Source organism: Pteronotus mesoamericanus, unplaced genomic scaffold (assembly GCF_021234165.1).
Source record: "Pteronotus mesoamericanus isolate MK-2021 breed Mesoamerican mustached bat unplaced genomic scaffold, CSHL_Meso_final contig_20, whole genome shotgun sequence".
Classification (NCBI taxonomy): Eukaryota; Metazoa; Chordata; class Mammalia; order Chiroptera; family Mormoopidae; genus Pteronotus; species Pteronotus mesoamericanus.
The window spans coordinates 89423643-89567821 of record NW_026555085.1 but is presented as its reverse complement, the minus strand read 5'-3'; the positions used below and the strand labels follow the sequence as shown (position 1 = coordinate 89567821).

General features: G+C 42.0%; 3 protein-coding genes across 3 annotated transcripts; 2 read left to right on the top strand and 1 right to left on the bottom strand.

Moving 5' to 3' along the window:
* The first annotated feature begins 64397 nt into the window (after positions 1-64397).
* On the top strand, positions 64398-84972 carry FUCA2 (alpha-L-fucosidase 2). The gene is made up of 12 exons (XM_054568652.1): positions 64398-64598; positions 68026-68221; positions 69076-69144; positions 69252-69398; positions 70582-70634; positions 70837-71162; positions 74080-74267; positions 76991-77330; positions 78652-78862; positions 79113-79303; positions 81325-81433; positions 82921-84972. The coding sequence occupies exons 1-12, from the start codon at positions 64398-64400 to the stop codon at positions 83059-83061; spliced, it is 2172 nt and encodes a 723-aa protein (XP_054424627.1). The 3' UTR covers positions 83062-84972.
* A 6268-nt stretch (positions 84973-91240) lies between these two features.
* Positions 91241-120239, bottom strand: PEX3 (peroxisomal biogenesis factor 3). The gene is made up of 12 exons (XM_054570058.1): positions 119917-120239; positions 113042-113173; positions 111181-111262; positions 107790-107833; positions 104550-104674; positions 104196-104262; positions 104034-104088; positions 103285-103453; positions 101612-101682; positions 99408-99530; positions 92868-92964; positions 91241-92010 (listed from the first exon to the last, which is right to left on the bottom strand). The coding sequence occupies exons 1-12, from the start codon at positions 119987-119989 to the stop codon at positions 91927-91929; spliced, it is 1122 nt and encodes a 373-aa protein (XP_054426033.1). The 5' UTR covers positions 119990-120239; the 3' UTR covers positions 91241-91926.
* A 74-nt stretch (positions 120240-120313) lies between these two features.
* ADAT2 (adenosine deaminase tRNA specific 2) lies at positions 120314-135323 on the top strand. Its single transcript, XM_054568963.1, has 6 exons — positions 120314-120473; positions 128167-128271; positions 130777-130927; positions 132129-132235; positions 134560-134632; positions 134746-135323. The coding sequence occupies exons 1-6, from the start codon at positions 120378-120380 to the stop codon at positions 134787-134789; spliced, it is 576 nt and encodes a 191-aa protein (XP_054424938.1). The 5' UTR covers positions 120314-120377; the 3' UTR covers positions 134790-135323.
* Positions 135324-144179: the final 8856 nt, after the last annotated feature.

Here is a 144179-nt window from a genome sequence, read left to right as displayed (position 1 = left end):
GAGTGGTTAACCTTGAATGGCTTTTCAGATGAACAGCTGTCAAAAACACACACTTATTTTACCAATTCACTCCATCCACACTCACTGGGCACGATGCAGGCAGGGCATGGAGCAGACTGGTAGGGGCTCAACAGTGGACAGGCCACTGCTCTGCGGAGTCACCATGGGGCAGAGGTAAGCCAGGCGCAAGTGTACCGATGGAAGTCCACGGCCCATTATGTCCAAACATTTAGAAGTTATAAAGTCAAGCTAATAAACTGTTAATTCAAATACCTTCTGCCCTCCAACCTTAACAAATATACCTTCATAATGACCTGGACCACGGCCACACGGAGAGCTGGCTTCTGGCTCTCATGCCATCCTTACATCCACATACGTACCTTCTGTCACCACACCGACAAACAGCCACCCCGAGGGGACCCCTGTGGTCCAAGGGTATGAACACCGGCACTACAGACTGCCCACACTCTCTTCAAGACGGGTCTAGGGAAGCAGGGCAGGTGGGCCCTGGAGGTGGGCCGAGGGATGTTTGGACCAGGAATCCCAGGATCCCAGGTACGCCAGGCATGGCCAGCGAGAGCGGTCAGGGCTGTCGGCAGCACATTCCCCGCCTCGTGGCTCCCCCAGCCTGCGTGTCAGGGCAGCACAGTGGTGACGGCGTCTGTGCCAGCGTCCTCTGAGAAGTCTTTAATCCCACTTGGCCTTCACTGGCCTTAGGTTAGAGGCCCATGAACCTCGCTGCTGTGTCCTGCCTCCTTGGGGAACCTACGGCCTCCTAAGGTCTGTGGCCTCTGGGTGCCACATTCACACTGCCCTTGGTTGGGCGCTTGGGAACATTCTGTTGCACTCACACCCCTTGGACTGGGGAGAGGCTGCCTCGGAGCCACTGGTCTCACCAGCTCCCTCTCTGCTGCCGCGCCGCCCAGTGGGGCAGGGCACTCGATGACGCGTTGAGACAGCTGGCCTAGAACACCATGCAGATGTTTCTTTTTCTTTCTCAACGTGTTTGACACAGGGTCACTCCACAGTGTCCTAAATGTGTCTGGGTCCGTCTGCCTCCAGGATATCCTCAAGCAATTCTTTGCAGTCTTTTATCTTACGCCAGGCCTGGGCTTTTGAAACTCAACAACCAGGCGTTGGCCTCCCTGTGCTCTATGTCCTGCACTGGTGGCCCTTTCCTAAGGAAGTGAACGCAGAAGGCCCCAGCTGCCTGGGCTAACGGAGAGGTCGCAAGGGACAAAGAATTACAGGAAAAAAAATTTGTTAATATTTCAAAATATTGTCACAAAAACTTCCATAAAATTATGGTAAGAACTGCTGTCCTTCATATACAGATATAATTACACGGCTGTCAGTGGGATATAAATGTAGAGTTTTCTGCCAGTGGGTGTGGATTTGTTCCATTTCGTCCATGGCCTCAGCCAATTCACCTAGTGACAAGCAAATGTACTGGCAAGACGGCCATCTGGGCTTGAGGGACAGGATGAGGCCACACAACAGCACAAATTAATCCACCCACACAGACACGCCATAATCGACTGTTCTTGGGAGCTGAATTTCTTTACCACAGTAACCTCCGCCAGTAAAACACAAAGCTTTTTCCTTCCCAGATCTTCAGATGTAACGTGTAAGACAGCTTGTTCCCGTTACTAAAAAAATAAATAAAAATACATCCCATTTGAAAGTTGAACTCCTGGAGTGATATTTAAACCTAAAAAGTTCACTGAATGGTCTTCACTAGGTGGTATTTCCTTCCTTTCTCTTCTTTAATAGCACCCACTTGTGATCACAAATGCCTATTGACTGTGCAACCCAGAAAACTGTAATTAGCTTTCTAACACCGATTTCATATGAAGTCACATAAAATAACACGGGGGAGGCGAAATGCTACGTTCTTCTTGATTAGTGTCTTAAAATAACAGATATAAGCAGCCCCATGCTGGGAGACATTTGCTCCAAAAGTGCATTTAAAGTCAGAGACTGGCACTCTCCTCTGAACAATTTCAACCAGGGGGGCTTGTGTGAAAACTATTTCTATGAATGTGGATCCTTCGGCCTCACGGTGGTGAGTTCCTCAGAGCCATCTGCAACACACTGAAAGTTTTGGTATATTCCCAAATACCGCAAAGATATGCCAGTAAAATCTATAGATTTTAATGAATGCACGGCCACCCAAAATTCCAGTGCTTATGCAAATTAAACATATTTTCAAATCAGTACATGTTCTTTCACCACTAAGTACTGGCAAACTAATCAGTTTTAAACTATTGCCATGAATTTTAATTGCTGAGCACAGAGTTTGAGTGACTATAATAAACTCAGCCTGGGCATGATTATTATATTTTTAATACAATGTCAGGTTAGGCTACAAGCATTTTGTCTGGGAATTTTTCATGTACTTTTATAAGTGAGATTTGCCTGTCGTTTTCTCTTCTGGCTTTAGACTGAGCTGGGATGTGTTTCATCATTTTCTAGAATATAAAATAGCTTGTGTAATATTAGTGTTATGGGCTGAATTGTGTTTCATATGTTGAAGCTCTAACCCCCAGTACAACAGAATATGACTGTATTTGGAAATAGACTTTTAAAGAAGTGATTAAGTTAAAATGAGGCCTTTAGGGTACACCCTCATCCAATCTGGCTGGCATTCTTATAAAAGGGGAAATTTGCACACACACACAGAGACATCCCACGCACAGAGGAAAGATTGTGTGAGGACACCATAAGAAGGCAGCCATCTGCAAGCCAAAGTGAGAAGCCTTGGGAGAAACCAAACCTGCCAGCACCCTTGATCTTGGACTTCTGGCTGCCAGAAGTGTGAGAAAAATAAATTTCTGTTATTTAAGTCGTCCGATCTGTGGTGTTTTGTTGCAGCGGCCCTCGCATACTAACGTAATTAGAGTGACTTATTTCTTAAATGCTGAGTTGAATTCACTAGTAAAATCTTCTGGGTCTGGTGAACTCTTTTGATCATTGATCCAAATTAGTTAAAAATTATAGGACTTTGTGAATTTCTATTTCTTCTTGAGCCAGTTTTGGTTAAGTTAAATTTTTTAGGAACATGTACATTTAATCTGTTTTCAAAGTTACAGAAATCAAGTTGTTTATAATATACTTGCTATCTTTTAATCCCTATAACCTCTATAAAGCTGTTCCTTTTCCATCTCTAATAGTGTTTATTTCTTCTCTCTCATGGATATGTCCATGTGTGTCATTTCCATTAGTCTCTTCATAGAACCAACTTTTGGCTTTATTAATCCTCATATATTTGTTTTCTCTTTTGTTAACTCTTAACATTTATCTTTATTTCCCTGTTCTGCTATATCTGGGTTTATTACAGAAAAGTCCTACTCTAAGGACTGGCATTTGGGACATCGAGCATAAATTAATGGTTTTCAAACTCTACTCTTCAAGACCCTGTGATACTCTTTGGGGTGGCTCAGAGATAACCTCACTCCCTCTGAGAAAGCTCAGCTGTTTGAATCAAGGCGGCTCAACGTTTATCAGTTTTACACATAGGACTTCCATAAAGTTTGGGAATAAAATGATCGCAGACCACTGAAGGGCTGGGCCAGTGAGCTCTGTTTCTTCCATATTATATAACTTCAGTACTTATAGATACACATATTTCTGTTGACAGTGTAGTGAGCTACTATGTACCAATTTACAGTTAGGAAAATTTCCTCACATTTGTCAGTGCCAGAACCCTTCTAATTTGGGATCCTGTAATTCTACCTACGCTTATAAGATCAATGATATTAAGTATAAAAGGATTTACAAGACATTTCACTGCCAGTAATATTTAGAATTTGTGCTGAGCATTGGACTAATTTTTTACTACAAATAACCCTTCAAGTAGAATTTCTATGGGGCAGATGAAAGAATAGTATTTAATTTCAATACAACTTTATTGCTTTCAAATATTTCACTGGTTTGTTGAATATCTCCCTGAAAAAACTATTCCAGCTTTTTGTAAACACGCCCAGCGTTAATCTTTGAATTTAATCTTGTATGAATTGCTAACAGGCTTTTGGTATAATTATTCCTTTATAGCTCATAACCATAAACCATTTCATGTTCCTAAGAGATGAGTTGAGAATAACATCAGAGTGTTTTGGAGTTTTTTTTAGTGTAAAGCTTTGGATAATATTAATTCATCTAATATACACCTTTGATTCCACAGGCAGAAATAAGATTTTTTAAATTCTTGTTTATTCTATTACAGTTGTCCCAATTCCCCCCCCTTGGCCCTCCCCACAGTCACCCCACCCTGCCCCACCTCACCCACTCCCACGTCAATCCCCACACCATTGCCCATGTCCATGGGTCGTTCATGCATGTTCTTTGACTACGCCCTTCCCCTTCTTTCCATCATTCCTCCCTGCCCCACCTCACCCCACCCCCGGCAGCTGTCCGTCCGTTCCATGTTTCCATGTCTCTGGCTCTGTTTTGCTCATTAGTTTATTTTGTTCATTAGATTCCTCTTACAGGTGAGATCATCTGGTCTTTCACCATCTGGCTTATTTCACTTAGTATAATACCCTCCAGTTCCATCCATGTTGTTGCAAAAGGTAGGAATTTCTTCTTTCTTTCTGCTGCATAGTATTCCATTGCATACATGTACCATAGTTTTTTAATCCATTCGTCTACCGATGGGCACTTAGGCTGTTTCCAGTATTTGGCTATCAGAAATAGTGCTGCTATGAGTAGTGGGGTGCACAAGTTCATTTGAATTGGTGTTTCAGGATTCTTAGGGTATAGTCTCAGCAATGGGAATTCTGGATCAAAGGGCAGTTCCACTTTTAATTTTTGAGGAAATTCCATACTGTTTTCCACAGCAGCCGCACCAGTCTGCATTCCCACCATGTGCACTAGGGCTCCCTTATCTCCACAGTCTCGCCAGCACCTGTTGTTTGTTGCTTTGATAATGATGGCCAGTCTGTCAGGTATGAGGTGATATCTCACTGTGGATTTAATTTACATCTCTCTGATGGCTAGTGATGTTGAGCATTTTTTCATATGCCTATGGGCCATCTGTATGTCCTCTTTGCAGAAGTGTCTATTCAGGTCCTCTGCGCATTTTGTAATTGGATTATTTGTCTTCTTGGTGTTGAGTTGTGTGAGTTCTTTATATTTTTTGGAGATTAAACCCTTTGGACAGAAATAATTTATAGGCTTACCTATGTGATCGGGCATAGTCTATAAATGTTTAATGTTTGTATCACATTCATTGTCAAAAAATGAAGTGTGGTTCTTCATAAAAATAATTAAAAACTGAAATGCTATAGAATAGCACTGAGCCTTCATACAATTCTCTTTTTTTATACATGCAGCTAAATGATTTGATTTAAAAATTAGAATAATTATCATGTCTTGCCACCCTGGCTAATAGATGATTATCTCTCTTCAAGCAGACATTGTGGATTTCACAAACCAAGATCAGTTAATTAGCTGAAACTGCTAGCTAATTACCATCAGGAAAAAAATAACTGGACAATAATCCTAGTATGGGGATTTGGACAGTCTTTACTATTGCAACACACGGTGCTAAGCACCACTGAAGAGATACAGACTTTCAGAACTTTTGAGGGAGACAGCTTTCAGCTGATGCGGCATGATGGACCCGTGTCAGGCCTGCTCACAACCAGACGCATCGTCGTCTCTTTGAGCTGTGTGGCCAATGGTACTATTTGCCCTTAAAAGTACCCAAAATAAAAACTCTCCCATTTAATATGATGCAAAACACCCGGGTCTCATCCACGCACATGATAATGTGTCTCCAAAGTTTATGTTTTGTTTTGAAGAAAAAAAGAATCTGTTCCTTCCATGATGCAAGAGCAACCCCAGCTTAAAATCCTCTGCTGCTGCACTTATCCACTGGCCCCCAGCACTTAAACATTCAGGACATTCATTCTCTGGCCCAATCCACTTTGGAAACAAACTGCCCAACACGTCTCATTCTTCCACGTCGTTGTGAGGGGTTTGGGGGATGGTCACTCATGTAGTTCCTTCAGTCACATTTGTTGAGCAGCAATCAGGTGCCTGGCCCGCTGAAAACCAGGGAAGCCCCCACCTTCACTGGGCTTGCTTTCCAGCCCTGGTTAGTCATTTGCAGAGCCCGGTACTCCCAAGGCGCACCCCCATCAGCCTCCCGTATGGCTCCCTGAGCTATAGGATGCCCCTGTTGCACTCTGCTTGGAAAGAGGCTCTAGCACCTCTGGTGTTTATCCATTCTCCATGCCTTAAGCCCTAAGGTAACAGTGAACCTGGTTCCCAGTTTCCAATGTGTTGTCCTTGTCCATCAGTTTCTCCTCAGAATGGTTTTGCCTACATTAAATCAACCTTTGACTCCGAGATTTCAAATTGGCTCCCAACCCCTCCCGATGCCTGGAGTCCTGCTCCCTGACACTACCCCGCCGGGTTTCCAGCGGCCTCCTCGGCGCAGGTTCCCTTCCACTGCATCTTGGTGCAGCTGGGCTTCCCACCCAGCTGGGCCCCCTCTCAGCCCCTGCATCCTGCTAAGGATCTTCTGCCAGTTGCCCTCAGCGTGTAGGCTTAGCACCGAACCCTGCCCCTGCCCACCTAGCACACCTCAGTTGCTGATTAAATATTCGTATGTTTCTCCCACCTCAGTGATGACTAGCAAGCCTGGATAGGTGGGGCTTCCTTCATCCGCTAGAGACAAATCAGGTTCTCACCGTTTAGACGCAAACGGCAGCATCTCCCTCTCCGTGGCTCCCAGCCATACATCCTGCTCTCCCCTGGGGCTGGGCTCCTAGTCTTTGTTACCTGCCTACTACTCTGCTCCCCAAGAAGGGAACTTCTGCCCTCAACTCGGGCATTCCCTCTAACCCTATGCTTCTCTTCCCCATGAGAGCGATGACAAATGTGATCATCCAGGGTCTGACAGCCAATGGGCCAGGTGTTGTTAGTGAAAAGGTTACTGTGCTGAGAGACAATGCACATGTGCTCATTTCTTACATCCGTATAGTAGAAATGGACCGAGGTTTGTTGAATAGTTACATCAAATCATATACATCATTTGCACCTGCTGAGGTCTTCCAGGCTGGATGAAATCCTGTGTTAGGGTCTCCAGGAAAGGCCATCAAGAAAAGTCAGCCTCTTCTGGTGCCATGCCTAGAGCTAAGGTGGTGCCTTACTTAAATCAGACAGTGCTTGTTCCACTCTTTACCTTTTTTCCTCCAGAACTGAGGCTGCTTGACCTTTCCTTGAAGCAGTAGCTGGATCCAATCCTTTCTGTATGGACAACAGGGGAATTCGGATGTCCAACACTTGAGATTAAACATCGGGTCACTTTTCCGTTGATCTCAGTTCCCATCTCGGTCTCCAACTTTCTGTCCCAGCTACTCATTACTGCTTGGATCCCAAGAGCTGATCCATCTGGACCCCAACTGCAACAACTGGCTCCTAAGGCCAAATCCCTTTCTTGATGACCTGCCTAATACTGTAATTTTTCCACAACTAATAGTTCAATTTTTCAAGCTCCCCACCCAAAAGCTTTGGAGCTTAGTCTGAAAGCATATGTATTCAGCAGACGTTAGATGCAAAACAATCGTTGATTGACTCATTGAACAATACCCAGGCTACCCCAGTCGGTGTCTGACATCATCCCCAGAGAGGGGCCTAGAGTAACCAGAACCCCATCAAATGGGGCTTCCAGAATCCTGACGGGTCTAGGGGGCAGGGGCTGTGCTTACTGATCGCTGTGCCTTCTCTGCCTGGCACCCAAGATACACTTAATGAAAATTAGGTAAAGGAATGAACTGACAGGGGGCAACTGAGGCTCTTTCACCCTCTGGCAAGTTCTCTCCCTGAGGCTGCCTGTCTCCCTGCCTGCCTGTTAGTTCTGAGAGCCTCCTACACCAGGACTTCCCACTGCACGACTCACTGTCCCCTCCAGGGAGAGGTAGTATCCTGATGGGAGAGACAACCAAGCTCCATCGACCCCTCTACTACCTGTCAGTCTCTTTACATGTATGGCTTCCTTTCATCCACGTTATAATGTCCTTAAGGTCAAGAACTGTGTCTTTAAAAAAATTCGTATCCATAGCAATTAGAATGTTTGAACTGTATTAAGGGACAAATTCCATAAACCCGTGCTGACAGGATGGTGAAGCTGGACAGCCAGGTCTGAACCTATTGCTATGTGCTCCGGTCCTCCCTCTTGCCATTACTTCATGCTGCTCTGCACTCAGGACAGAAGTGACTTAGCTCTGCTCTTGCTCAATTCTATGGTCTTCATATTCGATGGTTCTTGCCCTGAGCAAAGTACGAACATATCATTGTGTCACTTGGCAACTTTAGGATAAACCTTGGGAGTGTAAACCGATGTTGTACCGAGGTCAAAAGTGAGACAGGGTTTGTGTTTTGTTTGTAGGTGGTTTCTGGCAGATGGCAGTCTGAGAAGAGCTGCGAGCATGCATTTCTCTCTTCCATCTCCGTGTGGTATGACAGGTGCTTTCATTATCTAAATCTCTGTTTAGTAAGAAATATTGAATCCTCTCAATTCATAGATAGAAAGATTGCAGAGGAATGCTTTTTATTGCTACTGTGAGTCATGGTGAAATCACTGGTACCTAAATGGCCCATATTCTGGCTCCTATGGCATAAATAGTTGATACATAATTATGTTCAAAGACAAGAACAGAAACACACTAACTCTCAAATCCTGTGAGAAGTTTTTATATCCAAAATAGAACGATTCAGTATGGTGTTTCTAATTCAAGTACATGAAGACAGACTGCATGTTTTAAGTGCATCAGAATTTGAAATCGAAGTCTGGCTGTGCAAACTGTTTTTTATGCCTTAGTTCCTCCTAGACTTTTCTCTTTCAGTACAGCTGAATCCTTCAACAAAACCTTGGCAAGGCCACCAACTTCCGTATGCCCTTTCTTCCACTGCTGAATACATCAGGTGCTTACTTAAACAGAGTGAAATATTTTTGTTTAGCTACATCATTTGGGGAGCTGGACATTGCCACATGTAACAAGCAGTTTCTGATCTTGCTCTCCTCTCTTAGTGTTATATTGTAAGCACATTCCCAAGTCACAAAAACTTTTTATAAATATGAACCATAGCAGATCATTTCTATTATTCCCCTATGCATTGCCCAATTCTAGAATATGAAGGTTTTTTCTAAGTTGTTTTTTTTTACTATTATAAATAACACTGTGAAGAATATCATTATATATCCATACTTAATCATTCTTTAGTAAAAAGTTGCAGGGACCAAATCACTGAATAAAATGAAAGTTTTTAAGGTTTTAAAAATCTTCACAGCCAAACTGTGTTTCAGATAAACGCCACTGAATCAAATTACCTGCCTCCTCTTTTCCTGCTGGTATACGTTGTCTGCAGCTGATCACTTGGAACCTAATTTTTGTATTACCTTATTTTCCTTCTGACTCCCTCTCCCTGAGACTTGTTTCCCAGAGTGTTTCGCCACTTGATCAGTGAGCTCATGCTCAGTCGAGCCCTGTGTGGGAACCACATGAAGCTAGAGCAGAGGTTCCGCTTCCAGGAAGGAGTTGTCGGGGGCCCATGATGCTCCCATCCAGAACCACTTGAACTTACCTGCTTGGCTTGGCACTTACAAACCTAAACAGGTGGCATAAATCCTGGGCCCAACCTCCATGAGGATGGGATTCTGATATACATTTTTATGGAAGGTCTTTTTCCATCCTCAGCTTACCAGGAAACAGCTAAGTTTCCTTATATCCTTACTGACAAGTTTTTTCTTTTCTCTCTCCCGCTATGACTAAGTGTGCAGCCCATTGTCCAGGGTTTATGCGACACATACAGGCATCGAAGCCCAAGATCCTGGAGTCAGTGCGCAGGAAGCTGCCTGCTGTCTCCATGTCTAATGATAGAAATAAATGTGTTCATTGAACGGGGACTTGGTGGTCAACAAATGAGGGGAAAGTGACTTGTTATGGTCATCGTCACACCTCCTACCCCTACTTTCCAGGCAAGCTAGAGACCACTGTGGGGCTTACGCTACAGTCAATGGAAGGAAACCAGACAGCGTCATCCTCTGCTGGCCAAGAGACTAGGAAATGTCCCCCAAGGCCCCAGGACGTTGATAGAAGCCGGCAGTGGCTTCAGTTCCTGGTTATCACTCTGGCGTCCAACTCCCTCTGGTTTGGGCCCTGAGGGATTTCTCACTTGGTTTTTTTTGTTTGTTTTTGCTTTTTCGGTTTTTTTTTGGAAATCTCAACTAGACATTTAAAATGATGACTCTGGTTTTGACTCTGCTCTGTGGGCATTCGGTAATGGAAGCGGTTTTCAGGAGACCCGGTCTGCCATGCTGCCGGAAGGGGGCCGCTTGGAGCCTCCCGCTCCCCGAAGTGCGGGCGCCCAGCTCGCAGCTTTAGCCCCACTCCAAGTCCCCTCGTCCTTCTGAGCCACTGCGACATTTATGTGGGGGACCCATCCAACACCTGAGCGCCTCCACTATTGGAACTTCTCATACTTAGTGACCTTTATCTTCACTGTCCTTCAGCCACACACCCCGCCCCCTGCCCGGGGGCCTCTTCCACCACATCAGCGGTGCTGCCTTCTTTCTTTCTTTTTTAAATCTTCACCCAATGATGTTTTTTTAAATTGATTTTTAAAAAGAGAGAGGCAGAGGGAGGGAGAGTGAGAGAGAGAAACTTTGATGTGAGAGAGGTTAACATCACTCAGGTGCCTCCTATGTGCGCCCCAACTGGGGATCAAACCCAAAACCTCAATTTGTGCCCTGAGTGGCAATTGAACCCGCAAATTTTTGGTGTCCTGGGTGATGTTTCAACCAAAGGAGCCACCCAGCCAGGACAGTGGCACCACCTCCAAAAATTTTTAATTCCATCATGTTACTCTTGGACCATGATCTCTTATATTTCTAATTGTCTTATTCAATTTCCTGTTTGCTATTTCAGACCCGTGGTTTCCCCTTTCCACTTACCTATCCATCACCCCCAGGCCTCCCTTCCCTCCCTGTCTAGTTTATAACCTAGAATCCACACTCTCTATTGTCCACCGCCCTGGCCCTACCGCCCTTTGGTGGCACCTGCCTGGACGCCAATAAAAACCGTAGTGAATCCAACTGTCTGCCTTTCTCTCACCTTCCCCTGAGCTGCTGGGAAAAGCCACAAAAGCCACATAGATTGTACCCCTTACATTCAAGGTCTGTATCCGGTTGCTTTCAACTGATTAGCAATTCTTCTAAGTCTCCATCGCTAACTCTCTCCTCTGTGATATACAACCACCATGCCAACCTGCTCCAGCACGCTGGGCTCTCTCCACAGCCCTTGACAGAAGAACCGTCCTCCCGCCGCACAGAAGAAAGGGAGCCATCAGAGAACTGCTGCCCTGCCACCAGATTCCAGCCTGACCGCACTGCGTAGACAGCCTTTTAAGATGCTCCCTATTGATCCCCACTTCCTGTGCGATCCCCTCCCTTTGAGCGTGGGCTGGACCAAGTGACTCCCTCCTAACAGAGTCCAGCGACAGTGCCCAGTGCCCGGTATCACTTCTGAGATCAGGTTACACAAAGACCAGGTCGTGCGTCTCGCTTGTCCTCTCTCGCTTGCTCTCTGGCTCTCTGCCACCTTGTGAGCTACCCTACAGAGAGGCCCATGTGTCAAGGAACTGAGGGTGGCCTGTTGGACAATCGCCAGTGAGGAACCGGGGTCCTCGGTGCTGCAGCCCCCAGAGCTCGGAATCCTGCCGACAACCTCGCGCACTGCGTGCGGAAGTGACGACCGCCCTGGCACATACCGGGACTGCCATCTGCGAGCAAGCGGCTCGGAGCCAGAGGACCGACCGGGATGGGCCTGGACTCCTGGCCCATGGGGATAACAAACGCATTGTTTTAAGCAGCTACCTTTGGGGTGATGTATTACACAGCAAATATAATGAATACCACACCCACTCCGCCTTTCTGCCATTCCTCTTGTGGCCTCGGAAAAGGCGCTTGTCCTCCACCCGAAAGCAGAGTCTACTGTCAGTAGAAGAGGTCCCTTCCCCTCTCATCCTCTCAGGCCTTCCTGTTCTCCACAAACAAGCTTCTCTTTCAAGATCATGCCTGACTTGGGAACCTCCTTTGCTTTCGCCTCATACTTTTCCAAGGGTCTCTTTCCTGGTCTTTCTTTGCCCCAAGAGTATAAACAAGGTGAAGACAGGAGCCATGCTGATCCAGATCACTGCGTTATCCACACTTCCTACCATCATCCCTCGAACACGGGAGACCCTTGATAGTAATATGGTAAGTGAACATATAGTGAACGGATGTTTAAAAAATTGTGGTGATCGTCTAATAAAATTTCTTTGGTGTTGGTTAGCATTACCATATCACCTGATTTTAAACCTGAAGTGGAAATGAAATAATATGGTAATGAAAATCTAGTTAAAAACTATACCCGTAACAGAGCAATTGACTGAAATTGGTATTTTTGTAGCTATTTTCTTACTAAAGAATCACCTACTGCTCTTCCCTAATGAAAATATTTTCTTTCCTTCAATCAGGGCCTCCCTTAAGGCTTTATGCAACAAATTTTTCAGGGTGCTTTTTTCCTCCTGGCGGTTTGCCTAGCTTGGCAGGCAGTGCGCAGGCTGGACTGCGGGCCGTCCTGTCTTCCAAGGCCAATGCTCTTGCGCAATGGAAAACCTAGGCGTCCTCACATCGCTGGCCTGCTCAACCTTCCCTCAGGGAGAGCCTGAGGCCAGGTATTTGCTCTCTTGACTTCTGAGCTCTCTTGCCTCCCTAAAGAAAGTCAAGAGCCAACAAAAGTTGAACTAAATTATCCAAGAAAAAGGGAGGAGGAGGAGGAGGAGGATGCTTTGCATTGAAAAAGGGGTCCAAGGAAATCTGGCTACGACTTTTCTGTGAGGCTGGCGGGTCTAGGGGCCATGTTCAGCAGCCACAGGGACCCACACGTGACCTCAGTGGCCAGGAAGGGAGCGGCAGTGACAGTGGCTGCAAAGGGCAGAGAATGAGTCTCCTTCCCCATCGTGGGTGCCCCGATACCGATATAACTCACGTGGAGTCTGCCGGTGGGAGTCTCAGCCGTGCTGGAGGGTAAACGAGGGCTGGGTGTCTTGGCCCAGACTTGGGTAAATTTAGAAAGATGAACAATGAGGCCATGTCTGCACAGTCTAGTATATCATAGCATTGTATCTATCTGTCTTTCCCTCACAAGGCCTCCCACGTACCCCTTACTTCTGGCTGCACTCTGTAGGCCTTTGCCAAGGCCTGGGGGTTCTTTCACATTTAAGGGACTGCAACAGGTGGTTCACGGCTCACGGTGTCTTCCTTCTCTCCCTTCTTTCCCATTGACTATACAGTTAGCAGGTTAATCCCTCAGAAACAGGACTTCTCAGGATATTGCTTCAGCACCCAGACATTTATGGCTGCTCCTCACTGATGCGAGGCTGTAGTTCGAAGACTTAGCCTGTGGTTCAGGGCCTATCTGCTTGCCTCCCTCTCCCCTCGCTCCTCCCTTGCGATTCCAGCCAAACCAAAAATTCACCTGGAGCTTTCTCATCTCAGTCAGTCTGCCCAGCCCCTTTCTTCTGCTTGGCGTTTTTCTTCACACCTTTATTTTATTTTTATGAAAATCTTACACAACCTTTAATAAAGTAATGGTTAACACATTAAAATTTTCCCTTCTCCCAAAGTGTTTCTTAACTCCTTTAACCACTAAACCCTTTTCTCATATTTCATGTTGTTTATAATCATACTTTAATTTCCCTGTTATTTAATATTTTTATTTTTTTTAATCCTCACCTGAGAATATATCCCATTGACTCCAGACAAAGAAAGCGGGCAGGGGGGGTGTGGCGTGGAGAGAGAAAAACATCGATCAGTTGCCCCTTGTAAGCGCCCGCCCCTGACGGGGACCGAACCCAAAACTGTAGCATGTGTCCTGACCGGAAACGGAACTTGTGACCTTTTGGTTTATGGAGGATGCTCCAACCAACTGAGCCACAACAGCCAGCGCTGTTATGTAATATTTTGTTTCAAAATGCTGATGCCCTTGACTGTGAGAGTTCTTAGAGGCAGGAACAAGACCAAGTTATCTACCTTTTAGTTGCTTAGCACATGGTTTTGCACACTAAATAAATAAATAAAGTAATTGGTTGGTTGATTCTTCCTTTGACCAGAATATTCACCATAACAAAATTCTCAGAGGACTTAAAACATGACTTGTTAAACCAAAAGTTATTTTTATATTCCATTCAACTTCTCAAAACAAGTTCACCTAATTATAAAATTGAATCACAAACCCTGAAATGGGCATCTTTTCAAAATTAAAGGACATAAATATATAATTTGACATAGAAGTTTTTTGTGGTTTTGTGTGTGTGTGCATGTCTGTGTGTGTGGTATAATATTTTAAGTAGAATATACCTATACTATAAGCTGTGTCCTAGAAAATTTTGTCCTCCACAAAGCATTGTAGGTTATTAACTTTAATAAACTTAAAATCTGGTAAACATTAAGCACAGGCCCTTTTTGAATGAATGCAACTCGGCAAACTTCCCTTTTAGGAACAGAAAATTACCTTGTGACTTGTAAAATATGTAATACAGAAATTCGGGGAAGGGGAGCCCTTCCACCCTCTCTCACAAGAGCGCAGGGTCACACCAAGGCACCTCCCGCTGGCTGCCCCCTGCCTGCTTGCTGTGTGACGCACAGGAATCCGAGAGATCCTGCCACAAAGGGAAAAGCAAAGTGAAGACATCAAGTCTGAAGATGCTCCACATCTCCAGCAAAGATAAAGAAAAACCCTATGGACATATACGTGATAATGCTGGCCATCAACTTAAAAGACATTCAATTTTGCCAAGGGCATTGGCTTTCTCGTTCCAGAAATGTGATTATGCCCTATTAGCTGAAAACAGCCTCTCTTAAAAAGTTTCTGAAAACTTTCTGAACGTTTGTTCACGGACTGTTTTTTCTAAATTGAAAACAAATGTCCACTTAGAAAGATTTAATGTACTTAAGAATCAATTGTATTCTGAAAACAATTGACCCCAAGAGGGACTACATTTGTATTTGATGAAACAGTCCAATAATGGTTTTAATAGATTGGAAGATAAATAAATGTTAAGGAGTTAAAAACAAAAAGTAACTTATCTAATATTGCTTCACAATGACTATAGTACTTTACAAGAGAAAAAAATCAAACCACACATTTATAGGTACATCTGTCTTTTGAATGCCTTTAAGTGCAAATGAGGAGTCTCAGGTGTCTAGCAGGACATTTTCTGATCAGTATAACCACTTCGCCATCTAGTGTCCAAATTGCAAACAGCATCTAGGGAGAGATTTTTTTTTTCCAAGCCCGTCTTTCTATATGTCATTTTGTAAACTAGTGTTTTAAAAGCAGTTTATTACCAAGAATATAAAAAACAGATCATTTATGGGTAAACTACTAATTAGTATAATATTTCCCAGTGCATTAAGAAATTAATACCTTGTGCCTATTAAATGTCATACAAACTATATGGATTAAAAAAAACAGGTAAAGCTAAGTAAAAAACTCATTCTTTAAAAAGTTGTTATAAAAGAGAAAGCTAAGATACCTCATTGAATCATGAACTGTGGTTAGGAATTATAATATTCATGGACTATACAAACAAAACGGGAAAAGTAATTAGCAAATATAAAATCAAACATGAAAATATTCACAAGAATAATTTTGTTTATTGATTAGAAATGTCTTAAGTTATTGATAACTATTCGTTTACTTGCTTAATTACATCTTTTAATTATGTTCCAAGTGGGTATTTTGTTATAATTAGCTAGCCAAGTAAATATTGAGAAATCGAATCTGACAGTCACATCTAGCTATTCTGCATAGATAAAGAAAAACCTGGTCAAATTTCACAGATCCCTATTAAAAGTGTTGAATTTTTGCATTTGGGAAGGGAGTTTTGTGTTTTTTAACATCATTCTATTCGTGAAAAAAGGGCCGAAGCCTCATTGTTAGATTTGGGACTGAGATGAAATATCTGTAGGAGACAGTGCATCATCTTTTGTGGGGTTTTTTCAAGATTGCTATTGACTATCTGCTGCTTTGTTTCTAAAATATTCACATCAAACTTCCAGTGTAACCAACTCTAGGAGATGCTACTTTTTTAAAAAGTATATTTTATTGACTGTTATTACAGTTATCCCAATTTTCCCCCCTTTGCCTCCTCACCCCCAGTATACCCCTTCCCTCCAGCAAACCCCCACCCCCTTAGGTTAATTTCCATGGGTTGTGCATATAAGTTCTTTGGCTTCTCTCCTTTCCTCTACGATTCTTAACATCCTCTGTCTATTTTGTACCTACCAATTATGCTTTTTAATCCCTGCACCTTTTCCCCCATTCTCCCCCTTCCCACTTCCAGTTGATAACCCTTCAAATGATCGCCATACCTGTTATTCTGTTCCTGTTCTGGTTGTTTGCTTTGTTTGTTTATTTTAGATTCAGTTGTTGATAGTTGTGAATGTGTTGCCTTTTTAATGTTCATAGGTTTGATCTTTTTTTTTAATAGGTTCCTTTAATATTTCATATAATACTGGCTTGGTGATGATGAACTCCTTTCGCTTTATCTTTGGGAAGCACTTCACCTGTCCTTCCATTCTGATAGCTGTGCTGTATAGAGTAATCTAGGTTGTAGGTCCTTTCTTTTCATCATTTTGGATACTTTTTGCCAGTCCCTTCTTGCCTGCAAGTTTCTTTTGAGAAATCTGCTGATAGACTTATGGGTACTCCTTTGTAGGTAACTCTTCTGTTTTTCTCTTGCTGCTTTTAAGATTTTTCTATCTTTAACCTTTGTAATTATGCTGTGTGTTGGTGTGGTCCTCTGGGTCCAACTTGTTTGGGATACTCTGTTCTTCCTGGACCTGTATGTCTATTTCTTTTACCAAATTAGGAAAGTTTATTTTCATCATTTTTTCAAATACGTTTTCAAATTCTTGCTTTTCCTCTTTTCCTGGCATCCCTACAATTTGGATGTTGCACATATTGAGATGCCCCAGAAGTTCCTAAGCTTATCCTCATTTAAAAAAATTTTTTTTCTCCCTGCTGTCCTGACTGAATGCTTTCTCCTCCCCTGTGTTCCAAACCATTGATTTGATTCCTGACTTCATTCCCTCCACTGTTGTTCCCTGTAGATTTGTCTTTATTTCACTTTGTGTAACTTTCATTTCTTCCTTTATGTGGTTGCTGTTCTCAGTGAGTTCTTTGAGGGGTACCAGTGTTTTGAACTCTGCATTTGAAAGGTTGGCTATATCCATTTTATTTAGTTCTTTTTCTGGGGGTTTGTTCTATTCTTTCATTTGGGCTGTATTTCTTTGTCTCTTCAATTTGGCAGCCTCCCTGTGTTTGTGTCTGTAAATTAGGTAGAGCTGCTTTGACTCCCTGTAAAAGGCACCTGTAAGTTGCATGGAGCAGAGCCTTAGCTAATTTCCAGGGTGGGGCAATCTGCTTCATTGTTTTGTGGCTCTGTCTATGTTGGGGGGAGGGGTCAGGGAGGGGACTGTGCCTCTGCCTGGCTTCTGGGGGTTTGCCTGGTACTCGACCCATTTCCAGTAAGTTTTACCCCCAGATGCGACTGGAGCCTTTCCAGCTGTTGTCCTGGTGTTGAATCCCAGAGCGGTGGATTTGGGTATGTTTTAAGGCCTCTTTAAGCAGAGTTTCCTGAAAAGCTGTCAGTTTCTTCTGCTGCCCCTGCCCCTGCTGGTTTTTATAGCCAGAATTTATGAGAATTTATCTTCCTGGTGCTGGAACCCTGGGCTGTGTGGTCTGGCCTGGGGCTGGGACCACTCGCTCCCAAGGTGTCCCTCCTGATTTTTATCCACCGCATGTGAATGTGGGACTGCCCATTCTGCTGCTGCGGCCACATCTGCACCCCTCCTACCCAACTGGATGAATGTAGTTTCTTCAAATCCTTGGTTGTCAGACTTCCATATGGTTTGATTTTCTGACAGTTCTGGGTGTTATTTGTTTTGAGATTTAGTTGTAATTCTTTTTGTAGTTGCGCGAGGAGGCGGAGCATGTCTACCATCTTGCCTGGAAGTCCTGCTTTTTTAATATCTTCAGGAGAACATAAAAATATTTTGAAAATTTAAACATGTCCTCAAGGATCATTTTATGAATGTTTATAAAATGATTCAGCCTAATGAAAATACAGATATTCAGAAAAAGAAATTCCAAATAAATTCAATGTCTCTCCTGAGTAGGAAAATAAAGACAGCTATAATTGTAGGTATCTAATTGAAATCTGTGGCAACTTGGTTGACGGCTATAAAACCCACTTAAGGAGCTAAGGGAAGATACTTTAAACAAACATTTAAGGTAGTGGAGGGACAGACTCTAAGGTGCCCCACAATGATGTCCCCTCCTGATGTCCATACCTTTGTGAGTGCTCTACTCTTGTTCTGTCCCTGCGTGCAAATGGATCTGTACCTTGCTTTTAGCCAACAGAATGTGGTAAAGTGGATGGGATGTCACCCCGCAATTGTTGCATTGTGTGAGGCTCTGTTTTAGCAGACTAGAGCAAGACACTCTCCTTCCTGGCTTAGGAAAGGGAGTGGCCATGCTGAAGGAGCTCAGCAAAGAGCTCAGCCAAACAGCCCTAGTACATGGATCCTACCAACCAGCTGAATGAGCATAGGGGCAGACTGCCCCAGTCAAGCCTCCAGAAGAAAACACAGCCCAGCTGACATCTTGGCTGCAGCCTGGAGAGACCCTGGGAAGAGAACCCGGTTGTGCTGGGCCCAAGTTCCTGACCCTGACCCACAGAAAATGTGACTTGTGTAAGCTGCTAAGGTTGTGATAAATTGTTATGTAGCAACAGAAAATGAGTACAAGTAGTTTGGTAAATAAAATCCACAATTCCAAAAGCAGTTACTGAGAACTAGATCCAGCTCTGAGCTTGGCAAAGAGTTCACCCAGAGAGTGAAGCTCAATGGAAGTGCTATGTCCTCTACAGAGATCATCGGAAAGGCAGAGGAGAGTTTACTGCACAGTTCCAAGGATCTCATAATCTATGGAAAACTAGACATGGAATTAACTATATGATGAATAACTAAATTCTAATACAGGGACAAATAACATGATTGGATGAACAGAAAAGGGTCTACATAAATAGTAATCTTTGCAAGCTATAGTAAACCCAAGTCAAAAATACTCAGCAAAGAAAAAAAAGGAAGAGGGAGAAATTCATTGATTCACAAAACTGAAGTCCACAAGTAGGGCTGGTCCTGCCTTTAGTGGCACTCATCCCCAAGTCGGAAATCCTCTAGGTTCTTCGCTCCTAAGTGTGTTGCTTTCACACTTGGGCAGTCTCCCCCATGTTGACAATATGACCGCAAGATACACTGTTGGGTACTACAATGGAATACAGAAGAAACTCCCCTTCCATAGGCCCCATTGCAAGTCTCCATGCATCTCCCTGGCCCGAGACTGATCATGTTCACACCCTCCCACCACTCTCCATGCCAAGGCTGACTGACCGAGGCCAATTAGAGCTCAGCCCTGGAGTAAAGAATAGGTCATTTCCCCTAAGCTACTCGCAGGATAATGCCACATAGAGTTGGCTTCTCTACAGGGAAATCTGAGTGCTGTTGCTGGTGGTCGAGGGAGGTCAATGGTTAGGCAGCTGTCTGACTGAAATATGAACATACACATTCTCTCTCTCTCTCAAAAAAAAAATGTGTTTGGACTACAGTTGATAGAGGTATTTAGACCCTCTAGTTTTGGCCAGGAAACCTTCTGGCCCACCTCAGTGTGGAGCTGTATATATTTACTGAATTGACTAGGAAATGAGGGCAAGGGTCAGAGAAACAGAGATGCTACACCAGGAATTCAGCAAAGAGCAGAGGTGTCAGGGTAAAATAGGAATTTAGCCAGCAAGGAGCTACACTACAGAAGAGGAATGTGAGAGAAAAGTTATATGATAGAAAAAAAGAATTTTTTTGAAAACAATAACATTTAAAAGCAAAGAACACTCCAAAAGATATTGGCTCTGTGGTCAGGAGCAGAAAAGAAATAGAGAACCAAGAAAGAAACAGCAGACCATTTGATAAAAACCCTAAGTGGGTGGCTTCCTTTTTTGTTGTTTGTTTTCTTTTTTACCATATATAACAACACAGAATATGCTTTTGTAATCAGACTTTGGTGGACCACTGTTTCATAATTAATTATGTACTCTAGATGGTAGGAAAATACCTCCCACAGGGTAAATATCAATTTTCAAAGAATATGAAGAGAATATTATAAATGTAACATTAAAACAATATTTAAATGAGGGCTCCTAGGAGAAATGGCTGATTCCCAGATTGGGGCAGGGAGTACAAGATAAGCTGGGAATAGCTTCTGGTGCCAGAAAATAAGGAAATGGTTTGGATGGAGGAGCCAACCTATAGGAGCTCTCAATAGCCAAAAATGTAACAATTGGGTCAAGAAACTAAGTAACAATAGTGATGGATTCTAGCACATAGAATAAAATAAGTATCCATGAGTCCATATTGATACAGATAAAAAATTTTAATGAATAATAAATAGGTCAGATGAGACAGCTCTTCCCTATAGTGGAATTCCAATTACTAAATGTGGAAGGAACGGCAGAAATAGAAGATCACTGTGTAGCAAGCCCCACAATAACAATTGCTGCAGGCAAGAGCTATTGAAGGCCATTAGTGGGATAGCTGGCTAGATTTTCCTAAGATCTGTAGACGAGTTAGTCTTTTATCCATGTTCACATCCTGGTTTCAGGAGTTGTAGTTCGGTTTTGTGGGCCTTTACCACTTGGGGAAGCCAGGTGAGCGAGCCTAAGAGAACTCTCTGCACGAACTTTACAGCAGTTTCATAAGGATAGTAACATCATGGTGAACTAGGAAGTTTTTCTAAAGTTTAAGGGAAAAAATATGAACATAATTTGACTCTTCCAATCTCAGGGTCACTAGGATAAACATCCATCGGCACTTTCAGGAGAATCAGGGCAATGGTCCTGCAGGTGAAGTTTGGAGGGCAGGGAGGAGCGCCGGGCAGGGCCTTGGTGGCTGGGCGGGGATCGGGACGGCGGCCAGCACCGCCGCTCACCGGCCCTTCGGCAGCCAGAACGCGGGGGCGCAGCCAGCGCAGAGGGGGCTCTCCGGCGCCCGCGGCGGAGCCGCCAACTCGCCACCTGCAGGAGCCCGCCACCTGCAGGAGCGGCTCTCTCTGGCTGCTTCTCGGGGGGGGGGGCGACGTCTGCCCACTGCAGATACCTGAAAAGCTGCTGCTCCGCCAATGAATCTCCCTAACACTGTGTGGGCCTTAGGGAGGAGGGGGAGCAAAGGCCGAGAGGGACAGAAGCGGCTCTGGTGGCTGCACGTAAGCCGTGAAAATGCCCATCAGGAGAAAGCCGTTGGCAGAACATCTTGGTTACCTTCGAAATGAAGCACATGATGTCACCGCACAAGAACGATGTTTGTTGTCCACATCACTGATAAATACGTAACTGCTCATCTCACGTTTTCATGTCCAGCATAGTGCAACAAATCAAATGCCATAGTGGACAATACGAAGGACAACATTTGGGGGTAGGGCCCAGGGGACAGCAGGAAGGAAGAACCAACCGGGTTACTCCTGTGAGCCCCGTCAGACCCACAATAACATCCTTTCTGAATATCTGCTCAACGAATCTTTGTTTTAAAAACGTCAACTATGCTGACATTTTAAATTCTTACATGTCATGATACCACAAATGCTAACAATGTTAATCGTTGGTTAAATCTGATTTGAGACTAATACGCTTCTTCAGAAGAGTTAGGCAAGAGCTCCTCGCTGCCTCAGCCCATAGGTGACACATGCCCTTCCCTCACAGCCCACTGGTGGCAACGAACCACACTGCTCTGCCCAGGGAGAAGCGTATCTGGGAATCAGAACTGAGAAACAGCAGAGGGAATAGACTTGAATGATAAGAGGTATTGTCAGACCACATCTGCAGCTCTGATTAATAAAGTCCAAATATGCGTATTGATCTATTATACTGTAGAAATGCTGTAATCACCTCTAAAATGATAAGAGAAATGTAAACACTTACCACACTTGCATGCGTAATTCCCCTCTGTGTATACCTTAATTCAGGTTAACACAGATCAACCAGACTCCTACCACAAGCAAAACACATGCTAAGCTCTCAGCAATTCATTCTGAAGTATACAAGTAAAATGGCCTGTGTACAGTGAGATTTCACAAATCTTCATGAAAATATCAGATGCATTTGACATTTTCAGCTCCATTGATAATCAAAGCAATGATTCTTCCAGGGTTTAGTGCATCCTGGGCTTAAGACTTCATTTAGGCTTTAGCAACTGTCTGCTGCTTAGACAGGGGAGGGAGGGGATGAGAAGAGAACGTCTTCTAGGAAGGCAGCCTGACAGCGGTCCCCCAGCCCCTGCTCTGCACCTGCGCAGTCCGGACACACGCGTTCTCCTTCTCTGTCAGACTCAGCATTCGAGGACTGAGCGCCTTCGGTCAACAGAGAGGATGACTGGTTTTCCACAATTTCACTTACCGCATCTGAACAGACACTAACCCATTGTTTCTGAATATTAATTCAGAGTTTACAAAGGCCCTACCACTTCATTATTTTGTTTCATCTCTGTGATAACTCTGTGAAATAAGAGATGTTGTCCCCACACAATGGAGGAGAAAACTCAAGAGAAATTAGGGGACAGACCTTAGATCATTTGTCTAGTTAGTGGCAAAGCCAGGCCTGGGACTTAGTTTCTCTGACTCCAAATGTCTCTTTTACCTCCCAGGAGATTCATCTTTCTACCAAGAATTCCTTGGCTATTATGAATTTTGGAAAATTAAGGTAAAGGAAAAGATGTAATAATGTAAAAGAAATGTTAATGATTTCACAGTGAAAGAAAAAAGGGTAAAACTGTATATGTGATTACAGTGTCCTGAAAAGATGCACAGCAACTGGACCAAAATCCTCCGGATGGCTTTGGGCAAGTGTGTGAATGGCCAAACCTTTCCAAAGGTAAGGTTCGACACTTCATGCTCCTTTGTTCGTATCTGGGAGGGCTGAAGAGGAAGGGAAGCCAGTGGAACAGAACTCCAAATCCAACTTGTTCTTCTGTGTGGCTATCTCCTCCCCTCCCCCCCATTAGAATAGTTAAAATTCCAGACATCGTATCATTCTTCCTGTAAATATTCTAGTATGGAACACTAAAGAACAAGGACTCCTTTTAAAAAGCCAAACCCTTCTCTCTGGCCCTCTCCCCCAGAATCCACCTGAGATCTCAAGGGCTCGGAGGGATTCACTATAGGACAACAGCCTGTCATGAACCACAAAGAGAGGAGCTCATTTCCAAGTCAGCAATGTGGCTGGCTGAGCAAGGTCCGAACGGGCCCACAAGTTAGCCTTTGAAAATAGAAGGCAAAGCCTATATGGGGAAGAGGCGGAGGAAGAGGAAGCATCCTTGTTTTCATCTCCAAATGCGAGAACAAGGGAGGAAGGGAAGCAGAGCAGAAACGATACATATTTAGCTCTTCGGAGATTTTCAAAAGCCAAACCCACCTAAACCACATCTGGCTCTTTCAGAATGACTCCCAAAAGCTTTCTGAACTGAAGCCACTTTGGTGCGTAGTGGCAGTGAATTAAAGAAGTGAGAGGGCCGCAGTCACAAGAGAAAGGCAGCTGAGCCAGTGGAGACAGGGTAGCGAGCACAGCGAATGGGTGGCCAGGAACACAGGGCTGAGCGTTTGCTAACGGCTTTAGACAAATACCCTACAGACATATTTCGGAAGGAAATTCAGAACCCAATGGAATGGATCGACCTAATTGGAAACCTGACTCGAACCGTCATCGATGAGATAATCGGAGAAATTCAAACAGTGAAGAGTTAATGGCAGTAATGTTAAATGTTCTTAGTGCGATAATGGTATCATGCTTGTGCTTTTTAAAAGAGTCCTTATTTTTTAGAGTTACGTACTAAAATATTTTTTACAGGAAAAACAATACGGTGTCTGTAATTTAAACTAGTCTAAGGTGCGGGCGGGGGAGGAGATAGGTGCATAGAAGGACAAGTTGGATTCCGAGTTCTGTTTCCCCAGCATTCCTGCCTCCTTTCTAGAAATAGTGCCCTACACACACACACACACACACACACACACACACACACACTTTACTCTAGGGAGCTGCCCCTCCTCTTGCTCCACTTTGTTTTGTTGGGACCAACAGTTACCATCCGCAGGGCTGACACCTGAGGCCCTCTCAGAGCCCTGTGGGATCTTACTTGCAGGCCCCATGAAAGAGAGGTTCTATCGATTCTCTGCAGTTCCTACTGAGATGACTCAGCCTGGAGTCACCAGCTACCACTCTTGAGCCGGCAGCAGCAGAAAATGGACCCACCCTAGACACCTAGAGCCAAGAAGATGGGGATGAGCAAGGTGGGCGAGGGGAACAGGGGGGAAAGCAAGGCAGAATAAGAGATACAGTGACTATTTTTTAACCCCAGAGTCCAGTGTCCAATTCCACCCTGGCCTAACTTATGGGAGTCCCTGGATCCCCGCATATGGGCTTCAAATGTGGAGGTTTACTCCTGACTGGATGTCTTAGCAGAACTCCAGACTCAATTTTGCAGATGTAAATAATTAACTTGAGGACCTTGAGATGTGACCCAGGTGGGCCGATATGATCATGGGTGTCCTCACAAGACGAAGGCAACAGGGTCAGAGAAGGCAAGGGGGTGAGGAGGGGAGGTCCGAGTCACACACACTGAAGGGGGGGGGGGGCGTCCAGACATCAGGGAGAGGCCAGAAAACAGGTTCTCCCCTAGACAGTCCAAAAGGAACACGGTCCTGCCAATACCTTGATTTTAGAACGCCTGCTCCCAAAACTATACGATAATAAATCTTAGAAGAGTTCAAAGGAATCATTTGTGGTGATTTGTTACAGCAGGGGCAGAAAATGAATACACCGAGCGTCTACTTGTCACCTCCCTTTGGTTGTCTAACAGACTTCTCAAACTCCGTGTGTCCAAAGTGAACTCCCAACCTTCCCCCCAAACCTGCAGCAACACCCACAGCCTTCCGCGCCCCACCTGTGGCAACTCCATCTTCCCCCTGCTTAGGGCGAAACCGTGGCCCATCCTCCTAGACTCCTCCGGCTCGCACACAAGCCACGCCCCGCCACCAACAATCGTTCTGACCCCACCTTCAAAATACATCCAGACGGGGACCCTTTCCCAGCGTCCATCCGGCCACCAGCCTGTCTCCCCTGCTCTGTAGGAACAACCTCCTCACAAGACGTCCTTCTACCTGGACCTCTCTAGTCTATTCTCAACAGAGCAGCAGAGTGAACCTTTTATGTTTTGTTTTTATTTTTTATCCTGACCTGAGGACACCTTTTCATTGCTTTTAGAGAGGAGGAGAGCAGCGAGGAAAGGGGGGGGGGAAGGGAGAGAGAAACACATAGATGTGACAGAGAAACATCAATGGATTGCCTCCCGTGGATCAAACCAGCAACGCAGATATGTGCGCCCTGACCAGGAATCAAATCCACTACCTGTTGGTTGCAGGACAACACTCCAACCAACTGAGCCACATAGGCCAAGGCAGAGTTTTAAATCAAAATCAGGTCGGGTCACTCCTCTGCTCAGTACCCTGCAAAGCCACCCAAAGCGGAAGCCCCTAAGGCCTTTCTCTCCCGCCTTCTCTCCAGCAGGCCCTGAGCAGCCACACGGCCTGGAACCAGCAGAGGGCGCTCCTGCCCTCACACCTCCAGTGCCTGGAAGGCTGTCCCCTCAGTATCTGCCAACTTCGTACTCCAAGCTTTTGTCACGCATCACTGTCTCCACTAAGCTTACCCTGCCCACGCTAATGCAGACACCCGACCCCACGCACGCCTCCCTTTGGCGCGCTTGAGACGTTATTGAGAGTTTCCTTTTCCTGCTCTACTTTTTTCTTTTTCTGTAATAGTGTTTTCTCACATACTACATAATATGCTTACATATAATGTTTATTCCTTATTTTGCCACCCCCTGCTAGAACATAAGCTTCAAGATGGCAGAGAACTTGGTTTTGACTTGATTCACTGATATATTCCAAGTACCTAGACCAATGAGTGATATATATAGTACGTGCTCATTAAACATGAGCAGAATGGAAGAACGATTACATGAAAGCTGATTTTAGTTTCTTTCCAGACACTTAGAAGCAGAAAACTCCTCACACACGTCTATGGAATTGAGTTGTCATTGTCTCTAGAAGGCTCTGCTGGTGGTGACTGATGTTTTCCACCCCCCTCCTCTGGGGCAAAGGTGAGCAGCTCTGCTGTGATCACTAGCCCCACATCAGGGCAAAAATACCAATCGATACATCTCCCATTATACTTCCCACATATAAGGGCTTGCACTTTGCTGGACTTGCACTGGTTATTTTTAGGGCCTGTTACTGTTTGTGACTTTGCCATTTAGGTTCTGCCAAAGCCTCTGCTTCTGATCAGCAGCCTTTCCGAGAACTGACGTCTGATCAGTCGGTGGCATTTACCAGGCACCTTCTGGGGCACTGCCCCTGCGCAATCCAAACAGGGCCCAGGCCTGGGCATCAGCTCTGACGCGTTTCCTCGTGTCCCACACAACTCGCCTCTCGGTCTCTAACTCTTCGTGGAGGGACAGTTTAAATACAGACTTCCTCCTTCAATGAGTTTCCATAAATGTACACGAGAATTAAAAATACATCAACCAAGCAAAAGATTTATCTGACATAACAGAGAACTCCAATCCTAGAAAAGTAAAAATACATAAGACCACTAATCATGTTATAGCTGTTCATTTAATTTTTACCTTCATTATATGTGTGCGTATATATTGTTAAAACAGATTAAAAACTAAACATAACAAATAAAAGTAACTTGTAAGACATTTCAATACCCCAAGTTTGAATTCTCTCCACTTAGTTAAAATAAAATTTCATAGATGTTTAATTTAATGTTGGGGGAAAGCACTTGCAGCCAATAATTTTGCAGAAAAATAAGAGAATACTGTGTTGACTTTAATGGAATCTTACTGAGTTCCCTAAAAATAACATCAAGAGAAAGCACACAGGATTTCTTCTCTTGATAAAGAGTCTGCCCTGTCCTGGCTGGTGTGGCTCAGTTGTTTGGAGCATTATCCTTGTACACCAACAGGTTGCAGGTTCAATTCCTGGTCAGGGCACATACCTAGGTTGTGGGTTTGACCCCTGCTCAGAGCATGTACAGGAGGAGGCAGCTGTTTGGTGTTTCTATCTCTCTCTTTCTCTCTCCCTTTCTCTCTATCTCTGAAAAATATGCTCGGGTGAGGGTTAAAAAAAGTCTGTTGTGAGCTGTATCCCCTTTAACTGGTCTTCACACTTTCGAACTACTCTCTGCATTTGTGTCTTCGGAACATTTTATGACTAAATCTTTCATTTATTTCCTCCATACTTATTGCTTTTGTTTTAAATTGTGGTAAATCATACATAACAAAAAATTCAACCACTTTACAAGAATGATTCAGTGGCATTAAGTACATTCACCACTATTTCTAGAACTTTTCATCATCTCAAAGAGAAACTCTGCACTCATGAAATAATAATTCCTTCTCCCTTTCCCCCCGGACCCTGGCAACCTCTATTCTTTCTGTCCCTGTGAATTTGCCCATCCTAATAGCTCATATAAGTGGAACCATACAGCACTGGTCCTCCTATGTCTGGCTTATTTCACTGAAGGCCCAATGTTTTCAAGGTTCGTCCATGTTGCAGCGTGTGTCTGAATTGCAGCCCTTTTAACACATGAATAATATTCCATCGTGTGCCACCCTTTTTTACCCAGCTACTCACGGACTTTTAGGGGGGGAAAAAGTGGCTGATCTGTTTTTTAACACTCGGGACATGTTCTTTAATTTTGTTACCTTTCACAACGAGAGCTAGTGACATGAAGATGACATATATACATTTTAAGACAAGATTATTACCCTTGAAAACTCAGAGTCACGTTGAAGAAACAGTCGAATAAACAGCTTATTCCAACACAGTCACAGGCGCTGCGACACGGCTGTGAGGCCACGACATAGAAAGCAAGTGCCTGTGGCCAGAGGAGCTCAGGAAGCCTCCAGCCAGGCAGCAGCATCTGACCAGAGTTTTGAAGGATGAGTGGATGTTCTACATCAAGGAAGAAGACACCCCGGAAGCCCAGCGAGCTGCACCTGTCAACGTGTGGGAAGAAAAGAGAGGGCATGTTTGGAGACCAGGGCAAAATTGAAAGGTCGGGATCTACTCCAGGGAGATGACAAAGGATGAGGAGACATGGTCCTGAACCTCAACTAGTTATAGTCCTGACGGAGGCTGACCTCCAAAGCAACCTGAGTTTCCTCAGACTGCACGGGCCAGGCGTTACGGGGGGAGATCACATGAGTGGTAGGTAATAAACTCAGCTCTCTCTGGCTCCCTGCCCCACTCCTGATGGAGGGCTCCTGGTCTCCAGCAAAACTGCCCCAGGAATCTGGGCATCTCCATTTCTGTCCTCCCACTCCCCTCAGATGTCCTGCCTTCAAGGTCATGCAATGAGGCATCTCACCTCTATACCTGTGGGAACAGGGAGGCCCTGCCAGAGGCCCTCCCCGCACTCTTCCCAGCTGGCTACCCCCAGCACAGACCAGACCAGGGGACCGAGCATCACCTCTACACTCCAGGCTCACAGAAGCCCCAGAAAATCCAGCCTGGTTTAGCCTTACAGCTCCTTTCTCCAAAGGGCTGAGACCTAAACCGCAGAGCCTAAATCACGTCTGTTATTCAGGCCCCCAAATTTCTTCCTGAAAGTTCTCCAACAACCTCCATGATTCATTTATTCATTCAACAAATATTGATGGAGCAACTCTCTAACATCCCAGGCACTGAAGGCAGAGTTAAAAAGAAGATGGGAGGCCCCTGTTCTCACGAAGTTTATTATCTAGCATGTGCGCACCTGTATAGGGAAATACAAACACAAGGTAATATGAGCGAGCGGCTTCCTTAATTATGGGGGGAGGGACAATAGAGTAGCTTTGAGGATCGTGACTGCTGTGTGTGTTAAATGGATGGCCAGGCTACGCAGGGGTTGGAACTGGTGTCAGGTGCTCAGGTGAGGTGCGGCCAGGCCCTCCTGCTAAAGCACTCTAAGAATAGAGACCCTACGTCCTTACCAAATTCACAAGACGTGGTCTTACTTCATGTGCATAATTTTGTCTTTTGACTAGAACCTCCACAAAAACTGTGAGTGGATTGAGGGTAACTCAGCGCTTACATGAATAGCCTATAAATGTGACATTCTCAGAATTACAGAATTAATGTCAGACCCAAGTTATAAAACACATTTTTAATAGTCACAAGTATTTTAAAACAGGCTACCTACTAATAACATTCCCTGTTCAAATTCTATTAAAACATTTTTTCCACATTCATTTTTTTATCTCCATATGTAATAAAAGCACTAATATGTAAATAATAGAAGGAAAGACTTTTGATTGGTCTTTTCCTTAAAAGCAACTCCTTCCTTCTCACTCAGTCTATGTCTGAGGTGAGGTCGCCCAGTCTTTTTGGGCAAGGCTGGTTGTGAAGCAGTCAGCTTGGAGAAGCAGGGATTATGGCCTTTGTAGAATTCTAGAAATTCAAGAATGCTCTGCTGGTGTCGGAGGGCCTGAGGGTCCTCACACACACCACACAGACTCAGACTCAGGCACAGAGAGTGTGTAAGCACCGCGGTTGCACAGCACCACCACAGGCCTCCTGGCACTGACAAATCACAGCGTCCCTAAGCACTAAGACTGTTGTCACAGGGATAGGGAAACGGTGCTCAGAAAGCCTGACCCTCCGGAGAGAAGCAGAATGGCTCACCAGCAGCAGACGCAACACGCCAAGGTCAGAAGGAGGTCAGCCCTGCCGCATCACCCCTCCTCCAGCCCTTGCCTGTGTCTGAGGGGTGCTGGGGCTGGGCCAGGCTGGCTGCCAGCTAAGCCTGACAGGGCCCAGACTGATTAACCCAGCCTGGCGGCCAGGCTCAGCAGTCTGTCCGGATCATCACTTAGAGCTCCCCAGAGTGTTTACTGGTCCTAAGCCTGGAAGTCCTACCAGTTCTTGACATTGCTCTCCTCTCACTCACCCCGATCTGATCTCTCCTTCAAACACACACACACACACACACACACACACACACACACACACACACAAACGTGCGCGCGCACCTCCTTGCATTTTATATTTCAACCATCGAGAGTTATTTACTGATTCCCACTGGCCCTGTATTCCCTCTCATTTATGGACCCACACCGCTCACATTGCCTAGAATGGTCTCCTCTTGTTCACCTGGACAACACCCACTTAATCCTTCATGTCTCAGCTCAAGTAGCTGTCACCTCCTTTGTGTAACTGGCAATTCCAGTCTAGGTCAGATCTCCCACCTATGGCAGTCCTTACTATACTATGTTGAAATATAATGGAAATGAACTAATCGAGTTGGTTTATGCCATAGAACTAAACCCCTAGATACAGGAATGAATGATGTCTGACTCATTTTTGTGCCTTTAGCACCTTCCACATAGTGGATCTCAATCAGAGTTGATCAAATGAACAAATGAATAAATGGTAAAATCAAAGCGAAAGGGCTCGAGACAGTTGTCCCAAACTGGGTTAAATTTCTGGTCATTTATAATTGGCTACTAGTCACATGGTATATAGATGAATTAGCCTACTTTAAGATGCAGAATCAAATACTTGCTTCAGTTTCTAATCAATTAATTGATCAATCACATCAATCAAAACTGCAATGCTCTTTATAAATACAAAAATTCTGCAATATACTTTTCCCCAAAATCTCTCTTCATAAGTAGAGTTATTTAAGGGACTTATTTTAATTTTTAAAACCCAATGGATTATATTATAATAAATAACAGTGTAACATTTACTTAAAAGGTAAAGAATCAAGTTTTTATTTTCTTCAAACAATTCCTATATGTACAGGAACTCTACTCCTTGATAATTTTTTATAACAATCTTCATAATCCTTGTCCCAATTTTTTTAAGTATTTGCAAATAACGGGCAACATCTGCAAAGTACAAGAGGGAAGAAGAGAAGGAGTTACCAGACATGCTCATGAGCAAATTATATTCAATTCCTTCCTACATTGTCTCTTCCTACTTCAGGCCCAGGAAGAGCAAGGGGTGGAAGTGGGAGGGACAGATGTCAGGACAGAGTTACCATTGATACACATAGTATCACTGATAAATAACTCATACATCTTCCGCTTCTCCCTCTTTTTTTCTCCTGGCATTCCCTCAGAAGGATCAGAAACAATTTCAAAACAGGCTGGTCTTATGTTAGATCCAGCGGATTCTGCCCCTGAACTCATACCGGCCCGAAAGACATGGTTGGAGCTGACCTACTTGACCAAGATGTATATAAAGAGCAGATGCCTGCAGTAAGAATGTTTCAGCCAAGATCCAAAGTCACCCCTAAAATACAGTCCGAGGACACTTGTTGTACTGGGACAGCCGTCTATACCTTACAGGGAGGGGAAACCTTGCTCCCCTTCCAGGATATCTGCACAGACCACGGAAGGTTAGTTCCCTGGATTAATGATTACTTATTCTGCTCAGCACCTTTCCACTCACCCCATGTCTGGCAGACGCCAAAGATGGGCCAGGAGGGGCTGAGAGCTACTATGACCTGCTTCTGAATGCCCACTGTCCTGAGTGGCCCCTTCGTTCCTCGGCCTTTGTGACGGCGGAGAGAGGAGGGGCAGCACCCGTGCATTCCAGCTGCTCAGTCATCAGAGAGGAGGCTGTGCGCCACCGGCTACCTGATCACCACCACTGGTCCATAGCGAGCAGCAAGGTCCTGACATTCTCCTCCAAGGTCTGACAATCCACGCATACCTGCGTATGGACACAGTCTCCAGTTCAGAAACAAGCAGGTAACGAGATTGCGCAAGAGGACCACTCACTACCTCTTCACATCGTAAAAACAGCACAAACCTACCGTGGCGCTGCAGAATTCATTTACAATTCCTCTTTACCTTCCTCTGCCCAGAATATTACTAAGAAAAATGATCAAGATGATAAGAATAAGGAAAATAAATGGTGAACTTCCTAATTCCTCCACATGTGGCCTAAAAGTGAAAATGAATATGGAAACATTTAATTTGCTTCTTGTAGTAGATCTGACACTATTGACTTATTTTTTTAAACCTAGTACTATGAACTTAGAACTTTAATATTTCTAATGCCAACACAACATGTTTATATGGTAAAGAGAAGCAGCTAAGTGAAAGGAAGATTCGAGCATTTTAGAGAAAAAAAGAGTGTATATTTTTTTCTCTTCATGATATTGTCATAGGCAAATAGAAAGACTAATTTTTTTAGATATTATTTATTTATTTTCAGGGAGAGGGAGAGAAAAATTGATGTGCAAGAGAGAAATATAAGTCAATTGCCTCTCTCATGCCCACAAATGGGGACCTGGCCCACAAGCCAGGCATGTGCCCTGACAGGGAATGGAACCAGAGACCTTTTGGTTCACAGGCTGGTGCTCAATCCACTGAGCCCCACCAGCCAGGCCAAGCCTCTTTTTTTTTTTTTTTAAAGAAACATTACTACAATATCATTTCACACCTAACAGCTAGTATCAATTCCTTAATATCATAAAATATGCAGTATAACTTTTGGGGGAACAGTTTGTTTGAACAGGAATCCAAATAAAATCCATACATTTTGATTGTACAATGTGTCTCTTAATTCTCTTTCAATCTATAGGTCTCCGATCTGGGGCAAAAATACAGACACGGGCCATGAGATAAGAAGGAAGAAGCCCCTGTGTGTGGCAGCACCGTGACGGGGTCGAAGGGGAGGCTCGGCGGGCAAGTGCTCACACTGGTGAGACTCCTGAAGTAGGGGGGCCGGGACTCGGCCTGGGGGAGCCTGTCCACGCTCCACAGGTATTTCTGAGCAAGGAGTGAGGAAAACAAGAGCGGCACCGGGGGAGGGTGCTTCTGGCAGCTGCGTGCAGACGGCACTCACAAGGGAAGGTGGTTCTATTGGCAGCGAGAATGGCACCAGGTGTTAGACCGGTGGGGTCAGATGGGACCTTGATTCAGCAACCTCAGGACTTGAGTTCTGGCTAAGAAAGCGTTCAAAGCCAAGACTGAAACTATAAGATAAAGTCTATTTAGAAAGTCACAGAGGTAGAAGAAGTGAGCCGTAGAAGTGGGCTCAGGAATTCAGTTGCAGAGGCAGCAGAAGGACCCTTGGAGCTTAGGAGAAAGAGAGGCAAAGAAAACATGCCTGGGGAAGAGGATGGAGAAAGGCCCAGAGGAGCTCCACTGAGTAAGCCTAGGTCCTTGCATGAGGGTATTCACCAGGAGGTCTTGGGGGAAGATCCCAATAGACTACTCACCAGCTTTCCAGGCCTGTGCTTTCAGGGTCACGGTCTCCACGGGTGGCCAGCCGCAGGGCAGGGGCGCAGGAGCCAATGCGGCTGGTGCTGCGGTCAGCCATGGCAGGGCTTGCCTGGTTTGGCTGCTTTTCTGGGCCTGGGGCCGAAACACAACTGAGGCCTAGATGTATTTGATGCGGCTCAGAACCCCATGATCTTGGGGGCTTAATGTTTAGGGGCTATTCTCCGGCCCCCCTTGTCTGTTCCCCCTCTAAGGGGGTGTAACCCACGTGACTAGAAACATGCCAGGGGAGGAAAAGGTCAGGGGAGGGTCCAAACACCACACCAGCAACACGAAAGGTCAGGAGAGCATCCAAACTGCATGACCAAAGATATGCCAGGAGAGGAAAGGTTAACCTGGGGGTGAGGTCCTTGTTCTCTCAGTTTTGTCCATTGCTAGGCACCAGGGGCTTTTTGGCCCTGGTGACCTTCTGTACCTGGCCTGGCGTCCTTGGTCTGCTCACGTCTGTAAACTGCCTCCCACAGTTCCAGCTTATCCCATGGACGGTGGGCCTAAATTTGACCTGTTCAAGAACATGACTTATATTTCCACTTTTTTCTCCATCAGAGTCTATGCTAAAAAAAGACATGTCTAAGTTCCCAAAGTGGCAGCATGCTCACCTGAGGTGGCGGGTAGAATATGCAAAGAGATGGTACCTCCAGACCTGAGAGGATGCCATATGGAGGGAGAAGCGGGCCAAGGTAACTGGTGAGAGTTTGAGGAGCAGGCTGGCCTGCATGGCCAGGTCGGTTCCCCAAATGCGAGGACCCTCTGCAGGGAGAGAGCAGTCTTAGCAACAGGCCACATCTCTGGCTGCCCGCACTGCCCCCCCCTCCCCCAGACCCCAAACAAAGTGCCCATCTGCACAGATGTGGGATGTTATTGATCTGATTATCTGGCGTGGTGGCAGCAGGTCTAAGCTCAGGATCAGAAGCCTGGGTTTCAGTTCTGGCTGGGATTCGCGTTGTAGGACCCAAGGCCATTTACCTCCCTCTCACTTCTCCCATCCAAGACATGGGGTAAGAGTCAAACTGGACGCAGGAGGTTAGGAGACTGAAATATGGCAGCAGTGAACTTCTCTACAATACAGCAATGAGGACGGTGATGAAAGTAATTTGCAGACATACAGATGCGCATAACCATCAAATGGCCTTTATCTTTCAAGCTATGTTTATTCTTTAAAAGGGGAAGTTTGTCAGACCAAATCCATCTCTCACTGGTGAACTCTGGAGAACTGAGAGAGAAGCTCACCAGCTCTTCTGACCTTCATTCGGTGACGCTGGTAGGCTAACAGGGCTCGCTCTTTCTGGCCTCATTTTTATTTCAAAAACAAATGTGGTTTCTAGGAGGACAGAAGAGAGGATGTCTTTGGCCACTCTTTCCATGATCTGCCGGCCCACTTTTTATACCTGCCACCCCTGAGCCCGGGCCAAAAGTCCACACTTAATGTCTTGACATAAATTTAAGAACCAAAGTCCAGAATAACCTGGGGTTGGATTACACAGTAATTGGCATCACAAAATGCTGTGTCAGAAAATTCTCTAATCAAAGCTGGACAAGTTGGTGATTATCTACAGAGAACAGGAACCTGCTTGAGGTCCCTGGAATTAATTGATCTCTTAAACAACTTGTTTTCACTGTTCCTTCTACTGCAGCTTAATCAAGACTACAAACAGAGCAATTACTAAGAGTAAAGGTTTGATTTCCTTCCTCCCTTCCTCCCTCCCTCCCTCCCTCCCTCCCTTCCTTCCTTCCTTTCCTTCCTTCTTTCCTGACTTTTGCTTTCTTTTTTTCACTTTGACAAATTAATTGTGAAATATTAGCTTAAAGACATCAGCTTAAAAAACAACAGTTAAAAAAAACCACCTAAATGTCAAAGTGCCCTAAATTCTTTTGTGCCTGTGATTATATTGTCTGACAAGAAACAATTCTTAGGTGATAATTAGATTTTATCTACAAATGGAAGTGGGAGGATGGTTGTAGGTGGTAGCGTCAACACTTCACCGGAACAAGACAATTCACATGATTAGTTAGGAAAATTTAAAAAAAAAAAACAAACCAACACTCAAACAAGTGCCTGGGGTTATTATCAAATCAAGTAAATTCTGACAGTCCAGTGAGGTGGCTGTATATTTGATTTGCCTTTCTATGGCCAGAAATTTAGGAATGCAAACTGGAGCAAAAGGAAATGCAGAAAATAAACTGATAAATAATATGTAAAATATCTCTGCTGGTGATCATCGCGGTAGAAAATAGAACAGCCCAGAAAGACTGCTCTTCTTTTTTCCCACAATTTTCACAGATGGTTATATTAGGTGTTTCTGAACTCAATCAAGGATCTGGGTTGGCGGCAATGAAATTTAGCAGCAGCGCTGGTGTTGAAAAGATAGGGCCTTTGGCCTCAAGTAACACCTTCCAATCTGCACAGCAACAGAAATTTGCCTCAGGCAAGGTGGTGTCCCACATTTTAACTTACCCCTAAGAAAATATCCTGAATTTCACAGGCGGTAGAAGTACTCTGACCTGATTGTAAATCTCTCCTGTCTGTCCCCACTCGTTAAATGAAGCTCCGCAGGCCCAAAGCAGACACAGATGTGAGCAAAGCAGGAAGCCTCCCACACTACAAGGGGAGATAAGAATCACAGATGCCAGAATGGCTTCTATTGAAGGGCATTTGAAAGCAGCTATAGACAAATATGGCACATTCGTAAATCCTCATATGCGTCTATCAACAGGTACCTGCACACATCAAAACTGAATTTGTTCCTGAGCAACAGAAGCTACTGAAAACAAAGTGAAAGCAACTGAGTAGCAGAAAATATTTCCAACGTATATGACAAAGAATTATTACCCTCAATACACCAAGAGCTAAGAAAGTAAGGTAACAGAGAAAGGGGCAGAAGATATGCCTCAGAAGACCACAGAGGAAAACAACCAAGGGCTAATAATATAAAATATTTTCCAAGTTATAAAGGGAACGAGAAATGTAAAATTAGACACACCATTTATACTTCTTAGACTAGCAAAAGCTAAAACGTGTTAACAGTTTTTGGTCCTGGTAAGGGTGTGGAAACAGGCCCTCACACCCTTCTGGGAGTGTAAATTTGTACAGACTTTTAGAGAAAAACACAGCAGTACCTTGTTAGATTTTGAAAACTGATAACACTTGATTTGGGAACCTTCTCATGGAAATATATCACATACACAGGAAGACACAGATGTCCAACTTTCACTGAACATTGTAATGTCAAAAAAATACAAAAAAAAAACCCCACAAGTTTTATAAACAGGGACGTATCTATAAAAATACAACTAGACTGTAAAATTTTTTGCAAACTTTAAAATGAATGAGGTAAAATCATGCATATCGATATAAAAGAATGTTCAGGAAGTTTTTGAGTAAAAAAATACAGTTTGCCAAGATTATACATATCATAATCCCAAATTTGTGAAGGAAAAAAAATTATTCCTGTACATTTCTGTATGGTTTCATAGAAGTAGTCTGAAAGGACACAAGCTGAAGACAAGTGAGGGCAGGGGACATGAGAGAAATTACACTTTTCTTTCACACATATCTACAGTAGGTGAACTTTCAGCATTAAGAATGGAATATTTTAATGATGAGAAAATATACACTGAGTTTGCTGGGGCTGGAAAAGTGGAGAATTGCCGTTCCAGTTACATTTCAATCTCAAGGTGAATTGTTGCAGGTTAGGTGAAGACGTCCGGAGGGTTGCGGGTTCGTTTAGCTACTTCCGCACAACGTTAACGGGGTAGAGTCTCCCTAATTCTCCAGCCCATTAAACTAAAGGAAGTGAGAAAGAAGAGGCAGATACCACAGCCCTGTCATACTTGTGGATTCGTTCTTAGGTTGATACTGTGTTAATGAAGCACTTGTCTCCCCAACTTTGCTTTCCACATTAACTTCATCAAAGAACATGGCACCCCTCTGCCCAATCCCTCTACTGACTTGCCATCTGTCTCAGAGAAAAAGTCAACATCATTACCAAGGTCAAAGAGGCCGATGGCCTCTCACCTCTCCGAGCTCACATCTCAGCCCTCTACCCCGACTCACTCCACCCCTTAAGCCATGTTTCTGTGGCTTGGACACAGAAATCAGCCCTGTCTCCTTGACCAAACTCTAGCCAGGCTCTTCCGAGCCCTCTTCTTGACTGGACCTCAACTTTAGCCTATAAATATAATATTTGAACAAACACTAACATAATTTCTAATAGCTCAAGGCCACCTCCCTAGGATCACCATAGCCCCACTTACAGTGCCTGCCTGAGAAATAGTTTGCTGTTTGTTCCAACCAACACTTGAAGACAGGGCCTCTGTCTCCCAGCCTGTGGGAGGGAGGAGCCTGACTTTAATAAGCAGCAGATAACAAACCCAAATAGACTTCACATGGACCGACCCACTTGTAATTTTTTTTACTTCCCTAACTCTACTGAACCTCCACTCACCCCTTTCCTATTTCCTCATTTGCCCTTTAAAATATCCCAATCAAAGTTGAGTTCAGTTCACACTAGATTCTTTTCCCTATCGTAGTAGCATATGACTGATTAAAATCTGACCTTTCCACTTTAACTGATGTCCAGCTTTGTTTATCTTTGACATTCCCACTGCAACGCAGGCTCCATCAGCGGGATTTGTTTCTCATTGGCGGGTAGGGGAGACTCAGGAAATACCTGCTGAGCATCGTTGATGGATCAATGATTGTACATGGGTTTTAGTCCCCCAGACACACTTCCAGGATGGATAGCATGTTTGAGCTTGTGAACAAAATATCACTGCTCGCGTCACTCCTTAAATACTTGGCAAATGACAGGTGGTTGAATATCACAGATCATGCCAGTCTCCTAAACTTATCTTCAGTTTGTTTTTAGTCTTGATAGAGCACCTTCTGCTACATGCTGAATGTTATCCATAAACATATGTGACAATACACAGACCCCCATGTTAATGAAAGATTACTGAAGAGTACTTCATAGGAAGACTTCCTTTGTCCATGGTTATTTTCTCTACTCCCCACCCTTTCTTTCTATCCGTGGTCCTGGTCCTGAAACCTCCCTTGCTCTCTGGGTTTCCAGTCCCAGGACTTCACTCAAAGTGCTCTGGTGTGAATTCCAGTAACTTCCTTCAGAAGCAACCCAATGATGTTTTTCAGCGTTTATTCTTCAGGCTCTCTTAGGTGATTTAAGTGCTGCTAATAACCTTGCTTCCCATACTATTTCTCCCTTATTCTCATTTTTTTCAACTGTGGCTTCTCACTATATGTAGGTGACTATAAACAGTCCCAAGTATAATCTGTCACTTCCAATAAATGCTTTATAAGCAACTATTATGGGTGAGGTGCTATGGAGATTATAAAAATGTTAATATTCAAATGTTGTACTCGAGACCGTGCTCATATGAAAACTTAAAACTGACTGCACAGTGGTTGCTTTAATAACTACTTGTTGAATAAAATGGTTATGTATGAAAATTCTCGTGCTTTCCAGGCATAATAAACTGTCATATGATTGACACAATCAGTAACTCAGAGTTCTCCATTGGCAGCCATAACCTCTCCCCATTGTTATTTTTCACACTTCTACAGGGTGTCTCCCATGGATATTGTAACGTCAACCACAGTTGACAAAACTAACATATCTCCTTAGCGCATCCTCAAATGTGCCTATTTTCCGACACCCCCATAATTATGAGGGGCGCCGCCAACCCTCTGAGGCTGATGCTGATACTGACACTGAGGTGCGTCTCAGTATCTCCCGTCTCCTTCCCAGGAGATCGTGCCCAATCCCTCACCGCGGTAGCTCCCGAGGTCTCCCGCCCTCATTTCTACGGTCGCAGCCCCGGTCTGAGCGTCCGTCCCCTCAACCCCACGCTCTGCAGCCTATTCCTCGTCTGCTCTCCTCAAAGCATCACAGGCACCAAGAGATAAAGAGTTAAAACTTTTCAAAAGTGTACACTCATCTTTTACTCTTGTCTTTACATCTTTTGGAGGATGCCGTTTTTAAAAACGAATTTGAGTTTCCGGTGAATTAGGTGTTTTAATATGTAGTTAAAAAAAAAAAATCTAGGTGAACAGGGTCTAAAGGCACAAACTTCCAGGTACAGGATAAGTCAGTCCTGGGGGTATGACATGCATCCTGATGACTCCAGTGGACAACGCTGGACCGTATATTTGAAAGCTCTAAGAGAGTAGACGGATGTTAATTAAACTTACTGCGGTGATCGTTTTGCAATATATACAAGCATCAAATCATTGTGGTGTACACCTAAAACTAATAAAACGTCACATGTCAATTATATCTCAAAAAATTTTTTCCACCTCCATCTCTTGATCCTGTTGTCTGAAACCCTCTAGACAACTGATTTTCATCCTTTTTGATCTTGTGGCACACATAAATTAATTACTAAAAACTTTGGCCCACCAAAAATTATATTGCCAACCTTATGAAAAAAGTAAAATTTTATTTTGACTTACAAAAAATTATAATAGTAGTAATTACCTGTATTTTTTGTTCCAAAGTGATTTTTTAAAAAAATCAGGGGCTTATACTGGTATATAAGGATTTCTGATACCAAGACTTAACTACTCAGATGCAACTTTATTATGGAACATGACCAATAAGATGTAACTCTATTATAAGACCTATATATTGAAGGTTCAAGACAGGGCATGCACACTGGCCAGCTATTGTTGCATTGGCTGTTGCTCTTTTTTTTTTTTTTTTTTTTTTTTTGGCAAATTAACAGAAAAGAGGTCAGTGCCCTTGACTAAATAGTCAGGCGTTGCATGTTTGAAAATTTTGTGGCACCCTGGTTAAAAATTGCTGCTTTACACACTAGACACTAGTAGGTTTGCAGATTAAAGTCCCAGAAGCCAATTCACAGGGGGCCTCTTAAAGCAAAATATCCTGCATAATTAGAAATTCTAAAGGCTCCCTCTCTCTCAAATCTTTCAGAGCTTCCCCCTCCCACAAATACTATATAGTAAGGTTTACTACACAGGAAAGCAAGAGTATGCTTTAAAGCAGGACAGAAGTTTCCACGGGTAGAATTTTAAGACCTTAGTACAAAAGGAATCTGTCCTTAAAATAGTTGACAAGCCCAATAAAAAACCACCCCTGGAGGATTATTCCTCAACATGTGGTTCATGGACCCACAGAGCAGCATCAGCGAAACTTAGAAGCCTGTTAGAAGATGCAGAAGCTACAGTAGGCCAGAAACAGAAGCAGAGGCCCCAAGGAGTGCACTTTCCAAACTGACTGCTCTCCAACTAATACTCATGACTTAGAAGTGTTCTCAGTGCTACTGGTTGGTAACTAGATTAAAAATGGTGCCCTGGCTGGTGTGGCTCAGTAGATTGAGCTCTGGCCTGTGAACTGAAAGGTCTCTGATTTGATTCCTGGTCAGAGCATGTTCCTGGGTTGCAGGCCAGGTCCCCGTTTGGGGGTGTGCAACAGGCAACTTATCATTGTTTGTTTCCCTCTCTCCCTCCCCTCCTTCTCTCTAAAAATAAATTGTAAAAATCTTTAAAAAAAAAAAAAAAAAAAGACGCAGAAGCTAAATCTGCACCCTGAACTTGCCACAAATTGACAAAATCCCCAGGTGATTCATAAGCATAGAAACATTTGAGAAAAACTACATTAGATAATATAACCTTGTCACCTAAATCAGACATGAACACAGGTGAGGAATCTGGTCAACAGGCCATCACGGTGGATTTGAACTGTCCATTGAAGTACTGAAACGTCACCCCAGTACCCACCCGGAAGAAAACAGTAGACTTGGTGCTTTCTGGTGTGGCGTGCTAGGACTCTAGCTTTTCATCCTTTGTGGGGGGCCTTTGTTGCCTGTTGACTTATTAACAGAGCAGTGAGGTGGTAAGGACTGAAAGCCACAGCCTGGGATTAAGGGCTTTCTCAATGGGGCTCAGGGACCAGTTGAATCATACTGAGACACCTCCACCCCCAGTCCCCAGTAACACTTTAACACAGGTGAGGGGCTGCAGAAATGAACATCAAGGGAAGCCTTGGAGGAAGAGGGCTCAAAGGGCAACAGTTAAAGTAGGTGTGAGCTGGAGAAGGGAGGAGCGCAGCCAGGCAGCCCAAAGGGGCGGCGGGGCATTTGCGCGCAGATTCTGATGTGTAGGTTTTTCCAGCACCAGAGCATTCAAAACACCTCTTTCTTCTGCAGCTGCTTGGCAGCTGCCTGGTCCCACCTGTGTGTTCCCAGGCACCGGCACACAGCCCTGCCTTGCTACTGCCTAAGGCCATGGCCTTGTATTAGGTCCCAGGTCTTTGGAAATTTGTCAGCTGCCTAACGAGCAGTCATCCCAATGAAAAACTACCAATCTTGATCTGAGAAATCACATGTGACCGAATGACAACTCTAAACCCTTGCTCAGAAATGTTGAATCAGATCACCCCAGAGGAATGCCACCCCACACTCTGAAGAGCATCAGAAGCCAAAGTCACCCTCTGGGAGAACATAATGCCCAACAGCCAGGTTTCAGATCAGCCGCACGACCACAGAGGACCATTTGGAAAGAAGTACAGGCCTGATCTGCTGTGTGAGGCCCCTTATTAATGCTCCTAAAGGCGCGGGGAGGTCTGGTAAGATGGCCACTGAGGGCCATTGAGTGGAAATAAAAGGAGCCCAGATAGCACCATATGACAGGCACCCTACAGCTGGTGGGACGGTTGTTGGAGAAGAACTTGAGTAGCCACCTCATCAGCTGGAGAAGAGAGGATGCCTGTCTTCACAGCCAAGACTTCTCCCCTTCATGCTTTATATTCCTCAAGTCATAAGGCCTGCTCCCTTCTGACACCCCAGCACGAACCCCCACCCTGCACCCCAGCCAATGACGTCCATCAGCCTCCCTATACCTACCTTGCTGTTCTCTAGAAAAACTCCTTCTTGCTCCCTCCCCGAAAACTCCGTAACGCCTGACTGTGCTGCAGATCATCCACTTCATTATAGACGGATGCTTTCTTATTCTGTATAATTTTCTGACCCCATCCTTTTTCTTCTTTCTCAGCCTAACAGGCATTGGCTTTTCTCAGTGGCCTGTCTGCTTCCCAGAAACCCAGGGATTCCTCACTTCACTAACCCTCTGGTGCATTGAGGCAAGGGGTAATTTTGGTGTGTTGTCCCATTCCCCCCATCTCTTATGTACGAACTATCTTCTCCACACCTAAAAGCATACATGCCAGCAGCCTACGTTATCCGACATAATGGATAGAGCAGGGAACAAGAACAGTTATCAGGCCCGGGCTGGGTGTCTGGAATGGGGACCCAAGGGCACCGAGGAGTCTCTCTGCTAGTTTGAACTGAATGTATATAAATTTGGGAAGTAAACATGTGCTCACAACAACAAAGAAATATGATAAGTATGGGTAGATACATGGATAGATGGATGGAAAGATAGACTGCATTAGATAGATAGATAGATAGATAGATAGATAGATAGATAGATAGATTCCCACAGATGTCACAGCAGCCTTCTCTAATTTCTTAATCTCATAGTCCTATGTTAACAGTCCACTTGTTTGGTTGGCATACGCTGCCCTTGCATGGTTATGTATTTTGGGAGTATGAAGTGTTACTATAAAGTATTATGAATGACTTAGATGTCCAAATGATGGTTCTTCCCACCCAAATAATCAAGCTGAGAAACAATGAATGAATTCGCACAACGTGACTATTAACCCAGCAATTTCTAGAAGGCCACTTCAAATCTTCCCTAATGACAATGTCTGAAAGGTGGATATGCTTTTTAGAAAGAGCTACAATTGTGCTGTAATCAGGGCAAGTGAATAAAATGAGGGATTGAACATTTTAGTCACACAACTTTTGTTAAACACTGTATTACTCAGTAAGAGCATCACTGGAATAAGTATACACTCTTCCAATAGGAAAACTCTACAAAGTAACATTCATTTGAGGACAAAAGTTCTATTACATTTATTATATATATAAATCGCATATCTATCTTATCATATATTTGTGTCATCTTCATCCAGGTACCTGGAGCAGAAATCAAAGATGTATAATGCCCAGCAGGTTGAAGAATAGGAATTTAATATATGTTTGTTATTGATGTTTAGGGTACTGAACTATTATCTAATAAAAAGTATACCACTGAAGAAGCATGCAAAACATTCAGGTAAGTTAAAACACATGTGAAGACAAAATATGACAGACCAATGTGGATGATCTGAATCGTGGTCATACATTTTATGTCACCCACTTAAAATATGTAAGCCACTGATCCAAAGTGGAAGCATCACACCTGTGATATTTCTGCCCCAGCCACAGTCTTGAGCTGTCAATACAGAAAATGTACTTTTCTCTGAGTTGCAAGTTTCTTCCTGTTATGAGGAATAAGCAACAGCTACTTTTTCTTAGGCCTTGACAGAGGCATCAAGAAAATGCAAAGTAAGCTATATAAATGTCAAGGTTTAGCGAATAGGTCACAAGTACGCTAGATCTTAGACATTTTTCTAAGGCAGGCTGGTGCAACCTACTTCTTTGTGCAAATTTCAGCTAGTGTGATCAAAGATAATGAGTCACCCAGTATGGTATTTTAAAAACACTAAAGCTTTTTCAATGTTTTTTCCTGAGCTTCACTCTAACTGAAACTACACTTGTACTTTGAAACAAGGTATGGTTCTCAGGCATGGATTACACGCCTGACTCCAAGACTGAGTGGGCTGCGGTGAAGAGAAGGACCCTAAGTAAGGATACCTGAAGTGTGCTAGCCTGCAAATACTGGGTTCTAGAATCTCATCACAATACAAATTTGCTGTTTACTCTAGAAATCTGATGAGCTACGTGGACCTTGAAATGGACAGACAACTGGCTGAGGCCTTAGATCTTTTGCTAGAAAGAGATGTTTATTCTGATGGTCTCACTCAGGGTAGTGCTTGTAGAGTAAAGCATACTGCGATTGACTTCCTCCCTGCGGTGGGGGTCCATTTGGTGATTTCCACGAGGGTCGTGGATATGCAGGAACGTGGTGTGCGGTAAGGGAAAGAGTGTGAGCTTTGAAGTCATAGAGATTTCGGTTTTGGATTTACTCTTTCTCTGCTACCTGTGGGACCTGGGTGGGTTATTCCACCTGTCTAAAGCCAGGTTCCTTATCTAAAAGTGATATATACCTATGTCACAGGGTTGCTATAAAGATGAACTGTGATAGCATGTGTAAACAGTACCTCACTGGACTGGCACGAGAGTTCACTTCCTTCTAATCCCTCTTGTCTACACTCCTGCATCCAGTACCCACCACCCCAAGGAGGCTAAAGAATTCCCTGGTGCTTGATTCCATCATCACCTGCAGGATGCTGGACTGACACTCACCAAGCCCCTTTCACAACCTTCTGTACATGTCACAAAGCGAGGTTTGCCCCATACCCCCTGAAGCAGCTCTAAATTATCTTGTTAGTAAGCACTTTAAAAACACATTAGTTAGTTGCTGGGGTTTTTTAAGATTTCATTTATTTATTTTTAGAGAGAGGGGAAGGGAGGGAGAAAGAGAGGGAGAGAAACATCAATGTGTGGTTGCCTCGTGTGCACCCCCAACTGGGTACCTGGCCCGCAACCCAGGCATGTGCCCTGACTGGGAAGTGAACCGGCAACCTTTTGGTTTGCCGGCTGGCACTCAATACACTGAGCCACACCAGCCAGGGCTGGTTAGTTGTTTTTTAAAATTTAACACATTTGTGAATAATATCCTTTACCCAATCTTCCATTTATAATTTTTATCACTTTGCCTAGCTTTTGATCTATAAATACTTGGTGTCAAAAGGACTGACTTAAGTAATTTATGCATTAATTTTGTAAGTATCTAGTAAGCACCTAGTATGTACCAGGCCCTGCATTAGGCAATTGAAAAATACCAGAATAAATAAAGCATACTTTCTGATTTCAATGATTTGACAGTATGAAGGAGACAAACTCATGCATAATTTGAGTATACTACAGTAAGTCCCATAACAGACGTGTGCAAAAGGTGACACCCTTTACATGGCACTTTAATGTTCAAGGGCACTTTTCAGACATGAACTCTCTGAGCTAGGTATTACTGTTACTAACCACTTCCAGGTCAGACATGAGGAAACCAAGCAGAAAATGGAGGAAAATGACTAAGATCACACAGGTAACGAGCATGATTCTGTGTCTCTGTCTCAGATCTTAGTTGTCTGCATCCTTTCCTCCCCTCAGTTCATCTCCTCCAGGATGCCCTCCCTGACTACCCTGCTCCAAGCCATTTCCATAGCTGAGTCTCCTGGGTTCTCCCCCCGGGACCCAGGAAAGGGCACAGGTCCGAGTTCACACTTTCCTGCCTGCAGTTGTCCATCTTCCCCCCACTAGAGTGTCAATGTCAGGAGACACTAGAACATTCCCCTATCAAGCTCGTAAATGCCTCACAACTGTCACCTAAATTGTGTCTCTCAGGAAATGATGTCATGGGAACCTCTCATTCTCTGGCCTTGGCCTAGCGCCCGAACCTCCTTTCTCTCCCTCTCCCACAGGACTCTCCTGAAAGCCGCATGAACCGCTGCGGGTTTTCTGATGACATCAGGTTGTTCAGGCCTTGGTACTTCTGTGTGTACTGTTCCCCCTCCCAAACACTCCATCTTCCTGATGCTCCTTCTGCATGGAGATAGCGGAGCTTTCATCTCCTCCAGGATGCCCTCCCTGACTACCCTGCCCCAAGCCATTTCCATAGCTGACTCTCCTGGGTTCTCCCCCCGGGACCCAGGAAAGGGCACAGGTCCGAGTTCACACTTTCCTGCCCTGCAGTTGTCCATCTTCCCCCCATTAGAGTGTGAGTTTCTTAGGGATGTGTTTGCACCCTCTGTGTTTGGCTCACTAGCTGTTTATTGGTTGAATAAATGAATTAAAAAATTGGGATATGCTCCCTCGCATAGCATACCCCCTGCAGTGGCTGGAGCTCTAAGTAAATCCCTGGCTTTGCTATCAGTCTCAGAGCTACCATTGAACTATTGATGCAAACTAGAGCTTGCCCGGTTCAGGTATAATTAGCAACTGGTGCATCCTCTGAAAACAAGAACGAGAGTCATCATCATCATCATTATCATCATTTTTTAGCATAATCATGGCAAGTAACAATGGCTTAGATCACTAAACATGCTGCTGTATCTGGCCTGCTACCCTTTTCTGCTTTCAATCTTGCCCCACAAATTGCAGAATCGTGTCTGGTTACCTCTGTAGATTTAGTGCCTAGACAGTGACTATAGTAGCCTTTGCCTCAGTAAAGGACCAGGTGAATGAATGAGTGAATGGAAACTCCCCGGGCTCAGTCCCATCTAAGTGGCCACACTGGCACTGTGTGATGACTTCACCTTCCAGGCCACAGGTCATTTGAGTGGGGCAGTATCATCAGATCAAAGACAGACAATCTGTAGGCCCCACTGTGACCTATGAGTTGCTATGAAAAGGTGGTTTCAAACAGTAGATCTTTCCTAGGAAATCTGAACGAAGCGATTTTTCCTGGCAAATAGAGGGACAAGAGCTCAGGGTAGACAGAGCCATGATCTGGTATTTGTAAGTGAATGGATGGGAAAGCGGCTGTGAAGGAGAATCTGTTCAGATTAGAGGGTAAGGAAGCTGGTCAAAGAGAAGTTCAGTGTCAGGTGAGACTGTGCACCATCCTTCAGAAAACACTAGAGAAAGAAAGAGGAACTGGTCCCTAGGGTTGCCTCAGTCCCTGACAACTTCCTTGTTCAGCCCCACATAAGGTGCAACCTGACTTAACAGGCACAGTGCTAATTTAACAGATGAAGATAATCTTTAGTGTGCCAGCCCCTGCTACAGCGTATCAGGTAAAGATTAATTTTAAAATGTGCCAGCATCAGGTACAGGACCACTATCAGCTTCTAATGGGCACCTTTGTGATAATCAGGTAAAAGGCAGCCCTTCTGGGATGAAGCCCGACCAACAGTCGGCTCCTAGCTGGCTAGAAGCCCATGGCCTTTGGGTAAAAAGAAAGATTCCCTCCCTGGGGAAGGGGGAGGCGGGCATGTCCACACCAGGGTGCACAGCTTGACCAGGGCTGGGCACAGGCTAGATGCAAGCCCCGCGGTGCTCTGCCCAGGACGTTTTTGTACTCCTAGCAGGGAGGCTTTGCTCTTCGGTGAATAGGCACACACAGAAAGTAAACTTAGAGCCAGATGGCCTTTGTTTGGTAAAAGCCACTCTGAATGAAGCAAATGGAAAGGGAGCAGGCATCCATGGTTCCTGGCCGAGGGCAGCTCCAGCCCAGCTGGGACTGAGGGCCCTGGGGATCCAGCCACCTGGGCACAGCATTCTGTTTTTGGAACAATGGCTGAACACGCAAGCACCGACTCCAAGAGTTATAACCTTGGAGGTCAGTGAGAGGTACTGTGGGAGCACCGGCAAGGTGTGGACAAGCAAGGACTTCCCTCAATGGGACAGGCGACCATCAACTGCAGGGCCAGTCCTGGACAGCAGCGTCTCATGGCAGTGGCCAAGCCGCAGACGGTAAGGAATGACGGAACATCCAAGTTTGCCAAATTTCTCGCTTCCTTGTCACTGAACGCACTAGGGATGAAAGACCCAAGAAAAAGATACTGGATTTGCAGTTACTTATACACCTATATATACCGGGGCAAAGGGATGCTGGAGGGATGAATCGGGGTACCAAACCTCTATTACATCAAGCTAATAAAATCATTCATTCATGCCTCCCTTTTTTGAGGTGGCATGAAGAATTCCCTGCCCTGTGCAGCCCAAGATGCAAGACTAAGAGTCATCACCTGAAGAGAGCAAACGGTTCTTGCTCATCTCTATGGCCCGACAAGTCCTGCATAGTGTGTGGCACCCAGCAGGTCACAGTCGGTACTTGCTGAAAGCTTACAACAGAAACACCCTGGGTTCTGTGCTAAGGTTCTTTACTCACTAAGCATTGGGCTTATCCAAAGAAAACAACAGAACCCGCTAACCGTATGAAAGTCTCTAACATGAGAAAAGATTGGCCTGAAAAATTAAGAAAACACCTGACCATATACCACCAAAAGCTTATTTCAGAATTTTATTTTTTAATGATAAAATATCACTACATTTACAAAGACATACTAGGTTTTTAAAATCTAGTTTTGTTTTGTTCCAGAACTGTAAGTTAAAAAAATGTAAAGCAAAATCATTGAGTTTTTATAAAGACAAAAAAAATCTGTTTTTATAACCTCAGTGAAAGGGGCTTATGTATTAATTCTGGTGTTATTTAAATAATGAACTGACATGAAAACATTTAGTTTTCTTCACATTTTTTGAATGGGTTTTTTTTTTTTTTAACCCTCACCAGAGGGTTTATTGATTTTTTTACAGAGAGAGGGAGGGAAAGAGATTGGTGTGAGAAACGTTGATTGGTCGCCTCCTTAAGCACCACATCAGGGGATCAAACCCACAACCATTTGGTGTTTCGGAGGACACGCCAACTGAGTCCAGGGCTTAAATGGGTTTTAAAATACAAAAGAACATACACGTTTCGCTGACAACACACATGGATTTGTATTCTGTGAAAATATCACTGCTCGCATCACATGCTTAATAAAAGCCCCTGAAGCCTGAGATGCTTTTCTTGACAAAAACCTAGTTATTGAAGCGCAGCCGGAGAGAGTGGGTTGTCTCATGACGCCCCCACAGCGTCAACATGGCGCAAGCACAGAGCAGGCCTGTGAAAAATGTTTCGCCCTGGAATGGTTTTCACTGCCATAGTTGGCCACATTTTTAAGGCCAAGTTTCAAGGTTTTAGCTAGTTTTTCATGGAGAAAGGGTAGAGAAGAGGCTGGGGCGGGAGGTGGGGTGACAGACTGGGGGGGGGGCGGGAAGTGGGGAGTAGGCCCTCGTTTGGGAGTGAGGTTTTTCTGCACCAGCCCTTGGGGAACACCTTCAGTCTTCTCCTCCTTCCCCCTTCTCCTCCCTCCCAGTCACTCACCATTTCAAAACGTGATGTCCCCCCCCAACACCCTCCCAAGGATTCACACCAGGCAGTCAACTCATTATTAGAAATGAACCCTTGGATGAAACTTGTTGACCAGAAAATGGAAGCAAGAAAGGGAGTGAGAAAAGCTGCTGGGAGGTGGCAGTCGCAGGAGAAAGTACCAGTAGGGATGTGGGAAGGTGGCAACCAAACCCATGAGCCTCACACCTGCCCAGGCTGGCCGCCCAGCCGGCCCTGGCCCCTGGCCACCGCATCATGGTACACATTGACGTACACACCACAAGGCAGTGGTTCCCAAACTTTGCTACAAATTAGAATCACCTAACGCCAGTTTGCACCTGCTGCCAATTAAATAGGAATCCCTTGGGTGGGACCCAGCCATAAATTGTTTGGGTGTGGCTGTGGTTGTTTTTCACTCCCCAAGTGACTCCTGTGTGTAACCAACTTTGAAAACAAGTGTCCGAGAGAGACTTATGCTTCTCACATGGGGATGTGCTTGAGAACAACCTGGGAACCTTGTAAAATGCAGGTCTGGGGTGGGGTCTGAGGTCCTGAGATGCGGCTGGGGCTGCTGGTCTGGGGCCATTCTGGCAAGGCCACAAATAGTCTAGCTGTGGACACTGCCCATGTGCATGTCCAGAGCTCCTGGGAAGGGCCTGGAATTTAGGCTGCCTTCCCCCAGGCCACGGAATGCTTTCACAAGGTGGTGTAACCTTCCCCTTGTGCCTCTAGGACAACTCCGTTACCCTGGCCCAGCCATGCGGCTGAACCACCCACCCGGCCTGGCTGCAGAGGCTTCAGGACTCTGGGAAAAGACTCGGCGTATTTGGTTCCATGAGGAACCAGATCACTTTTTTCTGATGCTAAGAAATACAGGGAGCTCCTGGTCACAGTTAGTCTGCTCTGGAAATCCAAGGCTCAGTTCTGAAAATGGAACACAGTCTCTTGGGAGAAATTCACTCTCTTACACCCAGGTCAGCATCCGGGGGCACAGGGGACAACTTGACTGAAAGTTGTCACATCTCGATGTCCTTTAGAAGCACTCAGAAGACACAGATTTCTTGGAGGTAAAAATAATGTTATTAAATTAAATAATGTTATTAAAGCCCATAGTTCACATGATGTACACTTTGCACATTCACATTTAAGAGGTGCTTATGTACCTTAATTTCTCTCTCTGGAAATAGAAAACAGTGATACAATCTATGCTTATTTTATCTACAGTCACCAACTGGACTAATTTTCAGTTGTCTCTTTAGAGTCTTCTGAGCAGTTAATCTGTGTAAAACTCAACCAAGATTATCCATGGGTCAAGTTCAGTTTGGCCAAGACATAAAAAGCAAGACGTAAAATACTTCCCATTCAATGCTTTACACAGTGTGAATGCGGCAGAAGGATCTTTACACAAATCCCACGACCCACATCCCATTACCTGTACTGAACAATTTTAACCAGATTTATCCAATGGATCTGCAAGGCCAGGTCAACAATACCTTTAATGCTCTCCGAGTATAGACATTGTGCAGCAAAAACAATATTACGAGAATAAGGAAAGCAGAGCTGGCTCGTTGGAGTGGAGACAGAGACTGGGAAATGTAACCTTTTTGACCAGGAAACTCGGATTCAGGTAAAAGTGAGGTTGAGTTAGAGCTTAAAGTCTTGAGGCCGGAGCCTGAAGGGGGCCAGGTGGCGGGCAGTGTACAGCTGAGCACCACGCAAGGGCCTTCAGCTGGATTCGTTACTTTTGATGTTAGTTTCATTTCCAACTTCCAGCTTCCATGCATCCGCCCTTGACTGAAAATCAGAAACCATCTGTAGAAACTTAACAAATTCGCTGGACTTTTAAAAAACAGTTCTGCAGTTCTTAGGATAATGCTTTGTTTCAAAGCATTTAAAAATTATTAATTATTTAATCCTCTTAACTCCCCGCGAGGTAATTCCACAGTCTCATTCCCACTTTAAAATACAGAGATAGGAGAGACAAGGTTCAGTGATGCGCCCCACGTTACACAGCACCGCGCTGGCAGCACCTGCCGAGCTCCGGGTTCCGCCGGTCCCGGTGCACCGAGCGGTCCCCAGGACCGGCCCTCAGGACCGGCCCTGCACACGGCGCAGAGGGGAGCCCGGGTCCCAGGCCGGGCTACCACAGAGCTGCTGGATCCAGGCTTTATCCAAAGCAGCGAAGGACCAGATGAACAAACAGGCCGGGCAAACTCGAAGCACCCCCTGCGTGGGTTTTCACAGGGAGGAAAAACGCACATCCCCAGTTCTCTGGCCAGCACCTCCCCTTCTCCAGAACGCTTTATTTCAGAAGCATGAGCAGTTGGGAGGGTTTCAAAGACCTGCATTAGCCCAGCCCCCGAAATGAGAGGACCGCACCCTTCCGAGGGACAAAGTCGCGCTCAAGACCGAGAGAAGGTTCCTCTTTCTGATGGCCAAACCAGAGCGGCTGGTGCTCCGGGCATCGCACAACCGCAGGAGCGCTCCCTGAGCCGGCGGGCTGCACGTTCGCCCCGGCGAGACGCGCGCCCACCCGGCGCACCAGCGGCAGCCCAGTTCGAGCATCTCCCACCGAGGGTACCCGGCCGCAGGCAGTCTAGGAGGAGGGCGGCTGGGGCAGTTCAGGGTCGCCCCCCGCCCTGCCTCCACCAGCCCCTCTCCTCCCGCCACCAGCCTGCGAGGCCAGTGCCCGGGGACGCCACGGGCTGGCAGCCTAGTCTCGCCGCCCCTGTCCGCGCACACCCGCCCCCGAGCCCCGGCCGGCCGGCCCCCAGCGCCCCGAGCCGCCCGTACCTGAGCCGGAGATGTGGACCCGGAGTGGGCGGCCCCTGCTTGAGCACGACGACAGGTCGCTCTGGGAGCGGCCCCGCGGGCTCGGGTCCCCGGGCAGCCAGCGTAGGGCCCGCGGCGGGGCAGACGCCTCGGGCTCAGAGGCTCCAGCCGCCACCTGCCCGACCGGCTCCCGCGGGCGCTCCGCCGGGCTCCTGCCCGCCTCGGCCATTGGCTCCTCCGGTAGCCGGCCGGAGCGCGGGGTGGGGCCGGCGCCGAGCGCTGGGCTGCCGGGCGCGCCGCGGCCCCGTGGCAGAGCGAAGGTCCGGGAGGCTGGACTCCGGGCGCCGAGAAGCTGGTCGGGAGGGCGGGAGGAGGAAGAGGACAGAAAAGTTTGCACAGGAAGGAGCCGCCTACAGCCTGTTCTCCCTCCCGCCGGCGAAAGCCGCAGGGCGCGATGCCGGCCGCCCTCGGTGCCCGCGAACCTGCCCAACTGCTCCTCCCCCAAGGTCCTGGCCACAGCCCTTCGCAGGGTGGCAGCAGGAGGGTCCCCTCTGGCTGGCTGTCACCCAGCCTGCAGAAAAGTGGGGTTTGGGCTTCCGGAGCTGGGGTGCAAGGTCAGGGTTAACACCACCATTTCCATTTATTGAGGGGGTGGGAGGGGGGCAGGCAAGGAATGCCAAGTACACACACACACACACACACACACACACACGAGCCCGGTGGTGGAGCTGAAATGACCACACCCAGTTTACAGGTATGAAAGTGTAAGGCCAAGAGGCTGCGGGGTCAGTGGCAGATCCTGGGGTCCCTTACGCCCGACGACCTTCTCCTGTCACCGCTTACCTGAAAAGTCCTCCTCTCCCTCTCATTGTTACCCACGTCCCTGGATTTCTGTCTGCCTGAAAAGTCCTCCTCTCCCTCTCATTGTTACCCACGTCCCTGGATTTCTGTCTGCGGGGTAGAGTCAAAGGTCATGTGTAAAAGACTAGTCTTCCGAGAACTGAATAAATAACACAGATTTGATGTCTGAGTCAATGTTTTCTAACCGGAGGACGGCCCTTCCAGCGGCGCTCATCGGAAACAGCTTCGCGGGCACCGAGCCTTGTAGGACTTGGCGATAAGGGCAGTGCGGGGTTGGCTGGGGTAGCTGCTGATTTCACAACCTGAGCTCTATCAGTTTCACGATTAGGCCACCAAGTTAGGACTTGCCCAGAATTAAAAGGCTGTGAATCAGTCTCAAGAGTCACTATTCCGTGAAGCTCACGGTAAGGGACGGCGTTCCGTGGGGTCACGTATAGGCCAGAGATGGGCAACGGGAAGAGGTGATGCGGGCGCATGAGGGGAGCGGGGTTAGCGATTAACCTTTATTGGCACTCACACGCCCATATTCTAGGTGCCGTGTCAGACACTTTGCACATATTACATCTTTTAATCCAAGAAAAACAATCCAAGCAGGGAAGGTAAGAGAAAGGAGGGGCAAAAATAAGGGATGCAAGCTAGGGAGGTACATTGATACCCACCAAGGCCTTTGTTAACAACTAGGCCATAATAACAGCTCACCCTTAATCATTTAAAAGGGCTTTCACCTGTAATTCTCTCAGCAACTCGGGGGGGGGGGGGGGGAGGGGATGATTATTCTCATTTTTCTGTGAAAACTGTCCAAATATAGGTTCATTTCCACAAGGTCAGCCATGCTCACCCGGTCTTGCCAGGCAATATTTCCTGCTTTCCCACTTTTTAAAAGTCACACCACTCCAAATGTTACTTCGCTTTCTTGCTATCTTGTGTTGTTTAGGACAGGAAAAAGAAAAAAGAAAAAAAAAAAGAGGTCTGCTTTACAACATTGGCGAGCATTGCTTTAGCAGAGAGGTCACAGGTAGAGTTGAAAAGACACTCAGATGGATTTCCCACTGTCCCGGAATAACCGGCATTAGAGCACAATGCTGGCTCCGGTCGCCACTGGCTCTCTGTGCCCTGCCTGGTGGTGCTGCCTGCATTCCTGAGGCCACTTGCTCAGCCTTTACTCGGCCTCCCCCGACCCCGTAGGCTGCCTTTTCTCTGAAGCCCACACCCCTGTTCCCTCACAGGGGTCTCACCCACCTTCCTCTCCCTGTTGCGAACAGTATGAGGGCTCCCACCATCCTCCACGCCTCCCGCTTCTCTGGTTTATTCTCTCTGCCATCTCTTCCGAATATAAACAAATAATTTAATGCTTCAGAACACAGGAAGTCTCCCCTGGCTCTTACTCAGTTATTCAGCAATTTATCATTTCAACTTTCATTCAGTAAGTTCACATCTGAGCGGGCCAGGCACTGTGCTAGGCGCTCCATGTCCTCAGGGAGCCCCTCAGTCCTGTGTTCCTCCTTTCATTTTCCCTTCGCAGTCAAGCTTCCAGAGAGAGCAGCATCCACTTGCGAGTCTCCTGTCCTTCTGGTCCCCTTTTCCACTCATTCCTTTACTACCTGCATTGTGACCCCTGCCCCCGCTACCACATGGAGCTGCTTTGGCCAAGATCACTTTTGAGCACTTAGTTGGCAAATGTGCTGGGGATCTCGCAGGTCGGGCTTAACCGGACCCGGCTGAAACTTTGGACCACCTGGACCATCTGCTCCTTTTCTGGACTCCGCTTCCCGGGTTCCTGGGATACTCATCTCTCTGGCTGTTCCTCGAGTTTCTCTGCCTCATTGTTGCTCACATCTCAGGACCTCTTATTGCCACCTGTTCTTACCCAATATTCTCGGGGGGTCCAGCGTTAGCCCTCTCCTCTTCACACTTGACATGCATTTTTTTCCCCGAGGGAATCTCATCTTGAGCTTTGAACCATGCACAGATGCCTCCCAAATCTCTCCCTCCAGCCCAGATTTCTCTCCTGGTTCCCAGTGTCCAGCTGCCTACTGGGCTTCTCTCCATGAAGTCGGGTTCCTTGACCCTTGGCAGTCAGCCTACCCAGGGCTGAACGCCTCTTTCTCTTCCATGAACCTGTTCTGCCCACGCTCTGTCTGAGATAAAATCTTAAGAACTGGTCTCTTCCCTTCTCTTCCACTGCCACTTCTTTAGCTTGAATCTTCTTCACCTTCTGTTTTCCTCTTAAAGAACCTGCCTCTAGGCTCACTTCCTTTCACTCAGCCCTCACCTCATTCCCCGAATAATCTTCCAAAGGGCTCACAAGACTTCGCTTCTCCTCCATAAGCAAGGAGCCATGACTCGCATTCAAGCGCATTATTTCTCAGTGCGGCGTGTGCGGATTTCTCTACCCTGCCCCGAATTCTTTCCTTGCTGCTGTTGCACACGCTCTGCTCTCTGGCATGCAGGCATATTTGTGGTCTCCTGTTCCTCTCCTCATGGTGCCTTCCCTCCCTCTGCACCATCGTCCCTTCCCTTTCATTCCCATCTGCCCGGCCATCACTCCTCCTTCAGCCTCAGGCCAAGCATCGCACCACGTAGCTTTCCCGGTAACTTCCCACCGCGAAGCCAGGCAAGGGCCCCGTCCGAACAGTGCTGTAATGTCCCAGGTGTACCTCTGTGTCACTTTTCACACCAGACTGTAGCTTTGGGGACCCTAGCCCATCACCCCTACTCCCTGTGAACTGCTTTAGGCAGGAAATACCCAGCCTGGCCTATGGTCTCCCTGCACTGCCGTGTGTTGAATGAATGAGTCGGTGAGTGAAGTCTCTTTGGGGAGGCAGACATTAACAAATAATTACCTGGCAATTTGCAGCCAGTGACAAAGGTGACATGACCATGGAAAGGGTCATGGAGACCCAGAAGAGCAGGCGCTGAACTTGCCTGAGGTGGAGGAGCAGGGAAGGCTTCTCGGAGGAAGTGACATCAGAGACACAAAGACACCCAGGCTGAAGGAGCATGTCTGCAAGGACGCAGAGGTTGGAGGAAGTGGGGTTCCTCCAGACACTGTAATGTGTGTCCTGAGAACAGGAGTTCACCGGGGGGTAGGGGGTGGCTAAATTTTGAGCCTGAAAATGGAGTCAAGAAGTGGATTAGGATTCACTTTTCAAATGTCATTATGCTTGTATAATCCTAAAAATGATTAGTCATTATATTTATTCAGGGTATGGTTTATTTCCAGTTTTTTTAATGCTGTCTCACTCCTGCTGTAAGATTTCGATTTCCTTAGAAATGCCCCACGGCCCAGAGGACAATATTTTGCCCAGTACTTAATAAATGTAAGCCATTTGACACACCTACGGAAGAGGAGGCATATGGTGCTGTTTTTACAATGAAATGTTTGTAGACACTTTTAGTTTGCTTTTTATTTGGCTATTTTCATTAAATGTTTATTTCTGAAACACTAGGAATAAAAACTGAAGATGAAAGAGGAATCACTTTTAATTACATAGTGTTGTAACAGTGATTTAGCACACCAAAAATAACTTTGTTGTATTACCATTTTCTTTAAAATTATGATTTGTGTTCGATGACACAAGATATAAATGAAAAGGTATTGATTCATTTATCATTCATGTCCTAAATGCAGACTTAGTTTGACCAGCCCATTGGTGCTTAGGACACTGCTTCCAGCAGGAGCCCGTGGACGTGGCCTGGAATCTCCCGCAACGGGCACCTCCCCGTTCCTGCCCTGGTCAGGGTGGGCCTCTCCTAAAGCCACAGCCAGCGGGAAGGCCTCTTTGTCTATTGCAGTTTAGCTTAAGGAAGGAGGAATTTTTATTCACATACTTTAATGCAGAGTAAAAGGTACTTGTAGTTTTTAAAACTAGACACACTAGGGAATGGAAGGATATTTTGTAACTAGTCAGTATTGCTTTGGCAAAGTATCTAGACATGGTCGGTATGCGAACAGTAGTGTTGATCAAATTAAAATCAAACTTCCTAAAGACATTTCTTGACGACAAACCAATCCCCTTCTAACTTGGATCACTTTTATAATTGTAATTTTATTTTGCTGTTTTCCTCTCCCATAACATTTATACAAAGTTCTGTTTATCAGACTTTATGTGTAAAGCACACACACACACACACATACATACACACACACACACCATATACATTTATTTTTCAGTCAACATGATTCTAAAATCAAGGAGTTGTAAATGAGTGTCTTTCATGGGCAATATTATTTCCTTAATACAGGTACATAAAATCACCATGAGTGAGAGAAGGGGAATCAAAGTAATATTTGAAAAGAAGTGCAGAGATCAGAATGGATGATACACACAATCAAAATGAAACAACAGAAAGGCAAGGAATCCAGGTAATAAGCAGGGCTTCATAACAAAGGAAATGAAGCTGAAGGACCACAATATAGTAAAAGTAGGCCAGCATTTAAGGTCACATTGAAAAAAAAAAACCCAATAAGAAATAGGTGACTAGTTTTGATGACCTCTAAGATTTCTTCTTATCTGAGATTTGATGGTCCTATGAACACTTTCATTCGTGTTCATTTTAAAAGGGGGTGGGGATGCAAAAGAGAAAAAGGCAGGAAAAGCCCCCCAGGCAGAGGGAATGTCAGGTTCAGGGGCCAGGGCAGGAACTGGTAGAGAGAAGTAAGGCGGTGAGTCTGGAGCCTTGGCCGAGGGTGGGGAAATGGCAGGACAGGAAACAGAGAAGGCTGTCAAAGGACAGAGCAGAGTGTAACAAGATCAGAGACTTTCTCACCCTGACTGGTGTGGCTCAGTGGATTGAGAGGCAGCCTATAAACCAAAGGGTTACTGGTTCGATTCCCAGTCAGGGCACATGCCTGGGTTGTGGGCCAGGTCTGCAGAAGGGGGGCATGTGAGAAGCAACCACACATTGATGTTTTTCTCCCTCTCTTTTTCCCTCTCTTCCCCCCATCTAAAAATAAGATAAATAAAATCTTGAAAAAAATAGATCAGAGTCATTATCTTTTGCTACAATTCTGATACCTAAGTGATGTGTATTCTTAATTTGTTGGGTTAAGGATTGAAAAATAATGTCTTTAAAGTGCTGGGTGTAATGATTGGCATATCCTGGAAGCTCAATACAATACTCTAAGACACTTGCAATATGCAGTATATTTCTTTGTTTCTATAAATCATACCCAGCTCAGCTTTATCTATAAAGGTTAGTCCAAAGACATTTACCAGAATTAATTCCTTCTCCTTGGATCAAACAAGAGCTTTCATGCTTCAGGCTTTAGGAAGACAGGAGGAGGCTGTTCTAATTCTTAGTCCAGCGGTTGCCAAAGTCAGCTCTAGGGTCCTTGCCCTACACTTCCGAGGCCTCAGCATGCAGTGTCCAGGGCAACCAGTCCACACAGAAGCCACCTCTCCCACGCCCTGAATCCTCAGAGACTGCCTGATAGAGGGGTTGCTCAGGAACCCTTCACCCAGGAGGTTAGAAGTACCAAACGCACCTGGGGATCAGGTCCTCCTCAGTTCAACCCTCAAAACACTAAAATCAGTTGCGGGTGGGAATGTGAAAAGGCACAGCCATTTGGGAAACTAGTTTGGCGTCCCTTCTAAAGTGAAATGTACGCTCACACTATGACTCAGCAATCCAATTCAAGAGTGTTTACCCAAGGGACATAAAAATGTACGTGTATCCAGAAATCTGAAAGCAAATGTTTATCGCAGCTTTATTCATAAGCTTCAAAACCTAGAAATGACCCAAATAAGTACTTTTGTACAATGGACTACTTACTACTCAGCAACGCAGACTCAATCCGATTGAAATACTGAGACATACACCATGGAAGAACCTCAAAAGCACTGTGCAAAGGAAAAGAAGGAAGACTCAAAGAACTTCATATAATATTGTTTCACTTCAATGATATACTGGGAAAAAAGCAAATCTCGAAGAACAGAAAACAGAGTAGAAGTAGCCAGAGGGTAGAGAGCGGGGTAACATTTTGGATTAATGGAACTGTTCTATGACTTGATTGTGGTGGTGGTCATACAACGGTTATTTGTTAAAAGTCATAGGATTGTATGCCATAAAGAGAGTATTTAACTGTGTAGAAATTATATCTCAAGGGAAAAAAAGAAAAAAATAAGCCCCCACCAAATTGCTTTCCTTTCCCTTCGCTTCGGAAGACGACCCAGCCTGACCTCCTTGGATGGCCAGGACGCGTAGCAGGAAGAGGCCTGCACGGAGGTGGCTCTGCGCTTAGAAACTTCTCTGGTTTGGAGGCCTCTGCGCACACTTAAAAAAAAATAAAAGATGTTCAAATCCTTTGTTATGGCTCCCAGGAAGCAAAGGTCTACCCTTCTGGGGTAGAGACAAAATTATCTTTTATCCCTTCTTCATGCATCTCCTGCTGTGTGGGGGCCTGAGTGGGCCCAAACAAACACACAGAGAACAGTTTAGGGGGTGTCCTTGAGACTTGGGATTTCTGGTTTGTTTATGTTTAAGCTTGAACTCCCAGAAGGGAGAGGAGTAGATCAAAAAATTACCTTTAATTCCTTGATGAGAAGGCCTTGTGGGAAAATAATACAATGTAACCTCTGGACAAGTTTTTTGCAACATTCTGTCTCAGAATAGCAGGGCCGCACAGGATCTGTCTATTCTGAAGGCTGGTTCTGTGGGAGGGGTGGGTGGGGGAGGATGGGGTGCGGGAAGCTCCCAGAGAAACAGCAAGGGCAGCAGGGGAGGCTGGAGAAGGGTAAGGAGACGGACAAGGTCATTTCTCACAGTTCCAATAGTTTGGAGAAAATATATAGAGTGGTCTGATAAGAAATAGAGGGCATGTACTCTCAAACACTGCGAGCAAGGATATGAATTTTGTGAGCCATAGTGTAAATTGCATACAATGTTTCTAGAAAGCAATTTCATTTTGTTTCTGACTTGTTTCACATGATAGTTTTTTGTTTTTATGAAGTCAAACATTGATATTTTTCTTTGTTTTTTTTTTCTATTACTTTCATTTCTAGAAAGTCCTTTTCGAGCCCATATTTCCTCCTAACTTTTTATGGTTTGTGTGTGTTTCTTTTTAAATTAAACTCTTTAATCTCTCTCTATGTAGTGTGTCTTTCTAGTGATATGTCAAAGGAAGATTTTAAAAGTAGTTTCCAAGTACTTTGGAAAAAATTCAGACACTGTTTATTGATGAATTTGCATTGATCTGTTATGGTGCCTTTATGATTTAGATATATTTGATTTTTAGGATTTCATATTCTGTTCCATTGGCATAGTCATGGGTAAAAGTGATGTGTGGCAGACCGACCAGCATGGCCAAGGAAGGCCTTTCTGAAGATGTGACTTTTGTACAGACCTGGAAGATGAGATATCGGGGGGACCAAGGGCACAGAGGACACAGTACAGGCTGAAGGATGGCAGATGTGAAAACGCTGCAGGAAGAACGAGCCACAGAAAGCAGCGAGGGAGGCCGGGACGAATGGGCGAGGGGAGGAGGTGCACAGGTGATGCGGCGAGGCCAGGGCGACCCGATGCTCTGCCAGTTCTGGTGGGATGATGTCCTTGAAAGACTTTACGCAGGAGAGTGACATGATCTAAATTACATTTTAAAAATCTTTCTGGATTATTGTTATTATTATTATTATTTTTGGATTGGAGGTGGGGGATGAGAGAAAGCAAGGACCACTCCAAGATTTTTGGCTTACAAAAATTAGCCAAAAGGGGTAATTACAAAAGGGGTAAAATTACAAAAGGGGTAAAATTAGCCAATTTTTAAAGAAATAGAAATGAGAAAGACTTGTTTTACTCAAGAGTTTTAAAGCCAGACAGAGCCTGAATAACTAAAACAAGTGGTGCTGGCATATTAAGATTCATTTAACATGTATAATATACCAGACATCAGGCTAAGTGCTTTAAATGTATTGCTACAACACAATAAACCCTCACAGAAACCTATGAGCACTATTTTACAGGTGAGAAACAAAGGCACAGAAAACATAAGTAAAATGCCCGAGATCCCAGTTTTAACCACACATCACTTTACCCATGACTATGCCAATGGAACAGAATATGAAATCCTAAAAATCAAGTATATCTAAATCATAAAGGCACCATAACAGATCAGTGCAAATTCATCAATAAACAGTGTCTGAATTTTTTCCAAAGTATTTGGAAACTATTTTTAAAATCTTCCTTTGTCATATCACTAGAAAGACACACTACATAGAGAGAGATTAAAGAGTTTAATTTAAAAAGAAACACACACAAACCATAAAAAGTTAGGAGGAAATATGGGCTCGAAAAGGACTTTCTAGAAATGAAAGTAATAGAAAAAAAAAACAAAGAAAAATATCAATGTTTGACTTCATAAAAACAAAAAACTATCATGTGAAACAAGTCAGAAACAAAATGAAATTGCTTTCTAGAAACATTGTATGCAATTTACACTATGGCTCACAAAATTCATATCCTTGCTCGCAGTGTTTGAGAGTACCCATCATGCTTTACCAGCTTTGACCATAAATTTTTTAAAAACATTTTCTAGATTGACAAAGATGACAATGGTAAACATCTGTTGTTATAATTAGCATTTTAAAAGTCTGGTGACTTCAAACACCTGTTTGATCTCTTTATTGGCCATTTATATTTCCTGTTTGTGAAATGGTTGTTCATGCCCTTTCTCTATGGGGATTTTAGCCTTATTGATTTGTATGAGCACTTTATAGATCGAGAAGTACAATTTTTTCTCATATTTGCAGAAAATGTAATTGCCCGGTTGTTGTTTACCTTTTAGTTTCTATTTCACTTTTTTTTGTTGCTATTGCTATTGTTAATGGACTTTTTAATTCCTTTTTCAAACCAGTTGTTGTGTATATAGGAAAGCTATTGATTTTTATATCTTTGTAACCTAGTATCTTATTGAACTCTTTTTAGCTCTAAGCATTTTCAGCTAATTCTCTCTTTTTTTTTTTTAAGTCTGCAATAATATCATCTACACAAAGAAGGGAGGGACTGAGTGAGGACAGGAAGGAAGCAGGGGGGATATTTTTTCTTGGCCAATAATAATACTTTTATTTAGGGTTGGGTTTTTTTTTTTTTTGCTTTTTTTTATTGCCAGAATGTTTGGCAAATTTGGTGATAATAAATACTATAGTCTCCACTCCCCCTTTTTCTAACAAGAATGTCTCTAGAATTTCACTCTTACCTGTGAAGCTGGCTCTTGATGTGACCTAGATATTAACGATTATCTTAGGGTCATCTATCCTTCTATTCTAAGGTTTTTGCTTTTTTTTAAAAGATGTATTGTGGCAGGATATCATTCTTATTATCAAAGATGATAACAGAAATAAAAGCAAAACTTTAAACCTCAGGCAGAAAGCACACTAACAACATCATATATTCAGTTTTAGAGTGAAAAAAATCCTCAACTACTTCTCTGTGTCGTAGACAAACTTTTATTTATTTTTAGAACCAGTTCCTTGATTTTCCTTGGGTAATACTCCTCATCCCTTTTAAAATATCAACTTCATTGAAATTTAATTTACACACAATACATTGTGTCTATTTAAATGTACAATTTTATAAATTTTTAAAGATTTTATTTATTTATTTTTAGAGAGGGGGAAGGGAGGGAGAAAGAGAGGGAGGCGGTACAGTGATATGAGAGAAACACTATTAGTTACTTCTCCTATGTGACCCAACCAGGGACCAAACCCACAACCCAGGCATGTGCCCTAACCAGGAATTGAACCAACGACCCTTTGCTTTGCGGGACAGTGCCCCACCAACTGAGCCACACTGATCAAGGACACTTTTATAGATTTTGACAGGTGAACACACTGGGGAAGCTGCCACAATGAAGATACTGACAATTTCCATCACTCAAAAGATACCTCTGGCTTCTGAATTATGGTCCATCTCTCCTTATACCCATAGCCCTAGGCAACCACTGAACAGTTGTTTTTGTTTTGTTTTGTTTGTTTTGTTTTGGTCATTATGAAACAGTTGGCATTTTCCAGCATTTTACATAAATGGACATATTATATGAACTCCTCGTATCTGGCTTCGTTTACATAGCTCTACTCCCACTTCTAGAAGGGTAGCTGTGGCCCCTAAAAGATGACACTCGGAGCGGCTGTAAGAAACCTGCTTCAAAATGAGCTGCAGGGCCTCCCGGAAGCTCCAAGGATAATCTTCCTTCAGAAAATTAGTGACCAGCTCTACAGCAGGCACCAGAGAGTGTTCATTGGACCCTTTGAGTTTTGAGGGTTTATGAGTAAAAGTGTTCCTAGCCCTGGCATTGAGTCCTTACTCCTTGGGAGGGAAAGGGCAAAAGATATTCTGAATCCATTAGGGCTCAGACTCCAGAAACAGTCACGAGCCAGCGCCCCTGGGATTCTGGAGGTGGCCAGGTTGTGCAAAATCACAGAACTGTCCTCAGAGACATGGGCATCCAGGCACTCAGAGAGGTGCCACTCGTGTGAGCCAGCATTACTTACCACAGGGACCATCCTCCTGAGCAGCCAGGCATGGGCCCTAAGGTCCTCTGGGAGGCAGCTACCCATGCAGGCTAAAGGAGTGATCGCGGAGAGCTGCCACCTTACTGCCCAGGCCGGGGCTCCCTAGGAATTCAGGGACGCCATCCGGATGTATTAGTTTCTCATTACTGCTGTAATAAATTACCACAAACTTAATGGCTGAAAACAACATAAATGTATTATCTTACAGTTCTGGAAGTTAGTCGTCCAAAATGAGACTCACTGAGCTAAAATCAAGGTGAGCTGTGTTCCTTCTGAAAGCTCTAGGGAAGAATCCATTTCCTTGTCTTTTCCAGCTTCTAGAAGCTGCAGCCACTCTTTGGCTCATGACACTCTTCCTTCTTCAAAGCCAGCAAAGACCAGTCAAATCTCTTTCTTGATGCTATCCTTCTGATTTGAACTCTTCTGCATCCCTCTTTGCCATTTAAAGTCTTCGTGATTATGTTGTGGGGGGCTCACCCAAATAACCCAAACCGATCTCCTTCTTTCAACCTTAATTAGCAACCTGAGTTCCACCTGCAAACTATATTCCCCTTTGCCATGAAACTTAATATATTTGGGTTCTGAGGATGAGAAGTGGACTTCCCTGGAGGGACATTATTTTGCCTTCCACAGTGTACAGGCGGAAAGAACTGACTACTTAGAAGCCACATGCAGGCATCCCGGACACGCAGGGGGTGGCCGTGTGGGAACGCAGTGAGCTCGCCGTGGAGAGCCGAGCACCGTGAGAACCCGTGCGCAGCCCTCCCGGGCTCTCAGGGAGATGGCCGTGGGTGGCAAGTGGAGTGTGAGAGCATTTCCCTGGAAGAACCCAGGAGCCAGCCCCGAACACCCCACAGCACAGAACCAGGATCCTCTGTTGGACTCCACAGAGCAGCTCACAGCAAATTTCACAAGCAGCGAGGAGAGCAGCAGGAAGCTGAGCAGTGCGGTGGTCCATGGCCAGTGCTCTCTCCACTGGGATGTGGAGACTGGACTTCTTTTGTTTTTTTAATATGAAGAGCGCCTACAACAGCTCATGTGGAGAGGGGGAGATACGAAGTGTTTCTGCCAAGAAGATGAATACTTGAGGCAGAATTAATGGAAACAAATAAGATGCAATGAACAAATACCAAAATTTTAAATACAGATAAGATTAATCCTGCACTTAAGGGGGGGGGGGGAGAAAAAGAGTAAACGGAAAATCCTTTTAATTCTAAGAATGAATCCAAGCACATAAGGTTATGGTTCAACATTTTGCATAAAAAGTAAGGCATTCCTGGAAGTTCCTCATTTGTTATGTTGTTCAGGTGCCGATGTATAAGGATTCAGATATGGAACTTGCCTTCAAAAACAAGCCAGAAGATTTCATCGTAGTTTCTGAAAAACTGTAATAAATATTTCATTTTTCTAATCCTATTTTACTTGTTGATGAATAACTACATGGCTTAAAGTTTGATTTTTTGTGAAGAACATTAGGGAAACATAAAATACAGAGACTAAATCTCATACAGATATTTGAAAGAATCTTTCACTTTTTGGGATGAATATTTGAGCAGTTCTGTAGTCAGATAATAATATGGGCTTTCCCTGTCTTCAGAGAATGAATAAAGTTCTTTCTAATTTCTAAAAGTATCCATGTCCAGAAATGAAGAGAATGTGTTGTGAAGGGAACTGAAATGTGGCCCCCATCTGGACACTTCCAAAAATTGCAGTCACGAGTATTAACACTGCCATCTTTCTTCCTTGATAGAGATTCTACAGATAGTAATATGAGAAAGGGGTCTCTGCTTGGTGCCAACACGTAGGGCATGGCCTCTCTTCGGATAAGCGACCACCTCCCCACTGCACATATTTCCTTTTCTATTTTGACCGTGGTGTCATGGTGTAATCTTTGATAGCACTATGGATTGTACTTATCTCAGCCTCACTTGAGGATTTGGTCCTCTTCTAAGAAGAGCACAGCAATTTCTTTTTCTTAGACTATCCACAGGACTGATCCTGGATATCCTTAATGTCCTCAGCTACTGTGGTGAATGTCCCTCAGGGCTCTAAAATGGATGAGATCCTTCCCCTGCCCCTCCTAGAACACCTGCATCCGCCCGGCCCTTTCCCTCCCGCCACTCCAATCCTCCGCACACCTCTCCCACACAGCACTGCATCATTGCTCATCTCCGTGGAGTCCTTCTCTCTTCCCAGAGGACTCTAGTTCTTGAGGGAAACAGAGTTCTTAGAGGCTTCCTGAGGGTTGGTTTTATTATATCCTGGGCACCTGACCCATTTTATTAGCCTCAGTTGTAATACTATCGCTCCCACAGTCTGTCTACCTAATTAACTAACTTATTCTGGAGGCTTTAATTAAAAGTTTAACTCCCCAGGGAAGCCTTCTCGGACCCAAGACTAGATTGGGGTACCATGCCATATGCTTCCATAGTATTCAGTTTGCAATATTACACGTGGGTGGGCATTTGTTTAATGCCTACATTCCCCACCAGAGTGCAAACCATGGCAGGCACCTGAGGGACAGGGCTGGATCTGTTTTCTTGCCATTGTAATGGCTGGGCCCAGCTCAGTACCTGGCACACAGTTGGGCTTGAATAAATATATTTGACCTAATAAAATAAAGGAGTAATGACTAAAGGAATGAATGAGAGAATACAGTGTTTTCATTTACATAATAACTGAAGTTTAGCGTGATAGTTTAAAAAATGGGCCTTAGTCTATTTAGGCACGTTATTTAGCCTCTCTGTGCTCCTGGTCCTTATCTTAGAATGCAGATAATAAAAGTGCCCTATGAGGATTTTTAATTTTATATACATAATCATATATATAGTGTATATATGTCATCAAATACCTAGAAGGGTGCTCAGAATAATAGTCAGTACTAAACATTATACACCAGGCACCTTAAAAACCACCTCTCTGTAATCATGGAATTTTCATGATTACCACCTTCGGTTGTTGCTATTCTAATGCACTTACCCTGGCTCACATTCATATAAATATTTCATCTAATCTCTTCGTGTATTTTTAGTGCTCACTATCCTGCGTCTCTAAGTTCCGCAGGGCAGTCTTATCTCCACGCAGCAGGCGCAGCACCCAGGGCCCACAGCACCAGGGGAGGCCGCAAAATTTTTTACATTTCTTCGAAGGTCTGAATGAGGGGGAAAAAGGAACTTTTAGGTTAAAGAAATTGTTTTAATATATAATAGTCAAGTGTGTGCCTTTATACCGACATAGTCCTAAAACATACTTTTTAACGTGTGCGGGGCTGTTTCTGGAAGAGGAAGGGGCCGGTGAAGACAAGGGCGCCCGGCGGCCAGGAGTGTGGGAGAGCAGCGGGCCGCTCTGCACCCGGGCCCTCGCTCCCCAGTTAAACTAAGGGAGAACAGAGCCATCTGGGCGGCGGCGGCAGCTTCCGAGCACCGGGCGAACAGTTTATGGTAAGGCGGCTGCTCCTGGAGAAAGGACTTCCCAGCAGCAGGTCATCTTCGGACGCAGATCCTACCCTCAGGAAAACAAATGCCTCAGCCAGCACCGGGCCGAAGGGGCACTCCCCCTGCCCCCTCTTTCTCATCTGCTCGCTCCCTCCCACTGGCTCCGCAGTCTCCCCATCTCCTCCCACGTCCCCTCCCCTCCCCACCTCCCCGTGTGCCCCCTCGTCCATTGCCCACCCCGCTCCACGGGGCCCCGGGCGCATGGGAACTCCGTCCCCTCTCCCCCACCCCTGGGCTGGTCCCCCGCGCCTGCCGGCCTGCTTCGTCTGCAGCGCCTCCCTCCGAGCCCCCACCTCGCCCCTCTCTCCCTTCTCTTCACTCCCTCTTCTTGCACACTGTCTGCTTTTCTTTGCACTGCAGTTTCTTTCCGATTCCAGTTTCAGGCATTCTTTGCTTCTCCTGTTACATCATCATCATCATTTATTATTATTAATTAGCTCCATGTTCTTGTACAGTAAGTTCTTTCTTTCTTGCCTTCTTTTTGCTTCCTCTTCCTCCGAGCACCCGGCCCCTTCCCTGCCACTCCTAACCAGAGTGTGGAAATGTCCCTCTCTGCTCTGATCCCCACAGCCGGGAGCAGGCTGTGCCCCTCAGCCAGGAGGGCCACTGGAAAGGAGGTTGACATGTGACATAGACCTCTTCTCCCTGAATCAGACACTGATTAGATCGCTCATTGTTTTCAGTGAAGACATTGGGAAGGAGTGAAATAGAAGGCAAATGTGTTGCACATTCAGAAACTCAGGGTCCTCGCATGACCTGGTGGTACCCCCTGTGGTGCAGAGAAAAAACGTGGTTCCTTTGTTTTGTTTCCAGCCAAGCTGCTTGCGTGGCAGACCAGCATATTGTCCCTCTCTCACATACACACACCAGTTGGTTGGTTGCCGAAATGAATTGTCCAATGGTGTTGCTCTCCAGGTACCGGGGCAACGCCACTTGCCCTGCTGGTGTTCCCAGATGAAGCCTAAAACTGCTCGAATTCATGACCTGGTCTGTACTGGGCCCGCCTTAGCTTCCACTGGGGCGCTGGAGTCCTCTGGCATGGCTGCAAACTCCATATACTCAGCTGGCATGGAGGCCTCGCCCCAGGGAACCACTCAGGCCAGATTTCCTGGTACGTCTCAGCTACTTCTGGGTCCTGTGTGTATCACTTAAGGATCAGGGTCACTGGGGAAAGCTAAAAAGCAGCCTCCCTCTTCACCTAACAACACGGCTTCACCCAGTGAAATTTGCCCGTCAGCCCAAGCGGTTTCCTTGGGAGTCCTCAGTGGGATTCCAGACAGAACTGCCCATCCCTTAGTCTCCCCTGATTCACCTAACACATGTCATAACGCTAGTCTACATTCAGAGGAGGCTTAATATGCGCTTTGCATGATTTAATTTTCACAGCGACCCTTGGGGAAGATGCACTGTTATTTTTCACATCTAATAGGTGCAGAAACTGAGGCCCAGGGATGTTGGGTGACTCTCAGAGACCACACTGCCTTGTGGTAGAGGAAGGAGCCAGCGTGGGAATCGGGGCCAGGGGGCCAGAATCTGTGCCCTCAGACTCTGTCCGGCTGCCCTCCCGCCTGCCCTCAACCCAGGGGCCTCCTCCCTTCATTCCCCCTTCTGTTGCCCCCCTCCAGGCTGGGAAAAGGGAGGCGTTTATTTCCCCCACGTCATCAGCCTGTTCTATCATAGAGCGGGTTTATTCGCCATATAAAGAATGAATTGGGTGCTGTTTGTTTTGAACGCTGTTTTTCTGCCTTTCCAGAAAGAGACTGCGTGTTGACATTGTCTATGAGGCAAATGTTTCACTCCTTCCACTGTCCACTTCAGAGGAATTTCTGGTAACTGCTGAGACGGGCGGGTGGCAGTCGTCCAACTCCCGCACAGAGACACAGAACGTGTCCTCGAGAGCCTCGCTCAGGTCAGCTGCCGATAGCCCTGAGAGGACAGCAGTGGTGTGATGACTTCCTCCCGCAGGAACAAAGAGGGTGTCCCCGGCCAGCCTCCTGCCCCCTCTTGCCCGGGAGACCAAGAACAGCGACCAAAGTAAGCACTCCATGTACCTGCCGCTTCTCAGCATGTGGCTGCCGACCGGCTTCACCCATTGCTACAGGGACAAAGGCCTTTTAACTTCTTCCTCTGGCGCCTCACAGTGATCTCAGACAAAGAGGATGGGATGAGGGCTCCTTGTCAGAGTTCCCCACGGAGGCCCAAGGCTCCCCCAAATGAGCGATGGGCCCCTGGGGAAAACTGTCATTTCTCAGGTACCTGGATCTTCTTATCAAAACCTTTAATAGGCGGTGAGAGGAGAACAGCATATGACTGGGCATTTGTCATCAGCCCAGTTCTGGTTCAGGCTTGTTGAGCGAAAGCTTTCGGGTGACTTACCAACCGAAATAAGACCGAGAGGCCCTTGGTTCTGCGGGTAGTTTCCAAGTCCAAGGGGCAGAGAGTCACACACTGTGAGCAGCCTCAGCGTGGAACTGCAAAAACCCCAATGCTGGGCGACAAATTGGCGTATTTTGACATATATAATGTGGACCCATGGTTTTGGCCCAAACTTTCAGGAAAAAAAAAATCTTCTGTTTTAATTCAATTTTTTATTTACTTATATTTAGAAACAAAACTGATTATTGTATTGCAGGGTATTATTTTGCATGTAGAGATTGTTATTGCTTTCTAGAGTTACACTTTTAATACATAAGCATACATACAAGAATTAAAACCATTTATATAGATATGGAATTAGTACTACCCATGTATAACGCACATCCTTATTTTTCCCTAAAAATGTGGGCAAAAAAAGTTTGCATTATACACAGCAAAGTTTGGTATATTAAAGTTTTGGCATGTCCTTATCTCCTTTGTTCTTTTATAACACTTCATAATTAGAACGCCTGTTTTACCTCATTGAAGGGCTTCAACAAACCTATCTTGAGTGCTGCCCTGTGCGAGGCTCTGCGTTAAATGCAGGGACTACAGGAATGAAGGTCACTATCCCTGATCTCTGGAAGCTCACAGCCTCAGGAGAAATGAGACCTGCATCTTCCTAAGTACAAGACGACCCTGGGAATCCGATTTTAGAGGTTGGAATGAGATGCTAATAGGAACACAGCAGAGGGTTAACTGTCGGGCGGTAAGAAGGTGGGGATAGAAAGCTGGGAGGAGGAGATGTTTGAACTGGCCCATTGATGGATGTGTGATGTTTATCAGGGGCAGAAGGGGCGGGGGTCCTGGCCTCACTCTGAGAGCCTACGAGGAGGAGAGATGAGCTTTGGTGATGCCCCTTGACGAACCGGTCCAAGTTTCTGGCTTCTTTTCCGAAAGCTGCAGATTTCTTAAACGTTCATCCCACTGGTTTCACCCGTCTCAGGTCACCTTGGCTTCCGGTGCAGTGGTTATCAGAGGCTGGTGCCTGAACCAGCACCCGCAGCAACTAGAACTTGGTTTGAAACGCACAAGATGGGGCCCGGCCTGAATTAGGAACTCTGGGAGTCTCACCTGGTACAGACTCGGGCACCCAGAAGCTGAGGATGGTATGGGTTGTCTTCGGTGCCATTCTTCGCTCCCCTCGCCCCTTCCCAAACGGACAGATGGACCGGGAGCCTTAGCTAAGTCGCCACAGTGCTAGCGTTGGAGCGAAACGCCGTAGGTGCAGCCCTCCAGCGCCCAGACCGCGGCCCATGCCACCCAAGCCAGGACGGTGCCTTTCTCCTCGACAGTTTGGTCAGATGACAGAGGCGGAGCGTTCTCGGCCGGGGACGCGGAAGGACGCGGAAGGACGCGAGCGTGCGGGCGGGGCGCGGCGGCTGCGGGGACACGCTGGCCCCGGAGCTGCCCGGGCTCGCGCTCCGGCCGCTCCCGGCGATGCTGCTGCTGCTGCTGCTGCTGCTGCTGCTGCTGCTCCCCGCGCGATGCCCCGCCCGCCGCGCCGCGCGCTTCGACCCCACCTGGGAGTCCCTGGACGCCCGACCGCTGCCCGCATGGTTCGACCAGGCCAAGTTCGGCATCTTCATCCACTGGGGCGTGTTCTCCGTGCCCAGCTTCGGGAGCGAATGGTTCTGGTGAGTGCGCCTCCCTCCGCGTATCCTCTGACCCTCTTTTTGTCCCCGGGCCTCCCGCCGGGGCCCAGCCACCGCTTGCAGTTTCGTCCCCCAGTGGTTTATCCGCATTTCGAGTTTCCGGGTGTTAAATGCATCATTGTGTAAACTTTCGTCCTGGATGAACGTAGCCTTTCTCCTCCGCACGACTGCAGTTCTTGTCAGACACTTAAGGTGGCTCTGACGTCTCAGCTCCTGGACGGTTGTTGCACTTGCCAACTTGTATTTATCACACTGCAGGATAGCCATCAAATGGCTACACTGAAAGAAATTGATCGACTTGTGTAGGGTCAAATGATAAGCGTTGAAACTTGGGCCTAAGCTGTCCCTGGAGACCGACGTCCCGTCTGCTACTTTTTCTGCCCATTTTCAGTAGTTCTGCCACGAGGTGTTGTTAAAACGTAAATTCACGGGTACGAGAAACGTCTGTTCATTTGGGCACGTATTGGCTCTTTATGTTAAAATGTTACCATGAGCCTCTAGGAATTATTTTTAAAGGTTCTAGAATGTTACCCTAATTTAAAAAAAAAACTTATTAATAATCTACTATATGAAACGTGTTGCACAAAAAATTGCTCTTTAGATTTCACCTTGAGATCTGTGTAAAAATGTGCATGTAATCTACAACTTCGCAGTGTTTCACATGCCTTTCCTAATTACTTCAGGTGTTAAATCCTTCAAGATAGAAATGTAATCATATATATATATTCGTATATACTCATATATAAACACACATAGATTCCTAAGTTAAATAAAAATAAATGACTATTTAAAGGGAGCTTATACCATACATATTATATAGTGCACATCAAATTTTAATATATACTACACATATTATATAGTGCACATCAAATTGAATATATACTTTATGTAGCATGTAGTATAAACTCTATTTTGTATTAACATTGCATAGTATACATTGTACCATTCTCTACAAAGAGATTGACTTTCTGCAACCAGTGATCTCTCTTAGTTAGGGCAGCTGTGTAACCTGTGGAGTACTAGTCATCTCTTTTTTTGAAATCAACTTGTAAACAAGGGCTTCTTCCTATACCATGTATTATCAATCATATTTACTTCAGGATGCCATAAACCTTTGTTTGCAAGTTTTGTGCTGTGAGGCATTTGGCGGCTATTTTTGAAATGTTTCAGGGTAGCTAGGTACATAAATTAACATTTTCTTCCTCTTTTATTGAATATGATGCATTGTATTTTAAGTTATTATTTTGTTCAGCCAATGAAGATTAGGTAAACATACATTTGGTGCTGGAAGAGGATTTGATGCTTGTTCATTGAGACTAGTGCTCTGCCACAGATAGCTAGTTTTTAGTAATTTTATTTTTTGCAATGGTAAACTTTTTATTTTCTATAAATTAACACAGGGGTTGTTTGTTGTGACCTAGGAAAATAAATATTCTTCTCAAGCAAAACAAAATAGAGTATATTTCTGATGGTGTGGAAGGACGTTAACCTTGTAGTGTAGAGGATTCTTTAATTATCGTGGCTTCCGTTTGTGTCTTTTCTAAACCCTATCCCAGTTTGACTCATGGACAGTCAACAGTAGCAAAGAGTATATCTGGCTGTCCTCCATGGCAATTTAAAACCAAATATAAATGATAGCATTTGCAAGTGCCTCTTTTCATGTCTATTAGTCTGACATTTGAGAAGTGGCTCTAGAAAATAGAGAGAATGCAGGTTCAAATTAGACTCTGCACAGAAAAAATAGGAAAAGTCCCTAGTTCTTGTTCAACTTCCTGACTGTCCCACTTTCTCTATTGTAGTTTAATTTAAAAGGTAAATGTGTGTTGTGGATTAATTAGGATACTTTCACTTCAAGGTATAGAAAATCCAAATAAAATGTGTAATAATAGGGGACTGTTGTCATACATAAGGAGAATTAGTTGGCTCATTGATGAAATCAAAGACATAGGCTCCTTCTAGCATACTCTGCCTGTTGACTTCTTCCTTCATGGTCACATGATGGTAGCCAGCCATAGCCTCACACAACCTTGTTCAAAGGCAGGAAGGTCAGTTTCTCTTCTTATTAGTTGCTTCCCTTTAAATTCCATTGATTGGTATGGGTCACGTGTCCGTGCCCAAGCTGCAGTGGAAGCTGGGAACTTATGTATCTGACTTTTGAGCAGGCAAACAGTAGTGCCTGTGATGTATGTTGTCTTCAATGAAGTCTTTTCAGCAGGAAGGACATCCTGATCATCTTTGGGGATGCAGTGCTGATTATGGATTTGTTCATCTTAAAGAAATGCTCTTATGAAAGGGGTGGTGGTGGAAAAAGTAGAAGATGGGTCAGAGATGGGGCTTGAGACTATTTCATGAGGATGGTTACTGCTACGTTGATCTAAAATGTATAATTATGTTTTGATATTGTTTTTCTCATGAAGCCTTGCTTAGGAAGTTTAGGCCCCACTGCTCAGAATAAATGCATTGAAGAAGTAACCCTTGAAGATTGAGTCAAAACATTAAAATAACAGCGTCTTCTTAATTTTACTGTTCTCTGCAAGTGAATGTAATAGATCCATGTTATGTTTTAGGAACTTAGTTTTCCCTCTGAAGCCTTCCTCACTTATGTTACAAAGATACATATGACCTGCTGCCATTTACAAGTAGAGAATTAATAGCAAATGTGTGGCTGGGTTGTCTAGAATGTTCTATTTTATGAGCTGAGAGGATTTCACAGAGGGATAGACAGAACATGATGGGAAATTGGTTTACATAAGCTTTCTTTAACGATAAGTCAGACTGATGGGGAAGTGAGAAAGAGAATATGGGTAGTATTTGAGCAAGGAGGAACTAGGAAAGAGAGCTGGCATGATTATTTCAAATGTTTATATGATTCACGTGCTATTTCTGTTCCTTCCCTTAGGTGGTATTGGCAAAAGGAAAAGAGACAAAAGTTTGTGGACTTTATGAAAAATAATTACCCTCCTGATTTCAAATATGAAGATTTTGGACCACTATTTACAGCGAAGTTTTTTAATGCAAAGCAGTGGGCAGATATTTTTCAGGCTTCTGGTGCCAAATATGTTGTCTTAACTTCCAAACATCATGAAGGTAAGTAATGCAACATTTGCAAATACGGACAATGGTTATGAAATGTAAAGTAGTTCTTGTGGGAGAAGGAACTTACACAAGGTCATCCATGTGAAATAAGAGTTTTCTCTTGGGAGCAACTATAAGTAGCTACTGACATTTGCTTATAATTTAAGGGACCACATATTCCACCCAATTAAAAGGTATTAGGTATGCAGAAAGATCATACCCTCCACATAACAGGAAAAAAAAATGATCACATCTTGTTATATGCAATTTAACAATATTTCCAAAATTTGATTAAAGCTATTTGAAGTGGGATGTGGGGTGCGGATCAGTTTATAGTTGGAATTGCACTCTTTCCTGTCCTTTCATCCCATCTCTCCAATGCATCCTGGGAAGGCACCATGGGCCTTATGCTGCCGTCACCTTGTATCACTACTGACACGCATGGCTGTGCTTTTGGCCAACTCTTACGTGGCCAAATGGGAGACAGTTTGCTAATGACAAAACTGACACAGATTACCTGAAAGGAAAAGGAGTATGGAACCATAATGGTGCCCCAAAATATTAGAGATGGTAGAAGAATAGCTAAACAGAAACACGGTGGTTGTATTAGGGTTCTCCAGAGAAACAGAACCAATAGGAAGTATAATAGATATAAAAGCATTTAGTATATGAAGTTGACTCACACAGTTACAGAGGCTGAGTGGTCCAGACCCAGGAGAGACGATGCTATAGTTCCAGTCCGAATCTGAAGGCCTGAGAACCAGGAGGGAATGATGTAGGTTCTAATCCAAGTCTGGGTCCAAAGGTGAAGACCAATATCTCAGCTCAAAGGCAAGCAGACAGAAAGGATTTTTTCTAACCCAGCTTTTTATTCGTTTAGGCCTTCAACAGATTGCAGGAGGTAAACCACACTGGGGAGGGCAAGCTGCTTTATTCAGTCTTCTGATTCAAATGCTAATCTCATGTAGAAATACCCGGAGGCAGACATGTTTAGCTAAATATGTGGGTACCCTGTGGCCCAGTGAAGTTGACCATCACGGTGCTCCTACATTAATAGGATTGTTTACCACCACCTTTCAAGTGTTTATAAGATAAAGAAAGCATTGATAAATTGTTACTTTCCCAGCTTCGTCTTAATTTATTTGACAGCTTCCTCTGCAAGTCCATCTTTGTCTTGGTATAAGAATTGTGCCTCATTGCTTTCTTCAAGGGTGGGGAGGGGAGTAGGAGGGAAGAACCAAAACCACATATATGGAATTATCTTAGAATATTTTCCTCTTTGGCCATATTCTAGTGGCTTAATGATTTTTTTTTTCATATAGATGTTTCTCCTGCTTAGATGAATATCTATGAAGTGTATTTGCTTGTGAACAGGTTGATTTCATGCGGTAGGAACGTCTCCAAGCTGTATGGCACAAAGTATTACATAGTGAGCTTATTTAGAAAACAAATTAAACTACTCTTAATCATACTGTGAGGACAGAAGATGAAGCTCACACTTAAAAACTTCCTAGGACCCATGTTGCCAGATGTTTTCATTGTTTATGGAAAAGACGCTGCTGAGCTTGGCTCAGCAGGAAGACCACTGAGTGAGCTTGTGGTGGGGATGCAGACCGAAGACCCCCGGGGTCTTAGCACTGCCTGACATGAGGGCCAGTCAAGTTGAAACATTTTGAATAAGACCTTAAGTATCCGCACTGCTTTGAAGCTTGCCACAAACATCTTCGGAACCAGTGTGAGCTCTTGTAAAAACATCTTAAAAATGATCCTAAAGAGCGTGTTCATCTTAGATTTGTCCTAATTTACAGGAGTTAATTGTTTCACCAAAAGCGCCTTATTTATGTCTATTCTTAGAGATTCTTGTAGATTTTGTGGGATAATAACAATGTACCTATGTTCCTAGACACTAACTAAAAATGTTTAGACTTTCATATGATTTCTTAAGTGTATCAGTTTATATAATGCTTCTATTATTTTTAGATAGAACAACCAGCAATCTAAATGCCAATTCCTTTAAAAACATGAATTATTTCAAAGTGGTTGCTTAATGGCAGACATTGTCTTTCTTGCCCAGTTAGTTGGTAGGTAATTCGCTTTGGTAATTTAAGGAGCAGCATCTAAGCTTATGGCTTTAGAATAGGGTGGGATTACAAATGGTGGGTGCAGTATTTTAAAGTACAGAACTACGGAGGACTAGGGTCTTACTTACCCCATCTGACCCTCCCAGTTCAATGAATAACGAGGCTAAAGGAGATTTACTGCTACAGGTACGTCACCAGTGTTCTAAGAATCACACTATAAACAGATAAATAATCCTAAAGCCAGGGACTATACCTGAATCTTAGCTTGATCTCCTAGTGTTGATTTCGCATTAGACCCGGTGCTGGCAGTTGCCTGGGACATAACAGAGAAGGCGCTGGGCATGAACCTGTTCCCCAGGAGCTTATATTCCAAGAGGGAAAATACAGACAATAGATCAGACTATACAGACCTTGTGGGTCCCCTGAGAGCTACTTTTAAAAATCTCAGTTTACCTTGTTTAAATTCTCTTTTTTTTTCCTTTGTATAAAAGCAGAATATATACTATGAAAAAAAAATTGCCCTAAGAGTTGCTTGTAGAAGCAGTTATTTATACATCCCACATATGATCAAATTTGTTTTGGCGTTTGTTTAGGTAGACACTGACCTACAATAAAATGGACGAACTCACACAAATTTCTAACACAATTGCACAGGCTTCCCCTTGTGGGGCTCCGAGTACTCGTGGACCTGGAACGCTGCAGATGAGGGGCCGAAGAGGGATATCGTCAAGGAACTTGAGGTAGCCATTAGGCACAGGACTGACCTGCGTTTCGGACTGTACTATTCCCTTTTTGAGTGGTTTCATCCGCTCTTCCTTGCTGATGAATCCAGCTCATTCCAGAAGCGGCAATTCCCAGTTTCTAAGACGCTGCCTGAGCTCCAGGAGTTGGTGAACAGGTACCGGCCGGAGGTGCTGTGGGCAGATGGCGACGGAGGCGCGCCCGACGGCTACTGGAACAGCACGGGTTTCTTAGCCTGGCTGTACAACGAGAGGCACGTGTGCTCTTAGGTTGCTGTAGTGACCTTCAGTGTGACCAAGACATGTATAACATTTCATTCCCTTGCTTCCTGAAATATCTCCTTTCAGGCTCATGTATGGTAGGGGGGAGGAAATCCTTGTAAATAAGGCTTATTAGGTATATCAATATTTACTCAAAATAAGCAAGAGTTACAAATCAGGAGTCATATGCAACTCAAAAGTCTGCTTTTGAAATCAGACTAAACGGTTGCAGAATGCAGAATTTTGAAGACATTAATTTTGTGGGCCCGCAGTTTCATGTCCTTTCCCGGGACAACCTTATATCCATGACTGATTCCGATTACTTGCTTCTCGATTCCTCTGATGGCTGCTTACTTTTGTCCTCCTACCCTCTGGCAGCCTTTGCTGCCCAGTCAACGTCCCCTTTGTCTGTCTCCTTTTCTCGCCCTCATCCACAGGTCTTCCTGTTCTTTCCATTGCTCTCTAGTGCGGCCCAGCCTGCCCCTTTAGGACAGCGAGTTCTGACCGAGCTCCCTCTTAGGCTTAAATTGTACGGAATCAATTCATATTGGTAACTGCAATAGAAGGTACTTGGTATTGTGTTCTGAAGTCAGGAAGTGTTCTGCTGTGCTTCCCTGAGCCCACAAAGGATGCACATACAAATACTCTGGGCAATTCTCCTGATATTTAAAACAGCGGTTTGTTCATGTTCTCCTTCCAGTGGGAAAGACTGGGAGCCATCCATTTTATTTGTGAGTCAAAACCGTCCCCTCTAAGTAGAGAGGTGCCGGAGGTACCACCTGTTATGATAAATACTATTGTAGGGATATTTCTCACAACAGTGCATTTCATGATGGCAACAGTTGACTTCCCTGAAATTTTTCAGTACTAGGCACAATGGCAAGAGAAAGAGAAAGGCTAGAATGTATGCATGAGATTATTCAGTCAGAGGTGAGAAGAATGTCTTCATTGTAAATTCAGTGTTGGGTAGCATTCACAATATTGGGGAGAAGCTTCCAATAATAGTATAATAGTCTTAAATGTGCTGTGTGTTCTGGGCCCAGGGCAAGGTGTCTTATATGTTATTTCTGTTCTAACAATGGCTGAGGAAATTGTTTAGTCAGATGAATTAAGTAACTTGATGTAGGATAGTGCCAGAGACAGAGTTGCAATCAGCCCAGGTCTATTTGACTTAAAGACCATGGGCTTTGCATTATATTACACTATGGTGAATTTACAAGAGTGCATTTCAGTCAGGCCTCTTTTCAGTGACATTTCCTTTGGTGTTAAAAAATGTTTACTTTTTGTGTATAAAAAGTACACTTTTCATTTCAGCCCAGTGCAGGACACAGTGGTCACCAATGACCGCTGGGGAGCTGGTAGCATCTGTAAGCATGGTGGCTACTACACCTGCAGTGATCGGTATAACCCCGGACACCTTTTGCGACATAAGTGGGAAAACTGCATGACAATAGACAAGTTTTCCTGGGGCTATAGGAGGAATGCTGGAATCTGGGACTATCTTACGATTGAAGAATTGGTGAAGGTATAGTAAAATGCCTGTAACGATTATGGTAATATTCTTAATAGGGTGGGTTAGTGAGAATCATTTTTTATTGTGTGTATAGCTCAAGGACCTATACACATAGGACACTGTTCTATCTTCCACATTTGTTCTCCTAGATAGTGACCTTATAGGCATGTATAAGTCCATAACTATGATACGCCAATACATTCATCATGGAATTGTTTTCTTTAAGAACTATGTTCATGCTTAAATTTTTTTTTTTTTTTAGCAACTTGTAGAAACAGTTTCATGTGGAGGAAATATTTTGGTGAATATTGGACCCACACATGATGGTACCATATCCCCAATTTTTGAGGAGCGATTAAGGCAAATGGGCACATGGCTAAAAGTCAATGGAGAAGCCATTTATGAAACCAGCACTTGGAGATCCCAAAATGACACTGTTACCCCAGATATGTGGTGAGTTACTCTTTCACCAGGTACTATTTTGTGGAGGAAGGCACTTAACTTTTCTCAGAGATATAAAGAGAGCATTAGGATAAAAGGAAATTGGGTGAATGCTTACCCACACAGAACACTTTCCAAACTTTATTTACTGTAAAGAGAAGGAAAGGGAAGGCATTAGCATGTTTTTGAACACTTACTATTTGGCAAATTGAGCTTAAATCATCTCTAGATACCTCCAAATGGTGGACAAATTTTAGTGAAAAGTAGTCGACTCTTATAAAAATTATAAGTCATTCAGAAAAGGGGAAAAACTCTGAGTGGTTAATTCAAAAAGGAGACTTCTGTTTAGTCAGTTAAGTAATTTCTGACTTTTGTAGATGTTGTATCACATCAAATTAGCAAGCAAAAGGTGCTGGAGGGCAGAAAAATATTAAAAATCAGCTCCAATAACAGCATTATTTTAGTTGCCCCCCCCCAAATTGTAATCTGATCACAGTATTCAAGTAAATCTAACCCTGAAATTTCTTTAAAATGAATTATCTTAACTTGCTAATTTTCCTTTTTACTGCATTTTTCTTTAAAAGCCTTGGCTTAGGCTTCTGTCTGAGTTTTGGAAGGTTTTGTGGGCCAGTGAGTACCTGAACCAGACTCTGCGTATGTAATGGCTTCTGATGTGGGGTCTTATATATACGTAAGAGTAGTAGGAGCGAAGCTCTAAAAATTCACCTTGTGTTGCTACTAAAGTGAGCATAGCCTGACCAAGTATAGATGAAAAGATTAGACTAAATGTTTTTTTTTGATTTCACTTGACCTATGACCAAAAAACAAAAGTTGTCAGCTCATGAAGAAAATAAACTAAGGCGCTGTAGACAGAAGCAGCAGTTTGTAGAATTTCAGAACTTTGGGGCTGTGAGAAGCCATAATAAAAACTCAGCACCGAGCCTTCATTTCTAAAAGGCCAGCTGAGCTCTGGTTTGGGAATTTTTTTCTGTGCTTATATTTGACTACGAAGGTGTCTGATCTGAGACTTCACAATCATTAGCTGTTATTCCATTAAAGTTTCTTTAAATAAATAAAGATAAAGGCAAGATATCCAACAAGGCCTATAAAGGCCCTGTGCCGGGCCCCTGCCAGTGTCCCCGAGCTCAGGTGGCCCTGCTCTCCCCTCCTCATGGTGAGAGCTCTGACGCTCTGGTGTCATCACCTATGCTCCCCTCCTCGATTCGTCACCTATAGTGTCGACGTCAGGAATGCCCAAGCCTACAGAGAATGTTAATGTGTTTCTTGAGCCGAAGCTGTGGCCAACTGCTAGGAAGCAAGATCGCAAATGCTCCCCAGAAGGACCGTTTGGCAGATTCTTTTATGCATTTGGAATTAAGGAGGAAATGTAACGAAGAGCGTGTGAAGGTGGGAGAAAGCAAGGCGAGGGGTTGAATTACAGGATAATTAACAAGATTATATGCTTTCTTAAGGGTGCTTGTGCTTATTTCGAAGATGTGTTAACTAGATGTTAAATAGATGCGCAAAAATAGACAGGGCTTGCTTACAGCAAAGGGAATCCTTCTACTAAAAAAGTTACATGCTTTGGGTGTTGGCTACCCAGCATGGCCCGCCCACATTTAGGAGCAGATCATCCTGTGAGGTGACTTTCTGCAGAACCCCTTTTTTGTCTGCAATGGATTCCCAGGCCCATTGCTAAAATCCTTTGAGATTTTAGCCCTGGTTTACTGTTATTGTCCCCAGAACTACTCTTAACCTATGGAATCTGACTCCATCTCTGGGTAGATGGAGTCAGAATTGAGCTGAATTGTAGGACCCCCAGATGGTGTCTGAGAATTGCTTTGTGGTATGGGCAAAACCCCTCCCCGCAAAGGAATTGGGACCAATATCCTTTTGGGGGGCTATTTTTCCTTCCTTCTATTAATGAAGACATTGGTAAATATTTACCAAATGGAAGTATCTCTGTAAATAATTCCAGACTTAACCCATAAGTAATGAGAAATATTACTATGCCTTTCCCCCCTTTTAACCAGGTACACATTCAAACCTAAAGAAAAATTGGTCTATGCCATGTTTCTCAAATGGCCCACATCTGGACAGCTCTTTCTTGGCCAACCCAAAGCTACTCAAGGGTCAACAGAGGTAAGAGGGAATATTATCTTTATTGTTCCTTTAAATTGTTGACTAGAATATCCTGATGAAAACATAACTTTTAACTTCAAGGAGAGCCTTCATGTGTTCCTCTTATTAACCATTAAGGTAATTTTAAAATGAGCTCCATAAATGGCAATGTTTGGCCAGAACCTTTGAAAATTTTCTTTCATTTCCCAGAAAACTAACTTTATAAAACAGCTCCATCATCTTTATTTCACATAAAGAATGTGTGAAATATTCTTTACAGTCATTCTATGTTGTTCAAGTTTACTATATGCATCCAAAATGATTCTTTTCATAAAACTGAATTCCAGTCCTTCCCCTAACATCCCGCCCCAGAACACACCTGAATAAAAGTAAGATACCTTGGCCCTACAATTTTAAGTTCATAAAATACTTTGGAGAAAGTTAATGGTTAATCTAAATGCTATGACCACTAGGTCTGATATTGGAGTTCATTTTGATAAATTTAATAGCTTATTTTTAAGAAATCAACAATTTCCCTGGAGGCAAGCTATCCATTTGCTTCTCCTTGCATCATCTCTTCATATTTCATTTCTAATGCTTATGATTGATCAGGAAGCAAAGAAGATAAGAGTTCAAATCTGATGTTTAATTATGGCTTAGTGGTCTGGGTATGAAATTATGTTTTTATTATTGTTCTCTTTGGCTCTCATTAATATTGTTACTTAAAAGTTAATGGATTTTGTTTTTATATTGCTCTACATGATAAGCAAAGTTTTATGGGTCAAAATAACCATCAATATGTATAAAACTATTTATTTAAATTCCCTTCGTATAAGACTAAAGATATGAGCCCTGGCTGGTGTGGCTCAGTGGACTGAGCCTCGGCCTGTGAACCAAAGTATTGCTTTTTCGATTCTTATCCAGAGCACATGCCTGGGTTGTGGGCCAGGTCCCTAGTAGGGGGCGTTTGAGAGGCAACCACACATTGATGTTTCTCTCCCTCTTTCTTCCTCCCTTCCCCTCCCTAAAAAATAAATAAAATCTTTTTTTAAAAAAAGACTAAGGATATGAAACAATTACAATAATAATTGGTCACAGTTAAGTATTGTTGATTAATGGAAGTTATTGAAAAATCTGGGGAGGAACTCTGGTTGGATAAGGGAGAGGAACCGATCTCCAAACATTCTGTGGAAGAACTTAATTCAGGCAGATTGGTCCAGAGTCATTTTCCCCACTCGTCTCTTCAGCATTTTCCCTACTCTGACACTTTATTCAACCTTTACAATTCTTCTTCCCCAGCTCCTTCACACTTTTATTTGAGAATAAGATAGCAGCAAGATGGATGCATGTTTTCTTTGATCAAATAGTTCTTTGTGAACTACAAAATGAAAGTAAAAACTGAGTCTTCTCCCTACAGTGCTTTTAAGAAATGTAAACCACCTCTTCTCAATAAAGTGGGTGAGTCAGAGATACATTTGGAGACATTTGCTTCTGTGTTTTAATTTCAGGTTAAATTACTGGGACATGGACAGCCACTTAAATGGACCTCTTTGGAGAAAAATGGCATTATGGTGGAACTGCCACATCTAACCTTTCATCAGATGCCCTGTAGATGGGGCTGGGCTCTAGCACTGACTAATGTGACCTGATGTGCAGCAGAGTGGTTCATGCCGCAGTTACGGCTCAGACTAGAAAATGTCAGGTTTCTATAATTATAGTACATGGAGAAAGCATATGTGAAACGGGTCAAGAAAAGTCAAGTGATTATTTAGGCGTTTCAGCCCTTTCCCCCTCCTACTGCCTAAATTTTTTCCTAAATTAGCCTTGTAACTGTTTTAACTCTCCAGCAGACTTTGTGTTCAGAATAGGACTTACCGAGATGTGCCACTTTGGCATGAACTATCGCAAGCTGAAGGCCATCAAGATCCTGCGGGCTCATGAGAAACTTTTACCTCTCCCTCAAAGACTTTAAATTTGGGGCCCTGCCCATAATGAGTTATCATCAGAAATAACTTTTTAAAAAATGTGTATTTCTCACCATTTTAATGTTTCCAAAAAATTGATACATCTACAAGGTAAACATGAATAATATCTCAAAGTCTTTGACAGGATATTTAAGTTTGTTAGAATTAACATAAAAACTAATATTAAAAACAAAGAAGAAAATCCACAAAATTCCATAGAATAGTATTGTTAACAGACCTTCTTTGGTTAGTTAATAATCTTCATTATCTCCACTTAAGTCTGCAATCATTAACCTTACACATGTTCTCCCACTTCATGTTAGACATTTTGACATAGAAATGTCATCACTGTACATACTTTGGCAGGAAATAACTTTTTATGACCTGTCTGTAGGGCAGGGCAAACTTTGAGTTGCTGAGCATCTCATTTTCTTCTCACCCTGCAAAGACCTGCCTCTACTCTGAAGCCCGCAAGCACCTCACTGCACCTCAGCCTTAGCTGAGAGTGTCATATATGCCACCTTCTGACTTTCTGTCTCTGAACCTCTCATGTATGTGGACTTCCCATACATACACATGTAATTACATGTGCTTATCTTCTCTTTATCTGCCTCATGTCGATTTGATTTAGGCCGGCTGGAAGGAAGAACCTAGAAGGGTAGAAGAGATTTTCTCTCTCCCCCGCAGTTGCTATTAAAGTCTTTTCATATTGAATTGAATTCCATGTGTGATCCTGAGGTGGAGATTTTTGTTTTAGATTAGCTAGGAGTTGGTGGTGTTAAGAACTGAATTGTGTCTGCTGCCAGAGGTTGAAGCCTTAATCCCCATTGTGAATGTATTTGGAGATGTGGCATTTAAGGAGGTAATTAAGGTTAAATGAAATCATAGGGGTAGGGAGCCTAATATAATATGACTGGTGTCCTTTAAGAGGAAGAGATCCCAGGGATGCACAAGCGGAGAGTTAAGGCCGTTTAAGGACACGGTGAGAAGGCAGACCATCTGCAAGCCAAGGACAGCGGCCTCAAGAGAAACTGAACCTAAAGACACGTGGAACTTTCAGCCTCCAGAACTGTGAGAAAATAAATTACTGTTGTTTAAGCCACCCAGTCAGAGGTATTTTGTTATGGCAACCATAGCAGACTAATACAAGTGGCAGGTATGTAATAGATTCGGCCTAATATATATTTCCACTGCTTAGAGTAATTGTGTTTTTATTTTTCAAAATTGTCTTTTCTCCCCCTCCTGGTAATAAAACTAATAAATGTTCACTGTAGATATTTTAAAACACACAGAAATGCTCGAAGGTGAAATTGCTATACAGATGACCACAACTAACATTTTAGTACATGTTCTTCCAGGTTTTTTCCAGGAGTGAGGAAGGGGTGTGGAATTGGAGGTGTGGGACTATTTTTGTAAGTGAGCTAACTTGAGGTCAAATTTAAATGAAAAAATTTGAGCCCTGGTCGGGTAGTTCAACTGGTTAGAGCATTGCTCTCATATGCCAAGGTTGCAGGTTTGATCCCTGGTCAGGGCGCATACAAGAATCAGCCAATGAATACATAAATAGAACAACAAATCAATGTTACCCTCTCTCTCTCCCCCTTCCTCTCTCTAAAAAATAAATAAAAAATTTAAATTAAAAAATTTGCTTTTTATATATGCCTTCAACCAAAATGAAGTTGAAAACCTAGTTAAAAATTAGAAAATCTCTTCAGATCTTCCTTAAGAATAAAGCAAGCTTCCCTGGCTGGTTCCCACTGATCAGTGGATTGAGTGCCGGCCTATGAACCAAAGGGTCACTGGTTTGATTCCCAGTGTAGGGCACAGGCCTGGGTTTCAGGCCAGGTCCCCAGCAGGGAGCATGTGAAATGCAACCACACACTGATGTTTCTCTCCCTCTCTTCCTTTCTCTTAAATAAATAAATGAATGAATAAATAAAATCTTAAAAAAATTAAGCTAATGAGTTAAAAACAGTACTGATTTTGATGTAAATGTAAAGAAACACTGATTAACTGTTGATTATCCGTACAAAAGATTGCAGTATGGCCAGATCTTCATCAGAGGTTCCATTTTGTCATTTAATCAAACACAGACATAGCATGGTTACCAGAAAATACTTTAAATAGAGAGTGAAATAAAACACTTTACATTTATTTCTTAAAATCATGCTAAAGTGGAAAAAGAAAAAAATTACTCATTTTTGAAGTTCAAATTTTTGAAACCATGCCAAATTATTTACACAAATACTTTTCCTGTTCTAAATCTCAATTAACATTTTATTAGAGATCCAACCTGGACAGATTAACATGATCCTAAACACTAGGTTAACAAAAAACAAAAAAGGAAAAAAAAACCCCAAATAAATAGTTGTATAGAAATCTTCAAAGTAGGGTCTTAAACTCCTGTCCGCCTTTACCTTTACACAGTGAGAATAAAGGAGAAAAATGAAAATATTTAAGCAAAGTATAGGTAGATACAGGGTACAGGAAGTGAGTAGCTATGAGGAAGCTAAGTGACAAAATGCAGCTTAGCTTTCAGAGGCACTGGTAAAATGCTTTGCTAATAACCAGTCCATACAAGGGGGACCCCCAAAAAACTAGACTTATCTTCTGGAGGGCAGGCCCCTTTTAGAACAGGCTTCCCCTACTAGGCGAGTTTCCTAGAAACCCAGCTGTATCAGTGTATCTGTTGGCATTTGGGGGAAAATACTGTAGAAATCTACAATAATACTGTATCGCTGTTTTACAACTATGTAATGTAGTACATGTGATTTGTATAAGAAAGACAATTAGAATATGCCTCTAAGCAGGCTTATACTGAAAAGGTAGAGAAGGCCTAGTTCCTACATTAAATAATTGGCAAATATTTGTATTTTAAGTGAAAATATCTAAGTATACATGTGTTATTTATTTTTCATGATACCCTGCTTTAAATGACTTTTGGGACTAACCAAACAACTAAGGGTCTGTGTTGGGACCTCTCAAGGCTGGACAGATACTTGGGATTCGGGCGGATGGAAGACCATTCACGGAGCCGCTGGGGTGCCTGACACGCCTTTATTCAAGGGTGGGTGACCCACGCATGCTGCAAGCTTCGGGTGTTTGTGCCCGGCGAGCGGCCCCTACCCCCTTAAGTACTAGGGACGGCAAAGCCGGCAAAAAGCCAAAATATTATATAAAACAGCGTGATTCTGCGCAAGTGAGCCCACTTCAGGTTTTGGGAACCGATAAACGGTTTGGGAAGTGTGAAGGCTATGAGAACACTATTTTATCAGGCTCATTCAAGGTTGTGAGGAACTGCTTCCCTTAGTTACCCAGAAACCTGGGTGAGGAAGCCAGAAGCCAGACCACCTTCATTTACCCTACAGGGTCCCAGACAACAGGGCTCCTACTGTGTAACAGAAGATACATTTCTAATGCCTAAGGCCAATTAGCTTCAAATACGTGTGGTTTTTACCTTGTCATCTCTTCAGTTGCCAATAGGTGCAGGTGATTCAGCTGTGTATCCTTAGAGAGCCACACCTGCTTAGCCTCAAATTTTCTTTGGATGAAATTCTGGGTTACCACTGCTGGAAGAGATGCCCAATTATACACATATTCACTAATTTTACAAAATGCAGTTTTTATATCTCCCTATTAGAAATAACATCATTATATTCTGTCACATTTAAAAAAAAATTTTATTTCTCCTCCATGTTTACATTTTTTTTTTTCCCCAAACATTCTGGACATAGACTCCTTCATGGTGGCTTTGGGCCCAGGCTGCCCTTGGAAGAGACTTCACAATACATTTTCTGCATTCCACTATTGAGCTACATGTTACGTTGGACAAACATGAAGTTACTGAAAATATTTTTATATTACTGAAAATATATCCAATACATTGCTACATGATTCATTTATTTCTGTTCTAATTACCCATATAAATACCATACTATAGATTTAAGAGAGATTTCTTTTGAGAAGGAAATGCTATTTTTTCTTAATAAATTTAAAATAGAGCATCAATTATATTACCAGTTAAAGTGAAACTTGAAAACTAGCATCTTCCCAGAATAAAGGCAAAAATGCTATGTATCCCGAGTTAAATCCCACTTGATCATAATGTATGATCTTATTAATGCATTCCTGGATCCAGTTTGCTAATATTTTGTTGAAGATTTTAGCGTCTATGTTCATCAGGGATATTGGCCTATAATTTTATTTCTTTGTAGGATCTTTATCTGGTTTTGGAATTAGGATAATTCTGGCCTTGTAAAGTGATCTTGGGAGTCTTTTCTCCTTTTGAATTTATTAAAATATTACAGTTTGAGAAAGATAAGTGTTAGTTCTTTGAATGTTTGGTAAAACTTACCTGCAAAGTCATCCAGTCCAGCACTTTTTTTGGGAGTTTTTTTATTGCTGCTTCAATTTACTTTGTTGTAATCTGTCAACTCAGATTTTCTAATTCTTCCTGGTTGAGTTTTGGAAGATTGTATGTTACTGGAAATTTACCCATTTTGTCCAGATTGTCCAACTTGTTGGCCTGCAGTTCATAATATTTTCTTACAATCCTCTCTATTTCTTTGGTGTCAGTTGTTACTTCTCCTCTTTCATTTTCTATTTATTTAGAGCCTCTTTTTTTCTTGAAGAGTCTGGGTAAAGGTTTGTCAATCTCATTTATCTTTTCAAAGAACCAGCCCTTGGTTTTATCACTCTTTTATATTGTTTTTTAGATTTTATTTCACTTATTTTTGGTTTGATCATTATTTCTTTTTTCTTTTTTTCTACTCACTTTGGGTTTTGTTTGTTGTTCTTTTTTTAGTTAAGTGTAAAGTTAGATTGTTCATTTGAGATTTCTCTTGTTTCTTGAGGTTGGCCTTTAAAACTATGAATTTCCCACTTAGGATTCCTTTCCCTATGTACCATAGATTTGTCCCATCAATAAATGAGATACACTACATAAACAAAATTAAGGATAAAAACGACGTGATCACACCAATAGATGCAGAAAAAGCATTTGATAAAATCCAGCACCCACTTATGATACAAACTCTCAGCAAAGTGGGAATAGAGGAAACATATCTCAACATAATAAAGGCCATATATGACAAACCCACAACCACCATCATATTCAATGGGCAAAAACTGCAAGTGTTTCCCTTGAGATCAGGAACAAGATAAGGATGCTGTCTTTGACCACTCTTATTCAACACAGGACTGGAGGTGATAGCCATAGCAATCAGACAAGAAATAAAGGGCTTCCAAACTGGAAAGGAAAAAATAACACTGTCATCATTTGCAGATGACATGATACTGTTTATACAGAAACCCAAAACTACTAGAACTGATAAATGAATTCAGTCAAGTAGCATGATACAAAATAAATATCTAGAAAGCAGTTGCATTTTTATACACCAGTAATGAACTATCAGAAAGGGAAACTAAGGAAAAAATCCCATTCACAAGTGCTTCAAAAAATACCTGGAAATAAATTTAACCAAGGATGTAAAAGACCTATTCTTGGAAAATTATGACATTAAAGAATGAAATTGAGGAAGATACATGTAGGTGGAAGCATATACCACGTTCATGGATATGAAGAATTAACATTAAATTGTCCATACTACCCAAATCAATCTATGGATTCAATACAATTCCTATTAAGATACTGATGGCATATTTCACAGAACTAGAACAAATATGCCAAAAATTTAGATGAATCCACAAAAGACCCCAAATAGCCAAGGCAATAAATGAACAAACAAGTGTTGGTGAGGATGCAGAGAAAAAGGAACCCTTGTGCTCTGTTGGTGGGAATGCAGATTTGAGCAGCCACTGTGAAGAGCATATGGAGTTACCTCAAAAAATTAAAAATGGAACTGCCTTATGACCGAGCACTTCCACTGTTGGGAATATATCCAAATAAACCCAAAACACTGATTCAAATGAATATATGCATCACTATGTTAATTGCAGCATTATTTACATTAGCCAAGGTTTGGAAGCAGCCCAAGTTCCCATCAGTAGATGAGTGGATAAAGAAGCTGTGGTACACTTATACAATGTGTACATTGGTACAATGGTACACTCTTCAGCTGTAAAAAAAGAAATAAATCTTACCTTTTGCAACAGCATGGATGGATCTGGACAGTATTATGCTAAGTAAAATAAGCCAGCCAGAGAAAGACAAGTACCATCTGATCTCACTTATATGTGGAATCTGATGAACAAAATAAACAAAATAGAAACAGACTCACAGATACAGAGAACAGACTGACAGCTGTCAGAAGGGAGGGGGTTGGTGGAGTGAGTGAAAAAGGTGAAGGGATTAAGCAAAGAAGAAAAACCTCATAGGCGTAAACAAGAGTATGGTGATTACTGGAGGCAAAGGGGCTGGGGAGGTAGAAGGGGGTAAAGGCGGATGAATGATGATGGAAGGAGACTAGACTTTGGGTGGCAAACACACCGTTCACTGTACAGATGATGTGTTATAGAATTGTACAACTGAAATGCATATAATTTTATTAACCAATATTAATAACATATTAACATCTAATATTGTTACCCCAATAAATTCAATAAAAATTTAAAAATATGGGCAAAAGACGTGAATAGACGTTATTCCGAAGATGATTTACATATGGCCAACAAGAATATAAAAAGATACATAACATTCTTTCGAATTAGTGTTTTGAGTGTCTTCAGATAAATTCCTGGAAGTGGAATCGCTATTGCTGAGTCACAAGGCAGTTCCATTTTTAATTTTCCAAGGTAACGACATGCTGTTTTCCATAGTGGCTGCACCAATCTGCGTTCCCACCAACAGTGCATGAGGGTACCCCTGTCGCCACATTATCACCAACACGTTTGTTGGTTTGTTGATGATAGCCATTCTGCACCCCTATGTTCACTGCAGCATTATTTACAACAGCCAAGATTTGGAAGCAGTCTAAGGGTCCCTCAGCAGAGGCATGGATAAAACAGCTACACAATGAAATCCATTTATGCAATGGAATACTACTTGGCTGTAAAGGAGAACATTGTACCCTTTGGTCCATCCATGGATGGACCTGGAGAACATTATGTTAAGTGAAATGAGCCAGTCAGAGAAAGACAAATATCATATGATTCCACTCATATGTGGCATCTAATGAACAAACTGAACTAACAGCAGGCTGACAGCGCGGGAGGCGGGGGTTGGGGGAAGGTGGAGAGACTGAGCAAAAAAAGCAAAAAAAGAGAAAGAACTCATGGACACAGACAACAGTGTGGTTGTGTGAGATGGGTGGGTGCAGATGGAAGAGGGCGTGGGGGATACATGGTAATGGAAAAATACAATAAAAATAATATGAAAAGATGCTCACCGTCACTAATCATCACAGAAATGCAAATCAAAGCCACGATGAGATATCGCTTCACACCCATTAGAATGACCACTGTCAAAAACTAAACAAAACAAAATAACCAGTGCTAGCAAGGATGTAAAGAAATTGGAACCCATGTGCACTGTTGGTTAAATTGTGAAATGGTGCAACTACTATGAAAAACAGTATGGAGGGTCCTTTAAAAATTAAAAATAGAACCAGTACATGATCCAGAAACCTCACTTCTGGGTACATACCAAAAGAATTGAGAGCATGGTGTTGAAGAGATATCTGCACATTCATGTTCATTATGGCATTACTCACAATACACAATACACTTAGGCCAAGAAATGGAAGCAACCCAGATGTCCGTCAACAGATGAAGAGAGAAACAAAATGTGGTAAAAAAAAAAAAAAAAAGAAAAGAAATGCTATGGAACAAATAAATTAATGGCTATAAAGTATTAACTCAACAAAATCATATTTTACTAAAATATTTTATTGTAATATCTGCTGAGCCCAAAATCAATACAAAGTAGGTTATTAAAATTATTTACATGCAGATGAATGAAACTATGAAATTAATAATAGCTGAGTAAATGGCATCCACATAATTTAGCCTCTAAATCATGATACAATTTTCCAAAGATTAACAATAATAAAGAAAAAAAATGCTCATCATGGTTGTTAAATTCGCTTATTTCCGTAAAATGTCTCTTCATCAGGCATATTTAAGACAAACAATTTATTCCTTTTAAGAGTAGCTGGGGAAAAGTCTGACTTACTATTGCATACTGCATTCAGTGAACTTTACAATTGGTTAAATAGCACATTTTCCAAACCTTGCATCTATTTCCCAAACAGCTTTTACCTCAGTATTAATGTCAAAGTATACTGAACTTCATATTCTATTAAAAAAGTATCTACATTAGTTTTCAGTCAGTTTGGAATTAAAATCCATGGGGCAACAAATTCCAAAATATGTGCTATGTACATTGAGATATGCCCATCAAAACCAGTGCGTTGATGACTTTAAAAAATATATTAAGATGACAAATCTGTTTTATTATGAAATGAAAACTTTAATAATATTTTTAATTAGGCATTTTGGTAATAAATCATTATTATATACATATATATTTGACTTGTTCAGTGTATTTTTAAAAGTAAATTAATCCATTTTAGGTATTTTGAAAAAAAAAAATCATTTCTCCAGTTGTTGAGGAGCACTAAAAGCTTCGTAGACATTAGCCGCAAAATCTTTCACTTGCTCCATCATCAACAGATCCTAGGAGAGATGACAACAAAACGTTACAGCTTGCAAAATGTACACATAATTTGAATCCATTTCTGCAATCAAGAAACAAATTTAGCTCTAAGTTTTGTGGTGTTAAAGCCAAAAAGAAAACCACTTAATGAAAGGAGTATTTTTTCTTATAATAAATTTGTTGTTTAGGTCCTTATGAGGGATGCCATCTTTACACTTAGGCCAAGAGACCCTTTGCACTGCACATTATTGAGGTGGTTTGGTGGACTACAAGTAATTCTTATAACAGTTTCCAAATGGCTCAGAAAAACTTATGTGGATTCAAAGTTTAATCTAATCACTCTTTCGTTTAATCAGTCTTACTCAATGCATCCTAAAATGCTTTCCTAAGAAAGAATATAGAGTAATAGGTAGCATAGTGAAAAATCTAAATAAACCACTGTCTGTGCAGCTTTTAGTGAGCAGCTTACTGATGTAGTATTAACAGTTATATTTATTGTTAAAATGCTGTTGCTCTGCAAATGTTTTTTGATTTTTCTCAAAATTTGGGGACTTGTATCGCTGATCTGCCTCAATGCTCAATATTCTCACTAGCACAGCTGAATGCAAAACATTAACACTGTAAATTCAACTGACCACTGCCATGTATCTGGACTAAAACGCAGTCTCTCAGGTGTCGGACTCTAACATGGAGAAAGGGTCTTCCCAACCTCGTAAATTTGCTCTGATACCTTATTGCCCTCACGGGGCATTCTCTCACACTCAGCATGTGGTTTCTTTGAACAAGTATCACAGGAGAGAAGTGTAATTTTATGTTAGACAAACAAGACCACAACCAAAAATATAATGTTTTTAATACCGCAAAGCTTTCTTCTTACCTGAACAAAATGACTAGGTGTTTCACTGCAAACCGAATGGATCTGTCCATTTACTATTGGAATTATCTTAGCTAAAGGCAGGCTGACACTGGAAAGACTGAAACAGCATCACAGCAGTAAGTATTCTCTGAAATTTATCATATAGGTATTTAACATTTTAACTATGAATAAGTACCTACTGGAAAATACTACAGAAATGTGTTAATAAGAAAATAAAAATCATACATAACTCTACCACCGAGAAATAACAACTATAATTCACATCATGGTTAATTTCTTATAGTAACTTTTATACATATCTATTTTTTTTTTGTTTTTTAACACAGAACTATAACTACCCAGCAATACTGTTTTGAATTTATTTATATAACCATGTTTTTATCTTATTAAAAGTTCTTCCCAAATTTCTGTGTTTTTAATAATTATAATCTATCTGGCTGTGACAATTTATATCATCAGCTCACTAGAATTAGGCATTGAAGTTTTTGTCTAATTTTCCCAAATATAAATAACTCTTTGTAATAACATGGAACTACCAGGTCCAAGGATATGAATGTTTCTAAGGTTTAAAACGTGTGTTGCAGAACGCCCCCTGCTTCTCCAGCAGTGTGGGGGAATGTCTGCTCCATCACGCCTCTTCTCCATGTCAAGCATTATCTTTTCATCTTTGTAAAAATTGTTTTTTAATTGTTCATTTATGGTTGTCCCCATTTCCCCCCATTACTCTCCCCTGCCCCCCCCTCCCCCCATTGTCTTTGTCCATGGGTGCTTTATAGGGTCCTTGATTTAACCCCTCCCCTTCTTTCCCCCGTTATCCCCCTCCCCTCCCCTTCTGGTCAGTTTGTTCTTTATTTCCCTGTCTCTGGACCTATTTTGCTTGCTTTTTTGTTTTGTTGATTAGGTTCCACTTATAAATTGTGGAGGAATCACCCAGAACAAACAGCTGGACAACAACAAAATAAAATGAATTTTTATGTCTAGGTTACAGGCTTAGGTTTATTACATTAAATATCATACTTTATACATTTAAACCTGGGATTAGATTAGAAATTTCCTTTTAAATATAATGAAAATGCTAAAGTTACCGTGTCTAACTAGTATGCTCTGCTGGGATTTGAGGCAATGCTTAAAAAGAAAAAAGGAAGTAGGGAGGATTTATGTGTTCCAGAGGAAATTAGGCATTATTCTCCTTCACAGTACCTGAGTAGCATTTTTCAAAATCTGTCATGATTTTGTTTATTTTTTATATATCTGTGAATTTGCCTTCAACAGAAATTGAAGACACCACTATCATAGAAGGTCCATGTCTACTTTACTCACTATGTTATTCTAGCACTTAATAAAGAGCCGGGTGCACAGTGTGTGCTCAATACATCCTTACTGAACTGATTAATAAAAGTCTCCACGCGTCCATTGCTATGTCCCACCCCAGCTTCTGCTTTCCCCATTTCTTTTCCACAAAGCAATCAAAACGAACCTACAATGTATATCCCATCATGCTGCTCTCTTGCCACCTCTCTAGTGGCTCCCCAGCAGCCCAAGCCAACACCCATGATCTGCACGTGCTGAATTCTCCACCTGCATCTCACACCATTCTGTCCTTGGTTCCATCTGTTCAGCTGCCACACCAGCCTCCTTCCAGGTCCTCAAGTTGAACCTTGGTCCTCCTGTTTTCAAAGTTCTTTGCCCTGTGGCTTCTGCCCTGGATGTCAGCTGTCTAATTCTATTCCAATGCCATATTAAATAGTTGTTCATCTTTTAGTTCTTAGTTCAAATGATTTCCTCACAGCAACTCTGCTTGACTTTTCATATTGGTTCAAATACTTCTATTACATGCTCAATGTTCTTCTCCTTTACAACACTTATAGTTGTACAATGATGTTTACTGTCTATTTCCCCTACTAGATTGTAAGATCCACAGAGACCTGGTACAATGCCTGATGCATAGCAGGTGTTCAAGAAACAGATGTTAGATGAATGAACAAAGTGGCCATTTCTCTTTCTCTGCTCCTTGAGAAGTATCTTTTTATGTCTATAACTTCTTTCTTCGGGTGTTTCCTTCCTTAACTGGTGCGTATATAATGCTATTAACCTCTTTGTGTGACATATATGGATTGCAAACACTTTCTCCAACATACTATTTACATTTAATACAGATTATAAACTTGTTTGATCTGTGCGTTTTAAATTTTGCAGTAAAATCTATCATTTTATTGCCTTTATTCTTAGAAATATTTTTCTTTATTTTTGAGATCAAAGATTCGCCTGTTGTTTTTTTTTTATCAGTTCATTTGTTTTTATTGCTTAAACTTCCTGGATATATGTATTTTTTTCTATATGTATGGTACAGAAGGGCTCTAACTTTATTATTATTTTATAGTTAGTCACTGTAAAATGACTAGTTGTCTTATCATTTATGAAGTAATACATCTCTTCCTCATTTTCATCATTTAACAATACCTTATATATTTTAGAGCCTGTTTCAGGATATTATATCATATTCTACTGATTATCAAGTCTTTTAAAAGAATAACATATTATTCTAGTAACTATACTTAACATGTTATGTAGGGAAAGTACATTCATTGCTCTACTTTTTCAATAATTTCTTGAACGTTCTCCTTTTATTCCTCTAGATCATCTTTACTATCAATTTTTCAGGTTCAGAAATAAAGCAACCACTCTCTAATCATTAATGGGATTTTCATGGTACTTTGGCTACATTTACAGATTAATTTTGGGAGGCCAGCTTCACAATTTTTAGTTGTTTCTCTTGGATTTCTAAGTATTAAATCTGGTCACTTTCACAGAACAATAATTTTTGTCCTCCCTTTCCAAAACTGATATACCCTTTTGAGAAGAATTTAACTTAGAAAATCAATAGTCAACTAACAGTTTATGATATAATAATAAAAATTCAGTAAAAGTTGTCTATTTGCAAGTTAGTATACAAAAATGAATGGTTCTCAAAATTGCTCTTTCCCTAGCCTTACAACACTGGTTAGAATAATGAGTGATGCTGAATAAATATATCAATAGTGACCATCTTTTTAAAAAAACTAAAAAAAATTAAATTTATTGGGGTAATATTCACTAGTAACATTATGTAAGTTTCAGGTTTACAATTTTATATGTTCTTTGAATATTGCATTGTGTGCTAACCACCCAAAGTTTAGTCTCTTTCTGAATAGTGACCATCTTTATATGACCTCTGATTTTAATGGAGATAATTCCAGTGTTTTACTATTAATTACAATATTTGCTTTTGATTTCAAATATTCTCTTATAAAAGACAACCCAATGAATGAGAGAACATATTCACTGATACATCTGATAAGGGGTTAATAGCCAAAATTTATAAAAAAACTTATAAAACTCAGTACCAAAAAACAATCTAAAAAAAATGGGCAAAGGACCTGAATAGACACTTCTCCAAAGAGGATTAACAGATGGCCAATACACATATGAAAAGATGCTCAGTGTCACTAATCATCAGAGAAATGCAAATTAAAACCACAATGAGGTAGCATCTCAAACTGGTGAGAATGGCTATCGTCAACAAATCAACAAATGACAAAAGCTGGTAAGGATGTGGAGAAAGGGGAACCCTCGTGCACTGTTGGTGGGAATGCAGACTGAGGAAGGCAGTATGGAGGGTCCTCAAAATATTAAAAATGGAACTGCCTTATGACCCAGCGATTCCACTTCTAAGAATTTATCTGAAGAAACCTGAAACACTAATTTGAGAGACCATAAGGATCCCTATTATGTTCATTCAGTGTTATTTACAATCGCCAAGATATGGAAGAAACCCAGCTGTCCATCAGTAGATGAGTGCATAAAACAACTATGGGACATTTATATGACAATGGCATACTATTTGGCTATAAAAAAGAAGAAAATTTTACCCTTTGGGATAGCATGGATGGACATTATGCTAAGTGAAATAAGCCAGTCAGAGAAAGAAAATACCATATGATTTCACTCATATATGGAATCTAAGGAACAAACTGAACTAACAAGCAGACAGAGACAGTCTCATAGATAGAGAGCAGGCTGACAGCTCTGGGGGGATGGGGCTGGGGGTAGAGCGATCAAGCAAAAAGGAATAAAGACTCACGGACATGGACAACAGTGTGGTGATTTTCAGGAGTCATGGGGATTTAAGGGGGATAAATGGTAATGGAAAAAATACAATAAAAAAGAAACATATTCTTTTATTATATAAAGTATTTTTTTATTTCTAAAAGACATTGTTATCAACAATAAATGTTAATGAATGCCTTTTCAGCAATTTTGAAGATGTTTGTTTTTGTCCTATTACTTTATGTTATGGAATACTGTGATAGCTTTCTTAGTGTTTTAACCGTCCCTGCATTCTTAAAATAAATCCTAGTCAGTGTTGAAGAACAATGAAAACTTCCAGGTTCTAATGTGAGACAGAAGTGATTGCACACCTGGCTTTACTACTAACTAGTAGTTTGACATTAAGTTATTTAATATTTCTCTCTTAGTTTTCTCACCAGTACAAAGAAGAGAACTACCAGTACAGAGAACTTATTTCCTAGTGTTAGTTTAAAAATCCAATGAGATAATGTTCTGAAAAATGACTATCATTATACTTGTACATGGAAAAGGAAGTATTGATTGCTATAATTGTTACTATATATTTTGGATTCCATTTGCTTATATTAGTATTCTGCTGAAGATTCTTACCTCTATATTCATACTTTAAGCCTGTACAGTTTTCTTTGTAGGTCTCATCTTTCCATGTTTTATATTGGGCTATTACTGCTGATAGGAAAGTTTTTGATTTTTAAATATTTATTATACATATATTAGTTTATACACAAATGGATAGTATATACGTACATATATAATGAGTTATTATTAGTTCACAGCACTTTTAGTTGATTCTCTTGATGGTTCTGGTTATTAATTGTAACACAAATAATTAATGATATTTTGTCTCTGTCAATAGCTAAAAGTCTTTTTTCTTGACTTTTTGTAATGGCTAGAACTTCCATGGCATTTTAAACAATATGCATGACAGTAGGCATAATGGGAATGTTTGTACCACTCAATCATGTTTCATGGATATTGACATGAAAAAGAAAACTTAGGAAATTTCTACTGTGTCTAGGGTATATAATGAAATATGAAAAAGCATGACATATAGTCTCTGACCTTGAGAGGATGATTAAAATGTAACTAAGGAATAAGACTCCAGTTCAAGGTGAAACACAGGTTCTACAAAGAAGTACATACAGATGCATACTACAGGAGTTCAGGAAAGGAAGATTATCAAGAGATGTTGTGGTATTTTGTAATTCTTCAGTGTATAAGATCAAGTATTTGTTCATGTTAAAACAACTGTTATAATTCTTTATAAACACTCAGGAAATAACCAATACCTTGCTAGGTAGAGATTGCAGTGAAATTTTATGCATTGGTGCACCTTAATTTTAGGGAGTATATAGGGGCTCAAATTTACTTTTGTATAATTTAAAGAATTGCCTAAAAAGATCTTAGGATGATATTTAAAATTTTTTCAGAAGATAAATTTTATGGCTTTAAGCATTCCATATCCTCAACGTTAATTGCAAATTATCCTTTAGAGAATTAGGCAAATAATCAATCTCTTGCCCTACATATTTAAGGAGTAATTAGGATATTGCACATACATACTGCATATCATTTACTGTTTCCCTTATTTTTAATGAGTTTACAGTTAGTTAACATTGATTTAGTACCTATCATTTCCTGAGTTTATATGAAAGACAGAGGTTTTTAAAGAGGGTAAACTCTCATAGGAGATCCAAGGTGCTTACATTAAGATGATGTTATAATGAAACCATAAAATACTTTTGGCAGCATGAATCCATTACTTAGTAAAAGTTATAATTAAAATTACTAACAATTGTACTCACTAAATATTCCCAATCCTACAAGAAGGGCTGAAAATAATACATTTATGTAGTGGCAGCACTAGGAGATAATTCATCACACGGAAATCTACAACAGGAATGCCTGGCTATTACAATGACCAAAGTATTGAATTATATAGGCCAATTATGGCTTGCAGTACTCGAATAAAGTTAGAGAACACATTAAAATTTAAAACATTTTTAAAGATGATTTATTATAGAATTGTACACCTGAAACCTAATTTTATTAACCAATGTCACCCCAATAAATTCAATAAAAAGGAAAAACAAAAACAAAAAAAAACCATTTTCAGCTTTGTATTATAAAAAGTTTTAAGAAAACCCCTCAATAATTGGAATCTGGCCTATAGAAAGGCAGTTTCACAACTTAGGTACTTATCTATATTGGGAAAATTTTTGAAAAGAATGAGTTTTAATATTAAGTCCAAAATGAAGTAGTCACTGGTTTAAAAGAGCTTAATTTGTTGAAAAAGGTGCACTCAAATTTATCCTCTAAGATTTTTTGTTACCGGGAACAAAAAATGAATGCCTCAAAAGCACTATTTTATTAGAGCAGCCATTAGACTAGTCACACTTTTGTGTGCCATCTTACCTATTCATGGAGTTGCCGCGCTGCAGGTCCTGCTCCGTAGGCCGAAAGAACTCGGCCATGTTGTCTAGCAGCCTGCTAAACCCTCGGTTTAAACAGGTGTTCAAAACTGTGCTAAAATCTGGACTGTACAAAATAAGAATTAGATTTAATGGAAAAGGAAATAAGTTCAGTAACTGTGGCTACCTTTGACAGCCACCATTTCTAGTCACAATCTAGGTTTCAGAGCCTAAACACTATAAAAATATATCAATGAGTCAATCTTTAAAAGTTAGAATAAAAAAGAGCTTATTAGCATAGCACAATGAAAATATTCACCCATTTCTTTAGATTTTCTTACAGTAGCATTCTGTACAATGTATTTTTAAAATATCAATATCACTTCTCTTGAAGAAATTTTTGAAATCTTTTTATAGTCACAGATTAATGGTTTGCTTTACATCATGAAATACCGATAATTCAGAAAATTTTACTATCCCGTACAGATGAAGAACTGGATACTTGAGGGATAAAGAAATTTATCTGATGGTATGTAATCGGTAAATGGGGGAGCTAGAATTTGAACCCAAGCACTTTTTTATCTTAAAGTTCAAGATCTTTTTGTTATGCCATATTAGTACTTCACGAAAACTCTCTGATTAAAGAATAATGTATGTGTGCTATGAAAGTCAGAAAATGCCTAGTTGAACAAATTAGTTCTATCTTTGACATGCAGAAATCTCAATCCATACAAACTCATGGGAGTGTAGGGCTAGGGCTATAAATTTGGAAAGTATCAGCATAAAGACAGTTAAAGCAATGGGAGTATATAAAGCTGCTTGGAGCAATTAAGGATGAAGTAAGAACAAACACCTGGGAAACTCTGTATGTTTAAAAGACAGATAGACATAGAGGAACCTAAGAAAATATGACCTGAGAATTGAGGGAAGAATTAAGAGATTAGACTGCCATGGAAGCCACATGAGACAAGAATTTCAAGAAAGGCTGATCAATAGTGTCAATTTTCAGAGAAAGGTCAAGTAAGATGAATGTTGCGGGTTGACTGGATTTGACAAAAGTTCACTGATGACCTTTTCTGGAGCTTCACAGAGTGATTTGGTGGAAAGCTGAGTAAGAAAAAGGAGAGACTGCTACTGCAGAAAGTTAGGGGACTCTACTGGAGGCATTCAGATTCAGTAGCTGAGTTAACCTAAAAATTGGCTGATTTTCTTCAAGATCATGAAAAACTCTTATAAGCAGAGGATATAATTTCCTCAGAAAACAGAACTGGACATATGGTCTTAAATCATCTTTACTGTGAAAGCAGTTTTGATATATTAATCACTTAAGATAAAGGGGGCAAGCCTGGCACCACTACTCAGGCTTTACAGCGATAAAATTTCCTGAAAGAGTTTCAGTGGCGCAAGCAAGACTGAACGGCTAATACACGGGCGAGCCAATCTTGAGTCTAGGTGTGTTCTTCTAATGTAGAGTCTGGTGCTTTTTCTACTGTTAACACCCTGTCTCTCTTCTGGGTGATTTAAAATAGCAACACTCAAATTAGGGAAGATGTGGCATTTTGATCACTCAAAGGTTTAGGAACATTATATGGGCAGGGGGATAGTCCTGAGAGAGAGAGAGAGAGAGAGGAGAGGAGAGGAGAGAGAGAGAGGGGAGAGAGAGAGAGAGAGAGAGAGAGAGAATGACTGTGTGTACACACACAGGAAGATTAGCGGAAGCAGGCTGGCTCTGGCTTGCAAGAGCATCTCTCCTCACGTTCCTGAGTCAGTAGTGAGTGGCCCCAAAGTTGGTAATCAGAACTGCAGTGGTTACAATTTTAGTGTTTCTTTTTTACAAAGCTGGTTTACAAACATTGACTATTTACTAGTACACACTGGGTATACCAGAATCGTCTTTGAAAGATTTTTTCATAATATAAATATTAACTATATTCCAGTCCCTCAACGAGTATACAGAATCTCTAGGCTAGAGAAGTAAGTGGGCCAGGTAAGGGCCTCTTGAAAAAAAAAAAAATCTGTTTCCCTCTCTGCCCTAATGAGAGAAGCACCAGTTTAGGTAGGAAATCCTACCTAAAGGCAGAAAAATAGATTCAAAATTTAATTTTAACAAAAGATTATGTTGAATACGTTGTTCAAGAAAGACTAAAAAATGGTCATAGTACAATCAAAATAGAAACACGTGTTTTCTGTTACATGCAGTATACATACCTTTCCAACATGTCCCTGGTTTCATTGAGCAGCTTAATAGTGGTAACATCTCTAGGAGAAAGCCCGCAGGCCTGTGAAATGAAAATGCCACACTTCAGGCTTCAAATATCAGCACAGAGCTATGATGAAACTAGTCATATTAATAAACTCAAGAGTTGAAGAAATCTAAAAGTCTACATTCTATCAACAATTAAAAAATGTTAAACTCAAAAAGAACTGTAAAGGTTTATGTGATTTTAAAAGATGAGACAAAGTAAAATTGTACTTTGTAAAATCTTTATTTATCTGGGCCCTCTTGGACACGTTTCTAGGATATATTTACAAAGAAAAAAATAGTCTTTGAGGTTGCAAAGGCCTGAGATTATTTTTTCTTTTATCAGTAAGACACTTTAGCAGGATACCTTTGTGTCTTTTTCTTCAGTCTATGCTGTTATGGGGCTCTGTGCATCCTTTTAATCTGAAGTTTTAGGTTTTAACTCAACTTAAGTAAGATTTTGTTCATCCTTCCTCTCTTCACCTGTTCCTTTGAATAGCTTTCTTTTTCAGTTCAACTGTTGAAGTTTAAAATTTGGAAAATGTTTTATCATCCCAGAATGCTTTTTTAATACTGTTACTGCATCTCCTTGAGATTCTAATTTGTAAGCAAGTTTTCTCCTGTTTCTTTGATTAATTCTGTCCCATCAGTTCTGCTTGTTCATCTTAGCCACCATCCTGCATGGGAGCCTCACATGGGTGGCGGGCTTTCTGGCCTACTCATGACTTCAGGGCGTCTCAGCACATGACAGGTCTATCTTTGGGGTCTTCAGGGGAGGGGAAAGCTTGCAGGCAATTAAAAATACATCATTCTTTGTTCTAATGCTGAGGTATGGCATCGGGACCTTTCTGTCTAAGGCTTTTCCAGCTGTCAAGTGAGAGATCTCTTTTCTCAACTGCAAAGCATGGGTGCAATCCACTTACATATGAAACAACCAATAATTATTTTAAAATGAGGTATATAATCTTCAATCTTTGGCATTTTTATTATTCTTAACCAATGAATGACTTAAATCACAACTGCTTGGGACACCTAGGTGTGCAGCAACACCATAGTGGATAGTTGTTAGATTAGGCCTTCTTTGTTTCTCAACAGGGTGACAGCTACCTTCGGTCCATTTTGATACTGCCATCATTGGTTTACTTTAGGAAAAGCAAATGCGATCGTGGAGCTGGCCTGATTAAAATTTACCTTTCTTTGTCTATAAGTTTAAGTTCAGACTCTTCACCATGGCATGCAAAGCTCCGCATGTTCTTGCCCCCTCTCTCAGTTCTATCTTCTGCTGCTTGATCTCACAGAAATATGCTCTGGCCACATGAACGGAACTTGTCTCCTGAGCTCCCCAGTGTAATGAACATGTCCTCTTCATTTTATATCCTGATCACACACCACAATATCTGTGACATAACTAACACTCAATAAAAATTTGCTGAAATCTAAAATTATAAATGTTTCTAACCAGAAATCAGTCATATATGAAATGTTTTCTAAATTAGAGGTTTTATTTAAATTATTGAAATATATATTTTTCAATCACATACCTTTTAAGAGACTCAGAAATCTAAATTTTAAGAGACAATAAAAAAAAATATAAATATATTGAGTAACTGGTTTGGTTAAATGGTTATGAATTAAGTACCTGAGCTGCTAATGGAGTTTCTTCATCTGGCATCATATAATGGCACAGGAAAGATTTGGATCCATCTTTATCAATCCAGGAAGAAGATTTATGCTGCTCAATGAGATTTCTGATTTCTTTTAGCTTTTGCTCCAAGTCCAAAAGGGACAAAGAATGTTTGAGGGAAACACTGGAAACAGAGAAAAGGAAATTAGGAATTAACTGGAACTCTATGATACATCCTACGCAGTCTTTTCCTACAATCTACTATCTGAGATCCTGTTTCATCCAGTCAAACCTGAAACTGCTGACTGTGAGATCTCTAGAGCAGATGAAGAAATCAGCCATCAGTTAAGGGGCACTATTTATTACAGAGCCAAGAAAGATCTTCCTGCATATTTCACAAGAAAGCTCCCATTGTAATTTTAGGCATTACCAGTATAATAAGAGATAAACGCCTTACAGGCAGATTTTAAAGTAGGTCTTTTATCTCATGATCCAAATAGTTCTGGTTTGTTTGGAGATCAATCAATAAACAATGAAACAGTAAGGCTTTCCCCTTAGTATCAAAAGGTTGGCACTGATGAGAAAATGGATTCCACAATGCAATATCGAGGGCTGTCTCTCTCACTAGGATACAAAGAATTTCAGGAACCACCATTTGTGGTGTTACTAGTGTTTGACAAGCTACTAGCTCCGCTAGGAGGACTCTTTTTTTCTTCTATTCATTAGAATCAGGAAGTCAGAAAAGCCCAAGAAAAATGTCTTACTTTCCTAAAATCTTCTGCACAGCTTGTTTAATGACACTGATCAATTCTGTCAGGCCTGTTAAAAGAAAAACAAACATAAAAGCCTTGTTTATTTTTCAAATTGCTCAATAGTACAAAAAAATGAATTACCATTAATTTACAGTTTGCAAATACAAATCGTACCGTCTCCAAGGAGGTGCTGAATACTTGATAAATACTGCTGCTGGACATCTGGGGGAGCTAGGACTGTCTGTATGAAATAGAAGTAGCTTACATTACCCAACATTATCAGTAAATAAATAGTATTTTCAGTGTGACTTGAGCTGAGATTTTCAGGACCTGGACTAATAAGCAAAATAATATTCTTAAACATAACAGAAAGTCTAGTTTAAAAATATAAAAATAATAATGCTAAAAGTTTACAATCATATGAAATAAGAAGATATTTAATTTATAGAAATTATAAGAATAAGTAATATTCAGTTCAAGTTTGAACCACTTGCAAGGGCAATATCTGTTTAAGTCTATTCAACTTACGGTGCCATTTTTGCCAACTGCTGCATTATCCAGGTAGATATATCCACCAATAATGTTTAACTGGACTCGCAAAAGGACAACCAGCATACAAGTACTATATACAGCCACAATACTTCTCGTGAAACCTTCAGAGAGAAAACAAAACCATTTGGTACTATTATTAAAACACAAATAAATGTGTAAAATGATAAATCATCCCTATGGTTATTTTTTCATAGGATGACTTAAAAATACATTTGTAACGGTTTCAAGTGCAAAAATATATCAATTCAAAATATTTCAGTCTATTTTCTTACATCTTTTTAATGTAGATTAGCTATGATCTCTTACTAAAACAATAACCAATATATTGAGTGAAAGGTTATATACTATTAGCTTTAAAAGGAAAAATAAGGCCCTGGCCAGTGTGACTCATTTGGTTGGAGCATTGTCCCATAAACTTAAAGGTCTGGGGTTTGCTATCTGGTCGGGGCACACGCCTAGGTTGCAGGTTAGTCCCAGGTCCAGGTGCACGAGAGGCAACCAATCGATGTTTCTCTCTCACATCCATGTTTCTCTCTCTCTTCTTTTTTTAAAAAATATTTTTATTTTTTTAATTCGTTTATTCTGTTACAGCTGTCCCGATTTTTCTCCCTTTGCCCTCCTCTGCCCAGCTCCCCCCTCCTGCTCCCCCAGTCCCGGTACTGTTGTCCATGTCCACGGGCCATTCATGCATGTTCTTTGACTAATCCCTTCCCCTTCTTTCCACCAGTCCCGTCCTCCCCATCCTCCCTCTGGCAGCTGTCAGTCTGTTCCATGTGTTCATATCTCTGGCTCTGTTTTGCTTGTTATTTTATTTTGTTCATTAGATTCCTCTTATAAGTGAGATCATATAATATTTGTCTTTTACCTCCTAGGTTATTTCACTTAGCATAATATTCTCCAGTTCCATCTGTGCTGTTGCAAAAGGAAAGATTTTTTTCTTTCTGTCTCTCTTTTTTCTTTCCTTCCTTTTTCTTTTTCTTCCTTTCTCTCTTTTTCTTTCTTTCTTTCCGTTTTTCTTTCTTTCTCTTTCCTTCTTTTTCTTTCTCTCTTCCCCTCACTCTCTGTGCTATAGTATCCATTGTGTACACGTATTACAGTTTTTTAATCCATTCATCTACTGATGGGCACTTAGGCTGTTTCCAGCACTTGGCTATTGTAACTAGCACTGCTATTAAAACAAGGGTGCGTATGTCCTTCTGAATTGGTGATTTGGGATTCTTAGGGTATATTCCCAGCAATGGAATCACTGTGTCAAAAGGCAGTTCCATTTTTAACTTTTTGAGGACATTCTATACTATTTTCCACAGTGGCTGCACCAGTCTACATTCCCACCAACAGTGCACTAGGGTTCACTTTTCTCCGCATCCTTGCTAGCATTTGCTGTTTGTTGATTTCATAATGATAGCCATTCTGTCAGGTGTGAGGTGCTATCTCACTGTGATTTTAATTTGCATGTCTCTGATGGCCAGTGATGTTGAGCATTTTTCATATGTCTATGGGCCATCTGTATGTCCTTCTTGGAGAAGTTTCTATTTAGGCCTTTTACCCACTTTTAAATTGGATTGTCTGTCTTCCTGGTGTTGAGTCATATGACTTCTTTATGTATTTTGCGGGTTAAACCCTTGTCTGATGTATCATTGGCAAATATGTTCTTGATGATTGTTTCTTTAGCCGTGCAGAAGCTTTTTAATTTGATGTAGTCCCATTTGTTTATTTTTTCCTTTATTTTCCTTGTCCTAGGAGATGTGGGATATCTGGAAATTTACTGCTTATGTTTTCTGCTAGGATTTTTATGGTATTAGGACTTATATTTAAGTCTTTTATCCATTTTGAATTTATTCTGGTGTATAGTGTGAGTTGGTGGTCTAGTTTTGCTCTTTTGCCTGTACCAGTCCAGTTCTCCCAACAGCATTTATTCAAGAGGCTAATTTTACTCCATTGTACACTTGTCCCCCTTTTTTCAAATATTAATTGACCATAGAGACATGGGTTTATTATTACTCTCTATTCTGTTCCATTAATCTGTATGTCTCTTCTTATCCCAGTACCAGACTGTTCTTGGATTACAGTGGCCTTGTAGTATAGTTTGGTAGAGGTACTGTGATCCCCCCAACTTTGTTCTTTCTCAAGATCGCTGAGGCTATTCAGGGTCTTCTTTGGTTCCATACAAATGTTTGAAATACATGTTCTAGATCTGTGAAATATGCCATTGGTATTTTAACAGGAATTGCTCTAAAAATTAATAAGCCTGCCCTTGGATGAGGATTAAAAATAAATAAATAAGTAAAAATAAAAAGGAAAATAAGGAAGGAGTGGGAAGCACTAAGAGTTGTAGCTTCAGAAGCCTGACTTGTCCAGGGAGCTAGTGCAGAGTGCACGAGGGCTAAGCGTGAATGTCTGGAGGAAGGTGCAGAAACACAGAGACGCGCCTGGAGTGGAGGTTTGGCAGTAACACCGGGCAGTATTCAAAAGGAGGAGCGAGTGAAGGAGTTGATGGTTGCCATGAGGTCTAGCAGGAGGAAAATGCCCAGTGGATTTAGCAACATAAAAATTACTACTAATGTTGCAAGATCTGCTTGGGTGGAGGCCTGGACGCCAGGCCTTAGTGTGTCAAAGAGTGAGTGGGAGTGAGAATATGGGAATGTAGAAATCTTTGTTACTATCTAAGTGTGTGAGAATGCGTAAAGCTGAAAGGAAATACACGGTACTGCAAATGTTTACTTTCAAACGGGAAGGCTTAAGCATGATTCAGTTGATAAAGATTAGGTGAATGGATGGGAAAATGGAGGGATAATTGATAGTAAAAAGTTCTAAGACATGGTTGTATACGTATTAATATATATCTATATGCTTACCCCAGGGCAGCTCTTTGCTTCAAACTTTTATTACTAAGGAAAATTTGTACACAGTAGCAAAATAAAGTTACTAGCTGAGTTGGAGTAAAAACTTCTTTAAAGTATAATATTTCAGATATCAGTACCTAGTATAAGCAATATGTAGGGCAGGTTTACACATTATCGTAATAATAACAATAGTCCACCAACATCATTAACAGTCACTAAGTACTTTCTATGGCCAGACATTTGATCTACCTATTTTATTAGAATTATTTAATCCTGACAACTCTACGAGGTACAGAGTCATCCACATAGCAGTACAAAACTTCCCCTTTAGAAAAGTTTTAAGGAGGTGCTGTCACAGGGCATGTAAACTTACTTATTATCTTCAGATCCTCCCATATTTCTAGCTTGTTTGAAGGCCTAAAGAAAAAGAAAGAGAACATATGAAAATAATAATTAGATAATCTAACAGAAAACTTTGAACTTTATAGCTATATATTTAATTACAGTTTATAACAGGGTAACTGTAGAAAACAAAGCCCACAAAATCTAGTAAGAAGAACCTATAATTTCAGTAACCAATGATAACAACTGTTTTCACTGGTACATTGGTATATACCTTTCCAGTCTTTTACCTCTTTCTGAGCATATGCCTATATATGTTATAAACTCATACAGGAAGAACAGAAAAAAATGTTTATTTCTTTCCCTCATTTACCATTTTACACATAATGAAGGAGGTCTTCTAATCATTGAAAGGTAAATAATGAAGTATTTTTTTGTTTTAAAGTATTATTACAAACACATGAATTTAAATATATATAGAGAGAGATGCAGATATAGATTAGATATAGATATTTAGTATGTTTTAACTCATTGTAGTTATTCTTACTGATGTTTAAATTGTCCCCCGCTGACCAAGGCAGGGACTACTCAGGTTGGTTCCTGAATCCCTTGGACATGAGCTCATTTAGTCTCTAATAGCTTCCTTGCTTATTGACACGGAAAGCTGTTCTGTGTTTAACTTGCTCATTTCTTGCTGCAGACCTGAAATTGGCCATTTCTCCGAGACTCTTACTCCCCGGTTGCAGGAAATGGTAACAGGAGACAGCAACCTTTGGTTAAAGATTAAAGATACCCATTGCCACTGGGTAGCAATTCCAAGCCTTTTCAGTAGACTAGGCTAGTAAATATATGTATATTTATGTATTCATATAAACATATATTCAAAGAGATAAAATGTATCATGAATTCATTCTAATTTTACTTTTTAAAAATTTTTGTTTGTTTTAGAAAGAAAGAAGAAGGGAGAGATGGAGAGAAACACTGAATTGTTGTTCCAGTTATTTATGCATTCACTTGCATGTGCCCTGATTGGGGACTGATCCCACTACCTTGGCGTATCGGACCAACACTCTAACCAAATGAGCTACCCAGCCAGGGCCACTTTTAATCCTTTAGTGTCACTAAAATATCTGAAGAGTTAAACTGCTCCTCAAAGTGTTCGACCTCTCTTGTGACAGATGATACTTAAGATTCTTACTGGTGCTGGCCAGGTAGCTCAGTTGGTTAGAGCATCGTACTGATACGCCAAGGTTGTGGGTTCGATCCCGTCAGAGCACATACCAGAAATATCCAATGGATGCATAAGTAAATGGAACAAATAACAAGTTGTTTTTTCTCTTTCTCCCTCTCCTCCTTCCTCTCTCTAAATTCAATAAACTAAACAATTAAAAAAAAAAGATTCGTCACTCATTGAAACATTATCAATGTTCAATAACAATGCCTAGTACTAGAAACAGTGATGAATGTTTATTTGCTATTATAAAACTGACAAATTAAGACTATCAAGTCTTTTATTTATTCCTGACTAGTAATTATCATAATTAGTTTAAAGAGAAAGTTAACTTGCTTGACAGGCTTATATGAGACCTTAGTTGACTGAAAACTAATACAAAAACAATCATTAGATTAGAGGCCTTATTGAATCACACTTTGTAAGGGCTCAAGCTCCTCTTTATGCAAATACCTTTCAAATGGATATTTTTTTTTACTCCAATCTACAAATAGTAACTTCAAATCAAAAGGAAAAAAAACACTGAGATATAAAGAGGAAACAGTGAATGAGAACTGCTGCTCACCTTAAACTCGTAGGAACTTAAGAGGAATGACATGTTTCCTTCAAAGCTAGCCAGGACTGGCCTTCCAAATTAAGCCGTCTTCTCTAGCCTGCCACCTTTTCACCCCACAGTTGGCTTTTCTTTCTTTTTTTTCTGACCACAGGTCAAACGTAATGTGTCTTGAATTATAATTTATTTCATTTACTTCCTCCCTTGATGGCAGTATCTTCAAGGGAATTATAGTTTATTTCATTTACTTCCTCCCTTGATGGCATTATCTTCAAGGGAAATATGGCAATATCTTACCTTATCTTAATTATCACAAGGAGCAGAGTCACCAGGAAGGAAGAATGCCTCTATGTTTACTGTGTGTTTTTATGTTGCTTTTATAAAGGTGCTGTTCACTTTTTTCATGTGTCTTGTTTCCCCAATAAGACTAAAACTTAAGACAATTAAAAAATATTTTTATTCTCTACTTATGTACATATGTGTGATAAGTATTTATTTGAGAGTAATCTGCTTATATGTTTCTTCTTCATATAATTATATAAACTAACTTCTAAACTGAACCTTACATCTGTATGTAATAGTGAAATCATGTCAACCTCTAAGAACGATGAAATTCAGTAGCAAAATCCCTCAACACTAGCATTACACTTTCATCAGATGAAATCTCAAGTACACAAATCCACTGTTACTTTGGGAGATATTCTCTGAATATAGAAAATGTTTCAAGAAATGTTCCAGCTTTCTATTGAAGCTGTCTGAGCAGCAAATTCCTATGTGCAAAATGAATGATAATATCCGCCTCACAAGGATATTGTGAAAATTAAATGGCAGCAAGTGTGAAAATTAATTCGATGTGGAAAGGAAACGGGAGCACCTAGCACTGGGCCTGGCACAGAAAGACAGCCTGGAAATGGCCCTTCCTTCCCCAGGGCGCTGGGGGACAATGACAAGGAAAGTAAGTATTTCAGGAAGGCCACAATGATTAAAGTTTATTAATTGAAGCCATTTCCTTCTGAAACCCTTTTCCAACTTACACAGCGCCACACTAAATTACGATACCCTAACGCATACTGCACTCCGTATCCAAGGTCCCACGTGCGAAAGTGCTTTGTACCCCGTAAACTGTCACAGTAAGGTAACATCATTACGGTGTGCTCACGCTACACTTGTGCTTCATTTTGTCAGGAGTATAAAAGGCAAGTTCATATGCCTTATTTATCTAAAACTTGTGTTCACATGCTTTACCTATTACATTGTAAACTTTTTAACAAGCCCAATATTCGACATCACTTAGCTTCATAATATCTGGTTCAGAAACACATTCCCTAAGCACTCAGTAATTACATTTCTGAATAACGCCAAAATGAGAGAAGATCTATTTCTATAAAAACCAGAATGCATATAAATATTTGTTCACCTAAATACTTTATGCATCAGGATAGAGCATAAACAAATGGACAAAATAAAATATGAACTGAATATGATATAATTAGTAAATTTTTTTTCTAAATAAGCCTATATATTATAGACTTTACTTAGAAAAAATAAGGAAACAAAGATGTTTGAAAAGGATTTCAGGTGGTTGTACAAACTTTAGGTGCAGTATATACACAAACAAACGCGGTCCCTGGCGGTTACCTGTGCTTCAGCAGGGCTGTGAGGCTCTCGGAATTGAGCTGCTGCATTAAGGCCTCCCTCAGGGTCGGCAGCATGGACAGCACTGAGACAAGACAGAAAACAAAGCAGGCCATGGGTGGGAGGGCGCCCCGCCGAGGGGCGCACCCTGTTTCAGCCCCTGTGGCAGGACTAGCAACTAGCAAGGGTCGGGAGGGCAGGGCAGGGCGAGGGCTTCCAAGTTAATAATAACAATAATAATAATGGATTATATGCTAACAAATCATTCATCTGCTATGCTCAGTGAACAAAATTTTATATACACTATGATGACAGCAATATAAATAAGTACACAGAGAAAAAGTAGGAGAAGAATTATTCCCAGATGCTAAGAGCGGTAGTCTCTGGGCTATGGCTTACAGATAATTCTTTTTTTTCCTCTTCTTTTCTGTAGTCTCCAATTTTTTTTACAATAAGTGTTTACTTCTGATATAGTAGAATTGATTACAAACAACATTTCTATCTTCAGCTATGCTTTTTGCTTCGCATTTTATTTCTAATTTTAGAAAAACATTTATTTATTAAACACTGCAAGTGATAAGCATTCATTTTAACTTCGGCAACAGTGCACAAAGCTGGGAATGAAGAGCTGCTGGGCTGCGCTTCCGGCTCTGCCAATGGCTGCTGCCTGCCGCTCCCAAGGATAACGCGAGGATGAAATAAGACACGGGGCTCTATGGAAAAGAGGCTGCGTGTAATTTACAGCTGTTTTATTTATGGGTCGATGCATGATATAAGAAATTTTGGAAAAAATGTACACATGTGAATTTAAAATGAGTTTATAACACTAAATAAGTAATGACAAAATGAAAAAAAATATCAAGATGTTTTAAATACCACATTCTAAAAGGGAAAATTTTAGTGTATAATTTTTCCTTCTTACCTAGGCATGACCTTAATTACAAAATCCACATTATGTTTTTTTATAGAAAGTTCAGCTTTTAACCAACTCTAGATGTTTATTTCAGCGCTATATGTACTATGTAGCTTCTGTGTATTTCCTCAAGCCGTATGATGAAATCACCTAAGCCTGGCAGGGGAACCCAAACTTTTGGCATCCCTGGGTCACGTTGAAAGAAGAGTTGTCTTGAGCCACAGGTTGAATACACAAACACTAAAGAAAACTGATGAGCACAAAAAAAGGTCTTAAGTAAATTTACGATTTTGTGTTGGGCCGCGTTCATGGCCATCCTGGGCTGCATGTGGCCTGCAGGTTGCAGCTTGGACACCCCTGAAGGTATTCAGACTATTAACTAAAGGAGGAGTAAAAGGTGACTAATAGCTCTTAAGTCTACTTGGCATCTATATTTGGCCCAACATGATATGTTACCTTACCAAGAAAAAGCAAGGTTAGAGTCCTACATTCAGCAAATGCAGTCAGTAGGGAACTGGTTTAAAGATTATGTGGTGTCACAACATGATTTGAGAAGTGTCTTCAATAATTCTCCTTAAAGGTTAAGAGTTTTTTACTTCCCATTTCAGCCTACTGAACCAAAGACAAGTCTGTTCTTTGGTTCTAGCCATTTGTATGAACACTGAGCAAATATGTTTCTGTATCTAGTTGAATACAGTATTCATGTATTCTTTTAGCCATCTGGTCTCCATGATAAATATGCCCAGTTTAACCACAAATTACAAGACAACCCTTCACCAGCTGTGAATCTGTGTGACCCTGAGCAAGTTACTTAATCTCTTTGTGCCTCAGTATCCTTCATCTGTAACTAAGGAGAGCACTGGACTATCTTAAAGGACTGTTGTAAGGATAGAGGCATACAAAGCATTTAGAACAGCGCTTCTTTGCACATTTTATTTCTCATTGCCTTACCTGTCATATTGCAAGTCCTCTGGTTACTTTCAAAATGATACTGTCGCCGTGCTTGGGCAATATATTCTGCAGCCTCCTTTTCTTGTATTTCTCTGATTTTCTTCTGTCCATACTTCCCCAGGATATATACTCCTAAAAGTGTATATTTAAAATAAGCTAGTGTATTAATGCAATAATTAGTGTATCAAAAACTCCAATTAGTACTTTTAACCTGCTTTATCTAAACACAAGGCTTATATTAGCAAAAAGCTAAAAATTACACTTTTAAAAACCTAAATTGAAGAATTATGTAAGAATTGTGACCTAAAAAGAAGGAAAAGGAGATTGTCATTTTAACAGCCAACGACAGATAGGTACATAAGGACTAGGTCTGAAAAACAAAGGAATAAGTCTACGAAGTTCTGCAATGCTTTTAACAGTAAACTGGAGATATTCTCAACAACCAGCAACAAGAATTGCTTAAATAAATTAAGGTGTATCCATACAATAGAATGTGATGTAGCTATTAAAAACTACATTACCAAAAAGTTAATGACTCAAGGAAATGTCCATGTGTTATTATTATATGATAAAATAAGATCCTGGAAGTTTTGTTTTTAAGGCAAGCAGATACATAGAAAAAGAGGTGGGTTTTAATTTCTAACATATAATAAATAATGATCGGTGTTGAATAGTGGGCGAGCAGGTGATTTTTTTTCTTCTATTTGCTTCTCTATATTTTCCATATTTTCTTTATTTAGTATATTACCTTGAAAAAATATGAGATAAAATGTAGTACCAAAGAGGACATTGGGATTCACAGAGCTTATAGAACAAGTTTATCACACTGTCTTACTATGTGTGTGAACAGACGCTTTTATGTGTGTACCAGAATTTGTTTCATGATAACCTGGCAACAAGGTTGTAGGGGAGTAACTAATTCTCACCTCCCTCCAACAGTCTGGCGCCCCTAATATCTGCCAAAAAGAACCTTAGAGTTGTGCGTGATGCACACAATTGAGTTTGGTCTGTTTGTCACGGACGGGAGGAGGCCTTCCTCCGGGAACCCTAAAGCAAACACATGTCCGAATTATTTTCAGGAACATAAGCATTAGAGATGAAATGATAACACATTTTTCTTAAAAATAATAGTTCATTAAAAGGGTACATGCCACAAATAATTAGGCAGAAATAAAGTATGATCGCTATTATGTTCATATGCAAATAAAGGCATTTTAATCATGCTTAAAGAACAAATAAAATATGAGGTCTCTTCATAGCTAACTTTCTTTTAATCTGTCCTAAATAAACTGATGACAGTGCCACAACGCCAACCAAATTAAAGAAACTGACTGATGTTTCACACAGTGACCCTTTCGCAGGCAACTGCTGCATAACAACTACTTCTCAGTGAATTGCTTACATTTTATTTAAGCAACAGATTGCTAAAAGTTTTGTGTAAAATTACTTCTCAAACAATAATAATAAAGTGAAATGCTACAATACTGCCTTTTGTAGAGCTAAGACTTTTCTGGAATAATAGTAAATTTGATTGGTATATATGTGTTTTCCAGGGGGAAGGTCCATGGCTTTCATTAGATTCTCAGCGTGTCTGATAAAAATTCTTTAGGAACCACTGTATTTGTTTGATAAATGTAATATATTCTAACTAAAGCTAAAAAGAAGAAAGTGAACTGTTATGGGCTGAACTATGTGCCCTCCCAAAATCCCATGTTGAAGCCCCAGGAGTTCGGAATGTTGCTTTGTTTGGAGAGGGAATCTTTACAGAGGGAAGCAAGTTAAAGGGAGGTCATTAAGGCAGCCCTGGCCCACAGGATTGGTGTTCTTAGAGAAGAGAAAATTCAGGCACAGCCTGTGCAGGCAGATGATGTAAAGACATAGGGAAGTGGAGGAGAAAGCGGGTCTATACCTGACTGACAGGAACCTCACAGGGTACTCAGACCACAAATTCCTGGCTGGGCAGGTCTGGTGCACAGTCACACCCAAGCCTATAAAAAGGTTTATCTTTACCTTAAATTGCCTGTCCATTGTTCTTGTGCATCTAGGTTAACACACCTTTGAAATGCCAGACCTAACCTCGTATTTAGACACCTCAGAGGAGTAAGCACCCTGGAGGGAGTGTGCTTACTGTTAAACTGTACCTTGCTTTCTCTCTCCTTCGTTTAATCTCCTTTACATTCCCTCCTTAATTCTAAATGTATAAAAGCAACTGCAAACCTGTCATTCTCTGGAACATCTGAGATGTTGCCATGTTGTCATGGCATGTTGTCAGCTTGGCTGAAATAAACTCATAAAAATTCTCTACAGGTTTGATGTTTTTTACTTCAACAGGGAAGAGATTGCTGCCTCCAAAGCCAAGGGGAGGGTCTGGAACAGATTCTTCTTTCACAGACCTTAAAAGGAACAAATCCTGCTAACTCATCAGTCTTAGTCTTCTTGCCTCTAGAACTGTGAGACAATACATTTGTGTTGCTTAAGCCACTCAGTTTGTGGCACTTTGTTACGGTGGTCCTAGAAAACTAATACAGGGAATTAGACTAAATTTCCACAATACATTATTTTTCTTGAATTAGCATTAAAATAAATTTTTACAGAAAGTCTAATTTTCCCAGGCTTTTATTCCCAAAATTCATCAAATCTGATTTTGTCACATTTGTCTCCCTGGGAAAATAAGAATGAAGAGAATTAATGAGCTAAATTATGAAGCTCAGGATCCTCTATACACTTACATCAGAATTACTTGAGGTACTTGTTAAAAATGTAGCGTTTAGGGAAGTTCCTTGAAAACATTTCCTATAAGAGCTCAATAAATATTGGCTGAGTGAATTAATGAATTAATAATCCTGGAAAAAAAAGAATTCTATGCTTTTATTAAACCCCTTAAGTGATCTTTATCCACACCAAAATCTGAGAAGCACTGATACACAAAATAATGGCCAAATTCTGTAGACTGACATAGTGAGAAAGGCCCTTCACAATCCGCACTCCTGCAAGTTCTCCAAATCCATTTTTTGGCATTCCTCATTTGTCCTCTGGGGTTAGCCAGAGCAAAATACACTTTGACTCATCAAAAGGAATGTCTCTGAATCTGCTGAACATCGCTTTTTCCTTCTCCTTTGCTATCTGTACAACTTAAGTGGGTTGTGGAGTGAAGCTTATCAGACACCTTCATGCTTCTCTCTCCTCTGTGCTCCCCACAGCACCCTGCTCTATTATGATACTATAATACTATCATTGTACTGCTTTTGTTTATTTCCATTTCTGCTTTCTGGACTCTATGTACCATGAGTTCCTCAAAGTCAAGAACACTATCTTATTCTTTTTGTATTCCCAGAGCCCAATATAGGATATAGTGAGAGTAGGTACTATATTTTCATTCAAATGTTTGCTGAATGAATAAATGAACGAAAAACTTGAGAGACCAGAGTTACAAGGGTTAAGATAAAAAGTATAAGTTAATGCTCTGGGATTTTTAGAAATCGGTAAGTCAATGAATCTGAATCTGGTTGTTCTCTGTTCTGTAACACTTTCTCTAGTGTGATTCTCAACGTGTGGTGGGAGCATTACTGGAGGAGTTCAACACCCTTTCAGGGGCTCTGAGAACCAAAACTATTTTCACAATAGTACTAAAACATTACTTGCCTTTTTCATTCTCATTCTCTCCTGAGATTATTTTTTAATTTTTTTTAAAAGATTTTATTCATTTATTTTTAGAGAGAAGAAGGGAGAGACGGAGGGAAACATCAATGTGTAGTTACATCTCACACACCACCTGCTCGGGACCTGGCCTTCCACCCAGGCATGTGCCCTACACTGGGTATTGAACTGGCAACCCTTGGGGTCGCAGGCCAATGCTCAGTCCACTGAGACACACCAGCTAGGGCTCTCCTGAGTTTATAGTGGAGTATTCTAGAGGCTACATGACCTGTGGCACTACAAATGACTAAGTACAAAATGAGATATGACAACCCAGCTTTCTTCAATTAAGCCAGAGAGTAAAGAGACTTGCAAAAGTGTAAAACAATGGTACTCTTCCCTAATTTAGAAGAAGATTTATGTTAATGTTCTGGGTTTACTATTGTTATTTTTAAATTCATATTTTAAAAATTTCTTGGTTGTAATTTCTAATATGGCAACTATTAATAGATACAAATTGTAAAAGGTTCTTTAGACACCTGAACTTTTAAAAATGTAAAGAAGACCTCTACCAGAAAGCTTGAGGACCAAAGCTTAGTTTTTACATAAACTGGTCAAATTGTACAAATTGGTCTCAAGTGGTTATTCACCCCAAATGCAGGAAATTCTTACTTAAGGCCTGTAACTCAAAGTTTTTATTTCGGTTATTTTCCTACCACTGGATGGCTAAACCTGTTTGAGCATGCATGTTGATATCTAGCTTTCAAACCTGTCAATATGTGTCTTCCATTAAATCCTTTCTTGAATTTTTATAACTTTATATGCCATCTGCCAGTTTGATCTGTGTGACATTTTTTCAGCTCTTATTATTTTGCCTTTTAATTACATGTATATTTGTTGGTATGCCGTGAATGTCTGTGTGCCCTGAATCCATATATTGAGATCCTGAGGCCTGATGTGATGATGTTAGGAGGTGGGGTCCCGGGGAGGTGCGCTGCTCATGAGGGAGGGGCCCTCATGAATGGGATTAGCACTCTTATAAAGTGGATTTCACAGAGCCCCTTCTGCCTTATGAGGATGTAACAAATGTGCAGCTTGGAAGCAGGTCCTCATTCAGCAATGCTGGGCACCCCGATCTTGGACTCCCAGTCTCCAGAACTGTGAGAAATAAATTTATGTTGTTTATAAGCTGCCCAGTCTGTGGTATTTTGTTATAGCAGCCTGAATGGACTAAGACACTTATTTTTCAGTCCTACCTGAGCATAACGTCCATAAAGGCAAAGTGGTATCATGTGGAAAGAGGATGTGCTTTGGGATCTAACACACCTGGGTCTGAATTCTAGCTTTCTCATTACTAACTGAGACCCTGAGCAAGTTTCTTAAATTCTTAGGGCTCTAGTTCCCACATTCTTGAATGGGGATAACAATAACTACTCTGTTGTCATCCCCACCGAATATAAGAGCTTAGCACAGTGCCCACTGGGCACCCAATAAATGGTAACAACTACTGTGGAAAATCTCTATAAATCTATTTCCAATCACATTACCTTCAATACTATAGGCACATGATAAATATTTCTTAAATTAGATTAATTGAAATGTAACATTATAGGACCTTTCTATTGAAGCAGTAAACAAACAAACAAACAAACAAACAAAAAAGAGGTTCAAACAAATGCCATAAGGTCACCTTCTTTTTTTTCTTTTAGATTAACTTTTTTTAAAAAAAATTATAAGACACTAGGACTATTTTCTCTTTGTCTCTCTGAACCTTTTTTTCTTTCTCATTCCTCTTAATCTGCAACTATAAAGCTCTCAATAGATTTTTGGAAAAAAAATCTGTAACTGTCTCTTAAGAATAATCTCTTGCTTCCCCTGTGATTACTCCTAATCTACCATTAGATTTTTCTATACGTTTGGAGGGGTACGATAGTTTTTCTGAGATTGCTAAAGGGAGATTCTTTCCCTTCCTTTAGTTGTGGCAAAAATACTTTATTTATACTTCTTCTATCACATATGTGTCTTTAGCATCTACAAATATTGATAAAATGGACTCAATGGTCTTAATGTAATCTAAATATACATTAGATGTCCATGCCTGAAAATATTGGAAAACATTTTAATTGTAGAGGATTTCTCAACAAAATTCAATGAAAATTTACATGTGCTCATTATCAAGTTACGACAGGCCTCAGAGACTACAAAGACTCTCTCTCTCCTTGCCTCATCAACAAGATGCCTGTCTCAAACTTTGAAGAATCAACAGATCTGAATTACTGTTAATTAAAAATTGTTTGGTGGATAGTAGAATATAATTAATAGTAGTAAGAGAAAAGCAACCAAATTCTTTGGGAAACTTCCGTCCTTGTTTTTTAAGTATTTCTGTACCCAAGCATGTAGTTAGTGATACTATTTCTCAAAAAACTCCAATTTCAATATTTCTTAATATTCCTACATTTTTTCCTCCTATTATCTCACAAAGCTTTTTCATTCTCTCCTATACAGCTTCGCTCATTATGACATGACTGCCATATGAGGGAAAAGGTTCTCAAGATTGTTCTCCTATTGCTGTTTCTAAATCTCTTGTCAACCTGTACAACTGAGTAATGTCAGCTAGATGGGCATTGAAACCAACCTTGAGAAAGGTTGCACATGGGGAAACCACTGTCTTACTGCATAATTTGCTGCATAATACACATTCTACAATACCAGAAATGCAGCTTAAATATTGATTTATGGTTTTTTGTCTACTATATATCTTCCAGTCCTTCTGAAGAACTGTGTTTTCAAAAATTCCAATTAACTTTAAGCAACACTCAAAGTGCAAACTATAGGTAACTCCTAGAATATAAGGAAACTTCTGCGAAGGGTGAAAAAGCCAAGCAAAATACCAGAAGTGCCAAAGGGAAACAAAGAATCTCAGGAAAACGCTGGAAGAGCATTTTTAAAAAGGTGTGTCCATGAGAGCGTGGTGCCTTAAAACAGAAACTTAATTGTGGTGGGTTCTCCCAAGGTCCATGAGAATAAAGGACACAGGACAAACAGGGGAAGGGGCAGTGTCATGGCAAAGAGCACGCATTTCACAATCGGGGAAAGGTAGAGAACCTTAGAGGGCTGTGTCCCCATCCGACTTATCGAACATAGGCTGTATTCTGGTCGCCCGGCCTCTCTATTTTAGAAGACACCCTCTTTTCCACCCTCTTCTCCCAATGCCCCGTTCCAAAAAAGCTGTCACCCACCTCCGAGAACCGTGCCCAGGAAGATACACTTCTTTTTGTGACGTTTGAGAAAATTCCACATAGACCTCAGCATCTTCAGTCCCTGGGGGTGGCGGGCTGCCTAGGGATAGGGGGTGGGTGCACCAGGAAACCGTTTCTTTGTCACCTGGCCTGGACTCGGCAGGACCGCCGTGGTCCTCCTCGGAGCTCTCCAGAAATCACAAGCGCGACTTTCCGCAGAGACTGTCACCAGAGCGGGAAGGGGGCGTGGACAAGAGCAAAGCAGCTGCGCTTTCTGTAGCTGCCGTCGCACCGCCGTCAACACTCACTGGCTCAGTGCACCCAGGTCCGTCCAGAATTCGCTCCCGAGTGCCTCGCCGTTTGACTCCCCCGGAAACGGTGGCCTGCACCCGCCGAGTTCCGGGCCAGCGCTCCTCCGTCGCCCAGGCTTCTGGCCCGGAGCGCGGCGGCCCCATCGCGTTATGGAGGCGGAGGCGGCATCCACACCGGCTGCCGGCGTTGGGTGCTCGGTGTCAGCGGAGGAGATCGAAAAGTGGATGGAGGAGGCCATGCAGATGGTGAGGAGCCCGGGAGGTGATGCCCGGGGTGGGAACTTCTCTGATCTCTTCCCAGCCCGATCATTTCAGCAAACGTCCCGGGTGCTTTCTCGTCACCATAATCTCGATGGCGCCACGTTCTAGGTAAACAGCTGGCTTTAGCCTATTCTCACAGTAGCCCTAAAGAAGGAAGAAGGGAGATGCATAAATTATTTATTTTTCACTGGTGCGAAGTATGCGTCAAATATCCCTATACAGCTGTTGCATCCCCTTCTTTACTGTGAACACACTCTCAAATCCGCCAAGGCACGTAATTTTGTATTTATGACCCCTTGAACCTATCTAGTAGAAGGAAGAAAGCTGAGCATGTTTCCGGTGGGGAGTAGATAAAAACAAATCCCTGTACAGCCAGATTCTACCATCTATCCATCCACCCTCCCTCCCTCCCTTCCTTCCTTCTGCCTTCGGTTCCGTACTTCCTCGCTCCGTCAGGACTGTTGATTAAGGAGGGCTCTAATCAGATTTGTGTATAATCCAAGCTTTACCCATTCTTATGTATGCCAGCGAGCTCTTTAATAGGGATAAAAGTGTATTTGGCATATATATGTATATGTATCTATATACAGAGATATATATATGAAATGCCCTTCAGTTTTACATTTCTCTAAAGCTGCTCTAAAAGAAATGTTTTTCATAACTTTTTTTATTATATTCATCCTATCCTTAATGGTCTCGAGACTCCTATAGCTAATTAATTCACAATTATGTCTTCACTCACTGCACAGATGTTTACTGAGTGCACATGTGGTTATTTAAATTAAGAGAAAATAAAATTAAATATTCAGTTCTTCAGTCACATTAGCCACATTTCAAGTACTAAGTAGCCACACACAAGTAGCCAACCATATTGGACAGTGCAGCTCAAAGAACATTTGCAATACTACAAAAGGCTCTATTGGGTAGCCCTGGTCTGAAATGGTCACAGTTCCATCTGCAGTATATAAGAACGTTCTGTCCTACCCCTATTCCCACTAGCCCTGAAATGATCACTTTTTAATATCTGGCAATGTTTCAGATGAGAAGCAACATCTGTGTGACTTTTTTGTTGTTGTTCTTTGATAAAGTTATCAAACTTTAAACAAACTTATCTACTTTATTGTTTTGTAAAATCACTATTTTTCATGACCATTTTCTTTTGGGTAGTAAGCATATAGTATAAGTTGTTGTTTTAATCATCGCAGTATCTAATTTTAAGGGTATAGGCTTGGAACCAAATATAAGAATAAGAAACAGTGTTACACTCTTACCGTGTTTCAGACACAGTGCTAGGCACAGTGTTTCATATGGGCTATAATATGTAAGCTCTACATATGAGGTACATATTATCACTGTCCTCATTTTCAGATGGGGACAGAGATGTAAATAAGTCCCCAAACTGGGAAGGCTGGTGAGGACGAGGCCGTGACTAGCCATCTGTTTTCACTGCCTGTCTGCACTGCATTGTGTTTGGTTGCTCACTGCTCTCCAACATACACTCTCCTGGATCTCTCTGCCTTTTTACTTTCATTACCCTGACCTACTATGTATTGAGCTTCCTAATTAGACATTTGAATTTGTTTTTCTTCTGTGAATTGCCTAGACATATCCATTGTCCAATTTTATTATGTTTTATTTTTTAAATTACATTGTAGAAACCTTTTTGTATTTTATGTCTATTTCTAGAAATAATTCACAAGGAAGTGACAGAGATACTAGTGAAGATACTAGTGAAGATATATAGCGAGGTTCTTCACTTGTTTATAATAGTGGAGATTTGAAACCATGTAAATGTTAAGCGATAGGGGACCAGTTAAATGAATCATCTATTCATACAGAAGAACACTGTGCAACCTTAAACAAAAACACCATGTGCTGAAAATATTACCCCCAAATAGGGAAATGTTTCTATTTCTAAATGAAAAGGGTAGACTGCTAAAATGTATATTAGTATAAATATATTTGACATTAAAAAAACCCTACAAGTATGTATATGTAGGCATAGAAAAAAAGCTTGAAAATCTTCTGCCCCAGAATAATAACTCAGTGGTTTTATTTTTGGATGTGTGAATTTTTTTACCCCCAAATTTTCTGTCTTGGACATTATCTTACTTTATAATTAAGAAAAAAGAAAGATTGAGTGTGTGTGTGTCTGTCTGTCTAGATTATCTATTTATCTATCTATCGAGAAAGCAAGTGTTCTCAAATAAATCCATTATATATTATTGTAGTATTCATTTTTCAGGTGCCTGGCATTAGTATAACATTGTGCTAGGTGAAATTAAGCCATACACTAATGAAAAAATTAATAAGTAATGTGTCCAGGGTCCAAAGTAAGAGATAGATATAAAGTGCCATCGGATAATAGGTGACAAAGCTCTGAGTGAGTCAGTTGACATCAATTTGGGATGCTTACTGAATTTTGAAAAGGAAAAAAGAGATATAGGTTGGTAGAAAGGAAGAGAAAGGCCGAAGAGCTCAGAGGAACTGATGAGTTCCAGGAAATGAAGGACTTTGTCTTTGGCTCAGAGGTGATCCAGCTGTCTGTCTAGAACAGGGCTCCCTAACCTGGGGCCCAGGTTTTATATGAGAGGTGGGAAACAGTATAAAAGAGAGATAAAGGTGCTGGAAGGAAAAAGGAAAAATCCATAGGAAAGCACGAAAGGCACAAGCCCAGCCACCTGGAGGCCTGGGTGGAGAGAGAGGCTGCCAGGTCTCTGCGGGGTGCCTGCCACCGCTTTCTTCTGGGTGAACAGGTCAGGACCTGGAACCCCGCTGGGCCATACAGGTTCTCTCTCTCCCTTTCCACTGCTGCCCACTCCCTCTCCACTTCATTTTTGGATTCTCTTCTACATGTTCGAAGGGGCCACAGGGCCATACATAGTTTTACAGAAAATCCTTGTTAGGTGGTCTCCCCGTTTGTTTATTTTCTTGCAGTATTTTTATTCTTAAACTTTCTATGTCCTACTATCTTGCTAAATGTTTCCCTCTCCTTTTGTCCCCAAACACTGAGGAAGTAGCTGATCAGTGGTGACTGGAGTAGAAACCAGAGGCAGGGCCGTGGCAAATTGCCAAGGAAACTGGCGCCTGGTAGGTGCTCCACAAATACCTGTTGAAAGAATGAATGAATGGCGCCAGATGGCCTGGGCTCTAGTCCCAGCCTCTCACATGGGCAAATTCCATAACCTCCCCATGCCTCAGCTTCCTCATCTGTAAAATGGGGAAGATCTTCAAACCTCTCTCATAGGGTTATAAACCAAATATATTAATACTTATCAAGTGCTTAAAATAGTCCTGGGTCAAAGTAAGTTTTTCAGTAAATTGTAAGCTCTTACTATTTGTAAGCGCAGAATCAGAACACTTGCAATGTAGCCGTAACAGTCTGTTGGAACAGAAGCTAAACATTTAACCTACAGCTAAGTCCCTCTTCCAGCCACTGGTTTCCATTCCCATCACTCTTCCCAAATTGCCTCTGCCTCATGGCCCTTCTTTCTTGGCCCATTTTCTTCTTGGGTCTTGGATAACACCAGACCCTCCTGGCTTTCCTCCTACCTCACCAGGCATCTCTTAATCTGCACTCCAAGATGCTTCTCATTTATCCCACCTTTTAAAAAAACTTTTTATTTGAAATAATTACAGACTCACAGGAAGTTGCAAAAAAAAAAGTGTACAAGGAAGGCCCATGTACCCTACACTCAGTTTCCTCCAATGGTAACATTTTACATAACGTTAATACAGTATCAAAACCAGGGACGTGACATCGGCACAGTCTGCGAGTTTATTCAGATTTCATCAGCTCCATATGCACTCGTGTGTGTGTGCATGTGTATGTGTAGTTCTGCGTAGCTCTGTCTCATGTTCAGTTTGCTTAATTACCAGCAGAGCTGCTCCATAACCACAGGTTCCTGGCTGCTGACCCCTTTCATGGCTGCTGTCCCCTCCTAAACCCTAAACCCTGGCAGCCACTAGTCTGTTCTCCATCCCTACAATTTTGTCATTCAGGAAAGTTATAGACAAGAATATGTAACCTTTTAAGATTTTTTTTTTTTCATTCCACATAATTTCTTTTAGATCCATCCAAGTTGCCAGGTCGATCGATAGCACATTCCTTTTCCCTGCTGTGTAGTTTTCCCACGGTGTGGCTGTACCACAGTTCATTTAAGCATTCCCACCGAAGGACATTTGGGTCATTTACAGTTTTTGGCTATTTTGAATGAAACTCCTACAAACATTCATGTCTCTATATGAAATGATCTATTCTATGAACCTAAGATTTTATTTTCCTGGGGAAATAAATGCCCAAGAGTGCGATTTCTGGGCTATACGTTTAGTGCATGTTTAGCTTTTTAATGAACTTTCAAACTATTTCCCAGAGTGGCTGTACCATTTTATATTCCCACGAGCAGTGCACCAGGGATCCTGTCTCTCCACAGCCTTGTCAGCCTTTGGTGTTTTCACTTTTCATTTTAGCCGTTCTGTAGTGCTGTTGCATTGTGGTTTTAATTTGCATTTTCCTGGTGGCTAATGATGTGGACATCTTTCCATGTACTTATTTGCCTTTTTTATGCCTCCTTTGGTGAAATGTCTCTAAGTATTTTTTGCCCATTTTCTAATGGGCTTGTTTGGGCTTTTTTTACTTGTTGAATTTTGGAGAGTTCTTTACCTAGTCTAGATCTTTGTTTGGTGTGTGGTTGGCAAATATCTTCTACTAGTTTTAGTTTGTCTTTTCTTCCTCTTAATGGGGTGTATTAGTTTCCTATGGCTTTTGTAACAGATTACTACAAACTTAGTGGTATAACACAGTGCAAGTTTATTCTCTTACAGTCCTGGAGGCCAGGAGCCTGCCATTAGTTTCTCCACAACCTATGATGCAGCAGGGCACAGTGCCCTCTGGAGGCGGATATATTTCCTTGTCTTTTCCAGCTTGTAGAGCAGGGATTTTCAACCTTTTTCATTTCATGGCACCTAAACTAAATTTCCACGGCATACCAAAAAGTGTATTATATTTTCTGCCAATTTGACAAAAAACTGGTGTAATTTTGATTCATTCACACCAGATGGCCATTGTTGTGTGTGTGTGTGTATGTGTTTTAAATTTGGCACTCTAAGGGAAAAGGCGTCAGTTACCATGATTAAGTGGTCAGGTATTGCATGTTTTAAAACTCCTTGCAGCACACCAGTTGGAAATTGCTATTCTAGAGGGACATTCCTTGCTTGGCTTGTGGGCTTTTCTTCCATCTTCAAAGTGGACAGCATAGCATGACATCACTTTCTGCTTTGTGGCAAATCTCTCTCTGCAATCACGTGACTGCATTTAGGGCCACCAGGATAATGTCCTTATCTCAAGATCCTCAACAAATATTTGTTGGACAGATACATGATTTGTCTCCCACGTGTAGCTGGGTTATGTGTAACTCCAAGCTTATTTTAAGTTGCATTCTTGGTGTGACCGCACTTCACTTCTCCACCCTCCGCCGCTGCCAGTCCTCCTCCTGGCTTCCTTTCAGTAGTGGCCTGTGGTGCATTTGTGCTGTTCATTTGGAACCCTTCGGACTTTCAAACTCGGAGTAAACGGGGCATGCTCTCGCCTTTTTTCAGAACTGGGACAGAATCAGCCCGTGGGTAGTTCGTGACGCGGCTCTGAAGAATGCAGTCTTACTGCTTCAGAGACGGTCGCCTTACATCTCTCTGGCCCACCACTCCAGAAGAGAAAGGGGAGGTACAGCTGGCTGCCACATGTGTGCCTCTCCTTTTCCCCTATGGCTTGCCCGTTGAGCCATAGCTTGAAGGAGCTCAGGAGCCCATGTTAACATCATGATAGGACATTACTGCTACGATAGATAAAGTATAGCTGTGAGTAAGAGGCTAGTGAAGGAGAAAGAACGCTGTTTTCAGCAGTGCCTTCAACTTTGGACTCCGTACACCATATGGAGTGCGTATATATGTCCTATACTTACATGGGGATCTAGGCTTCCAAAGTGTCTCCTGGGCTGCCGAAATAAGAAATGCCATGCCTTTCTAGAAACAGCTGGTTTTGGATTCTTTTAACTGTAGTGACGTGGAAGTGATTGTACACTAACCGAAGGGTCCCACCTTCCTTTATTCTTTCTCAATGGATGTCCCCAGATACAACCTACCTGCTTCTGCTGTCTGCTGGAAAAAATTATTCTCTCATGGCCCTGGGCCCTGGAGCTGCTGTGGTTCACAAAGTGGAAGGGCAGGAAGGAAAATGGACAGTAGGTGATAGAGGGAGGCTTTGCAAATAGCATAGTTTGCCATTCCTGGGATGGTTGTGGTGGAACTGTTCCTAGGCTTATTTTTCAGTTGAGGTGTACTTTACATGCAGTGAAATGCGCAGGTCTTAAATGCATTGTTCATTCAGTTCTGAGTGATGTAAACACCTGTGCAACCACACCCTGATCGAGATAAAGTTTCCTCCAACCCAGACAGTTTCCTTATGTCCCTTCGCCATCAGTCAGCCTGCATTTCCCCTCCACGCATGTCGCTGTAGTTTCGTTTGGCCCAGCCCAGCACTCCTCGGGGACGGAGTCATGCAGTCTGTGTGCTTCGTCTTTGACCTCTTCTACCCAGCATGTCTGGGATTCAGTCACGTGGTTGTATGTCAGCGGTTTGTCCCTTTTTATTGCTGAGTAGTGTTCCCCTGTGTGACGAGACGACGTTGGTTTATCCATTCTTTTTTTGTGGACCCCTGTGCTGTTTCCAGATCATGGCTATTACGAGTCAAACTATTATGGCCATTCTTTTACAAGTTTTCTTTCTTTTTTTTTTTTTTTTTTTTTTTTTGTAGACATACAAAGTGGAGCCAAAGGTTTACAGTTATTCATATGGAAAATAAATAGTACAAGAATTCATAAATAATAATTCATAAATAAAAGTAGGTTTACAGTTGTTCATATGGAAAATAGTACAATAATTCATAAATAATAATACAAAAACAAACTCTGTATTTCGCATACTCACAACTGTCACCTACTTCCCCCCCCCCCCAACCTTGTATAGTCCCTTTTCTTAAATAAATACTCAGGAGTGGAATTTGTCTATAGGCGATATGCATGTTTACTTTTTAAGAAAACTTCCAAAATGTTCTCCAAAGTGGTTGTGCCATTTTCACCTCGAATGCTCCTCAGCCTTTCTTGTCTCCCTTAGAACAGAAATTGGGGAGGCAGGGGGACCTCCAGTCTGGTCCCCTTAATGCTATTCGAACTCTAGAGGATATTTTCTGTCACTTTTAGAGGAACGAAATTAAGCAAGTAGAATTTCAAACAGGAAAGAATTTTAAGAAAGGATTTATAAATATTATTTTTTCTTTTCTTTGCAAATACATGTGCTCACTCTGAAAAGGTACATAGACCCTGGAAATTTAAGAACAAGAGTCAGTAACAGTCTCTTGACCCCCTCTGCTTGCAGTGGGGGAAAAAGAAAATCAGGGGCTCAGGAACTGGGGACGGGAGTTCTTCCCTGAGCCTCCCTTGGGACGGACTCGACAGAGAACGGAGGCACTGAGTCCTGAACTGTGTTTGAGGAAAGGGCAAGGTCAGTTGCATTTGTTTGCTCTAGTGTTTATCATGTGTTTACTGCTCATGCTGCATCTGTTTCTTTCCTGTAGACCTTTCAAGTGTTGAGCATTACATCTGAGATTTTCCACTTTGTTTTTCAGGCCAAAGAAGCCCTGGAAAACACTGAAGTTCCTGTTGGCTGCCTTCTGGTCTACAACAATGAAATTGTGGGGAAGGGAAGAAATGAAGTTAATCAAACCAAAAATGTATGTGCATTCAACATAGAAATGCAGACTCAGGGCAGTGAGGGTGGGAGCGGAGCGAGGTCACCCCAGCCGGTGAGAAGGGGGGCCTGTGTGCAGTCCTGAGGTATCAATGGAAGGGTCGTGTCCCTAAACCGCTCTCCCTCTTATTTTTTAATGCCTTTTATTCTGATTGTAAAAGTGACACATGTTGATTTTTACAAATTTGGAAAATTCAGAAAAATTGAATGGACCCATAAAACCTCTGGAGCTAATTTTCTGTTTTATGGAGCTTTACTTTTGCGCTTGAGTGAAACCCAAGGGGCAGCTGTATTCCACTGGAGCGGCATCAGTGTGGGAGAAACGAGTCCATCTCCATTTTAAGCGAATCTAATTCAGGAAAATTTTACCTTGCAGAATAGACCAACTCAACTCATACTGCATTCATGATAACTTTAAATAATGTGTTGCTCCTAGTAAATTAAAAATCACCCTCAATATATAACTTTGGAGGTAAAAATGATATATAAAGAAGCTATTCCTATTGTAGGTAAGTTATCAGAATAAAGTCTCCACTGCCTGCTCTCTCTGTACCTACTCGTAGTGCGTATACTTCAATAGGTTGTGGGACTTTTCATTTACAGTGGTTAGGTGGAGAAGGTCATGAATTAAGGCAGTACTGCTTGACTGTGGTGTCACAGTGGTATGCTGCAGTAAGTCTAAATGAAGTATCAGATTTTATGATTATAAGAAATACTAGGTGGTCTCGGGCAGCTGATCACCCTCATGCCCTCACTCAGACTTTGATCTTGTTGTGTGATCTTGGGAACCAGGGAACAAGCTGGGGTTGATACTGGTCCTATGTGGATGTTAAAGTCCATCCATCGCGTGTATCAAAGGTAAAGCTGAAATTTAGCAAAACACATTCAAAGCGGTAACTCAGGTTCACAAAGCAGTTATTATGTAGATGTCAAAATACCTGTGAGATAAGTCATAAACATAATCCAGCACTTAGTGAATATGTAAATACTTATATTTGGGAGTAGAATTTTATATTTTAGATAACTGTCACATCTCCTTATTTGTATTTTGTCGTTTGGTATGGTATCTTTAACATGAGAACTTTGTCCTAACAACATCCATCCTACCGCCAATGACCTGTGTTTCTCCTTTACTTTGAAATGACCTGGATTTATTTTGGTATTCCGTGTCCTATAAAAGATTGTCTGATAATCACAGTATAGAAAGCTACTTGATACCAAGCGAGAAGACCTGAGTCCTGCTTTTGGCTTTGACACCACCACCACCACTTGTCCCATTTGTGTGTTTTAATACATCTTAACAAAGCTTCTGGTTCTTCAGCCATAAAAGAGGAAGTTGATTGAAATGATTCCGTTCAACAAGTGCCTATGGAGAACTACAGGGAGATTTGATTTAGTAATTCTGAATCCGATTTTTAAAGAGCACTCGAGTTGGGGAAACTTAATTTTGAGCTCCCCCTTTGGTTCGGGTATGCTGCCAGGCTTGGGAACCTCTTCTCTAAAGTGCCTGCTAGCTCTGAGTTTATAGTTCTGGCTTTCATGGGACTTGGGCCACAGCGCCAGCACTTTTCCCTCCCTGCCCAACATCACAGGTCCCCTTTCTGCTTACCCTACCAGACTGTACACTTGTGGAGGACAGAGACTTTTTATTCCACACAGAATTTAGCACAATGGCTTGTGCATAGTTAACACTCAGTATCAGTTTATTGATAAATATGATGATCGTGAGTATTATAATCAATTGTCACGCGGCAGAGTATATATGTAGCGTTATGTGGCATTAGCTTCCTGTAGTGTAGAGTCATAGATGACCAGTGTACTGCATTTTATGTATGGGTAAACCAGGGTTTAGAGAAGATAACTTGCCCAAGGCCACATAATTAGTAATGTCATGGTCAGGATTCAAATTTAAATGTGGTTGATTCCAAAGCTTGTGTGATTTTGCCTATATTCTGCTGCCTGCAGGAGGTATCTGAGACCTAACCCCAAAATCTGCTTCTCTTTAAAGTCGGCCTGCATATAAAATCTAATCCCAAAGAACGTGTGAGTGATGACATTCCCGTAAGCTGAATAAAGATTTGCCCAGAGTCAGGTCAGTGACAGCCTTGAAAACACATCTGAAACGGGAGCACATGCTTTCAGCAATTTCAGGCTTTCCCTAAATGTTAAGACGCTAGGCTTACCATTCTTTTTTTTTTTTTCAAGACATCTTCTTTATGGCATTTTAATCGAAAGAGTGTCCCTCAACTTCTTAGGTACTTAACTAAAAACATAGCCTCATTCGTATGGCATTTCAGATTAAATCTCTTTTGTTGGTGAGGTTATGGTACTTGACCTGGGGAATATGTTGTCACCTGCTAAGGGTGTTGAGAAACCTCTATTCTTTAAAAACGTTGGCAGAGACAATAGGCCCATTTTTTGGTATTTATTTTTGAGTATTTGGTGAATGTCACAAACATTGACAAGGTGAGCTCCTCTCTCTTTGCAGGCCACTCGACATGCGGAAATGGTGGCCATCGATCAGGCCCTAGCCTGGTGCCGGGGCAGCGGCAGGAGCCCCTCCGAGGTGTTCGAGCGCACGGTGCTGTACGTCACCGTGGAGCCCTGCGTAATGTGCGCTGCCGCTCTCCGCCTGATGAGTATCCTTGCGCTTTGCGGGTTAACGTCTGTGAACTTGAAAGTGGCCACTTACCCATTCCTAATATAGGAAAACAGAGACGAAACATTCTAGGAGGTGATCTTTATGAAATATAGTATCCCTTGGTCAAAAATTTTTTGAGAAGATTTTTAAATAGTAAAATGACCTCGTTTAAAAAATATCTATGAAGATGTAACTAGTAAATAAGCTAGAAAAAGAAAAGCTTAGCACTAATTTCAACTGTTATGTAAGGACAAATCATAATGTAAGTTAAAGTAGATTGTAAAACTGCATAAGAAAAGGTCTGAAGAACATGCTCCCAAGTCTTGCCTTTAGATAGCAGATTTTGGTGATTTAAAAATTCTTTCTCTGTTTATGTTTTTATTTCTTTATTTTTGTCATAAAAACCTATGACAAATATGAAAAATTTTAAGTGAAAAGCCAATGCAAAGTAAAAAACAAGTCACTTATGATATAATTGTAAATAAATGGGACATCAATAATGTTACGGCTCTTTGCATTGTGTCTTTCGTAGAATAATTGACACAAGTACTGAGTGCAGCACGTTAGTCTGCTAGGATTTAAAAAAATTATTTAATAATTTAAAAACTCAATTTCATACTTGCATAGTTTTATCTACTTCTTTTACTATGTATGTATGAATCATCTGATTACCTTAAAAATAATGTGGAGGGTTTTGAGTGTGATAAAACGTACAGTCCCCGCTCTCTAAAATGGGCAGCTACAGGCGACAAGGTTCTCTCCCCGTCCTGCTTTACAGAGTTACTCATCCTCAGTCCATTTTGTACAGGAGCACAGGGTGTATTTTATTTGAGGAAAGAGCAGGGACCAATATGCTGTTTTTAAAGGTGAAAATCTCTGGATTAAATTCTTGCCTCTATCCTGGCGAAAGCTCTGTAATGATTCCAAAAAAACTGATTTAGGAAAAACCAAGAGAGAACATGAAAACTGTAAACATTTACCAGCTACCTATTTCGTTTTCATTATGCTTATGATTGTGAGATATTAATTTCTAAATCCTTTAAACCTCTTTTGTGTAACTTGATTGTATGATATTCAACCTGAAGCTTAAGCTTAATTGTTTTTAAGAGTAGCATGAGCTTTGCTCTCCGGGATGGCTGGTATAAACTCTACTTTTGTCTTGAACTGCGCATTCCCTGGAGAACCTTAACTCTCCTTATAAATCCCACTGGTTGTATATGGCTGTCAGAATGAACGTTTTGGTGGTTGTGGCTCTGTTCTAGATATTGCCTCTGCTGATTTACCAAATACTGGGAGACCATTTCAGGTAATGTGAACTGGTACACTTTTCCCTTCTTTCTAATTTCTTTGATCTCATGACGGGCTTGCGAATCGTGCGTGTGTGGTGGGTGTACCGGAAGCCATGCTAGAACTAAGACAGGCTCCAGGGCTATGGGTCCAGTTCTTTCATGCTTCAGTGTTAGGTGACAGGCAGTCATTTCCAGGTGAGTGCCTAGCTCAGAATCAACAGAATCTCTGGTGAAAGAGAGTCCTCAGCCTCCCAAGGTATCTACCAACAAGCTTCACCCAAGCCTTCAGGTATGTTTGAAGGTGCTACCCTTATTGGCGCTTTCACTCAGTGAGCATCCCCAGTCTGTACTGTTTGTGTGACACTTGGCCACTGACAGTGACAGTAGATGCCATTTTCCATAAACACAATATTTTTGCACACATTTAGTAATTTTTCTTGACTGCTATTTTTGGTGTGTAGCAATCAATACCTCTATTCTCATATTTTTTTCTGCCCTTGGTATCTGAGAGAGTAGTCTCAGTGGAGTCCCGGGAGCACAAGCCAGTGAGGATAAGGCGGAGGAGGAAATGAGGGCCCCAGAAGTGAAGACCACGATTCTGGAAAATTCTCAGGAAGGAGCAGGGTAGCAGCTTGCCTGGGACCGGTTAGAAGGAAGGTCTTTGGGTTTCTCCCCAGCTTTATTCAGATATAAATGACATGCAACCTTGTGTAAGTTTCAGGTGAACAACATGACTTGATAGACGTATTTATTGTGACATACTTTCTTCACCTCATATAATTACCATTTTGTCATTGTTATGGTGAAACATTTAAGCTCTACTGTCATAGCAACTGTCAAGTATGCAGTACATCACTGTTAACTGTAGTCACCGTGCTGTATCTTCAATTCCTGGAGCTTGAAGTCCTCTTATGAGGCAAAATTTGTACCCTTTGGCCGGTGTCTCCTCATTTCCGCAACTCCTGTGTCCCTGGCAATCACCATTCTGCTGTCTGTTTCTAAAAAGAAAATGTGACATAAACACTCACATGTACACACACCCATGGAGTATTATTCAGCCATAAAGAAGAGGGAAATCCGGCTGTTTGGATAGACCAACAGGGGTGGACCTCTAGGGCATTATGCTAAATAAGTCAGACAGAGAAAGAAAAGCACCGCATGACCTCACTGACACGTGGAATTTAAAAACATTGAACTCATGTTTGTTTGGATGGGGAAGGTTTACACAGGCTCTGGAGGCCCAGGCAAGAGCCGACTGAAGGCACAAGAGAAAAGGAGGCTCATTCTGAGCAGTGGACGGCGCCTGCCAGTCCCCTTCCTCTCCTGTGTGCTGCTTCCAGGTGTGCCTCCCTGAAGTCTCTGCTCATTGGAGCTTCTCCTGCACCTGAGCCGGGTACAACGTCTCAAGCCCAAACTCCTCTGGCAAGCCTTCGAAGCCCTATGTGTTTTGACCTTGTTTTATCTCTCTCATTTTGTTTCTTGTACTCCCTTAATAATCACCCCTGCCTCCATCAGCTGGTTTCTTCATATTTGCAACCCAAGTTCATTCTTACTCTTTCAGCGATATGCCTTGTTCAGCCTCTTTCACTGTCCTCTGTCCTTAAAGCAAGTTCAAGTTTCAAATCTTTTCAAATCTTCACTGTTACAACAGTTATTCTTTCACAGGCTGATCTTTTCTCCCCAATTAGATACCGAAGATAGAATAAACAGAACACTTAAAAAAAAAAATCCTCTATAGTAAGGATTGACCAATTCTTTTTTCTGTAAAGAGTCAGATAGTAAAAATGATAGCCTTTAAAACTCATTTATGTCTCTGTCACATGTTCTTTTTTTTTTAACAACCTTTTAAAAATATAAAACTCTCTTTTGTCTATCATTTTTAGCTGTGGACAGCCAACCATAGCTCTACAGCATCTAACCATTAATGGGTCACCAGTAAATAAGAGCAGGTAGAAATAGCTAACGCGTCATGAGCACTTGGGTGGGGGGGGAGCGCCAGGTACCCAGCAGGTGTTATTTATTCTCATTTAATCCTCACAAAACCCTTCTGGGTTAATTGCTATAATTACCTACATTTTACATATGAGGAAACCAAAACATAGAGTTTAAGAATCTTACCCAAGATCACATAGCCAGTAACCTCAACGGTAGTTGATTGAGAGTGATGTTTGACAGGCCATCCAGCTATTCTGGAAATACACTTTCCTTGTAGTTAATATACTACGAAGTATATTAACCTCTGAAAAATGTTTACGTAATTATGTATATATTGCTCTTTTTATGGAATACAGCACACATGGTCCTAGGCCTATGTTCATTCTCAACTTTCTCATTTCATTAGTGCATTCCTGGCTATCGGGCTGAGGAAGCGGTGGAAATGTTAAAGAACTTCTACAAACAAGAAAATCCAAACGGTCAGGTTTCCACTACTCTATATAATGTCCCTCACCTAAAGCACATCAGTATGAAGAGAGTCTGATATGGGCTGACCCCCTCATTTTCTCTTTTCCTCCCTATCTTTCCACAGCACCCAAATCAAAGGTTCGGAAAAAGGAATGCCAGAAATCCTGAGCTTGATCTAATGAAGCACGAATGCTGCTGGATGAAATTCTTGGACTGAAAGCTGCTGACCTCACTGGATCATATGTTATATATTGTCTGTAACCCATGGGAAAAGGATCTCTCATCATTGCCTCTGTTAAAGGAACAAATTAGCACTTTAAAAAAGGCAGACAATTGCAATCAACTACTAGCTTTTCCATGAGCTGAATATTTTGAAAAGGGGAAAAATTAAAGATTGAGGTGTTAGAAATTAGTAAGCAATGCAATGCACTTCCTGCCAAAACTGTGACGCCCAGCCCAGGAAAGCACTGTAGGAAATGAGCACCGAGACTCAGTTATCGGCCTGTCTGGACGGGGCTGTGCGGCTGTGGACGCCCGGCCCACGCCTGGCACTGCAGAAGCGAGTCTTCTTTGCAGCCACTATGTTCTCCCAGGGTGTTGGGGGACCGTGACTTCCTTGGACACTGTACATGAGTTGTATACATGTAGACCGTGATTATATGATCCTCAGAACAAATTTTTTACTTTTATAAAACATTTAGAATAAATGCCTATTTTAAAACAAGTGCTTAGGTGTGATTTTAAATTGCAGCATATTGCTAAAATAAAACCTTATTTGTGCCTTTTTCGAAGATGGATCGTCTTAAAAATAAAAGACGGATGCATAATTGGGACAATTCCATCTTTGTCACTGAGCAACTGCACTGTGAATCAGTGAGTGAAACAGGGACTCTTGCCCTCGTGGAGCAGGGAGATAAATAACAATAATGGCATGTTAGGGGGTGACAGATTATCGCAAACAGAATGGGCGAGCCATGGGTGGTGGGAATGCTCGTTGCACAATGAAATAGAATGGTCAGTTTGATCTGAAGTCGAATACAGTTGTTTCTTTTCATAAAAGCCCAGATTTAGAATTTAAAATCTAAAGCGGTAAAATGTGCCCACATCCCTGGACAGGGTGCCGCAGCAGGGTCCCCCGGATCTGCACGCTGCCTGACTGCAGCGAGGCAGGCGCTGCTGACAGGGCGGCTCTGCAGAGCCCGGCCGCAGTGCACCGCGTCCGTCCGCCCAGAAGGGGGCCTCGCCGCTCCACCAGAAGCCCCGCTCCAGGCCCTGGACCGCAGCTCCTCAGCTGCGTCTCTTCAGTGGATTCATTTCCTTGATGCAAAGCATCTGTATTTGTTGGTTCTGCCGTTTGAGCGATGTCTCTGACTTGTTTGTTTTGAATTACATTACAGGCTGGAATGTAATTGTGGTGAAAGTATTTTTATATTGCTCGGAGTAGCAGCTAATCACAGTTACATGCTTCGGAGGATTTATAATTGCTTGATTTTGTATGTGTGTGTTTTTAAGTGCATTTGAATTTTATGGAGAAGAATAGGCATGATTTTAAATCTATAGTAATGTTACATATAACTTCAATTTCACCTGCTTTAAAAATTATCCTCTCGTTAAATTTTAGTGCTTCGACTACTTTATTCCTATTTGCAGTTGGTCATAATTCATTTCTGGCTCCTTATGGTTTTCTGCAGGCAGACTTCATAGCATCTATTGTCTTCATATCATTTTCTGGAGAATTATTTGTAGACAAAAACACCTTGTATCTTTCCCCTAGAGAGTAGCACCCATTGTGTCTGGCTAAGCCTCTTATCTCAAGCAGGTTCTTGGTAAACACGTGATAAAATCATTGACTGAAATCTGAGGGAAAATGAATAAGGAGAATATCTAGGATAAAAAGCCAAAGCCAAAATTAGTATACGGTTATTTTAACCCAGAGATAGTGATGACTAAAAGGATCTAGAAAATAATAAAACTATGAACAGGGAAGGATAGCAAACACTTGCCGATGCACATGCATTCTGTTTTTGTTGTGTTTTGGAGGATGGGTATTTGCTAATTCCTAAGCATGACTGACAATTTTAGTTTTGGTTATGAGCTTTTTGATTATCCAGTGATCGATTTATAGAAAAGTCTCAATGTTTGGTCTTCGGTACAGTTACCTGTAACACTTTGCGGCGGGGTGGGGAGGGAGGGTTCAGTTTAGAAGGTATGTTGCAGATTGAAGGCTGGCACCTCCAGTGTTGGTATAGGACCATTACAGAGTCATGGACATTCAGGCTGCGGGATTCTGACCGTTTTGAGGCTGTGAGACTCTGACAGCGTTTTCGAGTTGGTGGCGAGGAGTCGTGGATATCTGATGAGGTGATCCTGCTTTCTGAGAACCACATTCCCCAGCTACTTAGACATGGCTTAAAATATTAAGATGCTCCAGTTCAAAAGATTGACTCCAATTGATTGTTACTAACAGCTCCTGTCGAAGAGACCAGCCGAGGCACTTGCTCTGTGTGTGAGGTAAGTCAGGAAGCAGTGGGATGCAAACGGTCTTAGAATCTCTACCCTGTTTAGAGAAACGACTGGGAAGTGATTGAACATAAGTCACCAGAGTATTGAATGTTTGCTGGTTTTTGCAACGTGCTCTGTGGAGAATGGGCGGTGTGTAATGCTTTGGCAGGCTTCAATCACTGATAAGATATGTTAAAATATCTTTGCACTTTCTTTTTACTTGGCACAAATGCCTCTTCCTGTGTTGTGTTTGGAATATCATGGAGAGAAATTAGACAGCCAAGAACTCCAGTGTAGGCAAGAACTGTTAATTTTTTTCCTGAAAATCTCTATTTGGAAATAATTTAAAACTTGTAGAAAAGTTGCAAAAATACCCATGGATTCCTTATTCTTCAAACCTCCTGTTAAACATGTTATAGCTTTAACTTTATTTGCTCTCTTTATTCTCTTTTTTCTCTCCCTCTCTTCATATATAATCATTTTTCTGAACCATTTGGTAGGAAGTTACATGCATATACATCACAGTCCTTTACACTGAATGTTTCAGTGTTTCCAAAGCATAGGGATATTCTCTTATGTAATCACAGTATAGTTATTAACATTAGTAAATTTAGCATGAATACATTACTTTTATCTAATATGCCATTTGTATTCCAGTTTTGTCAGTTGATCCCACAATGTCCTTCACAGAATTCCCCCCACCCCACCCCATGCTCTTTAAATCTTTTCTGGGTCAGATATCACATTTAATTGTCATGTATCTTTCGCTTCTTTTACTCTAGAGCATTTCCATGGCCTCTCTTTGTTTCCTATGACATTTTAAAAATCATACAGTCCTAACTGCTCCCCCCTTCAACTTTTCTTCCTTCCTTTTCTTTCTTTCTTTCTCTTTCTCTTTCTTTCTTTCTCTTTCTTTCTTTCTTTCTTTCTTTCTTTCTTTCTTTCTTTTTTCTTTCATTCATTCTTTCTTTCTTTTCTTTTCTTTCTTTCTTTCTCTTTCTTTCCTCTTTCCTTCCTTCCTCCCTTCCTCCCTTCCTTCCTTCCTTCTTTCTTCTTTCTTTCTAAATAATTGTGTTTCCTCATTACTAGGTTCAGGTTATGCATTCCAGGTGACATTGTGCTCTCAGTGTGTCATTTCTGGAGTTATCCCAAAGCCTTTTTCTTCCCTCAGTGGTGATGTTAATTTTGGTCGCTTGGTGGAGGTATTCTCTGATTTCTACACAACACAATTGTTGTTATTTTTTTATCTGCAATGAATAAGCAGCTTGGGGTGAGAAACAGTTACATTTTTTGAAAGAATATATATGACATTGATGGAAAGGAGGGGAAGATAATGATGATATAAATTTCAAAGCAACTGTTAAACTATTTGATTGAATGCTTTCTCTTTTCTGTTTGCCAAAAATTATAAAAATTCCCTAATAAGCATATTTTCAATAGGGATATCTTAATAAAAATTAAAAGGACACCTCAGACATAAGTTTTTTCTCTCTTGATCTCCTCAGCAAAACTAATTATGTCAACTTAATTATATCTGATAAAAAATAGAGTTTTGGGAAAACAGGTCTAAGATGTTTCTGGTATCACAGATGGCCTCTAGTGATCCAATAGGCTGTATAATTTCAGGTAGGTAGTCATTTGGCCATAACAGGAGTTTTCTTGGGTTTCCACAGAGACATCTAGACTTAAAATGTTTCAACCACTACTACCTTTAAATGAGTGTCAGTAAAAATAGCAAAAGCCAAGGCTCTTTAAAAAGAAAAAACAAATTATTTAATTTTTTTTTTCAAGTAGTGAGGTTCCCGGTTAAAAATCCATTGTGGAAGCCAAAGCTTGTCCTTCCCAGTCATTCTGCATCAGCTGGAGAAGAGGCACCAGGAACTGCATTGACTTCATCCATGAAGACGGCTGCCAACTACTTTCTTACTTTGTAACTGTTCGTTGCTTGTGGTGAGGAAAGGGGTGATGGGTGACATTGTTTTTATGGCTATAAGTTCTGGTGAAAGTGTGACAGCCTTAGGGCCTTACGCTTTTTCAAGTGGAGCTAATAAAAACAGGCTTGTGAAATGACTTCTTACCCGATTTTTAAGTGAATATTGGGCTAAAGACTTTGTGGTGCGGTTGAAAATGCATGAGCTTGGGAGTCAGGAGCAGGAGGTGGCAGAGTACCCAGCCTGCTGCCCATTGTTGGTACCACTCACAAGCTGAAAATAGTGTTACGTTTTCAAATGGTTGAAAAAGAAACAAAAGACTTCAGGGACCTGTGAACATGAAATGAAATTCAAACTTCAGAATCCACAAATTAAGTTTCTTCGGAGCGCAGCCATGCGCACTTGATTTTCTGTCATCTACGGCTGTCTCCGCACCACAGGGGCAAAGCCAAGTTGTTGCGACAGAGACCTGCTTGTGGCTCCCAAAACCTAAAGTATTTTGTGCCTGGCCCTTTGAGAGACGGTCTGCTGCCCCCTGGCCCAGGGATGTAAAATGTTGAGGTTTGATCTCTGAGGTAATTGTTCAAGTTCGGTGACTTTGGAACTGAATAACGGGGCTCATTGTGCAGCGGTGGTGGACTGCTTCAGTGCCATGATTTTTCTTAAGTTGGTTTATAAATACGAAAGAGAGATCCAAGACATGAATATATTTATTCTTCCTTAAAATATTTTGTTTCTTTATAAAGATACTTTAACACTTTATTTGGGTTCAGAGTAAGCAATGCATGGTATTTAAAATCATCGTATTAAAAATGTCATCAAGTATTTATCATTTTTAAGGACAGTTGTTACGATGTCAAAAATCTACTGGACTCTTCAAAAGACCAGGACTCTAGCGGCGTCTACCTTCATACCACCCTGCATCTCCAGATCTTCCCCAGTTTCCTCAGCCACAGGTTTGGTAACCCTTGGGTGCTGGAATCAGGCACGCTGAGATTTGAAGAAAAGACCAAAAAGAAACACCTATTAGGTGTTTTGTTATTTTTTTTTAACCTCCACTGAGTTCGGGATCAAGCCTTTTGTGTAATAAGTATTATGTCCAAATTCTAAATTGCATAGCAAAGAAGTACTTGAGGGAGACTCCCTGGAGGAGGGACACAAGCTACGTCCTGAAAGACATGTAGGGTTTGGGAAGGTGAGCAAGAGGGTGAGTGGCAGCATATGCAGTATTAGAGCAGGAGAATGACACTGAAGGGAAGACACAGTGGCAAATGCTTGGGCCAAGTTCCCGTAGTTGAGATCCCCAACTTCCTTCTGAGAAGGGGTAATTTTTCATTCTCTTTCTGATGTATGATTTCATGTGCTTCTGGTGTGTGTATGGCTTGGGGTGGGGGACTGCCAGGGACCAAGCTTGTGACACTCCCGTCACTGATGTAAGCAGACTGGGATTTGAACTGTGGGGATGGAGTGTATCAATATTAGGAGCCAATATTTACCTAGAACTTACTCGGTGCCATCCGCTATTCATATGTTACCTCATGAATCCTCACAATAAGGCTTTGAGTCAGTACTATTATTATTTCCATTTTATACCAAGGAAACTGAGGCACAAGGAGATTAAATACTTTACCCAGGGTCACAGAGTATTAAGTGATCATGTCAGAATGGGCTAGGTTATTGCAAGGTAGTGATCGTCATAATTCAGTGACTTAGAACAGAAGCTTAACTCTCTTATGCTTTACTTCTGGTCCACGTCAGTGAGGCCAGGGCGTAGGCTAGACTCCCCCGTCTGGGCACCACCAGTCATGGAGGCAGGGAGAAGCGAAGGGGTGAATCATGCTCTGTGTCTAGAGCAGGGCATCCCAAACCCGAAGGTGAATCGCCTGGGGAACTTGCTGAATGCGTATTATGATTCAGGAGGCCTGGGATGGGCCCGAGATTCTGCATCTTTAGCAAGCTTCTGGCTGATTTCTATACTGCTGGACCATGGACCACTCTGGAGTCAAGAAGACTTGCTGACTTTTGCCCAGAAATGACATCGCTTCTGTTCACCAAAGAATTAAAGTCAGTTGCATAGACACGCCCATCTTCAGGATGCCAGGGCAAGTAATCCACCATCTACCCCAGGGGGAGGAGGATTGGAATATTTGCGAAGAGCCCCAGTGAAGACAGCAAAAAATGGGAAGCTAAGATTTGAATTCAGGCAGGCTGTTCCTCTGCACAGTTAGAAATGTTGGTCTTTTCTCGACCGAGATAGGGCAGCATGACAGCACCTGCCCTGCCGGCAGGGAGCCTGCCGGGTGCCCTCGAGACTGCCCAGTTGCAGTCAGTTTGTGTGACATCGATGCAGCTTGGTGTCAAAGGCAACAGTTCTCGATACAGTGTTGGAATTCTGAAATGTTTCCATTCACTTTTCTTAATAACTTGCTGACATCTATGAATTGTTTCTTTTGGTTCAAAGCATACCTTGGAGTAGATTCAAGTCTCCCTATGACGCTGCCCCTCATCTAATATTCTGCCACACCGTCCTGTTTGGGAGAAGGGGCGAGGTTAAAGCCAGCCTTGAGCGAGCTGTGCGTGGTCCTGGGGACGCCCATGGGCGTGTGTCCACACAGGCACACGTCACTCATCGAGTATGTTTGCTGCAAAGTGCTAGAGTTGCTTGTCTGGAAGAGGTCTCGGTGGGTGGTCAGCACAACAAACTCGGTTTCCAGCTTTTCTGAGCCTACAGCCTGTACCCTGAGAACTTCCGAGACGGCCATAAACAACTGGGAATTGTGGGAGCGAGGGGTGGGTTCCAGGCCCCAGTTAGAGTCCTTAAAGAGAGAGAAGTGGTTACTCACAGCTCAGCGCTGAGTAGACATCATTCCTCCCTTGACTCTGGGCCCCCAGAGCCCACAGAAAGCCCTCCTGTCGGGTCCCTCATGGTGTGGAGAGGCACTACTCAGAAACACTCGTTTAAGCGAGGCTCCTTGGCCTTATGGAAAACCTGATCTGCAAATGGTCCTTGGAATGAAATAAGATAGCTCTTCCTCCATTAAAAAGAAAAAAATCTTCCCAGAAGGGCAAGAGAGGTACATTTCAGTTTTACACAATAACTGGAGATAAGAGTTCAGAAGTGACCTACTGCACTAGTTGATCCAGTCAGCAGTTTAGCCAAACATGAGGGGGAAAATAGGCGCTGAGAGCTCTTCGCTGGGAAAGTCCAATCTGCTGTGATGAAAATGCCTTCGCCCCCGCCCACCTGTTCCGTCATTAATCTCAGGAAGAGCTGGAGAAACGGATTCTCCTCCAGAGACACTTTTGTCCTGAAATGCACGTAGTTCAGTGAAAATACGCGGATGAGTGCAGAGTTAATAATTAAGGGGGAATAATGAAGCAAAGTGTTGTCATTTTCATTAATTACTTAGAAACCTACAGTATGGCTTTTAAAAAATCATGGATGGAAGTGAAATCCACTGCTTGATCATTCTAATCCTAACCCTAGAAGGTATTGCCTATGATCTTTCCGGCTTTTGGCGCCCTTTGGAAAAAGACCCATCATCCCAGTAGGTAATCCTCATTTCCCAGGAGAAGTGCTCTCGGCTTTTAACCTAACCTGTACTGGCATGGATAGAAAGTCATTTCTTTCCATGGCGTTTCTATGTTGGAGACCAAGTAAGTTAAGGATGTCACCATCCCGGTTCAAACGCTAAGCAGTTTCGGGAAAGATTCAACTACTCCTTGACCTGAGAGGAAACCCATTTCCATAGTGACTCTCTACCCTGGCAGAGTGCCAAGGGGAACCCAGCATTCGCCTTCCTTTGGGGACTTCCTCCTCAGGTAAGCTCTGCACTCAGCCCCGCGTTCTTTCATTCTAAGCACGTCTCACCCACGTCATAAACCTCAAGCGCTATCTTCCTCTTCCCTTCAAAGTCCTGTAATCTCCATGAAATGTTTTCCAACTACTCTAGCCCACAGTGCTCGTTTTCTTTAAACGCTTGCTTAGAGTCACACAGTTTAACACTCAATTGGTCTCTAATTATAGTAATTAGATTGTAAGCTCCTCCAAAGCCAGGACTGAGCCCAGGGCTAGGCCCAGGGACGGATTCAGTAAATGCCTGCTGAGTGACGGATGGGAGCTCTGAATGGTTTCCAGTCAACAGGACAGCCTGTGAATTAGCACCAGCCCCAGAAGGCTGTCCCGGCTGACTGAGCAGGTCCTCTGTCTACATGCATAAAAGGCCACCGTTGCCAGACAGCTCCTGGCAGCCAAGGTCGGGCAGCTCAGACACCCAAGGTCATCCTCCAGCTCATCTCTTCTCATTTAGAAACCTGCATTTTGAATGCGAGCGTGCAATTTCCCATTTTCAGGTTTGTGAAGTCAGGAGGAACAAGCAGTAGAGAGGCAGAGAGGTGAAGATTTTATATCTGCTTTGCTAGAACCTGTCACTTTCCCTTGGAGGCCTAACAAGTAAAAGAGAGGACACGTCTCATAGTTAAGAGCAAATACTGTGCTATGTGGAGATGGATTTATACAACTTCTTTGCTAGACTAATCCAGGGGCTGGATGAATGTTTTAATCATATTCCCTTGAGAGGAAAAGGCAGCTGGTGAAATTGCTGGAGGTGACATGCCGATCTGCATAGGAACCGAGTGTGGTTTGGAGGCCACCATGGAAATAATACCTTCAGTCATTAAGCGGAGAAAGGAAGGAGGAAAGAAACCAGATAAGTTTTCCAGGATCAAGAAGTTATTTTTATTAGAAACTAACCTTAGGGAGACCATAGGCTTTATTATTATTTTAACTTTTGAATTCAAATACTGATGGTTTTATCTTTTCACTGTTGATCACTCTTGGCAAGAGCAGGGTTAGCCATGAGCGCAATAGAACACCCTTCCTGTTTTTATTTTTAAGTTGCCATTTTAATTGTGTGTATGAGCCCAGCTGTGCAGGCTGAGCACGGCAAGGAGCACATTGCTGGGACACAATTTAGGTTGTGGTGTGGGGTTTCACTCTCCCCCAAACTGGACTTTCCAGGACCTGAGTCCTAACGGACGGTCAACACTCACCAGCACCCTGAAATCTGAAGGGAGAGGTCTTTCCCCCGCCCCTCTTTTTTTCTTTTTTCCTTCCATACCTGGA

Bases quoted from the DNA above. Each gene is read 5' to 3' on its own strand.
- FUCA2 (XM_054568652.1), top strand. From the start codon at position 64,398: ATGGCCGTGGGTGGCAAGTGGAGTGTGAGAGCATTTCCCTGGAAGAAC. The intron at 69,399-70,581 runs GTGAGAGGAGAA...GGCCTGAATTAG, and splicing joins ATCAAAACCTTTAATAGGCG to GAACTCTGGGAGTCTCACCT. The intron at 71,163-74,079 runs GTGAGTGCGCCT...TCCTTCCCTTAG, and splicing joins TTCGGGAGCGAATGGTTCTG to GTGGTATTGGCAAAAGGAAA.
- ADAT2 (XM_054568963.1), top strand. From the start codon at position 120,378: ATGGAGGCGGAGGCGGCATCCACACCGGCTGCCGGCGTTGGGTGCTCG. The intron at 132,236-134,559 runs GTAATGTGAACT...TCATTTCATTAG, and splicing joins ATACTGGGAGACCATTTCAG to TGCATTCCTGGCTATCGGGC. The intron at 134,633-134,745 runs GTCAGGTTTCCA...ATCTTTCCACAG, and splicing joins CAAACAAGAAAATCCAAACG to CACCCAAATCAAAGGTTCGG.
- PEX3 (XM_054570058.1), bottom strand. From the start codon at position 119,989: ATGCTGAGGTCTATGTGGAATTTTCTCAAACGTCACAAAAAGAAGTGT. The intron at 104,675-107,789 runs GTAAGTTTACAT...TTCTCTCTGAAG, and splicing joins GGAGGATCTGAAGATAATAA to GTTTCACGAGAAGTATTGTG. The intron at 103,454-104,033 runs GTAAGACATTTT...CTCTGTTTCCAG, and splicing joins GTGCAGAAGATTTTAGGAAA to TGTTTCCCTCAAACATTCTT.